Consider the following 133913-nt stretch of genomic DNA (forward strand, 5'->3'; position numbering starts at 1 on the left):
ATCCACGTGCATTGACATCAGCAAACGGTTAACAATGGCCCCCGCCAGCATGAGTCACGGACGCTCGGCCCACACGGCTGCTATCAGCAGGAAAAACACGGTCTGGCAGCTCAATCATGCTGAGCGCGCGCATACACACACACACACACACACGTACATACACACGTACACACACACATACACGCACACACGCACACACACATGTACCTACACACGCACACGTGCACGTACACTCGCAAGTACACACTCAAACACACACACGCACACACACACACACACACACACACACACACACACACACACACACACACACACACACACACACACACACACACACACACACACGCACACACGCACACACACATGTACCTACACACACACACACACACACACACACACACACACACACACACACACACACACACACACACACACACACACACACACACACACACACACACAGGCGGCACGTGCAGACACACGTGCACTCACATGCACACACATGAATACATGAATCAGTATACCGACATAATAAAAAAAAATACAGTACACACACAAACACATGGCTACATGCTGTCATACTGTAGTAAATTGTGAGATTGGACCAAAGAAGAAACTGATTTTACAGTAGGCCTAATATTACCATGAAAGATATGCAGACATGAAGAGGTAATAATGCAGCTATCAAAGCACGACATGGAGCTCAAATGACTTTCAGGGTCTTTCAAAATCTTACATCAAAGACACCTTTGGAGTAAGCCGCTTGACTGAGCACTGCCTTTTTTGGTGCTTCTCTTCCTCTTGGTTAGCCTGGTTCTCACCAGACCTCTAGTGTGTGTAGCCCCCCACACTATTCTGAGCACAATGGTCCCACTCGATTTTTTAGTGTTACATTTTTAACTATGAGTGTTGAATTAACACAGCAAAGCCAGATATGCTCAAAAATAGTGTTAAATACAGCTCTGTAGACATTCAACACTCAACGAGTTAAATTTAACACTATATCAAGTGGAAACATGGCGATGACCTCAGAGTCGAGGCTGCACCTTGCAAGCGTTTAAAGCTATAACTGAGATTAAGCCTGTCCCTTTGGTCTGTGAATGTCTCAGATTCCAGAGTGGATTTGTGGACAGAGAGGGGGGTTGGAGCCCAGGGTTAGGGTTTGGGAGGGCCAATCTTCCAAAGTTCCCATGCACAGGGGAAAAAAGGACATCTGAGATGTTACAATAGTTATGTAATTGTTTATTTTGCCTGAATCTACTTGCATAACTGCCTATTATGATTTAATTTTCTCCGCACTGTTCATAATTTGAAACAACTGTAATTCTGCAGGAAACTCGGGATGAAAAGCATCTAGCAAGTTACTCTCCTGATAATGCTATTCTTGCAAAAGCTTACATTGTCTGCCCCCTAAACTTTTATGAATTCCTTGTACACTTCATACATTTGGAATGATTCCAAATTCTTACTGCTCCCCATGAGATGAGATATGCCTATGCTATATTTGTGTTGGAAATGTAAGATTGCGCTACTTATACAATTTATATTTTGCCTTTTTTTTACATATTCATCTGGCCTTTTGAGCCTACCATTACAGGAAAATAATAATAAAGTGCATGTTGTTAGTGAAACATGTTTCATGGAATAGACCTTTTTTTTGCACCTTTGCAGGATAGAACAGACAGTTGTGTTTCAAAAACAGTAGTGTGGTGCAACTTCAGTGCTATTTTTTTATTCAACACTGCCCTCTACTGATAGACAAGAGTTAAGTCCCACTGGGAAATATTGTCATTGAGTGGATTCCAATGTGCTGGAAAATGCATGACATGTGAAATATGGTTGTTTGTTTTTGTTTGCTGTTGGTACACAGCTATTCAACAACACCAGCATTCTGATTAGATGATATGATTGCAAACTATTGAACAGATTTGGCTTTAGAGTAGTGTTTCTCAACAGGGGGCGTTGGGGAGAGCCCTTGGGGGTTGTTCAGAAAGATACAGCTAAGAGGAGGGGGGGGGGTCATGGCATGGCCCCTGATGCCAAGCGTGCCAACATGACCCGTATCACGAAGATGTCGCCATTACCGACCCCCCAAGACTTGTGCAGTTTGACTTGTGATTGCATTAAAGAGAAGAAAGACGACTTAATTGACGATGAACAAAAAAGGTGACAGAAACAGGTGGAGAGCAGTGGTGGATTACCTACCAGGTCAGGGGTCAAAAGGTCAAAAGGGGCCCAGCCGGCCAAATGTCTTAAGTATTTCCATGCAGCTTGTGTTGTTGAACTAGATCTAATATGATGTCTATTATCTGCCTCTAGCCATAACTCAGTAGGCTACACTGTGGTCTGCATACGTTGAAAAAAGAAATGGAGTATCTTTAAAAAGAAACCTTGTGTTATAGATGAAATATTTTATCTGGAAGTTTCAGTCAACCTTGGTAATGTGATGCTTTGAAAAATACACTATTTTGTGTGTGTGTGTGTGTGTGTGTGTGTGTGTGTGTGTGTGTGTGTGTGTGTGTGTGTGTGTGTGTGTGTGTGTGTGTGTGTGTGTGTGTGTGTGTGTGTGTGTGTGTGTGTGTGTGTGTGTGTGTGTGTGTGTGTGTGTGTGTGTGTGTGTGTGTGTGTGTGCACGTGTGCGAGTGCGTGTGCGCGTGCGTGTTGGGGGGACCCTTACACATGATTTTGTTCCAGACCTGTTCATAACTGTCAATGGCTCTAGGCAGAAGAAATAGATTGGACTGCATTGGAGGGTTTTCGCTTTCTCTATCCAGTTTGTTCGCCTCTGAACAGAATCGTCCACTTGCATCTACGTATGTCTGTCTTCCAGTCTATGTATGCTTTATTATAGCCGATCTTCATTTTGGTTTGCAGATGGGACTTGGTAGCAACACTGAGATGAGCTTGTATGTCCAATCAGCAGAAGATATGATAGGAACAGCAAGGGTAAGAGTAGCAACAGTAGCACACAAACAATGATTAGGTGTGAACCACACCTAACCTAGCTAATCTGCAAAAGTGTTTTTTATGTGTACCCCTGTAAACACCTATGTAATAGACATAAATGTATGCTTGAGCAGGAGATTTTTCCTGTGTTAATGAAATGAATTTAAAAGGCTTAGTGGTGGTCCTACTATGGTTAATTAAGTGTTTACATAATAACATAACACTGCAAAATGTCCTGTATATGAGTGACACAAAGAGTAAGTACAGGAAACAGACTTGCTATCTCTAGCTAGCTTACAAGAAGTGGCATATCTCTCCCAGTATATTGCTCACATGTTCCAGATAAAAACGGCACTTCAAGTGCCATAAACTCTACTTAGGCCTACACTTCGAAAGACACGCACACACCCATGTTGCTGGGTGGAGTTCATGTTGAAAATATTTTTCACGGTGTCTCACGGCAGGAATATAACCATGTCGTGATAAGACATTCATTTTTACTCTAGTGAAATATAGTTTATAATGCAACAAGTGTCTTATCTTATCAACCTTTTTTACTGACGTATATGGGGGAGCTGGAAGAGCAGTGAGATGTGTCTGTGATGACTAACTGGCCGAAGGGCATGTGAATTGGAATTGAAATAGTTAAGGCAGGACAGTGTACTGTGGATAGCCTTCTTCCATGGACTGGTGAGTGAATGTGAATGCAGCAGAACACAGCAGTGAACACAGTATTACAAAACACAGGAAAACAGGGGTATAGGCCTACACTACCTGAAACACAAGTGAGAAAAAAAGGAATAACAGCAACAAAACAAAAGAAAAATCGATAACAACAATACTGTTACACTGTCCTGGGCCTACTCATACTTTTGGACATGGGTGGGGAACCTCTGTCCCGACGGCCGTTTGCGGCCCTTGAGGCCGTGTTATCCGGTCCCCGATATAGTTTTAATGTTATATTCGGGGGACCAAGAGAAGGTGGGGTCTGTTTTAAAGGTGGTTGCCCTCAATTTAGGCCAAAAGTGCAGGGGGAAATTCTGATTTGTGTTCATAATATGGCTCTCGGAAGACATCTACAGCCTTCGGAGGAATTTGAAGTGGCCCCTTGAATGAAAAAGGTTCCCCACCCCTACTTTAGGAGATTAGGAAGTGGGATGGACCATCTAATAGTGTGTAATATTACACTGGCCTGGGCATACTCATACTTTCCGTGTGACATTTCGTTTTCAAGTAAGTCATATTAATGGTGCATGTAGGCCAACTGTAATACACATTTGAAATAATCTCCAGGCTGAGTAAATTGACATGACTTGGCCCCTGGGCCTTGAGTTTGATACCTGAGTCACAGAGCAATAAAGGCAGGTCTGAACTTTATTTAACCACTAGTTTGTATATGTAAACACTAAGTCATCTCCATAGAAATTTAAAAACATACATCAAAATAAACAAATCTAAGGTCTGATACGGTCCTTGAATGCCCACACATATCTAGTTATCATACCAAAACATGATGCTGTGTTTGTTGTGATGCGGCTGGCAAAGTATTTGGATGGTGTGCAATGACAATGACATTTAATCTTTATCTGATGTGACCTGATCAGTGAGATTTAATTGAATTTTATCTGATGTGACCTGATGTGATTCGATCTAATCTAGATGTGTGATAATTTCAACTGCCAACTGCATATTGTCTGTTGGAAACCGATTTGGTCTTTTGCACGTGAATTACAGTGAGGGTGTTGACCTTGTTTTTTTGTGTTACCTCCGCCAAGGAAGTTATGTTTTTAGTTGCATTGGTTTGTCTGCCTGTCTTTTTGTTTGTTTGTTTGTCTGTCTGTTTGTCAGCAGGATAACAAAAAAACTCATGAATGGATTTGGATAAAACTTTGAGGAGTTGTTCGAAATAACCAAAGGAGCAAGTGATTAAATTTTGGTGGTGATCCGGATCACGAACCGGAACCAGAATTAAAAAAAAAAGATTCTTCACTGCTAGAAATCTAGACGGGGCGTGATCTAGACCAGTGTTTCTCAACAGGGGGGCCAGGCCACCCTGGGGTGCCACGGAAAAGTGGCTGATAAATAAATTATGTTATATAATACATAAAAAGGGGTTCCACGCGCTTCTGTTTTTACATCTGGTGCATCAACGGGAGGGAGGCAGGCAATCTTGAATGAAGAGAAGACACCGGAGCAGCTCAGATGGGATGCTTTTTCTTTTTAATTCAAGTGCACAACATGTTAGGGACTAACGTTTCGATGGCAAGCCATCTTCATCAGAGTCCATGAGTACTGAAGAGAGAGGAACCTAGTTATCTGGTAACCCCTGATTTGACAGGTGCAGGCCTATGCGGTGTGGCAATAGGCGATTGGTCCTTCTCATCGGTTGCTCATTGAGTCCACACCCAGGAAACAACTATTTACAAGGAAAACACCATTACACAAGTGAAAGTGCATATAAATAAAGAATATAAAATACAACAAAATATATGTACATAGGAATGCCATTTTGGAAGGCTAGGTGGATACTTATTAGTCATAGAAGCCTGTGTGAAAAGGGCCTATACATGATCCCAACATCATAGTATGATGAACTTCCTCAGACTTTTACAAAAAGCAGGATAGACTCAGCTCCTCATTGAGGCCAGAGGGTTCAAGCGAATTTAGTGTAAAAATCCAAAACGCCTCTCTGCGTAAAAGTTTCTTAATGACGTCACCGCCTCTAGGTGGAGAAACCACCCGTTCAATGCCCCAGAACTTGAGCGAGGCCGGTGATCCATGCTTGGCTTCCATATAATGTCTTGCCATAGCATATGTGGTGTTATTAGTGCGTATAGCAGTTTTATGCTCAGCTATCCTCAATTTCAATTGACGTTTAGTTTGGCCTACGTAAACGAGACCACATGGGCATTTCAGTAGGTAAACTACGTGTGTGCTATTACAATTAATAAAAGATGAAATTGCATAGCGTTTCCCTGTGCGGGGATGCGAGAAGAATTTGGAGTTAGTGGAGTTGGAACACTGAACGCAGTTACCGCATTTGTAAAAGCCTGTAGGTCGACTGGGAAGCCAGGTCGTTGGAGATGGTGTAGGCATGTTCATGTCAGAATGAACAAGACGGTCACGGATAGTGCGGGCGCGCCTAAAAGTGAAAGTCGGGGGTTCAGAGCAGAAATCAGTTAGTGCAGGATCACTTTTTAACACATGCCAATATAATATAATACATATTTGTCTAAATTGATAAGTTAATGCTAGTCAGTGGAATCTTTCATTTGCCATTTATGCACAATAAAGTAAATATAGGTCGACCCAGTCAGCTCCAACTTCGAACGTCTCCAAATGTGTTACTTTTCTAAGCTTTTGTGGTATCGGATGTGATGCCATTTTACGGCTTGTTGGTTTGGGGTGCCTTGAAATTTTTCATGAATTCAAAGGGTGCCTCGCCTAAAAAAAGGTTGAGAAACACTGATCTAGACAGTGACCGCAAATTGAATTGTTGGACAAGGAGAATTTTTACATTCTAGTTTCAAATCTGTGCTTAACTCCACAAAAAAAAAAAAAAAAAATAGGGTGTAATATAGTCAAATGTTCTATCAAACAGCATCCTTGGCGGAGGTGTTTTGATTTTTTTTTTGGATACATTTCTACAAAAATACACATAGCCTACTGTCTTTATTTTGCTATAGATTTTCTGCAATGTTAATCCTGTTGCACTTTCATCTTCAAAATAACATGCACCTTCAAAAATCAAAAAGAGAAACTGGATGTTTTCAAGTCAATACAATCATGACATTTTTCGATTGACTGAATTGACCTGGATATACAGACTGATAATTAATGAGGTCAGGATAGAGAAAGGTAGTAAGTAAGTGAGTTGAAGTAGGTCGGCGTGATTGTGTAAGATCAGTTTAGATGTAGGGATTACGAGTAATGACACCTTACAGGATGCTCTGTGTCACTAACATACAGTATGTTGATATCAATTGAACCTTACCCCTTCAAATATCTGAGTCTGCAACATGATCTCACAGAATTCCGTGAGATGAACACGGACCCTTAGCGCAGCACTATGGCTCTCTGTAATGTAATAGCAATGTTGTTATGATGTAGTTAAGCATCTTCAGGAAGTGAATAGGGTCGCCGGCGACCCCTGCTGCAGTAAGAGGCTACAGTCTGTGGCAGTTTCACAGATTTTACCAGTTAGTTTAACAGTTTAGTAGTTAACAGTTAGTCACAGGGTCACGGAAGTGCTTTCCATGATGGGGACCTTCCATTGACTCTCATTCATATTTAACTAAATAGGCTAATATCTAACTGTGCAGTACAGCACAGCTTTGACTTTTTGTATTCCACTATTGTACTGGACCTGCACCATCCCACAAGAACACACACACACACACACACACACACACACACACACACACACACACACACACACACACACACACACACACACACACACACACACACACACACACACACACACACACACACACACACACACACACACACACACTGTACCAGGGACTGCACCTACCTGCACTACCTCAGTCCTGGAACATACACACACTATTGCTGCTGTCACTGTTATTATTTCTATTATTGTAATGTCTACATTCTATTTTTTATCTTATCTTCGGTTTACATGTTCAATGTTAAATGTTGATGTTAAATGTTAAATGTTTATTTGTACTCTATTTATTATTGACCACTTATTGTTACCAGTCCAGCACTGTTATCTGTTATGTCTTGCACTTTATGTCAGTCTGTAAAATGTCAGTCTTGTATATGTCTGTCCTGGCATGGTATAGAGAGAAAACGTAATTTCATTTCCCTTGTATGTCTTGTGCATATGAAGAAAGTGACAGTAAAGAAAATGTCTTTTGTACTTTTAGTTTGACCAATTACAATAAAATGACCAAGAAAAAAACTGCTAAAGTTGTGGGAACCGCAATTTGGTCTCCGAAAAGGACCCATTGTCAGGTTTTGGTATCCTAATTGGAACTTCAGGAAACCCACATAGGTACATAAACAGGCATACACACACGCACGCACGCAGGCTCTCTTTCATGCCAATATCTTTGTCTCTATCGTACTAAGTCACATCTTTATCTCTACATCCTCTCATTGAAAGCTCTGCACCCCCTGCAAAGCAACCCCCTGATAAGCATAGTTTTTAAGAACTATCATGGCAGTTACCTCGTTAAAATACCCTGAACTGACCAATATAATATCCATAAAGTTAATTCTCCTTAGATACCATTTTACAATCACTCACAATAAAGGTCATGCCCTTTGATGGTCCCCACCCACTTTATAGCTAACATTTTTTTTCCCTTCTTCTACTGTAACTTAGCTGTATACCGTATTCTTGTTGCTTCATGTCTTGATTTTTTTCTCATTTGTACAAGAGATTTTGTGAGAACAAGCATACATTTTCTCAGGACTGGCTTTCAAGTTCCATGAAGTAGGCCTACAGTGATGATAGCACTTTTATCCTTTTCCATGTTTGTATGTTTTAACCAGAAATGCTCGTAATGTGTTATGATAAGCTTGCAATTGACTCTAGGCCTTAACGGTACGGCACTCGTCTGCTACGTGGCCGACCCGAGTTTAAATCTGGCTCCGGCCCTTTTCCAACCCTTCCCCGTCTCTTTCTCCCAACTTGCTTCCTGTCATTACTTCACTATCCTATCCTATCCTAAATAAAGGCAACCCCCCCCAAAAAAAAAAACATAAAAAAAAAAGCTTGCTATTGACTCACATTTGAGTCACCTTAACCTCCGTCTGTGCCATGACAGTCCATTGTGATTGTCAATTGAGTTCAATCGCTTATTTGTTGAGTTTAATTGAGCCTGTCTGTAGTCTCACCTCGGCATTACACAGTGCAAGCCTATTCTGCTACAGTATTGACTGTTATTAATTCAAGAGGGAAAAGATTTTTAAAAGGTAGGTGAAAAATGACTGAAAAAGTCAAAATAGTTTAACAACAACATCATGTTCAATCCTTCTTGATTCCTCTTCATTCTTTCATGAGAAGATGAGGAGTCTGAACAGTCATGCAAGCGCATAGCTGTGTCATTTGGTGTAGCATGTATTAAGTTATAGCCTCTACTATTGACTATGCTACACATCTGTGTTAACAGGTATGCAATGAAATATAATTCTACACTAGTGTCTCTCAACAGGGCCTCTACAGACCCCCCAGGGGCGTTAGGGAGTCCACACTCAAATGGCCTATGTGGTATTTCTATGGAACTATGGAACTGTGAATTCACTTCTGTGTGTTGACATTTGTTTGTTGACGTTACACACTGATTGTGTAAACTCCATTGAATTTCCAGCAGTGGCGGAACAATTGCACATACGGCCCAGAGCAAAACACTGATAGGGTCCCCCCATATGGCCTGCCATGGTCACAATATAGGGCCCCCATGTTCTGAACTTGGCTTGACGTCTCTGCTCAGGGCACAGAAATACTCTATCACAGCACTGATCTACACTGTTAAATAGGCATATACCTGTAACATCTACCTATCCTGCACACCTCCACCTCTTATTGCCTCTTAACCCCTACCCCCACCCACTTCTCTCCTCTCCTCTTTAGGCGGTCATCCATTGGGGTGTCGGGCTTGTAGCCCATAAGTGGCCGGTTCATTTCAGCAGGTTGGTGTGTGCATGGCGAGTAATCAACCAGTGCTCTTCTCCATGCATCTCCATGACTGAGGCACCCTGAGCATAATACCATCCCACTGCACTGCTACCTTGAGATGCCGTTTGGCAACGCAGTCTCACCCCAAGTAGTCAATTTCTGACTACCTTGGACCAGACTGCAATTTTTGACGTCTTGGGTATTCCTTCCACGTCACATTTTGACTATGTGGCCTAACCCTAAACCTATTCCTAAACCTAACCTCAATGACGTTATGCTGCCACAAGGGGGCGCCTTTGAGGACATAGTCAAAATGTGACGTGGAAGGAATACCCAAGACGTCAAAAAATGCAGTCTGGTCAAAGGTACTCAGATATTGACTACTTGGGGTGAGACTGTGTAGCGTTTGGGGCTGCCCAGTGGCCATAAATGCAATTTGCAAATGCAAAGAGGCCTTTTCCAGGTCCAGGGAGAGGGGGACTCAGAATTGGGTCCACATTACGTTGTGTGTGTTGGGTGGGAGGGGAGGGGTCTGTCAGATGACTTTGTCCCGGGCCTGGCCGAAGCTGTCAGTGGCCCTGCTGAGTGCTACTACACTTACAGTATTGGGCTGATTGACACCTCTTCTCTTGTCAGCATGTACTTTGAACACGAAGCAGAGTTAACTTGACTTTCTTTTATTTACATGGGGTAGCCAGCCATATGCTGTATGCTGTATGTTGTTGACTTACTATATTTGTTGTCCCTGTCATGTACGCTACGTAACGGAGCAGAGCCGATGACAGCCCATGTTTAATGATTGACAAGATGGCCTCTGCTGATTAGATGGACGCCTTTAAAGGCCTTTGGGGTTGAGCTTTGTCCTTATTTCAGTCATACAATCTGGATACCTCTTCAGCTGATAAGGCGTGCTGGTTGTGCCTTTAAAAGGAACGTGCGGAGACCGGCAATCTTTTTTTTGCACCTCTTAGCCTGTGTGCTCCTGAAGAGTAGGCAACATGATTTCGAGAAATATGAAAAATGTCATTGTGGTGTCTGTTGGATTTTTGTCCCTCTTCACAGCGTATGGAGGACTGCAGAGTTTACAGGTAATAACTTCCATTTTGATGCATGTTCATTCCTTCAATTCAGGTTTTGGGTGCTCATTCAACAAAGTAGAATCAACAAATGTTTCTGTGTCTGTTGCATACTATGCATACTGTAAACATATTCAGAAACACATGGCAACTTGCTGCAGGGACTTTATTAAGTTACTTTAATGTAACAATGTGATGTCATGCATATTACAGTATAACCATTAGGCTACATTACAGTACATGTAGCTGATGCTATAACCCAAAATAGTGTACAGGGGGCTCCACAGGACTCTCCACTTGGAGTAACCTGTGGTTAGGTGACTTACTCAACCCATCTGGGATGCGACATGCGAGTAGAGGGGTGCAGGTATTGGGTACTGAACGCTCCACCCTGATATTTCGCACTGATAAGCGTACATGAATTTAATCTGTCTCCCTCTGACCGTAAGACCAACTCACTAACCAACAGATCACAACTGCCCCAGGGGTTAATAGTTAATAGCAAGGTTAATCGTTTATTTCATTTCATTGGCTGTGCTGAAAACTGTATGATCCAAGTTGCCCAATATTTTAATTTTTTTGTTCTCATTTCAACATGAGAAAAAATGAATGAAAATGTTGTCAACAATGGAACTTCAACGAATTTCGAATTTTTCCCAGTTGAAATGAGCCCTGCATCATAATTTAGTTACAGGTCATCTGACTGTCCAGATACATCAGCATTTGGAATAGTTTACTCCACACTTGCCTGTGCACCTTAACCTCCATCTCACACCAGTCCAGTGTGATTGTCAATTGAGTTCAATTGCTAATTTGTTGAGTTTAATTGAGCCAAAGCTCTCTGGAGCTGACCTATGCCTGTCTTGTCACCTCGGCATTACACAGTGAAAGCCTATTCTGCTACAGATTTGACTGTAAATAATTTAAGAGGAAAAATATTTTAAAAAGAGGTAACAAATGACAGAAGAAGTCTGAAAATAGTTGAATGATAACGTCATGTTCAATCCTTCATGATTCCTCATCATTCTTTCATGAGAAGATGAGGAGTCTAAACATAATGCAAGCACATTATAGCTGTGTCATTTGGTATAGCATGTACTGTATTACGTCTTACAATAGCCTCTATACTAAGCCCTCTAGCAAACACTACACACCTCCTCTAAAGACTCACTCATCAGCATCAGAGATGGCGTGAAAAGATAGACTATGCAAAAGATCAGGTCTATCAGGTCTGCACGTTCCATTCCTCGCGTTCACTTTTTATTGGGCTTCTTTTTTTGGCATGACAGTATAGTTCAATAAAACGTCATAATTGCCATTTGTAAAGGTACCTGTCCAATACACACAACTCTACAACTGTCAATTGGCTACTGCTGCATTATCTTGTTGCTATAGTGGGTTTATGATTCCAGATTGCACTTCTGAATGATGAGGTGTTCAGGAAATGCTCAAAGACCAAGTAGACCCTTGACTTAGCAAACAAGTAGGACAATGGACTTGAGACTCAGGAAACAGTATACTAATAACATACCTTAGTTCCTAACAAGGATGATAAAATTACAATGGGATGTGCTATATTTCTTATGAAGGGGGTTGATGGGTTTGACTGTTTCTTAAAACCAATGATTTGAATACAGTACAGTCAGTGGTGGTTCTAGGCTACACCAACATTACCAGGGGGTCTGAGATGACGCCATTATAGATTTTAGAGGGGCACATAACGGCAAACAGGTCAATGTTCTATTTTAAATATTTGATGTCACATTTACCTTTCATTTATATTTATATTCTTTACAACTCGATTATTTCAAAATGGGAAAATGATTAATATTTTTAACTGCAGGCGTTTTTTATGTAGGGATATTCAATGAAAAGTCACAGAGGGACAGTTTTTCAAATTCCCTAAAGTGAAGGGGCCCAACATAGAATCTGTATAACTGTAAGCAGAATGGTGTCTGAGGTTAGGGTGCGAAACAAGCAGATAGCTTTCGAGACATAACAGATATTCGCTTCTCTATTTCTTAGTAGCCTTAGGATGGTCTATTTACTGTTTCAGATAATATTTCATTCTCATGTGCATGCATAATAGAGATATCCCCAACCTGAAATGTTAGTGGTCGCAAATTATGCACGGCCACCGATAGCACATATATTTGTTTTCATTTTGTTCTGACCTCATGGGGGGGGGGCAGAACCTTGCCGTCCATGGGCCGCATCTGGCCCCAGGGCCTCCATTTGAATAGCCCTAGTTCCAGATGTGTCGAGAAGCAGAACGAGTTCACATCTTTGATTGTGTGCGTCCCATTGTTTTTATGTACTTCATTTTAATATACTGTACCATATACTAGGGCTGTAACAACATTGTATTTAACCGAGAAATCGTGAGAGTCACGATAATCTATCGTGGTGCAAGAAGGCAGTATCGTGACACACCCTTTCAAAGTACTGTTACCATTCATCCAAGCTTCAAATGTGAAAAAACCCAATGAATCAATTTTTATAAAATAGATTTTAAAAATCGGGCGGTGTATCAAACCGTAGGTCCAAAATCATGTTATGAACCAAATCATGAGTTGAGTGTATCGTTACAGCCCTACCATATACAGTTTCAGGTGTGGTGAGGAGCAGACTGAGTTCATAATCTTCATCTTATGTGTCCCCATGCAGAGCAGCCTGAACGCTGAGGAGGGCATGGGGGTGATCTCCCTCAGTGTGGTCTACGCCTCCATAATCGTGTCCTCCATGTTCCTCCCCCACATCCTCATCAAGAACCTGGGCTGCAAGTGGACCATCGTGGCCTCCATGGCCTGTTACATCACCTACTCCTTTGGGAACCTCTACCCTGGATGGTGTGTATTTAAAATGCCAATGCCATTCCATATGATAGAGTATGATATGATATGATATGATATGATGTAATGTAATGTAATGTAATGTAATGTAATGTAATGTAATGTAATATAATATAATATAATATAATATAATATAATATAATATAATATAATATAATGTAATATAATACAAACATGTCAGTTGTTCTGGGCCCAGGGAAAGGGAGGCTCAGAATTGAGAGAGTAGTCCAATTTGTGTACAGAGTTTAATTAAAAAAAAGCAACAACAACAACCTGTAACCTGTTACATTTTTACAGTGTAACAAAATTCTGCACACAAATTGGACTACTCACACACATGCAAAACCGCTTCTCACACCACCAAAGTAAAACACAGTTTTCAAAATCGGGACATACTCACGCCTTGGCCCAATACCATGCCACAGCTCAGAGCCACCCTCATCCCCACCCACACACACACAAACACACACAAACACACAGACACTTTTGCAGGCCTCACTAATGCTGCCTTGCTTGCTCTCCTCTCCTTTCCTCCCCAGGGTCACCCTCATCCCCACCTCCGCCATCCTGGGTCTCGGTGGGTCCCCCCTGTGGTCAGCCAAGTGCACCTACCTGACCATCAGCGGCAACCGGCAGTCGGAGAGAGAGGGCAAGAAGAATGAGGACATCATCAACCTGTACTTCGGCATCTTCTTCTTCATCTTCCAGTCCTCCGCCGTCTGGGGAAACCTCATGTCTTCCCTCATCTTTGGCCAAAACACAGAGAAAGGTAGACTACAAAGGAAACCATGTTCTTTAAAAAAAACAAAAAACAAAAACCCAACAACAAACATTATTGGGGCTGCCCCCTTGCACGGGTGAGGCATAAATTGCAATTTTGTTGTGTGCAGTGTGCAGTGAACACTTGTGTGCTGTGAAGTGCTGTGTCACAATGACAATGGGAGTTGGAGTTTCCCAGGTGGGTTTTATTAAGAATTCACACATACCTGTAGATGGTAGGCGTCTGAACAGCCATTTCCAATAATAAAATGCAAAAGTCAAAAAATGGTGCTTACATAATTTTGCAATAATATAAAGAAGTGAAAAAGAAAGAAAAAAACAGACCACAGTCCGGATTGGAATGCGACAACAGTTGGTAAGCAATGTCCAATATGTTCGGTCGGTCACTGCAATGTACAGTAAATGAGCGACTTTGCCCTTTTTTCCACAACAAATGTTCCACAACACTTAATCACAAGAATTAACTAGACTGCCTGTGCAGTCGCCTTCGACTGCTTAAGGTATATCCCCGAAACGCGACGCTTCCAGTCCCCCGTCATTCCTACCACTCCCGTCCACCATTTCGTAAACGTATATGATACATACAGACGTGACATGACGTGCATAGGCTTAAAACCAAACGACTATTGTGAAAATGAAGCAAAAAATGGGGCAAATGGTAATACTGTTTTTATGGTTCAGTGGATATACCACATTAGGTACAGTGTAATAACCAGTGTAACAATATTTAATACAATGTAATACCAGTGTAACACAGACATTTTTTTTTACTTACATCATGAGTTTTTGCGTAAGTGGTATTACATGGATTTGCATATTGTTACACTGGTATTACACTATATTACATGGTATTGCATACTGTTACACTCGTTATTACACTGTACCTGATATTGCATATTGTTACACTGGTATTACACTAGTATTACATGGTATTAAATATTGTTACATTGGCTATTACACTGTACCTAATATGGTAGATTCACTAAAGTGGTGAACCATTAAAATAAGGTGTTACCGGGCAAATCAATCCACCCAGTCAGAAGTTATGGGCCAAATGAAAATTCCGCCATTTTGAAAGTGTTGTCTTCCAAATTCGAATCAGTTCATGAACCTACCCTAGAGCATTCACACACAAAATCTGGGACAAATCCATCCACCCGGTCAGTAGTTATGGGCCAAACAATAATTCGGCCATATTGAATTCAGCCATCTTGAAAGTGTTGACCTCCAAACTCGAATCAGTTCATGAACCTACCCTAGAGCATTCACACACCAAATCTGGGACAAATCCATCCACCCGGTCAGAAGTTATGGACCAAACAAAAATTCGGCCATCTTGAATTCAGCCATCTTGAAAGTGTTGACCTCCCAACTCGAAGCAGTTCATGAACGTACCCTAGTGCATTCACACACCAAATCTGGGACAAATCCATCCACCCGGTCAGAAGTTATGGACCAAACAAAAATTCGGCCATCTTGAATTCAGCCATCTTGAAAGTGTTGACCTCCAAACTCGAATCAGTTCATGAACCTGCCCTAGAGCATTTACCCAAAAAATCTGGGACAAATCCAAACATCCGTTCAAAAGTTATCGCGTTAACACGAAAGACCTTACGCGGCGGCGGCGGCGCACGCAAAACCATTACATCCCCGACGCTCCGCGTTTCGGGGATATAATTATGCATTTGCATAGTAGGTCATGTTTGATTTGGGACTCATCCCATACACATCATCCCTCAACTTGTAGGTGTGTCACAGTAGGATAAAAATCAATTGAAGAAAGGAGCGGGAGCACACTGAAGACTTTGTAAATATCAAAATGTTTGTCGGGTGTTTGCACCTGATAAATGGTTCAAACTTTAGGCCGCAGTCTGCTCCACCTTCTCTCTTGAACTGACATACGTAAGGTCAAATGTCAAAGAAAGTGTAAGATCATGCACTTTATGCACTGCACTAGGTGTAGGTGTTTGCTGTTGAAATTCTCTATGTGATACGATGCTATGTTTGTTTTGTGGTTGATAAGTGATGTGATGCTATGGTATTTGTTAGCAGTTGATATTCCCGAAGAGATGTGATGTGTGATTCGATGCTATGATATTTGTTTGCTGTGGAAATTCACAATATGATGTGATGTGTGATGCGATGATGTTAATGTTATGATGCTTGTTTGCATTTGATATTCACGATGTGATGTGGTGTCTGATGTGATGCTATGGTGTTTGTTTGCAGTTGAAATTCCCGAGGAGCAGCTTAAGTACTGTGGGGCAGCGCTCTGTTCGGAGGACTACGTCCAGGCCAATACCACACGGCCTCCTCAAAACCTTGTCAACACACTGCTATACTGCTACATCGGTAAGGTGCACTTGGAGGGGAAATGCAAGTATTTAAATTGATACTGTCCCATTTTTGGAAATAAGCTTATTTTACACCTCCCCTTGAGTTAAATAGTAAGGTTTTACCGTTCTCCTGTATTTTCAACCGTTCTCTGGCTATGGCAGTGCAAATTTTACCTCCATGCTAGCAGTTAACATTGAGTGCTATGAGACCAGCTCGCAGCTAACTGGTCTCATAGGACTCAATGTTAACTGTTAGCTTGGAGGTAAAATGTGCACTGCCATAACTAGAAAACGGTTGGAAGTACAGGAGAAAGGTAAGAGCCTATTATTTAAATCAAGGGGAGGTGTAAAATAAGCTTATTTCCAAAAATGGGACAGTATCACTTTAACCATTGTTGACACAGATTTAAACAGTTTTTGAATCCATTCACTGATTGTAATTCAATGCTGCTTAGCTATTGACAAACCAAACGGCTCTGAAATGGATTAGAATGGATTAAAACCTCAATTCTTATCTGAACTAGACGTGATAATGATGGACATGATAAGATGAGCACTGATAGGAGTGTCTGCCTGAGAACGAATGTCTGTTTCAGACGATTTCCAGCCTTGATATTTATGATTTTTACAACATACTAATCTGGGTGATTGACTGACAGTACCGTGTAAATTCAACACTTAGGGCACACACAGGGCAACTTGTTGAGCAGCGTGCAGACAATGATTTCATAAGATGTTGTTTAGACTGTTTATTACATGACATTTCTGTCAAGAGAACTTGGATTAGCCGTAGACAACTTTTTTCAACCATTTAGCAAATCTTGATGTTGCCATACAATATTGCTTAAAAAGTTACCCTGTATACCTGTATCATTACATTTAGAGACAGGGCAAGTTTAGACCTAAGTTGAGAGTGAGATTTTGTTGATCCAACTTGTTGCTTGTGAGCAGTCTAAGGGCTGCTGTAGCACTGCACAATTTACTGTGGGCCTATAGTACCGAAGTAGTGGAAGTAAGAGTAGAGAGGCTAATCCCATTGACCTCAGTATTCCATTTTTACACATGAAGCCTTTGTTTAACACATACAGTAGATTGCCATTGACATAGTTCCACAATAGTTCCAGGAAGTGGGTGTAGAACACAGAAAGTGACCATACTTTTTTATGCTCTACACCCACTTCTTGGATTTATAGTGGATGTAATTCATTCATAATTCAAACAAAGGTAAATTAAATTCATTTTTAATTCAGCGTTGCTTGTTATGTTGTGGCTCTGTGTCTCCAGCAAACAGAAAGCTGCTGCGAAGAATTATTTTAATCTACGTGTATCATGCCACCAACCGACCACCTGTTCTCTGATTGCCACAACTCTGAACTCCATGGCTCTGTAGGGCCTACTTGACTGTGAATATCCATTTCATAACAACAGGTGTAGGAGTGTTGGCCATGATCATAGTGGCTTTGTTCCTGGATAACATCGACCGAGACAATGCCAGAGAATTCCGTGGCAACCGGACTCCATTTTGTGGCACCTTCTTGGCCACCTTCAAGCTCCTGAGGGACAAACGGCTGGTCATGCTTATTCCTCTCACCATGTACAGTGGTTTTGAGCAAAGCTTCCTGTCCGGTGAATACACTAAGGTACACAGTCATTATCAGTGTTGCCAGATGTACGATAATTATCATATTTGTACAATAATGTTGTCCATTTCGATTAAAATGTTAAATGAAATGGTCAATGTAAAATTAAAATGTGATGTAGGATAATTTCAGAGTTCTCATTTAATTCATTTTGATGCCTTGAAACAACAATTCAGGTCTTCTACGATATTTTCCTCCCAAAAAACCCGCCTAAACGATAATTTTGAGGTTTTGGTACGATAATTCAGCATTTTCAATCTGGCAACACTGGTCATTATGCATTCATTATGTCAAAACACAACAAACCCCTCACCAACCAGCAGATTATTGTATCTATTTTTTGACCTTTTTGGAAACATACCCCTTGATTGTGTCTAAATTTGAATAGGGTCGGCCATCTAGGAATATTCCCCTTTTTATCTGCTCATTTAGTATAAGTAATCCAATAAATAATATTTTTTGTCTAACAAACACAAAAAGATCCTGTAACACACAATGCAAAACCATTGCTTGCCCCCTCTGAAATAGATGCATCTTCATCAGCTACTTCACATAATGGCGTACAACCTAGTTGAGGGTGGTTTAGTATTGGCCTTATACACAGTAAAACATGCACTGTTAATTCAGCATTTAGACTGTACCCTGGGACGAAATACACTATAGAAGATCAATTATCTCAGAAGTGTTCAATTAACATTGTTTTTTTTCTCCTGTGTAGTCATAGCAGCTTTTTCCAAGGAAAGAAGAGGTCCATGCTTACTTACTTACATACTTACTTATTTGTGCCCTACAGAACTATATCACCTGTGCACTAGGAATACACAATGTTGGCTTTGCCATGATTGCCTTTGGAGCGACTAATTCTCTGAGTTCCTTTGCTTTTGGGAGACTGGCGAAATACACTGGGAGGATTGCACTATTCGGTTTTGGTAAGACTGACCACATACTACTACTACTACAGCCGCTGACATTTGTGCCTGTGGTCCATTTCTTGGAACTGTAGTTGCTAACTATGTTAGCTACTCTGTTGGTTCCCATTGGCAACTCCCCAAGTTGTGAACTGGCTAACAACTTCAAGAAACACAACCCAGACCGGTATTTTCTCATTTTGAAGCAGTGTTGCCAAAAAAATATCACAAAAAGTTGCAATTGGGAGTCTGAAAAATCTCAAGATTTCATCATGACGTCACATACTACATCATAGCATGACACACACACACACACACACACACACACACACACACACACACACACACACACACACACACACACACACACACACACACACACACACACACATACAGCATAGATACGTCACATACAGCAGAGCCTGCGTCATCATAGCATCACACACATGGTCTATTGTTATAACCCTGAACTCCACTGTCATCAGAGTTGACATACTGTCAGTGTCAATCATGCAGCAGTGTCAATCACACAGCTTGATAGAAATAATTTTTCCACTCGCAAGATGATTGTTTTCAGTTAACAGATTTAGCTAACGTTGCTAAAGTCACTTGACGTTTAGGCACCTGAGAAAGCTAAAAGTTCAAGGAGTGAGGGTGGTGGTCTAATACTGAATTTTTTCAGTGTGCTATCCACCCTTAATCCTTGAACGTTTTTACATTTTGGTAGGGGCATTTTAGCCTTTATTACAAGAGGACAGTGAAGAGTGCCACAGCAAATGAGGGAAGAAAGATAGAGGGGGATGGCGTTGGGTTTGGACATGGTCCTGGCCAGACTCGAACCTGCCAACAGGTCCATCTGCACAAAGAGCCTGCACATGTTCTTCTGGTCTTAACTTATAACATTGAATGTTCCATGTACAAGACAAGCAAGCAATTCACAAGAAAGATTATGTGTTGTACTACTACAGTATAAAAACTGCAGTGTACAGTGCTGGGGGGCACATGTGGGCCCCGTGTCTGGACCTCGGGCCCTAATCGAATAGGCCTGATGTACAGGGGCGGTCCAAGGAGCGGGCCAACTGGGCAATTGCCCGGGGCAGCACCATTGCGAAACAGCACCATTTCCTCACTGCTTTTTTTGTTTTTGTCACACCACAGCGGCGCTCATAAATCTCAGCTGCATCATCGCCCTTCTGTTCTGGAGGCCCCATCCGGACCAGCTGCCCGTCTTCTTTGTATTTCCTGCACTCTGGGGCATGGCGGATGCCATTTGGCAAACACAAACTAATGGTGAGTTCAGTCCACCATAACACAGACTCCAAGTGATATTCCAACATTCTTGGAAATGTGCTCAGTTCCCGCCTCCCTTTGAGGTAGCCCCTTAATGCATGCCGTACCTCCAGTGGCACGCTGTATAAGACATTGAAAAGTGAACTACCATAGTACTACAATACTATGACATAACACATGGCCTTTAGTGATGCAAAATTTATATCGCTGTCTTAACGGGTTAATGTAAATAGCATTACATTTCTTCAGTTCTCTGAAGCTGAAGTTCTCTAGCTTTTCTCTGAGTCTGGAGTTCCAAGCTAACATGTTGTTATTGAAATAAATGGGTCCAGCTATAATTAGGGATGTGCAAAAGAATCTGTAAAGTTCTTGAATGAATGACCAGGACAACAAATGCAGTGAACTATTATTTCTTTACTTCATTCTCAAAACCCTGCTACAGATTCTGCTTTGCGCCTTCTGGTTTCCTTTTCTATCTGTCTTCTGCTTCCCCCTTTTCTAACTTGAACTTGAACTCCAACTTGCACCACCTTGTGGCTAGAATTAACAATGGACACAATACTGTGAATCATGAACATTACAGAATCGTCATGGCAATGCATCGCGAAACTTTCTTTCACAATATACTTCATTGATTCATGATGAGGTATCGCAATACTTATTTCCCAAATATACTGCATTGATTCATGACAATCAATTATTTAATAATAATAGAATTCTATTTGCCACTGGTTCATTTTTTTCACTAGAGAGTAGGTAACATTTCTGTTGTGATGGAAGCTCTCTCAGAGATGCTAAAATGCTTAAATAAAACAAACTGACTAATGAATGCTACACAGCAACTGACAAATAAGCTGTATTTTTACACATTTACTGAAGTAAATATTGCAATGCATCGCAAATAGTACATGACTCGCAATGCATCGTGATAGAATCGCATCATGGCATGTGTATCATGATGCGAACTGAATCATGAACCCTTTGCCAATACCCACCTAGCTATTATATGCTAACTTGGAGGTACAAGTTGCTTCTCCAGACTCACGGAACAGGACAAAGGTATAAGGCAACTAGAAATGAGCACATCTTCATAAATGGTGGAATATGGCTTTCAGTGTTAATTCCAGAATAAGATTGAAACCAAAATATTTGTATTGGCTCACTCTGAATGTATCTAACACATATTGATTAGGCCTACCAAAGAGATATCAAAAGTAAAAGTAAAAAAAGAAAGACAGTTTCCCTCCAAAACAGGTAGCTTATTGTAGACTTATGTAGGCTACTTATGTCTTACGATAAACTGACTCTGTGCTGGTTGGACCAAGTTTGTGGTGGATTCTTGTTAGGTTTTTAGTGTTTTTCAGTAACAACACAGCCTATTTAGCTCATTTAGTACAATTGAGTAAATGGTGTATGTAATATCATGTGCTATTGTTGTACTTACATCATTAATTTTCTTTTACTTCTGACACCTCTGTCGAACAATGAAACTCACTCCCTCAAAATACTAAGTAAGATGTAATGGCTGACGAGGTGACCAGTTCCTCAAAGTTATTGGCATAAGTTTACTCTGGCGACGTGCACGGATACAGAGTTACCCTCACCAAGACATTAAGTTCCTGGAACCGGTCGACCTTGAAGGTTGTTATCCTCCTTCTCTGCCGTTAGGGTAGGGTATTTCTCTTCATCTATTACTGCATGTAAAGTTGAAGGAGCCATGCCGACTGCACCAGAATGTAGTGAGCAAGATAGACGCTTCACTACCGCAAGCACGGAACTTAGACGGGCCTAGAATCTTCGTTTTGAATGCCGACGTTGTGATTTTTTAATTTTCCACTCATATGCAAGATCGTGTTCCTTACCCTTAAGGGCTAAGCATACTGGGTGTCAGTTCATGCATACTTGACATACGCTAATGGCTTGTGCCATTTTCTGACTCGTCCACCAGCAGGGACCAGGAAGTAGGCAGAAAGAACATGAGATGACTAGGCCTACAGTTGCCCAGTTTAGAGAAGAGTAGCCTAGAGTAGCCTAGAGTAGCCTAACTACTAGACTACAGAAGGAACCCTGCATCATTTTGATCAAATCTATGTTTTATTGTGAGAGAGAGAGAGAGAGAGAGAGAGAGAGAGAGAGAGAGAGAGAGAGAGAGAGAGAGAGAGAGAGAGAGAGAGAGAGAGAGAGAGAGAGAGAGAGAGACTTTATTAATCCCCAAGGGGGAAATTGAGTGCCACCTGGTCATACACACAACACATGACAGGAAGACAGGACAAATACATAATAAATAAGAGCTAAGAAATAAATAAAAACAGTCCATCATAAAAACATGCAAAGAATCTCAACAACATTGTAAAACCATTAAAAAGTCACTCAGCAGCTGTTGTTAAAAATTCTGATAGCTGCAGAAATAAAAGATCTTATAAACCTTTCGGTGGAGCATCTAGGTAGGAGGAGCCTTTGGCTTCTGCCACTTTTTGTGATCAAGCTGAACAATGGGTGGTCATCCATGCTCAGTACAATTTTTGTCTTCCTCATTGTCCTCTCCTCTAAAATCTGCTCCACCAAATTAAAACATACACCCGTGATGGACCCCGCTTTCTTGATGAGCTTATTCAGCCTGTTCCTGTCCTATAAATAGCTAGAACAGTGGTGTGCGACAGAATCTGCCGTTTCTCTCATAAACAGCAGAGGGCACACTTTCGAAATGTCAAGCCCTGTGAAGGTAGAACTGTAAATGTGTCGCAAATGAGCTGAAGGATCTATCAATGGTCTGGCGCTTTCGATGACGTCATTAATGGTTCTAGAGACAAAAGTCGCTAAGTACTTGCAGGAAGTCTGACAGAAGGCTTTACCTTTACTCCGTCCTCGGAATGAATTGTCACTCCATCAGCCAATCAGAAAAGAGAATTCTGTTGCAAAGGCAGATTATGGGGCACCTAGGTCATGCCGGGAGACTTAGGTACCCCATATACTATATTGTTGTAAATGAACAAAATAGTGTCCTGTTGTACCTGCATAATTTCACTCAGGCTATTCTTCATCAATCTTCCCTCCCTTACCCCCGCACTTTGCTCCTCATGCTGTTTTGGCTCCCATGCACCACCTGTCACTGTCATCCCCAAATTCACTTTCAAGCACTCATCAAAGTTTAAACGGCGCTAGAAATAACAGAAAATTCTGTCTTCATAACCAGGTTTCTCCAATCACGCCTGTTTTCAACTTCCCTTTTTCAGTTAGAGGTAGAACATGTGTATAAAACTAAAAGTCACTAAACAGCAATACACAAGTGAAATGAGAGTATTGATTAATGTCCCATTATCATGACAAACAGACTTAGTTTTTTTGTACTTGATAATATAAAGTGATAGTCATAATAAATTTTACTAAAGAACACCATTAATTAATATTATATTATTATTAATATAAATAATATTATTATTAATAATAATAAAGTGACAGTCAATCGTTGAAATTGCAGCTCTCTATGGAGTTCTGTTCCCTGACCAGAACGAGGCAGCGTTTGCCAATTACCGCATGTGGGAGTCCTTGGCTGGTGCCATAGGGTTCGCTTACAGCATCCTCCTCTGTCTCTCCACCAAGATCTACATCCTCCTGTCCATGCTCATCCTCACCAGCATCACCTATCCCCTGGTGGAGTACCACCATTACAAACACCCAGTGGAGGCCCCAAGCATCACGCTAGGGGTGCCCAACCAGTCGATCGCGAGCCACCAGTCGATCTCGAGGGGAGTGGCAGTCGATCGCGAGACATGTAGTAATGTGAAGGGGAAAATACTGTCTTTCAAAAGTAGGCTGTAGCAAGCTGGTTCTGTATTGGTTAGATAATTAGTCCCACGGTAACAGCATGAGGGGAAAGCATTAGGACGTGACCTTAAGGGTATTGCAGTTGATTCATGTGTGCACACATGTAACATCGGGTGAGTAACAGACGTGTGCGTAACATGCGTTATGACGCGGCGATATGCGAGGATCTTCGTCCAAATCGCTAGTCGCATGCATCATCGCTAACTGCGTTTATCGTGTGCCGCGTGTAGTAAGGGAAATGTTAGTTGTTGACATGTATGGAATTCACTTCAATTTGTGCTGTTTCTTGCTCCAGTTGTGGACAAAACGATTGGCCAAATTCACAATAGAAAGCCTTTGCTGTGCTACTGTCCCAGAGAGCTGGAAAAAAAACCTTCATAGAAGAAGTCACTCTTAACAGGGGTGTTAACCAATCCAATGAGTTCTCTCATTGCTCTCTCTCTCTCTCTCTCTCTCTCTCTCTCTCTCTCTCTCTCTCTCTCTCTCTCTCTCTCTCTCTCTCTCTCTCTCTCTCTCTCTCTCTCTGTCTCTCTCTCTCTCTCTCTCTCTCATTGCTCTCTCTCTCTCTCTCTCTCTCTCTCTCTCTCTCTCTCTCTCTCTCTCTCTCTCTCTCTCTCTCTCTCTCTCTCTCATAGTAAAGTGAACTTAACTAGCCTACTATTTACCCATAACAAATGGTGAATTTCTGAGCCCTTTTAAATTTGTAGCCTACCACTGAAGGCATGATAATGCTTCATCATATTTTAGAAAAAGGGTCTATGTCTCTACATATGCCTTTTTATATAGCCTACCAAATGTTTATCATTTTGAAATTGTTTCAGTTGTTTATGACTTGTGTATCATGACTGAAATTATCTCTGCATACTATCAGTGCTCCATTGCTTTGTAAACATAGGCTATTCAACACACTTTAAAAACACACTGAAAAGATACGGCCATAGTAGCCTACTAAAAACATTTTGTTCATAATAATGGTGAATATTTCCATACTGACATCCTTAAATTTGACTTGGTAGATCACGGCAGACCATCAACTTCAAAAGTAGATCTCGGTTAAAAAAAGGTTGGGCACCCCTGCGCTAGAACATGCCATCAAGACAGATAGTGTAGAAGTTGTTAAGAAGAGTAGTGATATGAGTAGTAAGTTATGAATCAGTTCAGAATCAAGTTTAAACGGCGCTAGAAATAACTGAAAATCTTGTCTCCATAACCATGCTTCTTCAATCGCGCCTGTTTCCAACATTGTTATGAGTGGATGGGATGGGGGGGTCAATTGACTAAGTGTTACTGCTAATTGTGATTAATGTGACACATTTGCTTTGCATGAAGTCATAATTGCTTGTAGTCATTGTATGTTCCAGGTTTAAAAAAAAAACATTATAAGTCTAAATAAAGTAACAGTCAATGGTTGAAATTGCAGCTCTCTACGGAGTTCTGTTCCCTGACCACAAGGAGGCAGCATTTGCCAATTACCGCATGTGGGAGTCGCTGGGCTTTGTCATAGCGTTTGCGTACAGCACCTACATCTGTCTCTCCACCAAGATCTACATCCTCCTGTCCATGCTCATCCTCACTGCCATCACCTACCTATGGGTGGAGTATCACCACTACAAACACCCAGTGGAGGCCCCAAGCTTCGCGCTAGAACCTGTCAGTGAGACAAAAGCCGAAGTGAAAACAGAAGAAAAGGATGATGTAGGGCATTATAAGGAGACCTATATGTAGTAGGCCACATGCTTAACTCACTTAATGTCAACGACGCTTAAGTGCGTCATTTCACATCCTAATGTCCAGAACGAATGATGCTGTCAATTCCGTTTTTATGGTGTGTTGTTGGCATAGAACACCTGAAATGCTGAAAATGCTCTGGCACTGTATTGTTGTATGGTTAAAAAATGGTTGGCATCCAATGAGTTCAGGTTGTAGACCTACCACATAACCCAATACAGGATTCTATTGGCATCAAGGATAAATGCAAATGAATACATTTACAGCCATAACCGAGGGTCAGCTGTGCTGTTGATAAGCAAAATAAAATATTGTAATGTAGGAAAAGGAATAATGACTGATTGACAAACTACCTGTAATTGCATGCAGTGTACAGTTCCAAATGATTAGTATTAGTGATAAGTTTCTGTTCAATGTACATTATACCATTTTTTTATAAAGTTGTGATTCAGTGCATTACCTTTTCTTGCCTTTGAACAATTGTGCTATAGATTGAATCATGCTATTTGTCTTTTATTAAAAAAAGACATAGACTGAAAAACAAAAGTCGAAGAAGACCAATGCACCATCCTGCTGATCTATAAGCAGACTATCAAAGAGATTCTGAGCTTGATACATTTTATATTACAATTATTTCTTCCAGAGCAGTTATGATTACAGTTGTCATGTGACCTTTTTTGGGATGAATGCATATTGTAAATAGTATATTTATTTCGAAATGATTTAGCACACCTATGTATGTATCCACAAGCACTAAAACATGTCATTTTTTGTCTTCTCAATTATGTTATCTAACTGTATGTATGTAGCTGTACAATCTTTCCTCAGGTTTATATTATGCACTTTATAATGTTCTATGTAAATAAAATGACATACCCAAATCTCCCAAATATATTATTCATGTCTCTGCAATTTTTGGTAACACTTCCAAATAAGGGGCCATAATTAACAGCAACATAGCTATAACCTAATACTTTAGTAAGGGTCAATAATCATTACTTAACGCCATATTAGACACATATTAATTGCTATTAATGCATATGTCAAATATTAGCAAGCGTTACTTAACTATTGGATAACTATTACCTTGTGTTACAAGTTCATAGCATAACAATTATTTAACTAATAGATAAGTAAAGGTACAGTAATAGCTAAGTAGCTATTAGGTCATACTTAACTAAGGACCAAAATTAACACTTACTTAATACAAAAGTAAGGAATAACTAATGAATAAATAATACCGAAATATTGTCTATAGATTGAGTACCCATCATGCACTGCACTTCTTGGAGCTAATATTTTCAGACATTAACTTAATTATCACAAAGGAATGGTTTAGTTTCGCTTCAAAACTATTACTCTTCATAATGTTCTGCATTTATTGTAGGGTTTTTACCATTAAAACTAATAAGTGGTATATGAACAAATTGCATCTCATCACCCCACCATCATTGAGAAGTGTACGTCCAATCCTTGCTATATAGTGGCTCCTGTTGCCATTATTACAGTGATTTGAACGAGTGAACGCTAGACGTCACAGTAGATTATTTACTTAACTATTAGGTATGCACAGCCAACTGTATTATAAGGGTCCCAAACACCAATATCTATCCATTAATTAACCATTAGTTATCCTCAGCCAACTCTATGTTAAGGGTCCCAACTCCCAATATTTATGTATTATTTATCCATTAGTTATGCCATACTTTTGTATTAAGTAAGTATTAATTTTGGTCCTTAGTTAAGTATGACCTGATAGCTACTTAACTATTAACTGTGCCCTTACTTATCTATTAGTTAAATAATAATATGTTATTCTGCCCTACAAAGGCAAAGCGCAGTAACTACAGCAACATTGAAACTGTCAAAAAGTCCTTCAAAGTGTTGGTATCAGGTTGGATATTGTACATTAGTTATGGCAAATTGTACACTGTAATATCGCTAAAAGGGAAACATTTGGACCATGCAGCTATTTCACAAGATAAAGGAGGTGTAATGAACACCATTTTCAGACAAAATATGAAGTTACTGCACTTTGCCTTTGTAGGGCAGTATTGTTATCTAATAGTTAAGTAACTGCTTACTAATGCTCAACATATGCATTAATACCAATTAATATGTGTCTAATATGGCGTTAAGCAATGATTATTAACCCTTACTTAAGTATTAGGTTATAGCTACTTTACTGTTAATTATGGCCCCTTATTTGGAAGTGTTACCCAATTTTTTTTCAAAATGGCTTTTGTGGTATTCACAATAATATCTTTGTACATATTTACATCTGTTAAATATCTGCTGTCAGATCAAATGTCCCAGATTTATAGCAGCCATCAATTTTAACAGTTTTGAGAATATCCCACAATGAATCAAGCATTGTACCTCCTGTCTTAGTATTGCAAATATTTGTGTTGGAATTCATGTCATTACATGTACTTAGCAACTGTCAACAACTGTCAATAATTATGATGATGGTGTCAGAAGTCATTGTGGTCAGGTGTACAATGTGTTTGATAAATGGGCAAAGGTACAGCACTGGTGTGGTTTGGAGATTTCAATGGCAACCAGTTGAATAAGGCTTCACAATCCCAACAGTCTAGGCCAGGCCACAATACCAGTTATTGGTGTGGGCTTAATTTTTCGGTGCTCCTGCATCGTAGAACCACTTCTGATTCGCTTTGTTCCTGTAGCAGTAACGATCCTGTTAACTTAAAGTCTTTTTCAATTCCTCAAATACCCTAGAGCAGCATTCTGAATTTGCTGCTCCTGTTTGCAGGCCTCTACGCTATTCTCTTTAAAGACCACAAGGAGGCAGCGTTCGGCAATTTCCGGCTGTGGGAGGCACTGGCCTTCTCTCTGTCCTTCGGCCTGTGCAACTCTATCCATGTGAGGGCCAAACTCTACCTGGTCCTGGGGGATCTACTGCTCTCAGTGGCAGGCATTGTGGGCATCGAAGTCATAGAGGCCAAAAAGAAACGGAAAAACACGGCGGCTCAGTGTCAGGCTGACACGGAAGAAGTACTGTAGTAGGTCGAGGAGTGAAGATGAGAAGCTCACTTGGTTCTGAGAGATCAGAAAAAAAAACTTTGGGTGTGGCCATTCAAAAGCACAGAGTCTCAAGCGCACAATTACAAAGACCTTTGGATAGTAAGCCTATGTTTACATATTGCATATGATTAAGTCCAACAAAATCTTCATTCTCTGTCCACTGTCAAGCTCATTGTCACCTGACCTCCTGACCTAAAGTCATTTTTAATTATCCTCCTTAAAGGGACAGTTTGGTCAATTTCAACATGCAGTTGTATTGCTCACGCTACCCTTGACTTGTCAGTACCTGGTGATGCCACATTTTTCGGCTCAGCCCTTTCCGAGATATGAGCAATTCTAATGGGGGCAGCGTTTGTTTACATTTTTAAAAAGTGAAACATAGGCCAACTCCAAATATTTTCCCAAAAGGTAATGCTGTTTGCTAGTTGTCTGCTGATGTTTTATAACCTTTTGGATGTTTTTGGAAATAAATAAAAATGTTTTTTTGAAATGTAAACAAAGAGCTGCCCCCATTACAATGACCAGGATCTCGGAAACGGCTGAAGAAGAAGAAAAAAAAATCTCAGGCACTGACAAGTCCAGGGTAGTGTGAGCATTACAACTGCATGTTGAAATTGACCAAACTGTCCCTTTAAGGATGTGGTAATAAGGCGTCCATATCGAAAGGGGTGACATAAGGATCTCCCACAGATCCTTAAAAGTATATTACAATGAAACAGGGCCATTGTAGCAAATTCTGGGACCAAGATACAAGCACCTCCAATGAACCCCTACCCATCCATACTATACGTATCTAGTATATACGTAGGCCTACTGTGTGGGCCCCGCACATGCAGTACGTTGGGCCCGGGTGGCTCAGTCCCACTTAACGCCCCTATTACGACGCCCCTGCAATGAAATGATCTTCTTCGGAGTTGCGACGGAATGTCATACTGCTGTCTTTGGTGAACTTTTGGACAATCGCCATGAACTTCTTATCTGTGCAAATGGAGGCACTACAACTTTAACAGCTACAAAAATCATGGCTTACACTTGTATAGTTTTGCAAACTTGCTACAACAGAGCACATATATTTCAAAGTGAGGCGATGACAATATTTTCTCAAATTTTGATGTATTTTGATGTTCCTTACTGCTTTATGTAGGCCAAAGGTGGCTGATTGTTAAAGTTCATTTGCAAGTTAAATGGCTTTTCCTTCACTTTTCTTGCACAAAAACATGTATTTTGGCAGAAATATGAATGTTGATCAGTCTGAGACTGTAAATGAACACGCTAAAAATGTATTTTCATCAGAATGAAGGACCTATCTTTACCTTTAGTCTTGACCAGGTGTGCAAAGGTTTGCCGATGCTGGATCTCTCTCACCTGCAGGCAGGGCAATAATTAACAGCTATAGAAAAGGAAGGCAATTAGTCACAATAGCTAAGGCAGACTAGCAAGTGAGGTCACTATATTTTGAGTAAAATGGGGAGCCATATGAAAAATGTATTGCTGGTTTCGTTTGGATTTTTACTCTTGTTCACGGCGACGGGGAGCCTGCTTAATCTACAGGTAAGGTTTTTAATTTGGCACGTCGGTGACAATATGAAGTGGGTGATAAGCCAAGTCCTCAACAAAAAGCAAATTGTGTAAAAGGTTGGAATTAAGATGGAGGCTGTGTGTAGTACTGTACTAGAAGCTCCAAAAACAGGAACTTACTGGGACAATGCAGACAAATTCAGTTAAGTCAAGTCAATTTTACTTATAAAGGACTTTAAAATACAATAGAGGTAGCTGACCAAAGTGCTGGACAAGTAAGTAGACGCCATAGCCAGTATTGCCAGGGGCTGCTTGGGATAGATGTCTGCGGGTAAAAACGGGAAAAATGGGCCATTATACGTTTTTTTCCCTGCAGTTTAATGCCCATATAAACCAACGCAATTTATTGAAATTGGGCGGAATTTAGCCAGACGTTTTTTGAGCAACACTGGTCACAGCTGACTGCAGCCACACACACAGGTGCCATCATGCACGCTTGCGTGTAGCTGTTGACCACATAGCAGTTTTGTGTGAAACCCAATTAAGACTAATTTAAATTGTGTCTTGCAAAGTCAACGTCATTATGGAATATCAACTGTAGAAACCATACAATATAGGCCTTAAATAGACATATAGATATACTGTATGTTGAGCTGAGAAATGCAATCAGAAGTGGACTGTTTGAACAATAGCTATATCAAAATTTCCAATGAAAAGTATTACTAGTCACTGGACTAGACAAAGCTTTATCCATTGCCTACTCTTCATTTTTTGGTGTTTTTATGGCAGGATAGTTGAGAAAGACAGGAAACAATTGGGGAGAGAGGGCCGGGGAAGGATCTGCAAATGACCTGGCCGGAATCGAATCCGGGTCACCGGCGTAGCACCGGCGTAGACGGTAGGGCCCAGGTTCTTCATTAACAGAAATGAATTAATGACTGATGTGCAGTAGGTTCAGGGAAGCCAATGGAAGGGGGACAAAGAGGTCAGTTGGGCCAGGACCAGGGAGATGCCCCCCAGAATTGAGCCCTCATCACATTTTGTGTTTAGGGTGAGGGGGAGCTTCAGAGGGCTTTGTCCTGGGTCTGACCAAAGTTCTCAGTGGCCCTGAGTAAGTTATGGTCAGGGCCGGTTCTGGCTTATTTGGCGCCCTAGGCGAGTTTGAGTTCTGGCGCCCCCCCCCCCTTTTTTTTTATACCTTACAGAACACAAGAGTAATACCGGTAGTAAGCTTAACTAAATAGCATCAAGAACAATAACTGTTTTGCATCAAATGGATTTCTGGTTCTTTTGGACAGCCGACCAACACATCAGATTGAGTCGCATGAAAGTACCTTCACTGTGTGGTGTCTTGGATGTAATGGTAGTGGTGCCCCCAACCCCAGATGAGAGGGAGGTTATCAATGTGTTTGAATTGTAAAATGGAATTGAAATGCCAGGAGAGTTGTACAGTACATTTGCATGTCAAATGCATGTGTAGACAATAGGCCTACCAAGGAGGTCTGCATTGATAGCCTATCTACACTACCTACAGCATCACAAAGCATGGCAGCATAACAATTTTAATAAGCTACACATTTGTGCTGTCTATGATTCCAAACCAATTTCATTTCTGTACTGGAAATAGTGGTGCATTTGTGAGTAGGAGAATGAGAAGGGGGCTATCTATGTGTTTGAACCGGAGGGACAGGGTGAGAGAAAGGGAGAAAAGCTGTCACGCTTTTGAATTTCATAATATACAAAATATAGTAAATAGCCTCACTTGTCTGCAATACTACATAACTCAGCATGAAAACATGCTGTGCATGGTTCTCTTACATGATTAATGTAGGCCTATATGTCATTCTGGTCTGGAAACAATGTTTTTTTTTAAGCTTACAACAAGCAGGTAATTCATTCAAGTGGATGGAAGGAGATATGGCAGCTAAACTTGTTTTAAACATGGCACCAGCCTTACTTTACATTGGTGGTCAACCTAAGCAAGTATTATGATGTCAGGTGGGTGTTAGTGATAGGCTACTAACAGCTACTTTACTGGATTTCATTGCTTGGTATACTTGGCTAATGTTAGCATGCTAACTAGCGATTTCTCAGATCAAAAGCAAAGCTCTTTTTCCCTCTAATTCCAAACAGTAGCCTCATAACTATTAGGCTTTACATTACCACAAACGGTTGCTGATTAAACCACATACTTCCAAAACACCCTCTGCAACTCCTGCATCATGCAATGACTGGTTTAATGAGAACATAATTCTCCACCCAGCAGGGCAGCATTGCTATTCGCGCTTGCCCTCTGTCTCTCGAATGAGTCTCCAAATTCAAAATAGATCGCACGCTGTCACTCGTCCCGCCCCCTTTCTCAGGACTGTCTGTTTATTGGTTCACAGACTTCCCAGAGACAGTTGAAAGCGATATTACTATTGGCTGAGGGGCGCTTTGCCGTGAGGAGCGCTTTCGCCACGCTTTGTTGATTGCGACTTCATAAAAAAAACCTCCATATCGCAAAATTACGCATGGGAGAGCGCAATTTCGCCGCTCCTTCTTCACATTGCGCTCTAGGCGACCGCCTAGCCGGCCTATGCTTATAACCGGCCCTGGTTATGGTTAACCTAACCCTGACAGAAAGAGCAGGTTGAATACAGATGAGGGCATGGGCCTAGCCTCCAACAATAGACATAGTATAATGATGAGCTGGAAAGGTGTTTCCAATGAAAGATACACTATACCAGGGATGTCAAATTCAGGCCCGCTGAGTCATTTTGTTTGGCCCGCGAGATCATTTCAAATGTGTATTATAGTTGGCCCCCCTACACATTAATGTATTTTAATATGACTTGAAAATGACATTTTGGGCGTCACATGCTCATACAAGCATCAGTGATGTCTTCCATTCATTTACAACAGACTGTGCAGGCACATTTGAACTACAATATCTGCTGGGATTGAGTGTGTAAGATTTAAGCATTTGAGTATTGTAAGCATGTGCGCGCATGCACAATTACAGTACTTTTTGAGTATTGAGTTTGGCCCACGACTTCGTCCCAGATTTAGATTTTGACCCACTGTGAATTTGAGTTTGACACCCCTGCACTATACCATGTGGCCTATCTGGTAAAATTATTACTAGTGTGGAGTTATCACGCTTGGAATCCTTAAAGGGACACTGTGTGAGATTTTTAGTTGTTTGTTTCCAGAATATATGCTGCCCATTCACTAATGTTACTTTTTTCATGAGTACTTACCACCACCATCAAATTCTAAGTATTCATTATGACTGGGAAAATTGCACTTTTCATACATGAAAAGGATGATCTTCTCCATGGTCCGCCATTTTGAATTTCCAAAAATAGCCATTTTTAGCTGCAAAAATGACTTGTACTTGGACCATACTAGAAAATATTTGTTCATTAGCCTACTTAGTAAACTTTCATGTAAAGATCAAATTTGGCAATAGGCAGCCCAGTCTCAATGAGCAGCATAGTTGCAGTACCATTTCCTGCACAGTGTCCCTTTAAACTTTAAATGAAATAGTGAATGGTCACGGCTCATCTGTTCAGAAGGTGCAGGATTCAGTAGAAATATCTGTACAAGAAAGGAGACAATGCGCACACTTCAAGTCTTTTTCGTGCATAGCTTCAGGTCTAGCACCAAAAGCTTGCAAGTCCAGTAAAACTTTGCACGAAAAAGACTTGAAGTGTGCGGATGGTCTCCTTTCTTGTACAAATCCTTAAACTCTCACACATACTCTTTATTTACCATAACACTGAAAGTGACTGGACTGCCAAAGCTTTTACATTCAGACTCTTCATTTACACACAGTGCTGTATATAATTGAATGGGTCATGTTCAATATGATGTCTGTTATCTAACACCCACAGAGTAGTTTGAATGCGGATGAGGGCATGGGACTGGCCTCCAACAGTGTGACATTCTCCTCCATCATCCTGTCCTCCATGTTCCTCACCCCCACCATCATCCGGTACTTGGGATGCAAGTGGACCATCTTCGTGGCCATGGGGTGCAATGTGGCCTACACCATAGGCAATTTTTACCCTAGCTGGTGAGTATTGTGAACTTTATTACAGGTTTTAGGCCCAATAGTGATACGACAACATCGACAGAAAGAGAGAAAAAAATGGAAAGAAACAAAGAAAAAAAGAAAAATAAAATAAAAGGAAAAACACCGCTGAAAAATGTATTTAAACATATTGTACTGTCAATCATGACAGTCTTTACACGCATCCATACCAATGTATCCACAATACGATATCTGGGCTTTTAAGCCTAGTAATACCACACGTACGCACGCACGCACGCACGCACGCACGCACGCACGCACACACGCACACATTAAACGTACATACCTGGCTTTGTGGTCCAGGAATGCCTTGAACACACTGAGGCTACCCTATGTGTTTTAGGTTACTGTACAGTACGAACATCTGCTTGACCATTGCCCAGATGCAGTGTGAGAGACTGCCTTTACTCCATGGCGAGATTATGTTTCGTCCATTGTCTACATTCAAACGTAATCCTGCCATGGAATAAAAAAAAATCATCAACGTTTTTGAGCATCGCAAGTCATACTGTTTGCTTGTGGCCCAGCACCTAGCATTTTACAGCTAAGTTGGCCACCTCGAAAGGAACTACCTAGCACCTTGCCTGGGTTCACTGGAATTATTATGATTTTTGATTGAGAATGAAATGCCTGAAGTTTTGAAGAAAAATGTATAATCTATTTATGTTTGGACGTTTTTATACCGTATTTCATATGAAAGTGCACAACATGACATTTCCAACGATGATTGTCGTATGTCTCTGACACCACCTTGACTGACAAATGTTAGGATACGGTAAACACTATGAACCCAATGATAATGAGGCCAACAGCAGACTCTCTGGTGTAGGGACCCCATGTGGGGTCACTTAGAATTGAAATGGGGTCGTGTAAAATGGCTAGGTGTGAAAAAAAAGAATACTGATAAATATTACTAATTATAACATCAATAAATGAAGGGTTCAAATGCAAAACCCCCTAACTCCATTTCTGAAGACCTGCACTTCTATATTTTAGAGAACCCAGTTGTTGGTTTGGTTTACATTCATGTACTTGATAATACATATAAATAGTTATATTACATAAATAAAATAAAAAACGTGCAATTTTGATAGCTTTGTATTAAATAAAAATGAATTAAGATTATTTTCTGAAATGGCACATGGGGGTTTTGCATCTGAACTCTTCAATATATTCGGATCAAAATGTCACATACATTCTTAGACTTTATTATAAATATCCATATGTTTAATAGCATATCTTGTGATTTTTTTTGGCTGCTATCAAAAACATGTATGGGGTCCCCAGAAATGTGGGATGTCAAAATGGGTTCCTGGGCCAAAAAAGGTTGGGAACCACTGCATAGCTGCACTGCATAGTTGCAACACATGTGAATGAGAGGAGATGGAGGCGTAGTGTGCAGTGGCATGTAGCATTGGGCAGATTTACATAACATAAATCATATAGCCTACAGCACATGCAGTTGACAAGTGAGCAGTCATTCATCCCAATGAGTAATCCTGTTGGAAAAACAACAATGATTTTGTTCCTCCAAGAAATCACAGCTGGGGTGCATTTCTGGAAATCCTGGTTGCTAACTATGTTAGCTACTTTGTTGGTTGCAATGCAATTTCCCACTGACAACTATCGAAATGCACCCCTGGTTTGTGGAGAGCCGAAATAATCCCAGAGGGACCCCTGCTCAACGTTATTTGGATGAACCCCAAGGTTTTGTAGAATGTTCCTCAGAGTATGGAACATCCTGGTATGGGATCTTTGACGAACCCCTCAACTGCCACTGTGCAGAACCCCTAGGGTTCCTTTAGGAATCTCTGGATACGGAAGCGTACCTATGTTCCCCGGGTCCTATGTTCCCCGGGTCCTATGTTCCCCTGTCTTTGTATGGGACCGGGGGACATAGGACCCTTTTTCTAAAAAAGGTTCTATGTTCCCTGCATTGTATGTTTCCGAGTTTTCAAATTGTGCCCTTCCCAAAACCATCCCTAAACCTAACCTGTCAGTAATGCAATGTTTCTGAGTTGTAAATTTGTGCCCTGATCACAAAACTATCCCTAAACCTAACCTGTCAGAGGTGCAACAACAACCTGCGCGTTGCCATGCAGCAGCGGACTACTTTGAAGCAGCGGGGAACATAGAACCCTGTTTTGAAAAAAAAAACGGGTCCTGAGTTTCCTGGTTGCGGGGAACATAGGGCCTGGGGAACATAGGACCCGGGGAACATATGACCCCTTGGATACTTCCCATGAACCAGCTAATGCCTCTTTCCACTGCCGTTTTTCTGGTAGGCCTACAGCTCGAAACAGCGCGACTCGGCTGACACTTTTTGCTCTTCAATTGAGCTGTGTTGTGCCCAATTAAAAAAACAAAAAGTGGCGGCCGAGTCGCGCTGTGTCGAGCTGTAGGCCTACCAGAAAACCAGCAGTGGAAAAGAGGCTTAAGAGTTCCTTTTTTCTTTTTTTTTTCACAGAGTACCAGATATTAAGAATGACTAATTATGAGTTGAGAACATGTGCAACACCTTTGCTTGTTTTTATAGGTTCATAAACGCTTCCACACACAGAGTTGAGTGAATTGTAAATTATCAATAGACAGATCTGATTACTGGAGAGAGACTAATAAACATCGGCAGTCATTACATGGTTAATAATCTTATCTAAGGTGATGAACTCATCATCCAAAGATCACTTACTGTATGGACTGCCAAGTCACCTGTGGTCCATATTGCAGAGGTAAATGATCTGCTTTCAGCATGATGTTTCTCAGGCTGTTTTTGTCAAACCTAAGAGTAAGAGTAAGAGTAACTTTATTAATCCCCAGGGGGGAATTAAGGGTAACAGCAGTTGCCTCGGGCAGTGTCCCAACATTACTAATACACTTTACATTGGGTAAGGATGTGGAGAAAAAAATTGCCATGACTCCACATTATGACAAGTTGCAACATCAAGGCATAGGACAAAAAAACTCAAATATGCAAAGCAAAGAGGGGGGTGGGGTGGGGTGGGAGGGGGGGGGGGGGTGGCGGTGGCAGAAAGTCATTGAAGGTTGGGGGAGGGGTGGGACCTGAGAAGTACTTTCTCCACTGTAGGCCAGATCTCAGAGGCCTTGGGCCTAGCCCACTGGGAGTCAAAACAACACCATGGGAAGGGGGGGATGCAGAGAAAATCCAAACACTGCTTGTTCTTCAGGGAAGATAATGGGCCTGCCACGACCTTGGTCGTGCAGCTGGGGCGGCTGGGGCGCCAATGAAGAAAGAATAATATTCAGTTGTTTGGGTTGAGCAGGCATTCCACAAATGTTCCATGCCTGCTCAAGCTTAGATGGTGGTCGATCTAATTAATTCATCCTCCCTGCAACTCTGTTGGCTTCGCTCCGAGGTGGATCCCATTTGGCAATTGCGAGCCACAAGTCCAAAAGTGTCCACTGTCCAGTCCCTTCACGGTTCATAACCACAAGTCCGAGCACCAGCAGCATTGCACCACCTTACCAATCATTCCGAGGCAGCCTGGAGGCTGTGAGTGCCCGCTGCGGTTTAAACAAATTTGATAGATCGGGCTCAAGAATAATCCAATCATCAAGAAGCCTGAAATGTATGTATGTCCTCCCTGGCCATCGGTGACTGGCAAATGACACGCCACGCCAAAGTGTCCATCACGTCTCCTGTCACCGTGGTCCCGTCTGGACAGCTGAGCTCTCCCGGACCTGGTCCCTTTCAGCCGCAAACTCAGACCTATGACTCAACATTTTCTGCCCCTCGAACGTGAACCGTACTGAGACCTGTATTGACGTGGTCTCAGTGCGGTGGGCTGACAAGTTACACTTATGACTAGGTGTAATCGCTTAAGGAGAGCTCTAGGGGGCCGGGTGTGATCAAAAAGAGGACTGACACACCATAAAAGCCTAATGGGACTAGCCGGTTCTTTTTGTAATACATTCACAATATGAACAAAAACAGAACTAAGTCCTTTTGCTGTCTGTTCACATTTTCACTTTCAGTTGCCCTCTAGAAAGAGGTGCAGGTGCCTCTGCTCCCGTACCACCAGGCTGGAAAAGAGCTTCACACCAAGCAATCAGGATGCTGAACACTTAACCCGCCCTCCCATCACTGATACCCCCTCAACACTGTATTGTGATTGCACATTCTACTTGCACTAGCTCAAATAACAAACACATGTTGCTGCTTCATGCCTGTTACTTGAATGACTTTACTGGAAAACTAGCTACCAACTAGTTGTAAATATTGCATATTACAAATTGCTTACTTATATTTAGTATTATTTCACAATGCTACTATAACTATGTCATAATTGTCACAATAGGACATAATTGAAAATGCACCACACAACCTCTTTTTAATATATGTTCTATGTACGTCTGCTGTTGCCCAGTGTTGTATGTCTGTATGGGTATTGTATAGGTACTCTAGTTGCAATGTACAGTGCCCTCCATTATTATTGGCACCCCTGGTTGAGATGTGTTTTTTAGCTTCCAATTATTTTATTTTTTTTCTAAATAATATGGGACCTTAATGGAAAAAAGGAGAAAAATCCAACCTTCAATACAAGTGCATTTATTCAGTGGGGAAAAAATCCCACATAAAGAAATCATTATTTGACATCAAATAATGTGTGTCACAATTATTAGCACCCCTGGTGTTAATATTTTGTACAACCCCCTTTTGCCAACAAAACAGCACCTAATCTTCTCCTATAATGTTTCACAAGATGGGAAAAGACAGAAAGAGGGATCTTCAGCCATTCCTCTTTGCAGAATCTCTCTAAATCATCCAGAGACCTGGGTCCTCTCCTCTGTACTCTCCTCTTCAGCTCACCCCACAGGTTCTCAATGGGGTTGAGGTCAGGGGACTGAGATGGCCATGGGAGGAGCTTGATTTTGTGTCTGGTGAACCATTTCTGTGTAGATTTGGCCATATGTTTAGGGTCATTGTCTTGCTGAAAGACCCAGTGACGACCCAGCTTCAGCTTTCGGGCAGAGGGCAACAGATTTTGATTTAAAATGTCCTGGTATTTCAAAGCATTCATGATGCCATGCACCCTAACAAGGTTCCCAGGGCCTTTGGAAGCGAAACAGCCCCACAGCATCACTGACCCACCCCCATACTTCACAGTGGGTATGAGGTGCTTTTCAGCATGCGCATCTTTCGTGGTACGCCAGACCCACTTAGAGTGTTTGTTGCCAAAAAGCTCAATCTTGGTCTCATCTGACCAAAGCACACGGTCCCAGTTGAAGCCCCAATACCGCTTGGCGAACTCCAGACACTTGCGTTTATGATTGTGAGTGAGGAAAGGTTTTCTCCGTGCATGCCTCCCAAACAGCTTGTTGGCGTGTAGACAGCGCCTGATGGTTGATTTGGAGACTTTGTGACCCCAGGATGCTACCATTTGTTGTAATTCTGTAACAGTGAGCTTTGGAGATCTTTTGATTTCTCTTACCATCCTCCTCACTGTGCGTGGTGGCAAAATAAACTTGGGTCCTCGTCCAGGCTTGTTTACCACTGTTCCAGTTGTTTTGAACTTCTTAATTATTCCTCTCACAGTGGATATGGGCAGCTGCAGTTCAGTGGCAATCTTCTTGTAGCCTCTGCCTGACCTGTGAAGGTCGACGCACATCTGCCTCACTTGTATGCTGTGTTCCTTTGTCTTCCCCATGTTTAAGAGTGGATAAGAGAAATGGCCTCGGTGTCACGTCATATTTATACCCCAGGGAAACAGGAAGTGATGAATTATCAATTAAATGTTCCTACATACTCTGGTAAACTTTGTAAACTACTGTAGAAATGACAGAAATGCTTCAATTATATTTATTTCCTGGGAATTGTTAAGGGTGCCAATAATTGTGGAACAGGTGATTTAATGAAAAATAATTATTTTTTAGTCAGGGATTTTTTTATTTTCTTCCAATTCATTTGAGTTGAAGGCTACATTTTCCTACAATTTTCAGTGTGACAGTATTCTTCTGCAATCAACACTGAATTTATTTTAAGGCTTTTAACACATCTCAACCAGGGGTGCCAATAATTATGGAGGGCACTGTATGTGTACTGTCTATGTCTAATTGTCTATGTCCACTCCTAAAGTCTGTCTATGTCTGTGTGGGAAAGTAAGAAATGTAATTTTAATTCTTTGCATGGCCAGCGCTTGTAAAGAAATTGACAATAAAGCCGACTTGACTGGACTAGACATTTTGGTCCACTTACTGCAAAGAGGACTGAGTTTGGTTGGTTAAGTTGGCTAGTTGATGAATATGGTAATTAGATTGCTTCAAGTGGGTACAGAAAATGGTAAAATCAGAATACTAACCTTTCTCAACAGTCCATCGAGATGCCATACTTTGTTTTTTACCAGGGTGATCATCTATTGGAGGAATCTCCGCTGTGGTCAACCACCACCACATACATCTTCAGTGAAGGCCAAGGCATGACTAAACTTCTCCTCCTCCTCCTTCTTCTCCTGTTCCACTTCTTCTTCTTTCCCAGGGCGACGCTTATGCCTGCCTCCGTCATCATTGGGCTTGGTGAGTCTCCGCTATGGTCAGCCACCAGCACCTACCTAACCATCAGTGGAGGCCTGCAGGCGGTCCAGGACAACAGGAAGAGCCAGGACATCATCAACCAGTACTTTGGCACCCTCTACCTCCTCTACCAATCCTCGGCGGTGTGGGGAAACCTGCTGTCCTCACTCGTGTTTGGGCAGGAACCCACCTCTGGTGAGAGTGGCATACATTTGAAGGCATATCCCACAATCTAGGGTAAGGAAGAACCGCGCACAAAAGAGCTCCCTTTTAATACATTTTAATCCCTTCCTTGGACTATGGAGCACTCTCAGAAATAAAGGTACAGAACTCATCACTGTGGCAGTAAGCTCAAGGGGAGTACCATCGCGTCGCTTGATTGGTACCCCGAAAAAGAGATGCGTTCAGTTTCTGTCACCTCTTTTTTGAGGCATACCACCCAAGCGACACAATGGTACTTCCCTTGAGGGTACTGCCACAGCGACGAGTTCTGTTCCTTTATTTCTGAGAGTGTGGCGCGGAACATCATGGAAATAAAAATGGATTAAATGGGATCTTATTGGTGCGTGGTTCTTCCTTACCCCACATGAACTTTACATTTTGACCATGCACCCGGCCAAAAGAAAATGGATTGCCGGTTCAATCCTCACCCTTACCATTCACTTTCTCCCTCCATGGCTGCGATGTCCTTGAGCAAGGCACCTAACCTAACCATTGCTCCAGGTACTGTAACCAATACCCTGTAGGCCTAAGATCTGTAAGTCGCTTTGGATAAAAGAGTCCGCTTGCTAAGTGTAATATAATGTATTGTAATGTTGTTAAATGAACCTGTTTCTAGTGAATATCACTGATGGTGATCTCCTCCTCTGTGGCGTGCACAGCTGTGGAGCTCCTGAAGTGAGCCTGGGGAACTCTACGCGACCGGACGACAGGCTGGTGTACACCCTGCTGGGCTGCTACGTTGGTAGGCCACATCAGACTGGCATCATGCATACATCAAAGGCATCTGTATCCCACGCCAGAGCAATAACTCCCTTTGTTAAATAAATAAACTTAAAAGTTGAAACCTTTGTTTTTGCAGGTGTAGGAGTACTGGCAATGTTACTGGTCGCCATATTCCTGGATAATATTGACAAGAGGACAGATCCAGAAGAGAAGAGTGAGGCAGAGTCATTCTCTAGCACTTTCTTAGCCACCTTCAGACAACTCAGAGACAAGCGGCAAGTTCTCCTCATACCAGTGACGTCATACATCGGACTGGAACTGGGCTTTCTAAACGGCGATTATACAAAGGTGCACATACGTAACATAGAGAAGCATAACACATGTTTTCTTTGTAAATACTAAGGGTGTCAATCTGTTGGTATGGGGATTGGCCGACAGTAATTTATTTTCAAAGCTCTACACTGAATTGTGTGTGTGTGTGTGTGTGTGTGTGTGTGTGTGAGAGAGAGAGATAGAGAGAGAGAGAGAGAGAGAGAGAGAGAGAGAGAGAGAGAGAGAGAGAGAGAGAGAGAGAGAGAGAGAGAGAGAGTACACGCGTGCATGTGTTTGTGTGGACTTGTGTTTGGTGAATTTATGGACTAAGTGCTTTTTAAATGTTTTTTTTTGTGGCTGCTATATGGTTATGTGATACTGATTCTGTTTGTCTCTCTTCAGGATTATGTAACATGTGCCTTGGGAATTCACTTTGTTGGCTATGTCATGATCTGCTTTGGCGTCACCAGTTCCTTGTTCTCCTATGTGTTTGGGAGGCTGTCACGCTACAGTGGCAGAGCGGCACTTTTCATTTTAGGTAAGGAGCAAACAGCAAAGGCCTCAGAGGTCTTCAGTATCATGCCACAGTTGCAGTTGTGCACAGTAACAGATCCATTTAGGCTAACACAGGTGTGCCTGGACATGAGTAATCTTCTTCTTCTTCTTCTTCTTCTTCTTCTTCTTCTTCTTCTTCTTCTTCTTCTTCTTCTTCTTCTTCTTCTCCTCCTTCCTCTTCTTCTTCACCTCCTCCTTGTCTTCCTCTTTTTCATCATCTCTCTCTTCCTCCTCCTCCTCCTCCTCCTCCTCCCCCTTCTTCTTCTTCTTCTTCTTCTTCTTCTTCATCATCCACCTCATCGTCTCTCTCTTCCTCCTCCTCGTCCTCCTCCTCGTCCTCGTCCTCCTCCCCTTTCTTCTTCTTCTTCTTCTTCTTCTTCTTCTTCTTCTTCTTCTTCTTCTTCTTCTTCTTCTTCTTCTTCTTCTTCCTCCTCTCCACAGCTGCAGTCACACAGCTCAGCTGCATCCTGGTTCTTCTGCTCTGGAGGCCCCATCCAGACCAGCTGCCCGTCTTCTTTGTGCTCACCGCTCTGTGGGGCATGGCAGACGCAGTGTGGCAAACACAAACCAACGGTAGGCTGTGTGATAAAAACAGAACTCTGTAGAACTGATGACAATCAATGATGTAGTGAAAACTAGTTAATTGAATAATTCCCAAAATTGCTTTAGGTGTCCCCATTAGTGCATAGTTCTCACAATGTGCCATAGTGATATCACCACTCTAAAGAAATGTACCATAAATGTTTTAGGCATTTAAACCTGTAAAGTCGGTAGTTAGGATGTTAGACATTCGATCATTTTCTTGCCATTGAAGTGTCCCTATTCCCCAACTTTGGCCAACAATATATTTCATAGTTAATTCATTTCATTTCATTTCATTTCATATCAGCTCTCTATGGAGTGCTCTTCCACAGCCACAAAGAGGCAGCGTTTGCAAACTACCGTCTTTGGGAGTCGGTGGGCTATGTGATTGCCTTCGCCTGCAGTTCTTTCCTCTGCGTGGACGTGAAGCTGTATATGCTTCTGGCTGTTCTGCTGCTGTCTGTGTCTCTGTGCTGTGTGGTAGAGTATCAGGAACACAGACACCCTACACCAGCAGTGGAGGATTGCAAGTCTGTGGTGTCTGATGAAAAAACAACTGTTGAATCAAATGCACTGTAAGACATACGTATAGCCAGACCAGGAATTTATCACTTACAGGATATAAGATTTTTTAAATTATTATTTGTTTGTGTTCTTGAAGCGTATTTTCCTTATGAATTGTTTTACCTTTATTATTTATTTGTTTTATCTTCATCATTTATTTGCATGAGGGACGATTTAGTTTCAAATTCAGGAGGATCTGGTGTTGTATTTCTTCAATTACATTTATGAGAAATGTAATCCAGTGAAGGCTGATGCCCATTGCCCAATCTAACTTCAGCTAGATCTTATCTGTACTCTTAAATTACATTTGTGAAACAATGTATGAGACAAAGAAACAATGTCCCGTGAAGACTGATTTTAACAACACAAGAGTATGAATGTCTTAAACTTAGACTTAGCCTTAGACTTAACTTTATGAATCCCCAAGGGGAAATTAAGGGTAACAGCTGCCACCAGTGTGGCACCCCAACAAAGTTCAGTACAGTACAATGAAACATATCCAAGGCGCTCTTCTTCTTGGTTAAAAAGCTTTTAATAAACTTAGCTAGTTCATGGTGGAACTGTTAAAAATTGCCAACATGTTTCGGCCGACAATGGCCTTCTTCAGGCCTGTAAAACATTTCAAATCTCCCCCCACTTCCCTATATGCATGTGAACGTCATCATGTTCTGGTGCACGTCGCGCAGGTCTCCAGGCCGTGCGCGTCTGTGAACGTGCGCGCCATCTGGTTCCTCCCGTCCCTGCTCGCACAGGTGCCCAAAACAAATATGGTTGACACCTGCTGTCCTTACACCTTATTCAAGAAAACAGAGAGAATCATAAACCATTCTTAAAAAAACATCACCACTTCATACTGTAGTACATTAATAATATCAGAGAAATGAAATCATATCGATATTATCATTTAAACCCGGATATTGCATGGCATTTAAACTCTGTATCCATCTGCTCTCTTTTTGGTTAAGAAGTCTTTGTCTGCCCCCTCTTCTTGTATTCAAGGGGATGTGATCAATGCCTATTGCTGTGAAAGTGGCAGATGCATTTGTATGTGCTTCTGTAAATGTACAATACAGTACATTAGCGTAACACATTGGGTAAGAATGAGGAGAAAAAAAGATATCCATGGCTCCACATTGCAAAGATTATAACATCAAGGCATAGATTTAAAAGCTCATATAGCATAGGGCTAAGCAGAAGACAAGACATCATATCGTATGAACCGGGGGAGGGGCGGTAGCAGTTAGAACAGAGGACACGTTGAAGGTACTGGGTAGCTTATCCCCTCAATCTTGCACTGGCCCCCAGCAAAAGAAAAACAACTCCAGGGGCCTCATTTATAAAACTTTGCGGAAGAAATGCGCCAAAAGATGGCGCACGCACGAAACTCAGGATGTGCGTGCGCAAGAAAATATTCAGATTTATAAAGCATGGCGCACGCACGTTCCACGTCGATTTCCCTTTATAAATCCCAACAGACTCTGAAGTTGCGGCAAATGTGCGCACCTGTGGACACACCCATAATTATCTATGAATATTCAGTGAAACGCCCAAAATGAATATTTATATCTGTGGACGGCGTGCGGAAAGCAGACGAGATAGCCTATTTACCACATGTGGAGCAAACAGTTTTATTAGATAGGCCTAGAGAACGTTGGGCAAAGTGGAGCGGTTAAGTTTGGGAAATCGTAGCCTACAAAAAGAATCCCTCGAATTGCAGCATGTGGATGGTTGTTCGCAAAAATCACGCTATACCAGAAGTAAAAAATAAATAAAATAAGGATGGCATGGACATGAACCTGCCAAGTCATGGACATGTAGTATTAATTGAGTTGTGAACAAAGGGGAAAATAGCTGCGTCAAGGAAACATCTCACATGGCGTGTCCCCATGTGAAATTCACCGGTAGAAAATCTATTCGCTGTCTCATCGCACCTCATATGCACCGGGTTTAAACTTTTTTCAACAATTGCCGTTGGTCACTGCGCGCAGCTGTCTGCTTTCAGTTCAAAGCGACGCCCCAACTGTCTATCGACATATCCACAGACAGCATGACATATGGGCATTTTCTAGTCTGTATTTATTAAATGTGTGTATTATAAACGTGCATTATCAGTGTATAAGGCCAGCTGTCAAATGCACACCTCTGCTTCTTTGATGACGAATAACCGCATGGAAAAGAAATGACATGCAACAAGAGAAACGAAGCTGTCCATTAGTATGGCACTTGGCTGTATGCTTGCTGAGAAAATCAACCATTACAGATGCACTTGGGACTCGAGCAGATGATTCTGCAACTGGCTTAAATGTTGACGTAATTCCTTGCAGACTCGGAACACTTTATAGCCTACCGATACGATTATAGCCCGATACTGGAAAGGTCCGTGGTTATTGTTAATAAAATGTAGGGTATTTCCAAATGTAACGTAGGCCTATCCTAAACGTACAATTTGAAGCGTCTATTACATGCATGTGGCTATGGATAGGCCAGGTAGGCCTACTTATTATTTTCCACCATTACCAAACAACAAACAACCACATTTCGATGCGAACTGGATTAACTAATGTTAAAGTGGCTATCGTGACACGTGACCTTTGATTTTTTCTTCAACCAATTTCGGGTCGTTCTTCCAGCTACCTCCCGAGGTCGCGCTTTCCGCGTTTGGTCTTTTGTTTAGTGCCTACGCATGGGTCAAACTTTGCGTGGAGCTGCGCATGTTTACCGCCAAGTTCTTTTTCTATAAATACCAAACCTTGCGGTGAACTTGGCGTGCGCAGTCTTTTGTGCGTACGCACCCGTTATAAATGAGGCCCCAGGTGTCCATGGGCATTTGTACACCGTAAACCCCAACATGTTCCACTAACTCAAAACTTTTGTGGAAACTTGTTCCCATTAAAGTTTTAGTTTTGTGACAAAATGTTTTACGTAAATACTACATACATTCATGCATATGAAGGACACAAAATCTTTAAGAAGATGATCAAAAACTTTGAAATGACTGAAAAGATTGAAAACATTAATTCCATAATTAGATTTTTAGTTTTTAGCAGCCCAAGTCAAGTATGTACTCCAAACTCTAAAATGCACAGAAACAAAGGTTTACACAAAAGATTTGAGTTGAAAACTAAAACGTTTACGTAAGTCTTACATAAAATCAGACATGTTATGTGAAAACAAATGTTATGAGAAAAAAAAAAATCTTGAATGTTTTAGTAGCTGCTACTCAAAGATCGAACATGCTCCATTGACATAAATATTTCGAGAATGATGCAAAAATCAATGCAATTAGTACTTAGTAGAGAGTTACAATTTTAAAGTAAACAAGCACAGCATTTTTTAGCTATATTGGCTCTAAGTTTTTGATTTCAAAATTAAAAGTTTTATGTTTTCCCATTTTACAGCCCAAAAAAAATCTTGGTTGGTTTATTGATTGGTTGGTTTATACTAATGCACTAGGCTACCACCCCTCTGTTTAAACCAAATATAACATGAGCTTTAATTCCATAAACGTGAACAATGCTTTATATCAAGGTTTTTTTTGTTTTGTTCCATGTGGTTGACAAACAAAAACAGTAGACAATCATACAATACACAACAATCTGTTCAAAAATTTAGACCCAGTCTATACAGTCAACAGTCAATACATGACGAAGAATCAACCTCAACACATTAGGCAATTTAGTCATTTATTTGTTGTCCATTTCTGAATCTTTTATTAGGAGTTGGTGGAGATCCATATCTTTTATTAGGAGTTGGTGGAGATCCATATAGCCTAACTTACAATAACATTTCTCCCAAAATAGTGTCAGACTTCACAACACAGTCAGTTGTTTATTCTTTGGAGTGTTGAGTAGAGCTGATGGATCATAGAGTTCTGGTGGTCCCATATCGACTGCCTGTGGAGCATAAATAGCCTAATAAGTTTAAGGCTTTCATGAGGACTTGTTGGATTAGGCCCCTACAGCATGGTCACTAGGTTACACTGGTTTATACAGAAGTTCAATGTGCAATAGGCTATGCCATCATGATAATGCAGCGCATCACTTGCAAATACACTGCAGATGTATGATACAAGAAAAAGATTTGTATGAAAGGCCTACACAGTGCTAGCCTAACTAGCAGTAGCTAACATTCTAAGCTAAATTGCTAACATAACATACACACAGTGTAGCATCAAGAGCACCTAAGGTCACACACAGCAACATAGTAAACTACTACACATACACACAAACACACTTTTATGGGTCTTTTCTTACCTTGAGGTGAGGTTGATAGACACATTTTTCCATGGTTTCCGTGGTTTGATGGCCACATGGTGTTGAGTAAATCTATCCCCCATTGACAGATTCACCATTTTTAGAGAAGTTTGTATTTTATGTTACATTTTAATAAAATAGGGTTTCTATGGTTCTGACATGAATGGGTTCTTCTTTACACAAAGCAGAAGCTGGTAAACAATAAAAAAAACAACTAAAACAACCAAAAAAGTGAGTGACCCAGCCTTAGGATTCGAACTCTCAACCTCAAGATAAGGACATGCCAATATGGCTACATGCAGAGGACTATCCCTTACACCACTCAACTGCAGGTTTTATATTTGTAGAAAGTTAGCCCTGTTTGTTAGAAAATATTGGACTTAATCATAATTAACAGTCAAATGTGTTTCACACATACTTTCCACTTAAAATCCGGCCAACTGACATCATACCAAAACAATAATGATTGAATGTGATTTTTTTTTTAACATCCCGTGCTGGGAATTGAACTTGAAACCATCATGTTTCAAGGCCAACTGCTTAACTGTTAGTCCATGACTGCCCAAGACCAACGTGCTGACATCCATATAGTCTCATATGTCAGATATAGTTCCAATTGACATGATTTAAAGAATTTGTGACTTTCACAGTTTCACGAAAAATAAACAATAAATATCTACTTGAGTGTTTTTTTTCAAACCTGCAATCCTCTGATCTTGTGGCCATTCCCCTATCCAGACCACAGCAGCTCAAACATTGTCTTGCTTTACCTAAGCATTTTTCTTTTGTAATTTCGCTCGAAATTAAATGTGAAAAACATTGCTAATGAAAGTTGGAGTCATGGGTCTGGTGGCCATCTTAACATTTTCATACCGTGTTCCAGGAAGTATGAAAGTAAGTAAGGTTATCTCCATGTTGGGGATTGAACTTGCAACCTTTGAGGTTGAAGACCAGCTGTTTAACCACTACTCCATGGTCGCCTCAGCTGCTGTCATGACATCTAACCACTCATATGCCAGATAGAGTTCCAATTTACAAACTCAAAGACATTGAGTTAGGATGTCAGTTGTACTTAAAAACACAATGCCAACCAGAGTTAATTTATTGGTACCTGAAAACCTGTTGAGAACACCTAAAATGTGTATGTCATCTGGACATTTTTGCAATATTGAGTTCTACAGCGTAAACTTTTCTAGTTCATAGTACTGTTGGGGAATACAGTGTAGGCAGTCAGAGAGTCCAGACATGGCTTGTCCTCCAAGGGGAGATAAATGGGTCCTGACCGAGGTCAGGTCGCTACAGCAGGGCACCAAAGAAAGATAAGATTTTTTTGTTTTGGGTATCAGACATTCCTTTTCTAGTCTGCCGGGATTCTCATGTGACTGGCCACACGTATCACATACAGTTGAAGTTCAAGCAACCTAGCTTCCAAGCCGATCGATTCCATTTTGCGATTATAAGCAACAACTCCATCTATGCGGCGATCAATAGCTTCAAGGTGGCGTTGTCCGGCCACAAGCCCTTCCATCAGTTTGTCCATCGTAAGGTGACCAGCCACAGACACGACACGCCATTTTGCCCACGAGTCTATCACGTAGCCAGCCGCCGATGATGGCCCATCTGCACAGTTGGGCTCCCCCGAACCCACTTTAATCTTCGAAAAGATGGTGTCAATTGCATTCATAGACCAGTTGACCAAAAACATGTTGAATTCTGTTCAGGAGAAAAAGACAGCGTTTCTTGCAGGACCAAAAAACATTTTATTTTATTGTAATCATAATTAATAAGGTAAAACATGGAAGAAACGTTTAAAAGCATTTACAATATGCTTTCAATTGTAGATGTCATCTGTAGTCTTCGTTCGCTGTATGTGTGTTGGAGCTCACTCCTACTGTTATCTGTGTTGTGAATGTGTATATCTTGCTATATACATTCAGCTGCAATAAAACATGACTTCTCATGAAAAAGGCAAACAACGGTGTAATAAATGACACTCGGTGGGTATTTCATAGTAACACCCCTTTTGTGTCAAATGATAAAGATTTTTTCAAAAAGTGTGAAACAAGAGAAACAATAATAATTCAAGTAGCCTAACAAGAATTGACCATTTCAGAACCCCCCCACCAAAAAATAAATAAATAAATAAATAAAATAAAAGAAGTGGAAGACAACATGTCATCTCAATCCATCAATTTCTGATATAAGTGACTAAATGAAACTTGAAATGGTCTCAAGATGGATGAAAATGAACAATATGATCAAAGCTTCAATGAAGCTGACCTGTCAGAACCGACCCTTCATGGATTCTCATGCTGATAAAAACAACTTTATGACAGTTCTCACCAGAAAGTGGACATTGCACGCCAAACGCCAAGGTGTGAGTGACATGGAGGAAATAATAGCAACATTGTTTGCTCTTTGTCACAGACACCAGTGATAGGATAACACAAGACAAACAGGGCAAGAATGTTTAATGGCAACATGGCCAGTACATGATACCTGTTATGACAAGAAAGTTAGTTAAGTGTGCAGCGTGGGCAGAGTGTCTAGAGAGGGGACAGTTGCTTTGGCAATTGCAACTCAACCTTTGACATGGAGAGAATGCGGCAGAAGAAAGCTTGTCTCTGTAGCCTATTCAACAATTGTGCTATTCAACACGTGATTGCAGAACGCTCTGTCTAACTGCCAGCCTATGACTATTGACCCGGATGTTACTTATTAATTGGATTATCTATCAGAGGCTCACAAATACTGATAGGAAGTTGGTGTGATTCCTTTTTACAACGTGTAGGGGAAAGGGAGCCTTCAATATTTTTCCTTGAAACAACCTGCATGCAACAGCTACCATACAGTAGAGATCTACAGTATAGTACAGTTCATTTCCTTTCCGAGATCATGGGGGGGAACTTGAAAAATGTCATTGTTATTGCTATTGGATTTTCCTGCGCTTTCACAGCTACAGGGAGTCTACAAAGCCTACAGGTAAGAGATATGCTATGATTAGTTTGTATTGATAAGTATTGATTGGCTTGGGTGCATCTTTGACCTAACCCGTAGCCTGTAGTGGGGTCGCCGGCAGGCCAATTTACTATTTGCTAAAAGTACTCAACTACATTATAACATTGCTATGACGTTACTGACAGCCTTAAGTAACAGATTAGGACATAGCCACTACAATTTTGGTGACATGCAATAAGTATAACAGGCTCTGCGCTAAGGGGTTAAGACACAGCGTTACCAGAGTGGCAATGACCAAGTCATAGTGCATTGCTAAGGGCCCTGCAGTGTTATGTCATAGTCATGGAGTACTATGGTAGTCAGCTTTCGATTACTATTCCAGCACTCCACTGGTGGAACGGCATGCATTATGGGGCTATATGAATTGCTTGTCTGGGATACTTGCAGAGATAATAGACACTTACATAACAGGCATCTACTCTCATACTGTAGTATGCGTTTTGTCCACAATATTGAAACCATTATCAGGAGCTGGTCCAATTTAACACGAGTTAGGATTTCTGGACTCAATGAAATGTGCACTGCAAACACAACATTATAAGTCATGCTTTATGTTAGTGGTGGGTGTCAAACTCCAATCCGCAGTGGGCCAAAATCAAAATGTGGGATGATGTCTCGGGCTAAACTCAGTATTTATATATACAGGGGTTGGACAAAATAACTGAGACACCTGTCATTTTCGTGTGGGAAGTTTCACTGCTCAAGTGGTGGACCAGTCTGACCAATCTTCATTAATTGCACATTGCACCAGTAAAGTGAAGTGTGAAGGTTCAATTAGCAGGGTAAGAGCACAGTTATGCTCAAATTTTTTCAATGCACACGCCACACACACATTATGGGTGACATATCCAAGTTCAAAAAGGAGAAATTCTTGGTGCGCGTGTAACTGTTGCATCTTTGACCGAGACAGCAAGTCTTTGTGATGTATCAAGAGCCACGGTATCCAAATGAATGTCTGCATACCACTAAGAAGGATGAACCACATCCAACAGGATTAACTGTGCTCTCCTCCCCCTCAACCTGAAAATGGTGTTTTCAAGATTATTTGAGCGGATGATGAACTTGTAAGAGAGTGAAAGGTACTCCTACATTCATTTTGCTGTATTCCATAGGCTTTGACTCAAGGCCGCCAGAACGAGTTTTAAAGTGATGGTGCTTTTTAAAAATTATTTATTTATTTCTTATCAATGTTACTGTTGCGGCACTCCACTCATTTGTCTGCAGTAAAAGTTGAAAAAGCCTCATTTGGGGAGCCCAAAAGTAGGGATGCAAATGCACCACTGCATCCCCCTTTCCGGCACCTATGCCATGACTTCTACGTAGTGCACTACATCAAGCCAGCCTTGGGGAGCGGAGCAGCTCTTTGCAGCTTTCTATGAGAGGCAATACAGTTTCTGACCTGTACGACCAAAGATTAAAAATAACAGATGCTGCCTCTATACAAGGCCGCTGACAGCTTTGGTCGGGCCCAGGATAAAAAGTCATCTGAAAGGGCCCCTCAGCCCAATAAGATACAATGTAATGCGGACCCAATTTTGGGGCCCTATGGGCCTGGGACAACTATCCTCTGTGCCCCCCCCCCCTTGTTGGCGCCCATGCTTCTACTGTATATACATTCAAAATATATAGACGCCAAAGGATTCAATAGACACAGGAAGGCTTACTACACAACTTTTGTCTACCTACAGAGTAGCTTGAATGCAGAGGAAGGGATGGGCCTGACATCCGTCAGTGTGGCTTATTCAATGATGATTCTGTCCTCCATGTTTGTATCTCCAACACTAATGAACTATCTGGGCTGCAAGTGGACTGCCGCTCTCTGCATCAGCAGCTCTGCCATATATTCCATTGGAAACTTCTTCCCAGGATGGTACTGAAACAGTATGATAACTAAAGTTGTGATTGGTCACTGCTCATTTGTTTAGAAGGTGCAGGATTCAGTTGAAGTTTCTGTAGAAAAAGGAGACAATCTGCAGTAGCAAGTCAAGTAAAGCTTTGCACAAAAAAGTGTGCGGATTTTCTCCTTTTTGTACTGAAACAGTATGACTCACTGATTATCTGTACACCGTAATTGCTAAATTGAAATGGTAAAATGTTTCCACATTTCCTTCCAAAAGTGTCAGTATTGACATTGTTTCTCCAAATTTCAATTATGATATAATGTAATACAAAGTCAGAAAGTCTGGAGCTCGCACTCAAGTGAGTCCGAGCTCCAGACTTTCTGACTTTGTATTACTCTATATTCCAAGCCAACACACAACACCACATAACTAAAACCACATTGAAAGGCGCAGGCCCTCTTTTTGAATTTTTAAATTATAATATAGCCTAATATAATATAATATAATATAATATAATATAATATAATATAATATAATATAATATAATATATGAACCACTTCTTTTTTTGACTGTGTTTCTCTGTCATATAGTCTATGGTCATGATGACATGATTTCTTTTGCTTTCAGGCCAAGTTTGATGATCACTTCCGTAATTATAGGTTTAGGAGCAGCTCCTCTGTGGTCATCGCTCAGCACCTACATCACCATAGTTGCCCAACGGCAAGCTGAGATAGATAACACGAAAACCGAAGACAAAATCAGTCAATATTTTGGCATATTAATCCTCGCCTACAGTTCGGCCAACATTTGGGGCAACCTGATGTCCTCTCTCATCCTTGGCTCTGCTTCCGAGACAGGTAATAGTGCTTCCACAGCCTGAGGCATCAAATCAAGATTATTGCCATGCTTGTTATGTTTGGAACTGATTGAGAAGCAATTAAGGTCCATTTAAGTCCCATTTAACGTAAAAGAATACTGTTAGAATAGGTAAGAAAGAGCATCAAGATGTCAAATAGATTCAAGTTCATGGCCAAAATGTTATTACATTATTTTACAAGAACAAAGGGTTAACCAGTTTATTTTGTTATTCTGGCAATCTCTCCTATGCATAGACCATTTATTTTGTGTTCTCAGAGGGAAATCAAGATTATTGTCTTCTTGTACAATAAGAAGAACAAAGTGTTAGCCTTATGTGTTCCCCAGGCAATGTGTCCAATGGAGATCCTCTATTCTGTGGTGTGAGCAGCTGCCTCAACTCCAGTGGGCTGGCAGCCATGGCCGAGAGACCCGAGACAGGTCCACTAAACATCCTTCTGGGATGCTTTGTCGGTGAGGCAATCTGCACATCTTCAAGACTCCAATACACTTTGCATTTCCACAACATTGCATGACATTGCACTTGACTGACACTTTCATCCAAAACGACTTGTTATCTTAAGTACAACAAGGTATTGGCTACAGTTCCTGTAGTGTGGGATTAGTTGTCTTGCTCAAGGGCCATGGATGGAGGTGTAGGGAGGAGTCATGGAACCCTCTGATCTTAAGTCCATCTCCTTAACCTCTGGCCACAGTATCCCAACACAATCCACTCCTACTCTCTACCCTTCTGTATCACTTTACTTGACGCCAGAGTCAGGTGTATGACATGACAGTCTCATAACAGTGCTGCAACACAGTCATGGACGTGTCAAAACATTAGCCTATGTCATGAACATTTTAGGACTGTTGTCATTATGTGACATTTGGTTGTGGAAAAAATCATCCCTAACACTTGCTACGTTTACATGAGACATTTAATTCGGAATTAAAAACATCATGTAAACGTAGTGAATGTCAACTTTTCAATAGTCCGGGGCAGAGGTGGAACGTAACTAAGTATTTTTACTTCGTTACTGTACTTAAGTAGTTTTTTCTGGAATTTGTACTTACTTGAGTAAAAATAAAAATGCAGACTTTTACTTTTACTCAATTACATTTTTTGACAATTACTTGTACTTTCTACTCCTTACATTTCTAGGAGAAGACTTTGTTACTAGTTACATTTATCCTAGGTTTTCCTGTTGTGTTTCGTGGATATTTCAGTAGCCTCAGCTGCGGGCAGGGAGGCGGGACCAAGCCCCTCTTCCAAATTGACACCCAGACAGAAAATATACTTTTAAAAACATTAACAGGACTCCATAGTCATGTTCAAATAGAGCCGAAAACCGTTGCAGACAATTTTTCCTATTGGATCAAGTAGGTAGACATGGAGAAAGACAGCCATTGCGCGAGTAGGCCTACTTGTACTTTTGTACTGAAAAGTACATTTAAAAGTTAGTACTTAGGACTTTTACTTAAGTACGTTTTTGGTGTACAACTTTCACTTTCACTTGAGTAATTTTTTCGCAGGGTACTTCTACTTTTACTTAAGTACACAACTTCAGTACTTCTTCCACCTCTGGTCCGGGGTTTGCGTGACAAAGGGCAACATACACACATGCACACACACATGTATTCACACAAACACAATAACAATATCCCTAGAAAAAAATGATTCTGGAAGTGTTTGTAACATTGCCTAATTTCTAACATCAAGACCTTGCCTACTATTTCATGCAAATGAATCACTTCAGCAGCAATCCCACTGCAAAAGTTCAACTTCATCATGACAGGCCTGGACAAGTAATCTGGCATACTGGGCTTTTCCCGGTGGACCAACGGTCATTAGGAGCTGTGCTGTTTCTTAGAGACCAGCTCATCATTTAGTATGGGCAGTGCAAAAATGCCTGTGCCATTTTTTTTGGTCCCAGTCAAGTCAAGTAACTGATAAAGACATGATGCGTACCATTTTTGGTGTCAAATACGGTTATATTAGAGGCTTTTAATTAGTGTTAATGGTGGGGCAAGCTGCCAGTCGATAGTAAAAAGGTTTTCCCTATTTACGCTCTAGAAACAAAGGCTTTTTCTCTCTTTCCAAACAGCACTGATCACTTGTTAACAGTATTAATGTTTGCATCACTCTCTTTGCACATCTCTGACTTGATTGGTGTGATTTGTTGGAAGTTGCTTTGGATAACTGGAAACTGTAATGTAATAGTTTGTGTCATGGGCACCATTTTCTGCTCTTGTGCGATTTTTAGGCCTTGGAACGATGGGGGTAATCGTCATCAGTGTGTTTCTGGATAATGTGAAAGAAGAAGAAGAAGTTGACACAAAAAAGTCCTTCTGTTTTGTCTTCTTTGCAACGTTAAGACAACTACGAGACTACCGACTTGTGCTTCTTATCCCCATGACCATATACATTGGTCTGGAGATAAGCTTCCTCTCAGGAGACTTCACCAGTGTAAGTTTTTCACCAAGAAAATCTGACCAAGCTTTGAGCAGGTGTACCTGAAATAGAATTGAGGTTTTTTTTTCCACATTTAGTCTCCTATAAGTGAACCAAACTCAGTCCTGTTTTAAGTGAACCAAAAGTCTGTTCTCTCAGCAAAATAACTCTCTGGTCTTTCTGGTCCCGTAGGCTTTTATGAGGTTTCAGTCTTCTTTTTGTCCACAACCGGCCTTCTAAAGCTCTCCGAAAGTGATTACAACTTGTCAGAACCCTGATATGCTACTTGAAACAGGTAGCGTTGATAATGTCAACACAATGTTTGATTAGTAGCTAATGAGCATTAACTCACAACCCTCTGCATGTATTCTTATCCACCCTGTGCAACGTTCCTCATTCAATTTGCTTGAATAGGACATACAGGCTTTGCCATCAGACTTCACAATTATATTTACTGGGGGACAAAAGGGACTTATTCACTTGTATGGTTAATATTTGTTGTCCTGTGGATTCCTAGCAATATAAGTGGACAAATCATTAATGGAAAATGTAGAAATATTAGATGCAATTTCTACCATTAATATTGCTACATTTTCCATTAATAGTTTGTCTGCTAATAGCCTATTGCTAGAAATTGCTAGGCTAATATGAACAAAAACAGAACTGAGTCCTGGGGACTAGGTGTGAAAATGCTACACTTGCGACTAGGTTTAATCTCTTAAGGAGAGCTCTAGATGACCTGGTGTGATCAAAAGGATGACTCGCACGTCATAAAAGTCTAAGATGACTAGAGAGATTAGCCGGTTCTTTTTGTAATACACTCACAATATGAACAAAAACAGAACTGTATCCTTTTGCTGTCGGTTCACTTTTTGGTCTTACTTAAAGAGGACTGAGTTCGGTTCACTTTAAGGGGACTAGGTGTGAAAATGTCCCATAGTCAAAGTTTAAATGCAGTGAAGAGAAAAATATGTGAAACGCGTTTTAGACAACAATGTCCACTCACATGGACTCACTCATTGACATTAATAATGTAATTTCAACTGTAATTTCGAATCAGTGAGAAGTTGAAGCAGAACCTCATCAAAAATGTCAGATAAGTGTTTAAAACCACGCCTTTACAGACCCATGCATATGGCATAGCTCCTGATGAAGGTTCGTGGAGCTCGGCGCAATTGATCTGTCGAGAGTCAGGCTACCAATCACCTACTTCATGCTATGTGCAACAGAACACATTGAATGTAATAAGTTGATATGAAAAATGATTTAAAGCTTTGTAGTGCAAATTACCTATGTTTGTTAATTTAACTCCCTTGGGATACACATTGTGCTTTTTCAGTTTATTAAGTTTTTTGAGTCTGATTCCATTGTCTGAAATCTGTAAGATAATCATTTTTGGATATGCGCTCTCTCTTTTCCTATAGGTGTACGCAACATGTGCCCTTGGAATACACTATGTTGGTTTTGTAATGATCTGCTTTGGGGCTACAAGTTCAATAACTTCCATTACAGTAGGGAGATTATCGAAATACACAGGGAGACAGGTACTTATTTCACTTGGTAAGAAGCATTTATTTTCTTTAAATAACACGATATTGAATTACATTGCACTTAGGAACAGTTTGACATGGAGAAACGTGGGGTTCGAAAGGGTATTTCAGATTCAGTAGAATTTTACTTTTATGCTCCTTCGCCTGACAGTGCCCGGTGCCACCAAACAGTACCTGGTGCAAACTGATGCAGTGTAGGCTTTTTACTTCTGATAAAATGAGAAATGACCGTCAAAGACAAAACCTAGCTTGCTTTTGCTTCTGTTCCTCACTTGCAGTCGTCCTACAAAACATTACGTGTACAGTATATAACGTGATGATTTATTTGAATTGTTGTTGTCTAAACACAGCTGCGGTGATCAACCTTTCCTGTATAATTGGTCTACTCATTTGGAAACCTGATCCAGACCAGAAGGCCGTCTTCTTTGTGTTTCCTGCTCTTTGGGGAATGGCAGATGCTATATGGCAGACACAGACCAATGGCAAGTTGGCGATGTGCTAGCCTAATGCACTGCTTTCTTTTTTACTTTTTGTAAAACACATACTGTAGGTATTTCTATAGAGAAAAAAATGTTACAGAACAACCAACCTGGTTCTTTCTGATTCATGTTCTGTTTATGCCCTCAGCTCTGTATGGCGTTATCTTCAGTGACCAGAAGGGGGCAGCATTCTCCAGTTACCGCCTTTGGGAAGCTTTGGGCTGCACAATTTCATTTGCGCTCAGCATTTTCGTTTGTGTGGAAATTAAGTTGTACATACTTGCAGGCGTCCTCGTGTTTGGCATGCTGCTGTATACAGTGGTGGAATGCAACCTGAAGAAGTGCCAGGACACAGACACAGCCCCAAACACAGCCCCAAACACAAACCCAAACACAGCCAATTCAGATGAACTGGCAGCAACCAAAGCAACGGATTTATAGGTCCCCTCACTAAAGACAGATAACAAGAATAGAGGGACATGTACACACACACACACACACACACACACACACACACACACACACACACACACACACACACACACACACACACACACACACACACACACACACACACACACACACACACACACACACACAGACAGAAATGCTGAGCTTGCTACTTTTCTCAATCATGACTGAGCTATGCATGCTCACCTTTGTGATGACTCAATTTCGTTGAGTACGCTGTGTGGTGTGTGCCATTTCGCATCACAACACAAATGTGTTGGTTTTACTTGACCTGACTTTACTTGACTTGTTGTTTTACTTGACTTGTTAAAGGGACAGTTTGGTCAATTTCAACATGCAGTTGTAATGCTCACACTACCCTGGACTTGTCAGTGCCTGAGATTTTTTTTTCTTCTTCTTCAGCTGTTTCCGAGATCCTGGTCATTGTAATGGGGGCAGCTCTTTGTTTACATTTCAAAAAAACATTTTTATGTATTCCCAAAAACATCCAAAAGGTTATAAAACATCAGCAGACAACTAGCAAACAGCAGTACCTTTTGGGAAAATATTTGGAGTTGGCCTATGTTTCATTTTTTAAAAATGTAAACAAACGCTGCCCCCATTAGAATTGCTCATATCTCGGAAAGGGCTGAGCCGAAAAATGTGGCATCACCAGATACTGACAAGTCAAGGGTAGCGTGAGCAATACAACTGCATGTTGAAATTGACCAAACTGTCCCTTTAATGTTGATTTGTATGCAGTCTCTCTGCTCGTCTTTGTCACAGTGCATGGATGGGTGTCACACGCATGTGAAATTTTCAAGATCAATTTCGACATCAGAGAGAGAGAGAGAGAGAGAGAGAGAGAGAGAGAGAGAGAGAGAGAGAGAGAGAGAGAGAGAGAGAGAGAGAGAGAGAGAGGGTTTGGGAAATGTGAAGGCAGGACAAGCCGGAATGTAGCCGGAACCAAACTGCATCCAAAGGTTTGTGTTCCAGAAAGGGAACAACATGTTAGTAAATGTTAGTCGGGTGGCTCCTCCCATCTATGGATCGATGAACTTGCACACTACACTACAGCACTCCCTTGAATGGCTTCTTTTTCAACCTCAACATTTAAGCATAAGCAGGGGTGAAAGTAGTTTTCGTTTCATACCGGTGCCTGGACACTTGTTTCAAATGGCATAGTATGGTTGTACACGTTTTATATTTAAATATCAGACATTACTTTTTTCAAATGTGGATTTTGGGGAGCATGACACCTATTCTCTTACCGGTACTGCACACCTGCTGTACATTTTATACCTGTGCACACCTGCCCACTTTCACCCCTAAGCATAAGGCTTCTGACCTATGACAGTGAACTGGCTGTCGCCATCTAGTGGCGACTGAAATCACCTGGTGTAGGCCTATCGAGCAGCAAGAGAGGTTCAACAAAACATAGTCTACATAAAATATGTGTAGCAAATGTAATATAAAATTGTAATAATGAAATAAGTTTTGTCATTGTGTACTTTTGTTTTCAATGTAATAATATTTCATGAACATTTAATGAAATGTAACTAAAGTTTATTTAGATAGGCCTACACTAAACACATATAAATATGTCATCGCCTCAGTTCGTAAATTAGCGGTTTCATTCAGTTCTGAATGACTATACATAACTATGCTGTATTCATTAAAGTATTCCCTTTAGGAACTTTGCTCCCTGAAAGAATGTTGTTATCACTGAATGCGTAGGCTATACATGCAGTACAGTATCCCGAATATGATCGGGATATTAAGTATCCTGAATTTGCGTTTCCGCATATAAACACTCCAGCAGTGGTGTGTCTACTTTTTTATGGTGGGTATACTGTATATTTGAGCATTTTTTGAAGTGGGTATACTGTATATATTTGTGCCATTCAAAATAATAGATCAATCAATTTTAAGTGGGTATACTGAAATTCCTGAAATTTAGAAGTGGGTATACTCCGTATACCCGCGTTCTACGTAGACTACACCACTGCACTCCAGTATCCCGAATAAGCACTCACTTACAACTATGGCATGTATGTTGCTTATTAACTGATTACAGTAGGCCTATGCATCAGCTCACAGTGCTAGGAGGTTGGTATTTCTTTTATGATGTGTAAGGTAAAAGCTTATCGACTGAATGCCCTTCTATATTTTCCCTTTCTGCAACAACTAAAGGAGTAGGCCTACTGCTGGGTGGGAATACAGAACTAGACGAAAGACTATTATTTGCACAGAGCGAACATGGGGAGGAACTTGAAAAATGTCATTGTTGCTTCTGCTGGATTTTGTCTGGCCTTCACAGCTGCAGGGAGTTTTCAAAGCCTACAGGTAGGCCTACTTAAAGACAAATGGCATCTATGAATCTGAGAAGACTCTCATTTATCTATGTGATTTTTAAAGAAGGGCTGTTATTATTCAAAACATCCGTTCAGTTGCTCATAACTAAATTTATTTGCCAAACGGTAAGAGCAGATTGGGTTGTACATGACACAAATTGTGTGCTTGAACATCATTGACTTGAATTAATTGTTTATTAGAGAGACATGAAAGGACAATTGTAAAATAAAACTGGCCTAACTTAACAGATATCTTGGCATTTGAGTGTCTCTACAATATTGGAAGGCTAGATAACAAGCTTGCGATCTCTCACTCTGGGCCTCCTGTACCAGTAGGCCTATATCACAGCAGTCAAACAACAAGTGGTATAATAGTAATAATAATAATAGTAATAATAATAATAATAATAATACTAATACTACTACTAATAATAATACTCATCATCATCATCATCATCATTTAAAGTGCGATATCACCAAACATATTTCAAAACACTATAAAACAAAAAATAAAACAAAATAAAATAAAATAATAATAAATTAAGGGTGTGAGAAGCTCAGAAAGATCAGTAGGGCTTTGTATGTGAGCAAAATGACTTAGAAGTCAGCTCTGGCTTGAACAGGCAACCAGTAGAGGGAGGCTAGGATTGGTGAAATATGTTCACATTCCTTGGTCGTTGTCAAAACCCTAGCTGCAACATTGCACACTAGCTGAAGCCTACTTGTAGTGCTAGATGGAAGGCCATGAAATAACTCATTGCAGTAGTCCGTCTAACAAATGCATGAATTAATGTTTTAGCATCACACAGAGACAACACAGGTCTGATTTTTAGAAGGCTAATTTCGTTACTGCCTTAATATAGGGCTGAAAAGTTGAGTTCACATCAAAGAAGACACATGACGTTCAAGAGTATGCACTGTTGTGGAACATTTTACTGCTGTTGGGGAAAAAACCCATTACTACCACTTGGCCTACTATTTCCAACCTGTGTGTGTGTGTGTGTGTGTGTGTGTGTGTGTGTGTGTGTGTGTGTGTGTGTGTGTGTGTGTGTGTGTGTGTGTGTGTGTGCGCGCGCACACACATGCACGCGTGTATATACATGTGGGAGAGACTTAATGTTTGTTTGGTACCCCCTGCAAATAAGACACACACATGCAGTAACTTGGATCAGATGTTGATTCTAGTAAACATTCAACATATAGGCTAGTCACAAAATGATTCAATAGACACAGAATGATGTGCTGTATGGTACAACCTCCTGTTTTATTTATCCACACAGAGTAGCTTGAACGCAGAGGAAGAGATGGGCCTGACATCCGTCAGTGTGGTCTACTCAATGATGATTCTCTCCTCATTGTTTGTATCTCCACCACTAATGAATTACCTGGGCTGCAAGTGGACGGCTGTCATCTGTACTGGAGGCTACGTCGTATACACCATCGGAAACTTCTTGCCAGGATGGTAACCACTGAACCTTCACTGACACCTTACAGCCCCATAGTGACTGGCTTGAAGTATCCCAGCATGAACACATGTAACTCTTTTTCATAAGGTCCTGTGAGCATTTGGGTTTCCTGTTCATCCAAACAACCGTAGCCTCTTACTGCAGATGAGGTCGCCGGCGGGCCTATTCACTATTTGCTGAAAATACTCTATTACATTATAACAACATTGCTATGGCAGTGCAGAGAGCCTTAAGTAACAGATTAAGACAGACATTACAATTGTGGTGGCAGTAAGGTTATAATATAGGGGCTAACCTTGCTTTTGCTAAAGCCTTGACCTACATTTCGCCAATACCAATAGGCCTAATGGCCAGTATTCTTATATAGTTGTTATCAGAGGTGTAAAAACTGGATTGAATAATTAAAAGTCCTGTGTAGCTTTGCTTCCGCCTGTGCTCTCATTCCGTGCCTCTCAGCTGCATCACAAGTTGAGTTCAATGTGAGTGGCTGAGGTGGCATGTCAGTAAAGATGATAGACAGTTGGTCAATCTAATCACATACAAGGATTTTTCATGAGGAGCGTCAATCAAAAATGTGTTGGTTGTGAGAGCTTCCCAGATGGTATCGTGAACATGAAGACGAAACATACCAGCTGGTTAGAGTCATGCTGGTGTTTTTCCTCTTCTGGTAGTTATGGCATAAATGAAGTTGTCTTCTAACCATAACCTCTTGTGCTCTCCTAGGCCAAGTTTGGTGGTGACTGCCATACTGTAATTGGTCTAGGAGCATCTCCGCTGGCAGCATTGCTGAGTACCTACATCACCATGAGCGCCAACCGGCAAGCTGAGATAGACAAGAGGAACTGCGAAGACGTCATCAGTCAATATTTCGGCATATTCTTCCTCGCCTTCCAGTCGTCCAACATTTGGGGCAACCTAATATCGTCCCTCATCCTCGGCTCAGCTTCAGAGACAGGTACTAGAGCTTTCACAGTCAGATACATCAAGCCAAGATTATCGTCATCATTGTTAGATTTTAAAGTGATTCAGATCTTGTCTGGTTCAAGATAAAACGCATGTCAGTTATAAGGCAATAGGCTAAACCAATTTAAGAACTTGAAATAAGAAGACTTAGAAAGGCAATAAAGAGCATAACATTTATTGCCCAAACGCACAGTGAGATAAATAAAACCAAGATGGTTGTCACGACTGTTATGGTTTGAAATGGTTCTTGTCTGATTGAAGGTACATTGTAAGGTGCAGGCCAATATTAGTCCAATTTCAGAACTTAAATATGTGGTTTTGTAAAGGTTAAGTGACGTGCAGTGGCCTAACGGTAGGGCACTGGGTAACTACGCCGGTGACCCGGGTTTGATTCCGGCCCCGGCCATTTGCCGATCCTCCCCCCATCTCTCTCTCCCACTCACTCTCATACTGTCCTATCGAAATAAAGGCAAAAATGCCCCTAGAAAAGGTGAAGTGACAAACAGATTAAGCCAGTAAGAGGCCAGAGGTCAGTAAGCTACGTACACTGGTCCCAGTTCAAGTTTATTGCCACACTGTATGTATAATTATTGTACTATGGGAGTTAAATATTACAAAGAATGAATGGTTAACCAGCTTTTGTGTTCCCCAGGCAATGTGTCCAATGGAGATCCTCTATTCTGTGGTGTGAGCAGCTGCCTCAACTCCAGTGGGCTGGCAGCCCTGGCCGAGAGGCCCGAAGCAGGTCCACTCAACATCCTTCTGGGATGCTTTGTAGGTGAGGCCATCTCCACATCAGTGTAGAGTACTGTTCTCTTGAGAGACAGCCTTCCATTTGCTGGTGCAGTTGAATCAGAGAAAGGAACTTACCTCTTACCAATACAGTCATGTTCATTGTATAAAGTGACTCTTGTTTCACTGATTCTTGAGAAAGTGGCTAAAACAGGTTGTAATCTTGAAAGAAAAAAACGAAGTGAATTACAAAATAATATGGTATATCCTCGTGGACAAAGGTCATGGCTTTTCAGAAATGCACAAGGCCAATCTCCCCATTTTCCATTTTTTTCAGAAATCCGTTTTTTCTCCGATCATACCTTGTTTTTTGTCAACACCGTCAGACACAATTAAAAGCAATAAAAAGTGTATTGATTTGGTTGCATATGTATCTGGAGTTTTTAAGTGATTGTGTGTGTTTTTTGGTTCACACATACGCCTTTAAATGTTGAAAATTCACTTTCATTCTATTTTAATACTGCTTCATGTGTTCTAATTTAAAAATATGTGCTGTCAGACAATGCTTACTTAATGGCTAAATAGATCAAACATTTTTTTGTAATTTCACAAATATTCGTGTAGACTTAAATTTGCTATTACTTTGATAATTCAACAACTACAAAGGAAAATTTTGTAAGCACATTCATTTAAAATGTCCAAAACTCCTTCTTACGGTGGTGACTTAAGAACTGACGGTGGTGACAGTAATCTGAAGGTGGTGAAAGTGACCTAATTATTACCTACATTTAGCAAAATAAATAGCCCTCTCAAGTCAATGACATCTAGCATAAACACTTAATTTTTGTGTGTGCACAGTATGTTTGTGCATGTGTTTTTTCTTCATTTGTTAGATACTCTAGCAAGTAGGCCTAGATTATTGAAAATGTGGCATAAACAGGTTTTAAGTTGTTCAAATCCAAAATATAGAGGTGTATTATCATAGATGAACATCTTGGCTGTGCAGTGAATGTATTGGCCAAGCTCCCCATATTTTACATTTTTCATAAAATGGGCTCTTTCTTGGTTTTGTCACCAGCGTCAGACAGAATTAGAAGTAAAAAAAAACATGTTTACTGTATTTAAGTGAATTACTTTTACAATTCAACATAATTGTAGATACTTATTGGAAGCATATTCTTAAAACTTGTCAAAAACATGAACTACATCAGATGTCACCACCGTCAGGTTTTGTGACAAAAAAACCCTCCAAATGCACCTCAGTGGAGGCTGGAGTATAAGTTTGGGTCACAATTATTACGAACATGTCTGGTAATGTTTCATTGACCAGCACAATTTAGTAAAATATGGAACAAGATGATGGGCGGAACAAAATCTGACGGTGGTGACATCTGACGGTGTGAGACAAAAAAACGCTCTTTTACATATTGTGCATTTTTTGCTCACATTAGCCACTTCGTTTTCACTCTGTTTCTTAGGGGCTTCATGACGCTTCTGAAAAAGTATATATAATTAACATTAATGTAACAATAATACTATTAAAACCCCCGACGGTGTTGACAGTTTATGGTTGGGACAGTACCAGTGTCCAAACAAATTATCAAATTGAGGAGAAATTAGTAAACTTACAGGAGCTTCAGTGATGGTGAAGTACTCAGTAGATCTAAAGGTTTGAAAAGGGGTCCTAAGTAATGACAATGACCTTGCGCATACCTGATTTTATTGTCTTTTTAAAAAAATCTGACGGTGGTGACTAATATGCTGGACACACTTTGAGCAATCAGAAAATAGTAGTAAATATTGCTTTACACGCACTATGTGCATATCTGCAGAACCACTTCAATATGGACTTTCACATCATGGTGATATTATTCAATAATATCAGTGATTTTTACATGTTAAGTCAATTGAAATGATGATGCCTGTCCTTGGGACAGCTGTTTTTACAGGGTGTGGGCAGGTTTATAGCCATGAAAAGTAATAAAATTACAATTCAATATTTCAAACGACTGTACATTTATGTAACAGACTCCTGTGTCCTTACCTGGACTCATTTTGTTCATGAACATGTAGTTTATTTTCAACAAAATTGGCAGTTTATTGCAGAGACATGTTTTAGCCGCTTTCTCAAGAATCAGTGGTTTACTCTCTCTCCTCTCTATTGTGGCTTGATTCAGGTTTGTCACTTTATAAAAGTGTCTGCTAACTAACTGTAGATATATAATTTGTGTCATGGGCACTTGACATTTATGTGCGTACACTGCATCCTTTTTGCGTTACATTTAACAGATGCTTTTATCCAAAGAAACTTATGGCGACTTGTATGCCCCTATCTTCTATTTTCAGGGTGTGGAGTGATGGCAGTGATCATCATGAGTGTATGTATGGATAATGTTAGAGAAAAAGAAGAAGCTGACACAAAAAAAGTCCTTCTGTTTTGTCTTCTTTGCGACGTGTAGACAACTGTGAGACTACCGACTTTTACTCCTGATTCCTATGGCCATATTCATTGGCCTAGAGATAAGTTTTCTCACAGGAGACTACACCAGTGTAAGCTTTTCACCAAGACATTTTGACCACAAAATATACCTAAAAATTAAACACAGTTAAATTACAGCTATATTTACAGATCAAATCTAGATGATTTTTGAGTTGACAAGTAAAAAGTACAACATACAATATGTACATAGGCCTACGTATATTGACAAAATATACAGCCTTTCGGTCAAAACAGACAGCATCTTCAAGATAATCATTTGTGGATGTGCACATTCTCTTTTTTCATATAGGTGTACGCAACATGTGCCCTTGGAATGCACTATGTTGGCTTTGTAATGATCTGCTTTGGGGCTGCAAGTTCTTTAACTTCTGTAATAGCAGGGAGGCTATCCCAATACACAGGGAGACAGGTACGTATTGCACTTGATAAGGACTTTTCCCCCTTAATTGCGAAGTTATAATCCTGATTTTTCTTTTAAATTAGTAGTCAGTGTTTTAGTAGGCCTATTTTGTTGTATATGAGCACCTTGGAGCCTAATACTGTAGAAATGTCATTGTACAATGCACAAAGACAATAAAGACATTAATTCATCCATTCATTACATCTGTAGCCAGTGAGGAAGTGCTATGGGCAGGGCTGGACTGGGACCATACATGACGCGGGCCCTCTAAACTCAGCCAGTCCACTGCATAGGCTATATTAAGGATCCACCAATTCACCTTTGGCTAAGGCCCGCCCTAAAGTGCTTTTTGACCAATCACAGCGCAGCAAAAGGACGACCTCGGACAAACCTCGGACAGTTTTGACAGCGCTCCATTGAACTCAATGCAGAAATCGCATGTTTTCAAGTAGTTAGCGAGATACGGTCGTATTATTATTAAAATATGATTGGAAATTGAGCCTGGGGTATTTGTGACAAAAGTTTCCCCGCAATGTAACAGGTGGTAATCGCTTTCCTCTTTACCTAAAACCGGACTAATATTACTAGCAGCTGGATTGTCTGCCTTGAAGGGTCTCGGCAGCCTCACACTCGACACACGGATCAAAAGCATACTTTGTGTGCTCCGATCATGCCACCATCTCATTTGTGTCACTTTTCAGTAAGGTTGTAAGCAAACCACGAACCTGTTTCAGAGTAGGATTTTGGATTTCTGACCTAATTAATGAAAAAACACCGCTAGCAAAGTTAACTATCGGTCACGGCAGGAGTGTTTTGACTAGCAGCTGATGGACGTGATTTTGTTAAGCTACTGAAGATATAAACGCCAAACGTTAATATTACACATTGCTGTGGTAGCTTTGAAGAGGACTACAGCCATCAAGTTGTGTGATTGCATTTTCGTCTAGCAAGATTGAGTCAGGGGTCAAAAGATATGCGAGGTCGGCTTACCATGGTGCTGGTTACAATGCCTATCCATACCCATAGAAGAGCCCATAACAGCTGTGATGCATCGCATGACCGTTCAGAGAATAAATACTTATATTCACAATACTATGAATGTGTTTTTTTATTTATTAGGAGTGAATAACTGCTGCGATTTGCAGTCACTGCATAAATCACGTTGATGTCTCAGCATTCAAAGTTTATCTGTCCGACCTAGCAACTGTAACTAAAGAGGGCGGGGCTTAGCCAAAGGCGAATTGTCCCCTTTGTCTAACCTATCTATGTCAGCTTCATTTGTCCCAGTTACAATAACAGCTTAAACTTTTAACTTTACTTTGGAGTGACTCGGACCTACTCCCTGCTCGCATGAAATATATATAGTTAGACTTTTAAAATGGGTGGTTTATGCTTTTACTGGAAGAAACTGAAACTGTATACATTTGCACTGTCCTTGATCATGCCAAAGTTCTTTACAGATTGTCTGATCTGTACATCAGGACACATAAGGATATAGGCTACGTTTAAAACTGGAATGTTTTGAAGCAATGATGCAATTAGTTTATTTAGCTTCTTCAGGCCTACTTGACTCCTAAAAATATATTATGTGATGATTTATTTGAATTGTTGTTGTCTAACCACAGCTGCGGTGATCAACCTTTCCTGTATAATCGGTCTACTCATATGGAAACCTGATCCAGACCAGAAGGCTGTCTTCTTTGTGTTTCCTGCTCTTTGGGGAATGGCAGATGCTATATGACAGAGTCAGACACAGACCAATGGCAAGTTGGGGAATTCCTTGTAGGCCTATCGTGCAGTCTTTTCTGTTTATATGTTGTAGATCATGTATGACATTTTAAATAGAAAAATGCCAACCATTCTTGTATCTGTTTCTAATATGAATGCTCTGTTTTTTCCTCAGCTCTGTATGGAGTACTCTTCAGTGACCAGAGAGGGGCAGCATTCTCCAGTTTCCGTCTTTGGGAAGCTTTAGGCAGCGCATTTTCATTTGCTCTCAGTATCTTCTATTGTGTGGAAATTAAGTTGTACATACTTGCGGGCGTCCTCGTGTTTGGCATGCTGCTGTATACAGTGGTGGAATGTAACCTGAAGAAGTGCCAGGACACAGACACAGCCCCAAACACAAACCCAAACACTGCCAATTCAGATAAACTGGCAGCAACCAAAGCAACGGATTTATAGGTCCCCTCACTAAAGACAGATAACAAGAGTAGAAGGACATTTATACACACACAAGTTGTACATAGGCTACTTGTTGGTGTCCTTGCGCTTGGCGTGTTGTTATACTTTTTAGTGGAATGCAACTTGAAAAAGTGTGCACAATTTGATTTGAATACAGCGAATTCAGACGAGGTGACAGCAACAAAAGGAACGAGTGTATAGGCCACTTGGATGTTTTCATGCCATCACATAAAATATTAGCCTATGTGCCCTACAAGTGTTAGGCCTGTGCCGTTAAATGTAGGCCTATTGTTTTATTTTATTTCGCTCTGTTGGGATCTTCAAATCCAGACTGAAAACATTTTTGTTTTCATCCTATTAGGCTATAGCAGTTTATGAAATGCTTTTGTCTGTTGTTAAACACCTATTTAAAATAAATAAATACCTAATTTTATTTTCCTCATCATTTTCTTTTATTATTTTGAGGCTAGGCCTAGGCCTACTGCACTTTAAACAATAGATATTAGGGCCTATTATTAGGCCTATTATTATTGTCGAGAAAATTGCAAATAACCTAGTCTAAGACTAATAAACTTCTTTTGGAAATAGCCCTGGTGTAGTAATACTGTTAAAACCTATCCAGAATATGCATTAAGATTTAAAAATTAAGTGAAAATGTCTAGATGTAAGGCTGAGATAGAGAATACCTTTCTCTCAGTCCTCCTGATAGTTTAGAAGGAAGCTGCACTTCCGTTAGCGCGCGATGCGCTCCGTGTCCTGGCAACCGAAAGATGACGAGTGAGGATGAATGAACCGGGGATCGGAGAGGAGGGCGAAAGGGTTGAGGTGGAGGGTGTGTGCAACCTGTCAGGTAAGCAATCCAGAATAAATAATAGTTTATATAATTGAACATGATTGAATTATATGACAGTGAGCTAGTGCAACATGTCAATGTAATGCGCATTCGGTGGAGTAGGGTTAGGCTTTGTTTATTTTGGAACCAGGACTAACCCCTGCACCACGTTTTCAGAGGAAGCATGTTTCCTATTCTAATTTTATTTTAGTTGACAACTGAAAGGACGCTTAGTTAACAGACTGTAATGTAGCCAATAGTGTTTCCATGTACCGGTAGGCACAAGCTAAAATAGCCCCCATGTAAAAGAGCGTCCGTTTGTAGCTGTGTTTGAACATGCCACTCACAACAATTAGGGGGAGACTGGGGTTGGTTGTAAGGCTGTGTTCAAAAAATCGATCCACGATCCAATATCGATTCACGTCCGAAAAATCCGATATCGATCCAAAACTTTGTGGATCGATCTTTTTTTGCGGAGGCCCATCCCTATATTCTCAACCGCGTCGGGAGCTCTCTTCAACATAGGCCTACACACTCATGCACAAATACACGGGGGCTTTTCCTGACAGTAGTGGCCGTTTTTACTTTCGACTATTCATGGATTTATTTTATGCATAGTGCAACCTTCCCGCGGCCCGCCAGGAGCTAGGCCTACATTACACCGCTTTCGGAAATGCCTGCAGTTGCGTTGCGCTGCATTGTTGTTATTTCGTCTGTCAAAGTTATAATAGCCAGAAAAACTTTGTCTGCATTAACACGGGGCATTTCGTGTGCAACACGCTATAATAGGTTCAAATACATTTCCGAGTAGTGTTATTGACAAAAAACACGAACCCAAAATGCCATGTGATTGAATAGCCTATCGGCAAACAAACTATTGTGGGCTACACGCGCTGGTTCCATTCATTTGAAACCTAAAAATGCCGTCGCTTCTTCTTTTAATAACAGCGAAGGAAGACACTTTGAGTTGGGATGGAGTGACGAGTTTTAATGGGATGACAAAGTAGATGATTTGTAGGCTGTTGAAATTAGGAGAAATTATTATCCCCGCCTTCTGACTTAAACTCCAAATGCGAGGATGGCAAGGGAGACGAAAGGGTGCTTTTCACATTCACACGCGTGCACAAGCATGCACCCATACAGATAAAACAGCGTGGTGGGAAAGGATCAAATTACTGAGATTAACAGCTGCGTTACGTTAACTGCTTCTGAATTTTTTTTATTTTTTTTTTAATTTGCGTCAAAGCGATTTTTTAGTGCCCATCTCCACGGTTGACTGAGAAATATCCACAGCTCTAAAGCAGCGTCAGATTTCAGCGATATCTCTTCTCAGCGCTATAGATTACCAGTGCGACATCCACTAATCATGTCCCATTACACAGACAACCTATAATCAATCTACAATATCAAACTTTTGCATAAAAACACTTCCTCACCACTTTCCCACCGTCAACACTCAACGCCAACCCACCAGAGGGAAGCGCACGGTCTCCCTGACCTGTCAATCAAACGGTCTGTCTGCGTGTGTTCTATAGGCCAATGCTATGCTGTAGCATGTGTAGGCTACATTTGTAAAGTCATAGGCTACATCCTGTAGAATCTCTTCAAAATATAGCCTAGTGACTAGGCCCTAGTCTATGGGCTGTTAAAGGCACCTTGCGCAAATGGTTATCACACCCTATGTGGTTGGTTGTCACAATGTTATTCGGGGGAAAATGGGAAATTGTAACATTAAATAAAAGTGATACAACATTTTTAATTTCAATGAAATGTGAACCTAAACATAGCTCATAGGCTACAAAATCATCAAATAAGGTCCATTTGCTAAACTTTTTATAGCCTAAGTTACTGTTTAGAGCTTTAAAAATGCAAATGTAGTGTATATTACACACAAACTAGGCTAAATGTGAAATGCTTCATGCTATGGCAATGACAACCAACCCCGACAGCAGTGTGAGTGACAACCCTAACTGACATGTTTTACTCTTTTTAAATAGGCCTATTGCTCCGACATGAATTGCCCTGATTAAGAAAAAAATACCAAAATTGCAGCTAGTACTTCCATATGGCCATACTGGTTTTGATGTCAGCCCATAGAGCAATGAGTGAGAAGAAAAACATTAGACTTCTCAAAATTTTCATTTTCATGTGAAAAACACATTATGTTGTCTCACCTCAAGGTTAGGCTACTGTTTTTACCTCCACTATCAGCATAGATGTCCTGTGACACTAATTAGGAACATTTCTGTGTCAACGGTTTTGATCAGCGACCTTTAGAGGCTGAGATAACTTGATGCATGTGACAACCAACTAAACCCCGTTCTCCCCTACTGTACTTCACTTCTGTTTTTATAAAATACACAGAAGGCTATAGGCCAAAAGTTTGGACACATCTTCTCAGTCATTTAATGCATTCTCTTTATTTTTGTCGCTATTTACAGTAGCCTACATCGTACATTTTCATGGAGGGCATCAACACTCTGCATGAACACGTAGAATCATGTGCGTAACAAAAAAAAAGGAAATTCTAGCAGTTGTCCAACAGCAATTTCATGTTCAAAACTTCCTTCTCTCTGCATTCAAATTAAGTTTGACTTGACTGACTGGTTGTTTTTACCTGAAAATAGAGAAAAAATAAGCTTGTTGAAATGTATGGGGCCTTGTTGTGCCGTGTTGACATTAGGTGGATTGCCTATAGACAGCTGACATTGCTGTTGGACAACAGCTAATATTTTTTGTTAAGCACATATTTCTACATATATACTGTATATTATTATTATTATTTTTCATACTCTTACATACAAATAGGCCTAGGCTACAAACTATTCTTCAGTTTCATTCTTTTGTCTCTCATTTCAGCACCAGACACAGCACCTGAGCTTGAAATGGCTACAGGTGTTGGTGAGACTGGACCGCTGGTGTTCCGCCTCCATGAAGGGGCACCTGAGCTTGTGCGAGAGGTGCTTCTGGAGAGAGGCTGGCGGGAGTTTGCAGAACAACGGCAGGAGGAAGGAGACTGGAACCTCTATTGGCGATCAGCCGCCTTCCGCAACGCCGACTATGACAAGATCATGCCCTGGCAGAGACTCAACCACCACCCAAAGACAGTTGGCATTGCCCGCAAGGACTGGCTGGCACGGAATTTAAGAAGAATGAGGGGCACTTTTGGATCAGCACTGTACAACTTCAGTCCGATATCTTTCAATCTCCCTAATGACTACATTCGATTTTTGGAGGAGTATTCAAAGCACCGGCTAGCAAACGGTGGCGAGGGTGCATACTGGATTTGCAAGCCAGTGGATCTTTCGAGAGGGAGAGGCATATTCATTTTTGAGGACATTAAAGACTTAGTTTATGACTGCTCTGTCACTGTACAAAGATACATTAGCAATCCTCTTTTGATATCAGGCTATAAATTTGACCTTCGAATATATGTTTGCGTGAAGAGCTTCAGCCCCCTGACAATCTACATGTATCAGGAAGGTTTGGTTCGTTTTGCCACTGAAAAATTCAACCTCGGTGCTCTGAACAATCTCTACTCTCATTTAACCAACACTAGCATAAACAAACTGGGACCCTTCTATTCTACGGACAAAGAACACATAGGCGAGGGCTGTAAGTGGACGCTGAGCAAATTCCGCTGCTTCCTGCAAAGCTTGGGGATCAATGAGCTACTGCTTTGGCAAAAGATTAACAACATTGTGACCCTGACTCTTCTGGCCATCGCCCCATCCATTCCCTCCCGTCGTAACTGTATAGAGCTGTTTGGCTTTGACATCCTAATTGATGAAAACTTCAAGCCATGGTTGCTGGAAGTAAACTACAGCCCTGCTCTCTCGCTGGACTGTTCTGCCGATATAACTGTGAAAAAAGGACTCATTAATGACCTTGTTGACCTTATGAACTACAAGGAAATCGACTGCCTTCGCCAACGGGGATATTTGAAACAAAAATACAAGAGGCCTTGCTATTTGGGAAGTCAGGCCCTGCCGCCAAGAAGTCCTCAGGTACTCCTGCTTCCAAGATGTCTGTGTAAGGAGTCAATCTCTGAGAAGTGTCCGGGTCATTCACACTTGTCAACCAGGGCGGGATCAACAGATTCTTTTGCGACTGCACACCAACCATCTCAGGATGGTTCAAATGAGAACCTAAATTGTGCCCTGCAATTAAGTCTAGGATCAAGTTTAAAACCAGTCGCTCTGCGTCATGGATGCAGGAAGCTGCGCTTGTCTCATTTACAGAAGCCAGAGACAGTTGACCATTCAAGGGCACATGATTTGGGGTCAGAGAATGAGAGCAGGTCCTGTATTTCAACTCCTGATAAACGGACAGTTAAGAAAAACCCAAAGCAAAAATCAAGCAGCTTCCTAAAGCTACCACCAATTCACGGACATAAATATAAGCCTCCAATTTATCCTTGGGATAACAAAGTTAAAATCCCTGGGGTGCCCCTGAGCCGCGTGGGTGACTTCATTTTGACATTTCCCTTCAATGACGTAACCCTTAGAGCCTCACAGGCGCTCAACATCAAGATGGCTGTGCAGGAAGTTTACAAACTTACCAAGCTCATCCATTCCTGTCATCACAAGGGGAAGCGAAGGAAAGAGGACACTGACAGACAGTCAGGGGGAGAAGGCAAGCTGGAGTTCCTGCTCTGGGGGCCAAGGAACCCCCCTTCACTGACTTCACTGAGTGACTGCTGCTTGAAAACATGATCTACCATTTCATTTTATCTAAAAACTGAAAAAGGGGTGCATCACAGGAGCAGGAAAAAAAACACCCAGTTCTTTTTTTTAAAATTGACAATAAATTACCCGCAGCTCTTTCCATCCAGGTGTCTGGTTGTTGAGAAACTAGAAACCTTTTAGATCACAGGTCTCAAGGTCACCGGGAGTTCCTGAATACAGTATCTAGGCCCTATGTTCTCAGGTCAGAAACACACATGTCACCGCATGAATAATACATTCCTTTCTGCAGTAGCCTAGTGGAATGGCTCCAGTAGATTTTCTAGCTTTGCACAACCTGAAAATGGGATTCATATTACCGAAGAAGTCCCTTGTGAAAATACCAGGTGCATTAGACTACAGTTGCGCATTATTTTTATTGGCTTTTAAGTCTCGTTTGAGGTTGAGAGGTGAGATGTTTCCTTATGGATGTTTAAAAAAAAAGGCAAAGAAAAAAAAACGAGATCTAATTCTGACCTCCTTTGGTCAGTTTATTTTATGTTTTATGTTCATGCAGCAATGCAGCAGTGTTTCAAGGAACTACTGCTGTGATTGAAAAGCTGTGTGTTGTGGTGAAAGATTCTGGTGCAAAGTGTTCCACAGCATTTTTTTTTTTGCCATGCACCGTCTAAGCCTTTTCTTTCATACCATGAGTAGCCTACCCCCTCACTCATACTCTGTAGGCCTATATATCGTATATAGGTTCGGGAAATCACTCTCCTAAACAATGATATGAACCTTGTGTACTGCATTTCAGAATGTGCAACAAAATGTCTATTATAATAGCACCATCTATCGGCAGCATCTACTGTAGACGAGTTCAGGTGATTTAAAAATGGCAACCTTTAAATACTGTGTTTGAGATTTTAAGGGCAGAAATAACATGTAGGCTATACGCAACGATGAAAATAAAACCACAAGTTACACAACACATCAGTTACAAAAATACTCAACACCCTATATTGATTCAACAAGTATAAAGTTGGAACTTGTGTCTTTGTATAGCCACCAACACAGCAACGGACCACCAGTGGGCCATGGGCTGGTGTACTATAACATGGACACTGTAGCAAAAATGTAGCAACTGTAGGCGGTAAAACTGCATTTTATCTTGTAATCAGTCCCACTGATCTCATCAAGTAGTCTATGAAGCAACCTACCAAGAGAGCTAAATCAAGTTTTAACACATGTGTGTGTGCGAGGACGTCAGCCCTCTTCATTACAGTGGCATGAATAAATCATGGCGGTCTGGGTCCATAATCTGACACTGGGTTTTGTTCACCTGCATGAATTATTACTGACATGGTTAAGGGCCACTTCAAAACACATTTCACACTCGAATAAATTGATTGCGGTGACATTTTCACTGAATTCAGTCAGGTGTGAAAACCAGAAAGCCTTCAAACCACACAGAATGGATTTGAATGATTCCCATTTGAGATATTTCGAATAAAAGCTGGAAAGACATCCATAAGGTCAAGCCAGAGGTCATTAATATGACCAAATGTATATTGTTGTTTGAATACCAGTATTACACAACAATGCTTATTGTACGAGCCTTCATGTAGTTTTAATTTTTAAAACACATTTCAGCATTTCAGGGTTAAATGACTACTGTTGGATCTCTCTCGACAATGAGTTATTCAGGTGCTCAAGTGACAGGAGCAGAGATGGAAAGATAGCCAGACGCCGCATCTCACCTGACTACAACATGTCTGCTTGCTCTCTGCTTCTCACACGTGTCAAGCGAGCGCACTCTTTTAAATGGAGGGATCACCTGTACTCTCGTCGTCTCATTTTGAAGGCTCTCCTGACATTCAGGTGTTTCATTACCACAATTACAAGTCAAGACATAGTAGGCTGCTGTATAGCCCTGCTACAAGGGGCTGGTTAGGTCACACTATACACAGCATGACACGATTTTGCCCCCTAGCCTTGACTAGTTATGTAATTGTATTCAATTGACAGCAATGATAACTTTGTGGCAGCACCTCCCTAAATTCATTGACCCAAAAGGGCAGTGATACTGCTACCGAAATCTCTCCCCAAGAGTTTGAAGAGAGGAAAAACATAGGACACAGGAAAGTGAGAATGTACACAATGAATATGTATGCCACCAAGGGTATAGTTTGGTAATAGTGGGTTGACTAGCAAGAAGATGTACAGTATATGGTATAGTACTGTATTGTTGCCAGCATTACGTTAATGGTAGCTGTCTTGTCAATGCTGTGGGGGAGGGTGGCCCAAATACCTGACGGCACCTGCATTGGCCCTAAATCATCTTCCAAGTGCCAAGGGGTTCCCCTGGCTGAGCTACTGGCTGAGAGTTGGATTTAACATGAACACTTTCTGTAAAGTCTTAGAAGGACATTCTCATGCTGGGCAAGTAAAACCGGTTGGCCATTCCATCCGGAAATACCGCATACCAAATTTCTTTTACAGGTAAAACTCTGCTTCCATGTCAGGGCTGTCCTGAGCTCTTATCATGATGGTGAAGGAACATTAAGATGCAAAAGATAAAGATTTACGAAGACGTGAAGATGGCATGCATAGATATCATCATGGTACAAAGCCAGACAGGTTTTGTTTCTGTGATAAGGATTTTTTTTTCCTTAAAACTGTAAATGTGTTTTCCAACACTTAACTTAACTTCTAGGTTTGGTGTTAGTATTTTACATGGTTGCATGTTAGTCCTAAACATTCACAGAGCACATTTTTAGAACATATATACACACCAACTTTTGTGTGCTATTGCAGTAGTACAAGTTGTATGCTTTAGATTGGGATCCACAACATTTAGGATATATACTGTGCAAGCAAGCCATTGGCAAGACATTTTCATGACTACTGGTAGTCATAAATTATGTAGCATTTACATGGTTTACCTTGGCTAAAAAGTCTATAAGGCACAACATGGTTATGTTTTTAAGGTTTAAGTTAGCAACAAGTGGACATTCAGAAGACCTCCCTTGCCTCCTTGTCATCCCCTAGGTCAAGGGTGGGGAACCTTTTTCATTCAAAGGGCCACTTCAGATTTCTCCAAGGGCCATAAAAGTCCTCAGAGGGCCGCACTGTGAACGCAAACGAGGATTTCCCCCTGCACCTTAGGCCTATATTGAAGGTAGCCACATTTAAAACAGACCCATCTTCTCTAGGTCCCCTGAATATGACCTAATGGTATTGAAAATGTAATTTCTAAGATTCCTTTACAAAATATTTAATATTTGATGTGAAGCTGCATAACCGCAGAAATACACCAGCGGCGATGCGATTCAAGTGACAGAGTGCAGCAGCAAGCGATACGAGCGATTGAGGAGACTAGAGTATGTCCGTACAGGCAGAAGGCAAAGCATTCAAGTAATTCCCATTGGCTGTGGTCACTGACCTCTATACAGTCATTGGCTGTCGCGGCTTGTCGCCGAACCGCGTCATAGAAAGTTGAAAAGATTTCAACTTCAAACTGTCGCGCTCGTCGCTCTAATCTCCAAAATCGCTTTTGTAGCGCAATTCAATACAAAGTCAATTACTTCCGTCTCTCAGATCGCCGCTGGTGTATTTCTGCGGTAACATTAAAATTATGTCAGGGGCCGGATAAAATGGCCTCAAGGGCCGCAAACGGCTCTCGAGACATAAGTTCCTCACCCCTAGGGCCTAGGTGACTACTGTTATGTAATGCTGGATGCTTTGCTCAAACTCTGTCACGCCAAGCTCATAGATGGATCTGGTAAATTTGCCATAATCAGGAAGCTCTCAGAGGTGTGTTATAAATGGACGATTTAGTTGAAAATATTCAGAGCTTACTAATAAACTATTTGTAGTACACAGTAAAAAAAACCTGTTGATTTAAAGGAGCACTCCTGCCAATTTCAATATGCTGTTGTATTGCTCATGCTACCCTTGAGTCAAGGGCCTTGACTTGTCAGTACCTGGTGATGCTGCATTTTTTGCCTCAGCCCTTTCCGAGAAATGTGCTAATTCTAATGGGGGCAGATTTTGTTTACCTTTATAAAATCTTAACATAGGCCTACTCCAAATATTTTGTCTGCTGATGTTGCATAACCCTTTGGATGTTTTTTGGAATGAATAATTTTTTTTTTTTTTTTTTTTAATGTAAACAAACACCTGCCCCCATTACAATGACCATGATCTCGGAAAAGGCTGGAAAATGCTTTCAAAAATCTCAAGCACTGACAAGTCCAGGGTAGTGTGAGAATGCATGTTGAAAATGGCTGAAGTTATCCTTTAACACTTACAGAGTACTCCGGGACCAAATGCACTCTAGACATTGACAAGGAAAAATGTATTGTGTCAGTGGAGTGCACAGACATTTCAGAGGGCAGGTGCTCCGGGGGGCATGGGAGATTTCTGGCTGCCTTACTAGGCTATAGAGACTATAGGCCCTATGTTATATCGGAGCACACGAACGTTTGATTGTCACGCATTTGTATCATGTCAAAATGAACAGTACATTGTGACAAAAAATAATCAAAAAGTACATTTTTTTTTGTCCAGTAGGGTGAAGGAGAGGGTGCTTTAGCACCACCTCGTCCCTTTCTGTGCACGGCACGCCTATGTATAGTCTATTATACAGAGCAAAAACCATCTGTGATGTCATTCGCTGTATATACTACATACATACAATGGCTTGGGAGAGTAGAGTGGTTGACCAGACTGACATGATGGCATCCTTGTCATAGACATTGGGGGTAAACCTGGAAAGATGATAACGCCTATTATTCGACAAATGGAATCTTATAGTTTGTCTGAATAATGGACATGGACAATCGTACACCACACCTCCCCTACGAGAAATTACAGGTGGCCCCTAAACTGTTCTTGTGATATAATCGGTTGATAATCAGGCAACTATACAGATGCAACTGAATTACAAATTGTAGAATCAGCCACATTTAAATAAAATAGTGATTGATGCCATTGCAGTGAGGGAATATCAGGCATTCCTAAATATAATATAATATAATATAATATAATATAATATAATATAATATAATATACCGGTAATATAATATGGGCACTGGCTAGCATGTGATGAATGCTGTTTGATAAAAATGATTGCTGCTTCCCTTAATGCTCACTGCAAGTCTCCAATCTCTAAGTGACCTAATGAAAGATTCATGTCAGACTGAAACAGACAAATACTGTACACCACCATACACAATGTAAAATGACTTGGTTCCATCACTATTGCAAAATAGTCAAAGACTGTTATGAGGATTTAAGGGTTCAAGGATATTTATTTGTCATATGTAATGAAATTAGTAGCCAGATCAAAAAAGATATAATTATTCAGAATACAAACTGAACAAATAGAATGAAACTCAAACATGAAGACAGAAGAAAAATGATTATGTTCCAAAATGGAAGAAATCAAACCAAAGTCAAATGTAAATGATACAATGGTACACAATTCCTCACATTGCTTGCTTCTACATTCTTATTGTTGTAATGTTGTACATTATTCTTTACATGGTCAAAAGGTAAGATACTCTCAGTAGAAGTTCACTTCCATAGCACAGAAAACCTGAAAAACAAAGGTTTCTTATGTAGACTGTTGACTGTGTTCTCTTAAAGTTTAAGACATACATTTCATTGGATATGTACAGATTTAGCCCGTGTTATCTATATGTATGTTTGGCATTTTTCTGTTTTCTTTTTGTGTTCATGTGCACAGCATACAGGTATACGTATACAGTATTTACAAAAGGACAAAAAACATTCAATATAAAGCGGAATTAAGACACACAAATCTCAAACTCTAAAGACGGCACATGAAGACACACTTCTGAGAACACCTCTAAAAAAAAAAAGTTTTTATATATTCGGAGAGAAAGTTACACAATTTAGCTCTCACAAACTGTCACTCTCTGTCAGCTCCCATGAAGTTGTTGGAGAAGAAAAAACTCATTGCCAATCTCCTTAATCCCCTCCTCCCCATCACCTGCAGCAGGTTGTCAGGCCTCGATAGGATTGCTCAAGGTGCCACCATGCAGGGTTCTCATTGGCCAGCTAACAATGTCAATCTGTGTCCGTCGCTCATCTACCTATGAGAAAGCAGAGGAGGCGGGGTATTAGTGCAAAGGGGGGGCGTGTAATTGGGGCAGCAGAGCAAGTGATGTAACCATGCAACAGCATGACCAATCAGGAACAGGCTCTCCGCCGCAGCAAAGAGGGGAAAGCTAATTTCGGGTAGGATTAAGATTAGCAGTTGGGCGCTCTGTGGGTAGGTCTTTGTAAGTAGATTTAAGGCAGCGCGTGAATGGAGAACCTGTAGGGAATGGGTGGTGTCCCTGCTGTAAAATCAATATCATCATGTTGATCCAAAGCCTGGTCAGAAGAGTCTAGAACACTTTTAGTAAATCATCATGATCTGCACACTAATTAAACCTATACTACTTCAACTATTGTTCTACAAACTTCAAATAACAATTTATTGGTACATCTACAATTCAATTCAGTTTCCATTTTTTAAAGGGTAGTGCCACCATAATGGTCTGAAAACACTGAAAAATAGGTGAAGCGTCCCTCCCAAATATTAATCAAATATATTGTGCGGTAGGGAAGGCAAGTAAACGGTATGGGACACAGATAAACACATTTATATAAGTACTGTACATACATTTTCCTACAATATTAATTAAATGCTTGGCAACAAGAGACTGGCGTGTCACAATTTTTATTTTATGGACTGGCAGTGATGTTTTGCTTTTTTCTGTATGTGTTGCTTTTTCTGCTTGAATTTTTTTTTTTTAAGTATAAAAAATGGTAACAAAATCCAAAAGCACTTAACCCAGTTATTTGATATATTATTTTATTTCTAATATGATTTTATTTCTAGGTCACCACCCTAACTGCTGACACCTAGGCCAACAGTATAAGTGCTGTCGTGGAATGTAAGCAAACCTGTGTAGGCCTATCGTGTGCACTAATGCCCCTGACATGATGGGGGTATGCCATGTCAGTCACCCGTCAGGACAAACAAGGGAATTACCATGTGAGCTGGGGAGTTAAAAGCAATCAAAAGACAAACTTAATGAGAGATTAAGTCATTGGCATGTGTCACAAGGTTAATCAGGCTGATGAGGACATGTCAGGGTGTGAGAGATTGGTTAATGTCTTTACACAGGCATGCACGCGCACACACACAAACACGCACGTATGTGCATGCACACACTCGTGCACACAAGCACACACTCGTGCACACAAGCACGCACACGCACGCACGCACGCACGCACGCACGCAGACACATACACACTCTCTCTCTCTTTCTGTTACGGATACTCTTTATAATACAAACCACTAATGCAGCCTAACCGATACCACAGAACCTATCTTTATGGGAACAGACTTTAGGTACGATTAGATATAATGCATTTTTTCTGTCTAGAACAGGGAAAACACAATGCTGACATGAAATTATGTAGGCCTATACTGTGCTTATTTATATGTGTGCCTTTGGAAACAGTACTTGCTGCCTGTTGGGTTGAGCGTTTTTTCCCCCTCATTGCAGGTAATGGTGCGTGGCAAAGGTATGGTATGGGTCAGTGCGCAAATGGCTGCTGCTTGAGCAATCAAGATTTGAAGTGTCACCCTTCCAGCGAAGCATGCTTTCAGTTTGATAATTATACGGGTGAGGACGTGTTTATCGAGCAAAGCCGACAGCACAAAGGAAATCCTTCACTTCATGGAGGAACTACCAAATATGGGTTGGAGGTGGACTTTAATGGTGATGGCACATAAAGCAACTTTTGGAACAATATTGCTCGGCGACAATTTGATAAGCTCCTAGCGTTCTGAAGTTATCCACTGCTGATCAAAGTTCTCTTGATTAAAGTGTTGTAATGATCATAGTCCAAATGAAATCTTACTGCAGTGTTGCCCAGAAAAATTGCTCAAATGCTTGCCAAACTAATGTATCACCATCTTTAGGATGATTCATAGGGCAACGTTTTAGCAACATTTTTGGGCAATGATGTGATAAAATGTTGTTTAGACTGTCAATCATATTTATCAAGAGAACTTGATAAGAGTCCGCAGCAGACAACTTTTGTTATCATTGTATCCAATGCCATTTTATCCAATGTTATCATTGTATCTAAGAGACAATCATGTTGTTGCCTGGCAACATTGCTCAACAGGTTGCCCTGTGTGTCATTAAATTTAGCAAGCCACAGTGACAGCAGGCCGTCTGACATCACACCTGATGTTATTGTCTATGTGAAATGGACCGTCATTTTGTAGAGGCAGACTTGAGTGTCTGGCCTGGAAAGGCTGTTTTACAAATAACACCAAAGTTCCTTAGGATTAAACATTTGAAATGTTATATTGGTTTTATGATGTTACAGTGTGGTGAAAAACGGCTCATGTTGGGCACATAGTATTGTCTCGTTGGGTACATACTGGTTTACAATGGGCTACCCTGGAGGTTGTTCTGGAAGAGTTTTATAGGTTTTGTTGCACTCTATGGTAGTAAATCAGGTGCATGGAGCCAAAGGGAAAAGTTCACTGAAAAAAGACACAAGTCCTAACAAGGTCTATCATTAAACAGCTCTCATTAAAACATTTTGTCAGGTCTTGGGTCTATTTTCTGTGTCCGACCCAACTTTGCTGATTAAAGTTATATTTTTATATATATTGGAAATACTTCCTGTTATCAGGTGGTTCAGTGTATATACACGTGTTACCTACCAGTAGACTTTTTTGGAAGGACAAATGACCTACGTACTCAGTTTAGTCATCAGACCACAGTGTTGGCCCTGAAGTCAGTCAGTCTTGACAAAAACAACTGGCTATGGACAAATGTACTTACTCATGGGTGGCACTGGGTACAGCTTGATCTGGATGAGGGCTCGGCTCGGTCTGGTTACAGGTGGGCGCTCGCTGCTCTGAAGAGCTGCGTCTGGCGAAGCCCTGTGGTACCGTGTGGGGGAGTCTTCCCCGGCTGCTCTCTCCCCAGGGCCGAGGCAGCGTAGACGTGGTGGACAGCGTCCTGGAGGCCTGCTCTTGACAGAAGACGGAGCGAGCGCTGGCGAACGCCGCAGATGACGCGACGGGAAGGTTCTCCTCGCTGTTGCTGCTCGTCCGCCTTCCAGAGGGGAAGCTGGGCGGTGTGGGAACGTGGTGGCCCAGCGGGGGGCAGGCAGGTGGCAGACGGGGTCTGGCGACGGGAGGGGTTGTTGTTGATGATGGCCAGGAGACGGGCGGCAGCGGTGGGCTTAACGTATCACTGTCACCGTGGTCGTGACTAGCTTGCCTTGATCCTATGCCAGCTGGGGTGGCAGCAGGACTCCAGACGACTTCTTGGCCCACCTTGACTCTGGATGTCGCAGGATCATGCGAGTGTGTGATCTTGTGGGAGTGGCGGTAGTGTGTCTCAGGCACTGCGTTTGCGGTATCCATATCATCATCCACGCCCTCCGATTTAGCGGCACAGGCCGCAGACAGGCTTAGGGAGCTGTGTTGGACATTTGCCCGATTCGGCAGCACTGACATGGACTGCACAGATGCTCTGAGTTTCTGGGACACATTGTTATTTTGTTGACATGTGCCGGAGCGACTTAGAGTAGGCCCGTTCTGTCCCCCTCCTTCCCCGACAGCGGCAGCACCTCTTGTGATCTCAAACGAGTTGTCCATGAGGATTTCTGGAGGAGGTGGGGGCAGGCTGTCCACGTCCATGTCATCATGTCGGCCATATTGCTCTCTAGAGCCGAACGCACTGTATTTGTGGTTGCCGTGGTAACCGGCAATCATTGGGAAACGACACTTCCTGTTGATCTTCACGTGGGGCGGAATCATCGGTTTGTCAACCACGCCGTGGCTGAATGTCGTGATGAGCCTCTTCACGGCGTGACGACCCTGAGGCTCCGCGGCCGGTGTGGGGGGACATGGGTTCCTCCTCGTCTCAAGACTGGCTTCTATAGAGGAGTGCCGCCTCAACTTGGGCCTCGCACCCTCTGACGTCTCCATGTCCCTTCTCGCTTTCTCCTGCCCTAAAGTCAAACTGCTCCCAGTTGGTTCGTCCAACGAGGAGCTATCCTGGTGTAGGTTCACTAAGGAGCGTGATCGCCGTGATCCCCTTAAATTATCAGGTCTGCTTGGTGTTTTGGTAGGGTCGGCGGTTTTAGGGCGCCTCGCGCACTTTTTCTCCTTCCGGGGACTTTGTGTGGGTGTTTTGAGACTGAGCTTTCGATGGTCCATTTGCACAGAGGAGCTTGAGGACCTTCTGTTCGCTGTTGGTTCAACTGATGGCTTCACCCTCTCCTCATCCTCTACCTCTTCCTCCTCATCGTCCTCATCATCATCACCCTCCTCATCATCTTCGTCTTCCCCATCTTCTCCATACAGTAGAAGTGTGCCGTTTAGAACATTTGGAGCAGCTGACGACTGGCAGCTCTCCCTGTGCTGGCGATGGCGATCTGACCCGGCCAGACTCTCGTTCTCCCCACCGATGCCGCTGTCCTCGCTGTGTAAAGCAGAGTCCTCCATGCCAAGCTTGCTGACGGCGGCTGCCTCCACGCGGGTCAGCACCTGCTTCAGGCGACCCTCCACAGCCCTCTTCGTCTTCAGCTTCTCCCCCAACAGCTCCGAGATAGAGGCAAAGTACTCTGTGGCCTCCTCAAGTGCAGAGTCGCCCAGGCTGGTGACGGACTCCCCGACCAGCCGCATCTTCTCGGTGGAGTGCTGGAGCAGCTGCTGGAGCAGGTCCGGAGGCGGCGGTCTCGGGCAGTTCTGGTCGTCCTGGCTCTGCTTCAAGGCTGAGGCCAGCGGGCCGTGTCGTGGGAGGCCGGCCGGCCAGGCCATGTGCTCGCCGTGCTCTTTGAGCATCTGCTCTCCCTCCCTGGCCATCTCCTCCAGGGTGAGGTTGATCTCGTCGTACCGCGTGGCCACCATGGTCACCATGGGCTGCAGGCTGAGCTGCGTGTGGGACGCCTGGTCCAGCAGCCGCAGCAAGGTCTCGTATTTGGAGATGTTGGGGTTCAGGTAAGAGTAGGCAGCCTGGTGGGCCTTCACCATCTCTTCGGGGAGCTCGATTTTTGTGTGGATGAGAGACCCCTTTTTGAGCTTGTCCTTTGACCTCGATTTCTTGCCATCTTTTGTTTTCTTCCTTTTCTCGCCTCTTACTCGTGGCGGCTTGCTGTCAGGCTTTTGATCGACCGGCGGCAACTTCTCTTGGACCGCCACGTTTACCTCAATTTTCTGTACGGTGTCCTCATTTATTGTAGCAGCATCACTTATCACCTCAGTAACAGAGGGTGTTTTCTCTTTGGAGACAGTAGAGTTTTCTTTTACATCTTTCTCAGAGCAACAGTCAGTGGCTGCTTTTTCCAAAACAGGCGGATCAGTGCTCACACTGACTATGCATGCATTATCAGAGTTCTGAGGTGGATCTTCAATAGTTTTCTCACTGCTAAAAGCAAGGGCGAAAAGCCTACCCTTTGATGGAGTGCAACCCATTTTTACAAAAATGCCTTATTCATATAGTGCCAAAAATGACCAAAATAACTTTGAAAAAAACATAAAAGTAACAATAACTTAAAAAAACAAAAAAGGCTCTTAGGTGACTGGTAAAATTGTGCCAAATCAAAGAAGGTTTCTTTTTACCCACTGTCGGCATCCATAGCTGTCATGGCCTGTCTAATCCCCGTAGGTCCAGTAGTCGTCGTGGTTAACCCGTCCCAGGGTAGACCGGTCAAGATGAGCAAGAGACGGCTGTGGGCATTTCCTCCACTGGTCGATCAGATATGTCCGTTACCGTTACCTCCACTGGCAAGTCAGTTAGCCGTGTCCATTTTCCACACAGTTTCAGCAATGCTTGCCGCAGCATTTCCAGTCATACATCGTTCCAGGTGTAGGCTATCGGCAACTCTGTGCAGCTCACTGCTCACAACGAATAGAGAGCGGCAAGAGGATTGGAGTTCCCCCCCCTCTCAGGACAGGTCCAGCAGATGGCCACAGTAATGCACTAAGGCCCATGCGTAAGACCTTAAGCCCATCAAGGTAATCAGGTAGCCTGTCAGATTTTTTTTCTTTCTGTTGAAACCTCAACTCAAGTCTAGTGTATAGGTATAGAGAGATAAATAAATCCTAACTCTAACTGCATTTCTCTTTAAGTTTTAATGATGAAGATGTTTATGCAGCCCTGCCACTTCTGGCATAGGGCACTCAGGAACAGTAATACTTGCACTTGAGCCCAATCTACATGTCTGGTAAAGCAGCTTTATGTGAGGAGGGGAGGTTTCCCTTTCAATCAAAGCACTCAGCTTTCCGGAGTGGGAAAACTAAGCTGAGCACGAACCCCTTTGCTTGCACGTCTTACTGTCAGATGGTATTTTAAAAATATAAGCAAAGCTTGGTTTATCTTAATTATGTTTGTTATAAATATTTCTATACGTTTCTAAACATACATATTGTACATACATTCATACATACATGCATACGTACATACATATTGAACATAGATATATTGATAAGTTGATGACTTTGGTGACACCAATCTGACAGTGGTGACAGGTTGTAGCTTGTTCCACATGTGACTGAATTGGGCTGGTCAATTAAACATAAGCCATATTAGCCTCCAATGAGGAGCATTTGGAGGCTTTGACACCACCATCAGTCACAAAACCTGACGATGGTGACATGGAGATGACATGAACCTACTCTTTGCCATAATATTCAGCCATGGTTTGTTCACATTGGCCATTTTGTTTTGTTTTTAGGTATGCCTACTACATTCCTCTTCTCAAAAATTTCAGAGTAGTGCACTTGTCCTTTAATTTCATAATCTCATACATTTTGTTTTGTTTTTAGGTATGCCTTGTTCATACCTCTTCTCAAAAAGTTAAAAAGTTAAAAATAGTGCACTTGTCCTTTAATGTCATAATCTAATATAGGCCTAATATCTAAACACAAAAGTGACAGTGTTGACATGTTGTGGTGACAGCAGCAGTGTCCAAACAATTAACAAATTTAAGAGACAATAGTAAAGTTACTGAAACTTCAGTGATGGTGAAGCATACAGAGATGAAGGTTTGAAAACTGGTCCTCAGTAATTTATTGCCTTTAAAGGGGTATGCCACTATTTTGGGGCTTAATACAGTTAAAATCATTGGCTGGGGTTTATAAAGGTGGTAAAGTGGCATGCTACACGGATCCATTGACTTTCACTAGCTTAGCGACATATTCCCTCTTTTAACTTGTCTTAAAGCAAGACAACGCTTAACATGAAAAATAAGACACTTTACCACCTTTATAAACCCCAGCCAACGATTTTAACTGTATTAAGCCCCATAATAGTGGCATACCCCTTTAAAATAAATCTGACTGGTGAGCAATCAGAAAGTAATTGTAAATGTTTGTCACTATTTGCAGTTCTGTATAACTATTTCAATATCAATTTATCCAATTCAATCAATTGAAATGATTTTGTGTGTGCTTAGGACAACATCTTATAGGGGGTGGGAAAGTGTACGGTATGGTATTGACATTATTAAAATTGCAATTAAACCTTTAAAACGTATGTACTTTTATGAGAGGGAATTTTTTTCATTGTCAAGAGCCAGTGACATACATACTGTAACATACAGTACATAGAGGAGGGATGGCCTTAGGGCATTGACTTGTGAGTTACTGATTTATCAAATTCATATTGGATTTTATTATTTGTTATTGTATAAACCTTGCTTTCAGTTTTGCTCTCTTATCTGCTGGTGTTATCTGGCCAAAATAAGGGACTGAAGTTTGATGATATTTCTGGGTAATATGTAAAATATTTGTGTATTCTGGAATGATATACAGGTAAAAGCATCCTAAAATATACATCACAATTCATCACTCTTTATCACATAATGGCCACTTTGACCTGCAAGTCAACTCTGTGACATTATCGCTGAATAACATGATGAGTATATGTTACAGGTGGTCAACTCACACTTTACTTGAATCACTGACACACATAGAGTACAACCACATGAAAATGTCACATTTGCACCCCCCTCACTCCACCACGCTCGAATCATATAACACACATACCGTAAAATCACATGATCACAGTTATCCGCACATAACCACCAACACCCACCCCACCCCCACACGTGCACTCCTTCACCGCACTCCGTAATCCTATTACTTTGAGAAGTGACAGCAAGGTCAAACATCAGCACATGCTACATTACGGCATGGTGTGGTTGACACATGGACAATTCCCGCGGAATGCTGCCCTTCCTCTTTTAGGGTATAATCTCATTAGGGTTCACACCTTTTGGAATGCTTAGCTCCATGCTAGTGAAACATGACACACAACCCACCATATCTGATCTCTAGTGTGCACGCACAGACAGGGGCGCTGACGGCTTTGGCCGGGGCTGGGGTTGAAGTGATCTGAGAGGGCCCTCCACCCAGTACATACAATGTAATGGGACTCCAAATCTGGGCCCGATACACATCTGCCCCCCCACCCTCCATCAGCTTACCTGTGAACAAGCCTCCTGTATGCATGTATGTGTTTACAGTATAGTGTGGTATGTGGTATGTGAATAGGTGTCCTGTATGCATGTGTGTGTTTACAATCTAATGTGGCATGTAGAATCTTGATGGTCATGATAGAAAAGGTTCACTGCTGCATTGACTGTTGATGTGTGAGGCAAATGTTTGCTTATACCACTGCTCAAAAACTATAAACTAGAATGGGCACTCGGTAGAGCGCAAACCTTCGCCTACACCACTTATTTTTTTCTGGCCATCTTCAGAGTGTGGGGCATAACATTCTCCAAATGTTGGTGTTAGTTTCATTGAAATCGGACCGGAATATCGTAATATTACATTTTTGGCAGTCTTGACCTCTTATTCAATTCCGCATGCACACGTTGTTCTGGCATATAGTGCTTGGCAAAGAAAAACGTTTTTGACCTTTTCGTGACCTTGACCTTGACCTTTGACCCAATCACTCCCAAAAAGTAATCGATTGTTCCTTGGGTCATGACCAATCATCCCAGTAAATTTCATAAAAATCGGCTGAATTTACGTTTTTGACCTTTTCGTGACCTTGACCTTGACCTTTGACCCAATCACTCCCAAAAAGTAATCGATTGTTCCTTGGGTCATGACCAATCATCCCACTAAATTTCATAAAAATCGGCTCAATTTACGTTTTTGACCTTTTCGTGACCTTGACCTTTGACCCAATCACTCCCAAAAACTAATCGATTGTTCCTTGGGTCATGACCAATCATCCCACTAAATTTCATAAAAATCGGCTCAATTTACGTTTTTGACCTTGACCTTTGACCTTTGACCCAATCACTCCCAAAAACTAATCGATTGTTCCTTGGGTCATGACCAATCATCCCACTAAATTTCATAAAAATCGGCTCAATTTACGTTTTTGACCTTGACCTTTGACCTTTGACCCAATCACTCCCAAAAACTAATCGATTGTTCCTTGGGTCATGACCAATCATCCCACTAAATTTCATAAAAATCGGCTCAGTTCTGTCTGAGTTATACGAAGTACAAACAAACATTTTGACCTTGACCTTTGACCTTTGACCCAATCACTCCCAAAAACTAATCGATTGTTCCTTGGGTCATCACCAATCATCCCACTAAATTTCATAGAAATCGGCTCAGTTCTGTCTGAGTTATACGAAGTACAAACAAACAAACATATTCGCAAATAAATAAATAAATAAATAAATAAATAAATAAATAAATAAATACACAGCGGTCAAAACGTAACCTTCTGGCGAAGGTAACAAAGGCTCCAGTACAAGACGGTCTACAGGGGAGGTGGGGAGAGGGGTGCGGTTTCCTGACATGTTATTTATTGGATGGGGTGCCCTTTCAGATGACTTTTTCAGCAGCTCTGCCTGCTTCACATGACTTAACTGTTGCTGTTCGAGCTTCACAGTTACCTTCGCCAGAAGGTTATGTTTTGACGGCTGTGTATTTATTTATTTGTGAATATGTTTGTTTGTTTGTTTGTTTGTTTGTTTGTACTTCGTATAACTCAGTCAGAAATTTGGTGGGATTATTGGTCATGACCCAAGGAACAATCGATTAGTTTTTGGAAGTGATTGGGTCAAAGGTCAAAGGTCAAGGTCAAAATGTTTGTTTGTACTTCGTATAACTCAGACAGAACTGAGCCGATTTTTATGAAATTTAGTGGGATGATTGGTCATGACCCAAGGAACAATCGATTAGTTTTTGGGAGTCATTGGGTCAAAGGTCAAAGGTCAAGGTCATGAAAAGGTCAAAAACGTAAATTGAGCCGATTTTCATGAAATTTCCTGGGATGATTGGTCATGACCCAAGGAACAATCGATTACTTTTTGGGAGTGATTGGGTCAAGGGTCAAAGGTCAAAGGTCAAGGTCAAGGTCACGAAAAGGTCAAAAACGTAAATTAAGCCGATTTTTATGAAATTTAGTGGGATGATTGGTCATGACCCAAGGAACAATCGATTACTTTTTGGGAGTGATTGGGTCAAAGGTCAAGGTCAAGGTCACGAAAAGGTCAAAAACGTAAATTGAGCCGATTTTTATGAAATTTACTGGGATGATTGGTCATGACCCAAGGAACAATCGATTACTTTTTGGAAGTGATTGGGTCAAAGGTCAAGGTCAAGGTCACGAAAAGGTCAAAAACGTTTTTCTTTGCCAAGCACTATATGCCAGAACAACGTGTGCATGCTGAATTGAAAAAGAGGTCAAGACTGGGCCAAAAATGTAATATTACGAAATTCCGGTCCGATTTCAATGAAACTAACACCAACATTTGGAGAATGTTATGCCCCACACTCTGAAGATGGCCAGAAAAAAATAGGTGGCGTAGGCGAAGGTTTGCGCTCTACCGAGTGCCCGTTCTAGTTTTTACCTGTATCTATAGGTCTTGCTTTTCTGACAAGCGAAATCTACTGTTAAAGCTTTTACTGAAAGTCATAGTTTATTTTCACGAAAACTTCTTCTACTTATAATAATAACTTTTATATGTTATAAAATTCAAGAAAGAACACTTGGGGCTGAGTAATGACCCAGTCAGACTCGAACATGGGTCTCCACGGGCAACCACCTTTATTTGGTGTGTCAGCGTGGCTGGATTGGCCATAAGGCATACAGGGCATTTGCCTGGTGGACTCTTGATGATTTTGACCTGGTCCTCCCCTCAATGAAATGTTAGGAATACCCCTCATACCGCCACAGCTGACTTTTCAGAGTCAGATTTAAATATTCATTTTGGCTGTTGTCAAAATAGCTCTAGATGACTAAAACGGTTGCCACAGGCTTCATTGTCTCTCTCAATGCCTGGTGGACCAGTCTTGGTAGAAAATGCCTGGCCTTATTTTTTGTTCCAGTCCAGCCCCGTGTCAGTGCCATCTTCCACCACACCCCTCACAACCTGCACTACTCTTACATTGCATTTGTCCCATGAAGAAGAAAGAGGAACTTGTCCGGTAACGGGACTTCATGAGACGTCGGAAGTTCCTGTCCCATCGAAGTGAGGACAAAAAATCCCAAAAGCTATTATTAAGGACCATGTACAATTAAAACATATATGTTGCCATTCCATGCACTGTCCTGTCTTACAGTTATTACAGGGTATGGGTTATTATGGTCTCTGGAGCATTGTGGCATAAAGCAGCTTGTTCAAGGGCACTTCAGCCATGGACAAAGGTGTGGGGATGCATCTTATCCATATTGGTCAAAGCCAGATTTGGGGCCCTACGGTGGCGCTAATGGTAGGGGCAGTCGTCTGCTAGATGGCTGACCCAGGTTTGATTCCGGCCCAGGTTCTTTGTCGACCCTTCTATGTCGCTCTCTCCACTCGCTTCTTGTCACTGTCTTCACTTTCCTATCAATTAAAGGCAAAAAGCCCCTCAATTAAAAAAAAAACCTACCGGTACAATCCTGTGACCCAAACAAATATGTACATTACATAACACTACATTTGGCAGAAGCTTTTATCTAAAGTGACTTACAATCGAGGACATAATCATTGCAGATACAAAGATACAAAGATACACCTGCAGATACAAAGTACACAGGAAATATACTGTAGCCTGTAGGTACAAATGTAGGTGTTTTTTTTCTATTTTCAAAGTACATTAGCATAGGTTAAGTAGAGTAGACACTCACACCCATATACCCAACACACAGCATGCCTTAGAGTCTGCCCCGGGTCTGGGCCCGCTCATGCATTTGTGCAGTAAAGGGGAGAGTCTTTACTTGCTCCTTGAAGGCTGAGAGAGATGAGAGTCTTGTAGCTTCTGGAAGTTTGTTCCATTGATGAGGGACAATGGCAGAGAACAGTTTTGACTGGGATCACTAAGAGCGAGCAGGGGGCACAGCTAGGCAGTTTGTGTTGAAGGAGGGCAGCTCTGCCAGGAACATATGGCTTTAGAATGATCTTCAGGTAAGCTGAGGTTGTTCTTGAGATGGTTTTGCAGGGAAGGGTCAAGGCCTTGTGCTTCATCCGGGCGGCCAACAGTGGCCAGTGCAACTTGATAAATGGAAAAGTACCATGGGCCCTTTTGGTTGGTATAGGAGATAAACAAATGATAAAAACAGAAAAAAGTGGTGTATAAAATACATAAAATGCATAAAAGGAAACTAGTGCAGGTGTGTGAACTAAAGTGCCGCAGTTGCTTTTGGCTCGCTGTTACATAGCCTAATCGCTGTTGCTACAAATGACTTGAGATATCTCGCTGTCCTGATTGGTCTGTGCAGGAGTCTGTCCTTTGACCTAGTGCTCCTTAAAAACGTTGGGCAGAGGGGATGTATGGGGTCAGTTAAAAAGTGGTCCATCTTTCTTAAAATAAGCTCATTGTACAGCTCTACTGCAGATTTACAGGGTATTTGTAGATGCTTTCACCTGGATCACCCCCCACCGGTCTGTGTGGAAGGATGACCTCATGTCAGTCCCGCATTTGTGCCTGCCGCGTGCTTTCAGGGTTCAAAGGCCAAGGGTCAAAGATCTTTCCCCTGAAACCAGGCCGGCACCTGCTGCCTCTTCATCCGTCCTTCGTGTCATCCGTGAGTGACAGCTGTCCGTCCCTCCGTAAGGATCACCTCTGTAACTAGTCTAATTGCAACAGACAATTGGCTTAAGTCTATCGGTAAAGATTTCTGCAGGAACAGAATGTGTGCGTGTGTTTGTGTTTGTGTTTGTGTTTGTGTGTGTATGTATGTTATAGAGAGGGTGCCAACCAGTGGAGACAATTGCCATGTGTGTTTTAATGGGGCTTTTTATTTGCCAAGACAGTGAAGATCAGGACAGATCGATTGGGTAGGGATGGGAAATGACCACGGTCAGATTTCAACCTGGGTCCCTGAGGGCAACTACACATGCCATAGTGTGTACTGTATGTTACACAGCTGCGCTATCACAGTGTGCTACAGCACCTTCACTCACATGATTGAGTGAGCAGACTCAGGATTGGTGACATTACAGTAGCCTATATACACAGTGCTGCCATCTCTTCAGCTGGCATTCTGTTAATGTAAACCAGCCCCAGCCCAGCAATGCAGTCATTCCTCCCCCCCCCCCCTCTCTCTCTCTCTCTCTCTCTCTCTCTCTCTCTCTCTCTCTCTCGTCTCTAAAGTGAGGCACTGGATCATCTTCTGAAAATATCTGTTGACTTTAGACAAACTCATCAACACAGCCGCTTCGTAACGTGGACCGGTTGTGGACCGTGACTTTGCATAGAAATGGGAAAAACCCACTTAACAAAAGTTCATAAATATTCACTGGTATGGTTATGGTATGGAGGGTTTTTTTTTAATCTTACCATGGCTCTTTCACTTTTCCTTTTCATACTGTTGCTAATTATCTTTAATAATGCCATGGGTCACGTGTCAATGTTAATCCCCTTCTTGTTTTAACACTCTACTTGACACACAACATTCCAGGAAATTTCTCAAAGTCGTAAAAAAATGTGACAAAATGTCTGAGGGTTAGACACTTGAATTACATAACAGAGGTGACAGTAGTGCAAGGCGTTAGTGGACGTTCAGGTCAAGTATGAATAAAATCGATGGTATAGGGTTTCCAAAAGATCAAGGCTTCTCATTCCAGGCTGTAATAATCTAAGCTTCAGAACTTGTGCTTTTTATACTAGATCACTCTGTGTGCGCCAGCGCACACACGCACGCGCACACACACACACACACACACACACACACACACACACACACACACACACACACACACACACACACACACACACACACACACACACACACACACACACACTGGCCTATTTGACAGTAAAACTCTTGAAATCCTAAAGTGGGTGTGAATAAGTATGTTTATTATGAATGTAGAAAAAATACATTATTTGGTTAAAAGCAAAATCCATGTTAACATTTTCACATAATACATGTTCAAGGTTAACATAATTACGTCAATATAGTCAGTATAATTAATGTAATACACTGTAGCTTCAATGATCTGGAAAACAATATTGCCAATTATACCTAATAATATGATACTATAAACTCTGAACAGATACATTTCTGATCTGTTCAACATGATGATTGAAAAATATTGATGAACATCATCAAAATCAAATATACCGCATAGAGGCAGAATAACAAAATATACAAGCAGTACAATAACAAAATATATTGATTTTGACAGCTGTGACAAAATTGAACAAGCTTGACCTTGGCCGTGGCTCAAATAGCGAAGGCACCCTACTGTAACACACTACGTACTGTTCTATTCCACCCCGAAGTAATTTCCCAACCCTCCTCCATCGCTCTCTCCCACTTACTTCCTGTCAACACATGTCAACACCACCTCACACTTTTTCCATAAAGGCAGAAAGAGTCCCTATAAATAGTCCTTTTCAGAACACCTGACAAATGTTTCATGGGATTCAGGTCTGAACTCTGTCTGGGCCATTCCAAAACCTCAATCTTATTTTTGTGAAGCCATTCTTTTGTTGATTTAGGCATAAGCTTAGGGTATTTGTTGTTCAGAAATATTAAGATCCTTTTCATCTTCAACTTTCTAACAGCGGGGCAAAGATTTTTTGCCACATAAAGGTATAAAAGTTCCTAAAAATAGAAAACTAAAAGATCAAGGTGCAGAGACCTATGTCAAGCACAAACCGTGGAAAAAGCAAACTTCTCCGCTGCCTTGGACACGACTAAAACAAACTACATTCACATGAGAGTAGACATGGATTGGCTTCTGTTGAAAATAGCTGGTGTGTCGGGCACTGTTATAGAATAGACAGAGCTGGGGAAAGGGTCTTCAGATGCTGGAAGGGTTGACCGGGATGAGGCAGAGGATGAGACCAGGGATTGACTGCTCACACTGCCATTTATAATCCCAGAATCTGTTTCTGTGAGTGGGAACGGAGGAGGGGCGAAGGTCACAGCCCGCTGAGATCCGGACTGATTGTCTTCCCTTTCCCCTATGCCTAGAACAGAGGGATCTACAGAAGGTGGGCGGTTCCTAAAATCGGAGTAGGTTCGCAGGCGAGCCCTTATCCGCTCTGTGGTGTGTTTGCCCCACATGGCTCGGTAGCACTTGGGCACCAGGAGGCAGAATATGATGCCGTAGTTGGAGACCAGGATGGCTGAGGCCTGCACGATGGGGCGCGACTCGTTCTTGGTGATGTAGATGGGAATGAAGCAGAGCCACACGAACAAGTGGATGAGCATGCTGAAGATGATGACCCCAGTCTCGTTGAAGTCATGCGGAACCCTTCTTCCTTTGAACGCTAGCAGGAAGCAAACGAACGCCAACAGGGCAATGTAGCCATGCATGACTCCGAAACCTATTTTTGAGCCCTCGCTACACTGCAAAACATGCACCATGCTCTGGTTGGATGGGGCTGACAGATCTACAACTGGGCTGTCAAAGATCAGCCAGAAAAGACAGATGAACCCTTGGACAGAGGTCAGCAGGACCATGATGACCACTGGTTGGTAGAGCTTGCTCAATCTATCGCGTCGCACAGGGTCGAATGCCATGAAGGCCAGGAATGTGCGGAAGGCTTTGACCAGAATGCAGGAGACACAGAGAGTGAGGCCTAGTCCGTACAAGGCTTGCTGGGCTTGACAAAGTGGTCTGCTGGGTTTGTCCATGAACAGGACCACACTGCCAAAACTGACCGCCAAGCCACACATCATGAAACAAGACATGAGGAGATTGGAGGCTTTGATAATTTGGTCATGCCGTTTGACGATGAAACACACAAAGCATATCAAGAGAAAAAGCAGCCCAATGCCCACAGCCACCAGCAGAACTATGGGATATGGTTCAGACCACTTCAGATACGACTCTCTGCGTGCTTCACATTTAGACCACCCTTTCAGAGACCAAGTTCCGTTCTGACAAGCATGACACTCATCTGAATCTAGGGAGAAAATGACATAGAGCTTAGATGAGATTATATAACATCACATTATAATATAGCACATTGTTTATAATTTGTGTTCATCTGCATTTCATCATTGATAAATCAATCATCGATAAAGCATAGTCCATCGTATTTTTACAACTTCATTACTATCTTAATACTTATTTTATGTCTTACACAAAACGTAATCAAATTAGTGGTTGTCATTCAGCGACTTTCATTAAAAAAATAAATACCGTTTCCAGAGGAGAAGGTCCCTTCACCACAAGGAAGGCAGTCGTAGCAGCAAGAAGCATTCAACACCTTCTTGAAATAGCCAGGTTTGCACTGTGGTGAGCACTGTGATGAAGGTTTCTATGGGATGAAGAGTATTGAAGAGCAAACAATATTTTTCAATAGATTACATAAAGCATTATTCAGCATAGCATGCTTTTTGTCACTGATATGATAGGATTATGTTTGTTATGAGTATGCAATATTCGTTTCAGACACTCTCATCCTATTACAAGCTGATTATTCATGATTTTGGATACATTAAGGTTGAAAAAGTGTGCTATGTATTGCTTTCTAGGTGGATTGCTGTCTGCACTTACAGTATTGTTTGGTCCAACATTCCAGGCGATATCAGAAGTGACGATGTTCACTTGTCTTGTATGTACGTTGAATGTCCCTATGGTTTTCACAGTAGAATCCCGCCACAATAGTACATCATAACCATCTTCAAAGTCACCATCCTTGCTGAAGTACTTGTACTGTTCTTTCCCGCCATCAAGTGTAAAGTTCACCTTATAGAGCTTTTCAACAAGCTGAAAATTGAGGGCACAATTAGACTGATGATCACAAATATAATTTGTTGAGCTTTATTTCAGTTAGATTGCTGTTACTGGATAACGCAAAAAGTTGTGAACGGATTTTAATTAAACTTTGTGGAGTTGTTGGAAATGACAACAACAAATGGTGGTGATCCAGATCATGGTCCGATCCAGGATTTTTTTTATTTTTTTTTTAAAGTTCTTCATGGTGGCATAGGACAAATTTTGACATTCCAGTTTCTAACTCCACAAATACAAGACAGAAAGACTTTAAAAAAAATAGGATGTAACATAATCAAATGTTTTATCAAACAGCTTCCTTGGCGGAGGTCTGCACTCTCTGAGTGCATTTCTAGTTATTTCTAACCAAGGCTAGTTGTAAAGGGCTCACAAGTCACTCAATGTGTAAGTAAAACAGTAATAACAATAAAAGTAGTAAAATACAAGTAATAGTAAAATAGGAATAATAATGACTCTCTCCCCCTACTCAGGCTCATGAAACACCAGGAGCTATCGTACAACCTGTTGGCATTACCTTATATGGAGGGAAGTTGGTCTCTCCTGGGCACGACGTCTCATTGCATCTGAGTAGGTCTTTCAGGGCATGTGCTATTGCCCATATGGCCACTCTCTCACCATAGACCACAGGCAGGTCCACGTGGTCTATTAGGGAATGAGCCATTGTTACACTGCAATCTTTGGGTGAGCTGCCGGAACAGCCAATCATGCTTTGGTACTCTTCAATAATGTCATTTCTCACCCCTGGCTTGACAGCTAAATTGTGCACGTAATGTTCAAAGCCAGGGATTTTGCCTGTGATAAAATTCAATCCAATAATGTCCCCGACCTTTGAGAAAAGACATAAAAATAAGATTTCATGACACAGCTATTCTCTTAAACATGTTACTATTTCAATGCAGTTACAATACTGATTTACTGATTTTTTTAAAAAGTGTATTGCTCATCACCAATCACCTTGTCAATGTCTTGCATGCCGGTCAACGATGCTGCTCTGGACCAAGAGTCACTAGCGATCCAAACTCGAGATGTGTTGATGCTAATCATCTCATCAAACAGCATCTTCACAAGCTCAGGTCTGAGGATCACCATCACCACCTTCAGAAATTTTATATTAACATACATCAGTCAGTAGGCTAGTAGTGCGTACATCCAAGACGCAGGTGCATGGCAAAAGGTCAGAATATTATAAAAATAAAAACTAATGTCTGCACACTGCTCCCGTGTTGAAGTTTGATGAAGAACGACTAGCTCGAAAAGCGCTCACATGAATAAAAAAAAAAAAAGCAACAAGGGAGCAGTGTGCGGACATTCATATTAACATACATCAACATGCAAATCAAAGGTTATGAAAATGATGGTGAACATTGTCATCACTTAGTGTAATTAGCTACGTTCATATGAACAGAAAGGAATCTGATACAACATCCGCACACCCATCTTCCTAATCACATTTCAAAGTTTATATTAAGTACTGTACAGGATCTACCTGAGCAGCCTCATTGCGCTGTATCTGCCTGGCCACCTCTTTGATTCGTTGCTCTGCATGCTCATGGTCCAAATAGTGTGGAATGACCCCTTCGTAAGCCACACACACCCCGGCATCGGCTGCATTCTTCAGGAAACTTTGGTGAGCGCCTCTGCCGTAATCATCATCCATGGAGACCAGGCCCACCCAGCTCCATCCAAAGTGACGTATCAGCTGTGCCAAAGCCTCAGTCTGGTGCACATCACTGGGGATCACTCGGAAGAAACTTGGGTTCTTCAACCGATTGCTCAGATCAACAGCAGATGATGTTGTACTTATCTGAAGACAAAAAATTAAAAATGTGTACAACGCACTTTATACAGTATACATAAAGTATAACAACAACTTCAGGATGAGTGTGTGAGCTCACCTAAGTACATTCCTAGCAACTGTATTTTTATACTGTTATGGCTAATATGGCTTATAAACTTGAAACTTGATAAAAGCAGAATAAGTTAAAATAATTTACCACACATCAGCACAAGAGGACAAAATAGGAAATAGGAATTTGGATTTTGTCTCTCACCTGAGGGAAGAGATATACGCTGAGAAGCTTGGCTATAGGGATGGTCAATAGCGAGTACCGCTCCCCCAGGATAACCTTCGCTTCTGGACGAAACTCAGAGTAGTCATCCAAGACGGGCAAAGAGCCATTGATAGACAGCAGGTGCTCCACAGAGTGGAGAGCTTTGGTGGCATCAGCACACGAGTCAAACACAACATATCCAAGTTTAACGTTGTGGAGGAATTTCATCTCATTGATGGTGTCAATGGTGTAGATGGCAGCAAGCATTCGAGTGAATGAAACATAATCAAATCTGCAAGGGGAAAGAGACGGTGAATACAATTACCACAATAAAAACATTGTGATATCCAGTCATTTTATTAAAGCATACAAATAATATTGCTTCTGCTAAAGATGAACATTTATGTTAAGACATAAATAGAGATGTGTATTAGTTGTATGTCCGTATAATAAGAAGAGAGACTAATTGTTTCAACTGATATGTTTAAAAAGTAACACTATACCATATGCACAAGTTGGTGTGTGTGTGTGTGGTGTGTGTTTACGCACATTGAACTGACCATAAAAACGTAAACAAATTCTCTGTAGAAGTGGTGAATGTCCATCCATCATTGCCTTTACTTACCCACTGCAGTTGAACTCTTCAGGGCGAACGCGATCTTGGAGATTGTCTACATGGGAGTGAACGGAGCTCAGTATGCCAATGATGACATCCCCTTCTGCATAGGCTTTACACTGGGAACTCTTGTGATCCGTCTGGGAGACATGAACCAGCGCTGCCACTAGCACCGAGAGGGCAACGAGACGGTTCAACACGTTGCCCTGCATGGCTGTGCTGAGAGCCGGTGAGTGTCACCGTTAGTGCCTCTCTCTCTCTCTCTCTCTCTCTCTCTCTCGTGAAGTGCGGCTCTGCTTTACAGGAGGACTCTACTTTGAGGAGTTGAGATGGAGCAATGGGCTGCAGGCTGTTTGAAGAGCACTGAGCAGATGATGAATGATGGAGCAGAAGACCACACCTTTTTCCGAGAAAAGCAGAGCACACACCTATGGCAGGAACATGCAAAGCAGACACATCTACAGGTTCCTCTGGCTGTGCTGAGGGTGACCTTGCTGAGGCAGAGACAGTGACTTTCTCATGAATTTGTCTCGAGGCTTTTATAGGACTCCTGTTTACGAGAGTGAGAGAAGAATGAGTGTGGGTGTTGACGATGGCAGGTGCAGATAATTACAGATGGGGCAGAAATGCTCAGGTATTGCAAAGAAAGAATGTGTTTACAGTTTCTGGAAAGTACCTTGATCTGATTTGTAGGAAGTGGGAAATTTCACAGTCTGTCACAGTCACAGTCTGCTGAGTTTTTGTCGCAGAGTAGTAGCGAATGTCTCTCAGAGTAGAAGTTAATGTCTGTAGTAGTTAGTTAAGGTAAAAGATAATCAAAATCACAAATATCACAATCTCTTTTGATAAATTAACCTATTTTAGCCTGATGCAGTGTATACGCTGTTTGACCTTTGACCCCTGGAGCGACATATACGCTGCATTCAGGCTCTTGAGATTTGAGAGTTTTTTTTTCCCAAAAAAAATGTGGGGTATGTTCAAGATGACTAAACCTATTCTAATTCAAGATGAGGGTCCTAGCTTTTACGCGCAACTCATGTTATGATCGGCTTCGCAGGCTGCAATATTTAGGTTTTAATAGGCAGGCACCTTTTCCCAAAAAGGTGTTAGACATTTATTTCAGGAGGCATTCTTTTGCAGGTGTCTTAGGGTTAAAATGGGTTAATGTGCAAAAATGACATGCAATGACATACCAGTAGGGCTGTGGTTCCCAACCTGTTTCGGCCTGGGACCCTATTTTGACACCTCAAATTTCTGGGAACCCCATACACATTTTTTTACCCATCAAAAGAAAAAAAAACATGACAAGCTAACTTGCCAAACCTATAGGTATTTATTAAAGTTAAAGTTTAAGAATGTATGTGGTGTTTCAGTCCAAATATTTACTGGTTACAACAGTCAGTATTCCTTTTGACCAAACATTTCAGGCAACCCCATTTGAATTCCAGGTGACCCACATAGGGTCCCGACCCCGTTGTTGAAAAACACTGCTGTAGGGTTTGTGAAGTAAAGTGATCAAGTGATCAGTAAATTCTATTACACTTTGAAAATGAATTTAGATAAACACTACTTTACAATGATGAATACAACATTTTTGGTACACCCTGTAGAGTTGCTCTTTTGGTTGAAATGATCAGGCTGAAAACAAGGGAGAAATTGTTAATTCAGGGGGTTTATTAACTAGGAAATTGGCAGTGTTTAAAAGTCTTACATTTTAAAACACTGCCAGTCTTTAATTGTAAACATGACCTAGCATTTATAAAGTGAATCTATTTTAGTGTTCCTTGGCAGCCTGCCAGTTTTTTGATGCTTGGGAAATTCTTTAGCAGTATAGTGGTATGTGACACGTGAGACTTCAGTCACATTGATAGTCTAGTGCAATTAGTTCACATGCAGGTGCGAGTTTGAAATGCTTTCGCTTTTCTGACCCAGACAAACACGATCCCTATCAGCAATGCAATTTCAACATAGCCTACCCAATGCGTGTCTACGGTCTGATGTAGTTATTGATAATTTGTCAGCCACTAATCTACAAATGGATTTAAAGAATGATATTGACGTGCTGATATTTACACCAGACCTGAGAATCAGAGTTTTGACACAACATTCACAGGAAAGTTCAGCCACAAAAGGAAAGTCTCAACCACAAAAGAGTCAATAGACAAAAATGCAATAAACGCATTGGTGCGTTATCTGAAATTAGAATTCAGTAGCCTATGTATACATTACATCTTCATTCTCTCTGGAGAAAGGGCTTCTCGTGATCGTGAGGTTCTCGCAGGCGAACGGCTGTCCGTGAGGCAGACCGATCATAAAAGTGCTTCACGGGGTCGCCGGACCAACTGCACTCGAGGAGCATAGATTAAAAGCAAAATAGCATATTGGGCAAGGTCGCTGGCCATGGTGCTGAATTACTGTCGAGCCCGATGTTGGCTACGGTTAAAACGATTCTCAGGCTGAGGAGTACAGGGCTCCAACTGAGAGCTCAGACAATAACCGCGCCTGCAGATTTGTGCCAGCTCTGAGCAGACACCCCCTGGCAGGTTATTGGGAGAGCGAGCAGAACCAAGGAGGAGCGAGGGCGGAATCTTGGAAGAAATGATCAATATGACATAGATAGGGGGTGATCGGGGCGGATGGTGGGTGCGAGTGAGAAAGTGAGTTTCTGCCTTGGAGCAAGTCAGTGAGGAATAAATGCGGTGTAGATACTTACGAAGTTGTCGAATGGTGGCTGAGCGGAGAATGAGAATCAGGTGTATAGTTAGGCGTGCCTGTCTTTACACGCCGAAAATAGACTAATGACAGACGAGCAGGGAATAGAGTGCAGGTGTTAATTTAGACCTGTCAAATTTCATTACGCTTCTCCCAAACTTTTGAAGAAAGTTTGTAAACGGGGGTGGGGGGCATATCCTCCCGATGTACTGTATTAGGCAGGGGGTGGGGGCATTACAGGACAGGGACCAACTGGTGAAGGCGGTTTGAGGAGCGGGCTATGGAAGGAGACAGAATCAAACCATAGACCTGGGACATACATACTCTAGATAGCAAAGAGCAGAAACAGACAGAGGGGTTTAAAATATATATATAGGCCCACACCTTTATTATTCAGATAGGACAATGAGACAGAGATGGTGGAGGATTGGGAAATAACCTTGGATTGGGAATTGAACCCGGTCGCCTGTATGGTAGTCCAGTGCCCTACCATGTGAGCCACGGCAGGGCCCAGACAGAGGGTTTTAAAATGTCTCTCTCTCTTGGTTAATCTAAAAGTCTTGTGTCTTTACAAGGGCAAGCTTTGTGTCTTTTCTTTGCGCAAGGCATAAAGACATGAAATAAAGTGCATTTAAAAGCTAAGACCCTCCTCCTGCATTAGGACTTCACTAAGACCCTTTTTCTGCATTAAGGCCTAACATACCAAGAGGTTTAATCAAAAAAACTCAAATGTCATGAGCCTAAATGCTGCATCATGCCACTTCAGGTGCTAGGGTCTGTATGTAGCACCTCGCAGCATCTGTGCTATGGCACAGCATGCTAAGACACTGTATGCGGGCCACCTGGGTTTGTCCTGGGTTATTTCCCAACCCCACCCTGTCTCTCTCCCACTTGCTTCTTGTCATCTCTTTAACTGTCCCGTCTGAAAAAAGACCTGAAAAAGCCCCACTTTTTAATTTTTATTTAAAAATGGCCTTAATTGCTCCACTCCTCCACCCAGGGCTGGACTTAGATCTGAAAAGGGCACGCGCAATTTTTGACGCCTGAGGGCCCAGTGCCTAGGCTTCCATCGGTATAGGTATATGACATCGTCTCTGTGTATATATACAAACACCACTGATTCTTGAGAAAGTGGCTAAAACATGTCTCATCAATAAACTGCCAATTCTGTTGAAATATATTTTCATGAACAAAATGAATCCAGGTAAAGACCCAGGGGTCTGTAACACAAATCTACAGTCGTTTGAAATATTTAAGTGTAATTTTATTACTGTTCATGGCTATAAACCTGCCCACACCCTGTAAAAACAGCTGTCCCAAGGACAGACATCATCATTTCAATTGACTTAAAACATAAAAAAATCACTCATATTATTGAATAATATCACCATGATGTGAAAGTCCATATTGAAGTGGTTCTACAGATATGCACATAGTGCGTGTAAAACAATATTTACTACTATTTTCTGATTGCTCAAAATGTGTCCAGCATATTAGTCACCACCGTCAGATTTTTTAAAAAGGCAATAAAATCAGGTATGCACAAGGTCATTGTCATTACTGAGGACCCCTTTTCAAACCTTTAGCTCTACGGCATACTTCACCATCACTGAAGCTCCTGTAAGTTTACTATTTTCTCCTCAATTTGTTAATTTGTTTGGACACTGGTACTGTCCCAACCATAAACTGTCAACACCGTCGGGGGTTTTAATAGTATTATGTTACATTAATGTTAATTAATATATACTTTTTCCGAAGCGGCATAAAGCCCCTAAGAAACAGAGCAAAACCGAAGTGGCTGATGTGATCAAAAAATGCATAATATGTAAAAGAGTGTTTCTTTGTCTCACACCGTCAGATGTCACCACCGTCAGATTTTGTTCCACTCATCATCTTGTTCCATATTTTACTAAATTGTGCTGGTTAATGAAACATTACCAGACATGTTAGTAATAATTGTGATCCAAACTTATACATAGCCTCCACTGAGGTGCATTTGGAAGGTTTTTTGTCACAAAACCTGACGGTGGTGACATCTGATGGAGTTCACAAAAAAGCATCTGTTTGACAAGTTTTAAGAATATGCTTCCAATAAGTATCTACAATTATGTTGAATTGTAAGCAATTCACTTAAATACAGTAAACAGTTCATTTTTTTTACTTCTAATTCTGTCTGACGCTGTTGACAAAACCAAGAAAGAGCCCATTTTATGAAAAATGTAAAACATGGGGAGCTTGTACATTCACTGCACAGCCAAGACCTTCATATATGATAATACACCTTTATATTTTGGATTTGAACAACTTAAAACCTGTTTATGCCACATTTTCAATAGTCTAGGTCTACGTCCTAGAGTATCTAACAAATGAAGAAAAAACACACGCACAAACATACTGTGCACACACAAAAATAAAGTGTTTATGCTAGATGTCTTTGACTTGAGAGGGCTATTTATTTTGCTAAATGTAGGTAATAATTAGGTCACTTTCACCACCCTCAGATTACTGTCACCACCGTCAGTTCTTAAGTCACCACCGTAAGAAGGAGTTTTGGACATTTTAAATGAATGTGCTTACAAAATGTTCCTTTGGAGTTGTTGAATTATTAAAGTAATAGCAAATTTACGCCTAAACGAATATTTGTGAAATTACAAAAAAATGTTTGGTCTATTTAGGCATGAAGTAAGCATGACAGCACATATTTTTAAATTAGAACACATGAAACAGTATTAAAATAGAATGAAAGTCAATTTTCAACATTTAAAGGCGTATGTGTGAACCAAAAAACACACATAATCACTTAAAAACTCCAGGCACATATGCAACCAAATCAATACACTTTTTATTGCTTTTAATTGTGTCTGACGGTGTTAACAAAAAACAAGGTATAATCAGAGAAAAACCTGATTTCTGAAAAAAAATCAAAATTGGGAGATTGGCCTTTTGCATTTCTGAAAAGCCAAGACCTTTGTCTATGAGGATATACCATATCATTTTGCAATTCACTTTGTTTTTTTCTTTCAAGATTACAACCTGTTTTAGCCACTTTTCCAAGAATCATTGGTGTGAACTAAGCCCAAGGTAGTGAAAGGTAGTAATGGAGCATGTGCCATAGGAATGGTGGGTGGGGTGACGTGTAATTCCTCTTCAGAGAAAGCAATCCAAGAGGTGGGGGTGTAGATGAGTGTGTATGTGTGTTCGCAGTGTTGTGTTGTGTTATTCTAAACTGAGTAAATAGTGCACACAAAAAGCCAAATAAGCAGCAAATAATGCTGAAAAAATGATTTCAGTAGAATCAAAGAGCATCTGGCACGGATCTGGTACACAGATTCATTTCACAGACCTGTACAGCAGCTATAACGGCATGGTTATACAGCTCTGGAATGGTGGTGGTGCGTATTGTAGCGACACTGCAAAACGGAACCAAAATGGCTTTGGACCGCTGTGCGTTTGGACTCAGTTATGAATCCGTGGAACGGATGCCAGCTTCAGCTTACTCTGTACAATGACGGTGGCCCTGCAACATTCCAGTGTCCAGTGGCTTTCTGGGAAGCTTCGTACATCTGAGCACTGTCAAGTTATTACACCACACATAGCGTAAGACTTAACTATGCAGGTAGGGTGATAACAGGTCGAGGCGCAAAGGGGTAAAAATGTACTTTGGAGATCTGATTGCATTGAGTATAGGAGGAGACGTTTAGGAAGTGACCCGACTGAAAACAAGGGAGACATTCACTATTTCTCAATGTCAAGTGTTCGTGAAAAGCTCAATGATTGGATAGGCCTACTCTTTGGTGAACTCCATGGACGTTTTACGTGCTACAGTAGCAAGTAAGCAAGGCTAGAACACTTGCCATTGAGAAACAGGTATGGTTAATTCAGATGTTTTATTTGCACATTTATAAACTCCAGAATGGGTTCATACGCTGGCCTTAGTTTTTAGTGCAAACATGAACTAGCATTTTTACTAAAACAGATTTATTTAAGTGTTCCTTGGCAGCCTGCCTGTTTTTTTGATGCTTGGGAAGTTCTATGGTAGTACATTACCGTTCAAAAGTCTGGTGTCACCATCATTTTTCCAGTTATTTTTTTGCAATTCAAGTTGTGCACATCTATTGTATAGCTTGAAATGGTACAAAGATAATTACTGAACAGTCAAATGTGGAAAAAAGGTTTGATTACCCATTCAATTGGTTGAACTTGACAAAGGAGTGAAAATTAACCAACCTGTTTCACACATTTATTACACAATATGCATTTTCATCAATTTTTTACATACCTTTCTCTGGTTTATTAGAGAATGCATGGAACCATTGGAAAGCTCAGTTTCTGCCCTTTCCCATGGAAGATTGTGTTGCCATTTTGGCAGGGCCGGCCCAAGCCTTTATGGGGCCCTAAGCAAAATTTCAGTCAAAATTGAGAGTGAGTGAGTGTGAGAGAGAGAGAGAGAGAGTGTGTATGCGTATGTGCATATTTTTGTGTACTGTATGTGTATGTTAACATTACTGATTCACTTATTACCGAAACACTGATTATCGATCATAAGAAATCATGACCTGCCGATCACCGATTACAGCTGACCACAGAAAGAATTGGAATCTTTTTTTTTTTAAAACAGACTATTAGTAATGTAGTGACATTTATTCCTAATATGAAACAAATTATTCCATAGGCTTAATAAACTATCAAAGATTGGAGTGAAACTGAAGTATTAGAAACTCAAATTAGCATAGTCTACATGGGCCTACAATAAACTATCCTGGCGACGCCATCCATGTACTCCACCCAAAGATTTTGGCTCTGCACATCGTCTGGCAAAAGCCTCGAGCTCGGTTCTCTCAGTGTTTAGCCAATCAGCAAACAGTTGAGAGTGGTGACGTAGAACTTACCCGCGAGCTCCGTTACTGATTGGTTAAGGTAAGTGTACTTTCGTTTTGTTATTTGTATGCTTTTGCAACGCTATAACGTAACAGGCATGCTAATAAAGCACAATATGGGTTTTAATTTGAGTTTGGAACTCCAATTAATTTAAATGATAGAGTAAGATCAGACCATCTCCCACCGTCCATGGAGACGGATTCCTCATGGCTTTTGCCGGACTGATTGACGGAATCAACAGTCGGCTACTCGCCCAGGCTAACAATAAACAAGAAACTTGTCACTTGAAATCAACAGGCAACAGGTAGGCATGTGTGTGAGAAAAGGCCCTCCTTCTCTCGCTGTCAAAGAGCAAGGAGTTACCGTCTACGCTCCCTCTTTCTCTCTTTTATCTGTAGCTGTTATTTTAAGGTGTTTCAGTGACTAAAAACTAATCAACTGGCTGTTGGTAGCAACTGCAACTTTCAAAACAGTAATGTTGACATGACAAAACAATAATCTTTAACGCTGACGTGAGGTTGTCAATGTCGGGTAAACTTCGTTGGGCTCAGCGAAATCAGACCATGTTGATGCAGATATGAATGAAGAATATAATGGTGTGATGCACAGAAGCTAAAGTCAAGTAAAAATGCATTTTTTTTGCTGCAGATTTTTCAACTGTGCCCTGATTACAAATGATTGTGCAGAGCCAGATGAAGGTCTTAAGGCAAAACCAAAACTTGATGAATTTAATATCTCGCAATCTGTGCTTTATGCCGATTGCCAATCAAGCTATCAGCTCTGCACGCTGTCAGTCCCCAGCATTGTGACCGATATTCTGGGGGCATTTTAACTGGGGATGACGTGACAAAACATCTGTTCACATCAGCTAGAGGAGAGACTTGGTGTATCTTAAGTTCAATTTTATGCTTTGAAAATTAGGACACCGCACTACAGTTCCAATGAAACATGCATGCTCTTATTGTGACATGTTACAGGACTGTATTGCCCTAAATCCCCAAACTAAGGCCCGGGGGGGGGGGGGGGGGGGGGGGGGTAATACGGCCCGCCACGGCCCTTTGACCGGCCCTCCACCTCTCTGCACCTCACCATTTGAACTGGCCCAAAGAAGCAATCCTCACAGAAAAAGGTAATGATAAAAAACACAGTATTTTTAAAATATTTTTATTTTGTTTATCATCAGACCTTCCTACAGTTTCATTTTTTGTGTGAATCACCAGAAGTTTCTTGTCTTGATGCCCACATGATTGATCCCAGCCCCTGATCACGGAACGATAATGTGGCCCCCAGAGAAAAAAAGTTTGGGGACCCCTGCCCTAAAAACACACACACACACACACACACACACACACACACACACACACACACACACACACACACACACACACACACACACACACACACACACACACACACACACACACACACACACACACACACACACACACACACACTTTCTAACACTGTACAGTAAGTATGTGAATGAAACGGGGAAACAGGTCTAACCAGTTCACAGTGAAGGAGCAGGCTCTCCAAACACAACTACTGTGTATCACCCTTCACTCATCAGCTCAAGCATCCACTTGAGGACCAGGGAGTGTGCCAGGCTGCCTCACTGGTATATATATATTAGGCAGGATACCAGGGAAGCCCTTCTTGTAACTATACTGTAACACAGTGATTCTCAAACCCAATGTGAGTCTGGGCCTTGAAGGTATTCCAAGTAGGCCTTGGAATCATTTTCTAACCCAATAGTTGTGTGTTTGTTGCTGTTGACTATTTATTTCAATTGTATTGTTTAGTGGGTCGGAGGTGGGCCCCGAATATTTGTGAAAATTTCAAGTGGGCCCCAAGTTGGAAAAAGTCGGGAACCCCTGCTGTAAGGATTTGAAGGTTCCTCAAAGAGCCTTCAGTTGGATCATGGGGAAACCCAAAAGTTCCCTGTAGAACCTAAACATTTTGGGGTGAACCCAAAGGTTCCTTAATAATCCCTTTTGGTGTTCTTCCACAGTGACAATCAAAGATTCATCAAATAAGCTTTGGGTTCCTGTAGCTCATATCCATGCCAATGAATGAATAAAGAAAAGAACAAAAGACTATAGGAACAACAACAACAAAAAACACCAAGAAAAGAAAAATCCCAATGAATGTGCAAATGTGCAATGTTTTGGTTTAGCACAAGGGATTGTGCACAAATTCAAGCCACAAGTCATTGAGATTGACTGTCAGTGGTAGGGTGTCCATGGTGAAGGGTGCCAGTCGTTGGCCACAGCCCAGCACCATGCCATCCAGCAGCAACTCATGTTTCTTAAACCGTCCTCCGGTCCAGGTACTGACCGAGTCGTCACCTCAGAAGAGACAGGCAGGGTATCATTTGGTCTGGCTGTCGTAGGATATCACTTGATCACTTGACTGAAGGATTTGACCCAAATCACTTGTGGTGCATGAGGCTGAGGAGACATAAACTGCATAGAAAGAAAAGGGAAAATGATGTCCTTAAATGTAATGCAATTGTTTAGTTTTTGAACTGGTACACCACACCACCAGATTGAAAACAGAACGTGGCTTGCAGTAATATGGCCCTTGAATGCCACTGCTTGACCAAATGGGTATTAATGCTCAAAGATGTCATGGAACACACATGTGAGAGGTGGTACTTGACCTCAATGGTATTGAGTCTGCTGCCCCCTCTTGTTCCTCATAGTCTTTACATGTTAAGCAACCTGCACTGAGTAGCTTCAACCAGGGGCTGTTCACTCACGGAACTTGCTACTAGCCACAATTGGCTAACCCTAACCACGGGACAGTGCAAAATGAATGGGTGTCAATGGAGTTTTTTGCCATTATAATTTTTTTGATTTTTTATAATTTTTTGTCCTGAAATATCAATATTAAGTTCGAAGCTAGAAATAATAAGACCCCATTTGAGTAGCGTTTCGATTATTTTGCGCCACTAGATTATTATATACTGGGTCACAAAGCTCAATTTTTATGGGGCCAAACCCATAAACATTAGCACGATGCTAGCGAGTACAGGTTGAAATCTTCTAACCTGCTGTAAAACTACACACCTGAACGATTTGTCAATATAGCCTATTGTTAAACAACAGTCATAGTGCTTACCAGGAATGTTTTGTTGATAATATTTGTGACTGGAAATGGCAGTAGCAATGTATTTAGCATGGGTTCCCCTTTCCATTCCATACATTTTCCCACATGAAGGACTGGCCTACGCTCGTTACTGCAGTATGCATGCAAAGCTAACTGGCTACAATGGGAACCAATGAGACTGAGCCTTCTCCCTGTGTTCTAATTTCTCTGCTTCAACTAATGCATCCATATTAAAGAGGCACTAGGTAGGATGACGTCATTTTCGAGGTGCCCATGGCATGCCTGTCTCAAAATCTACACTGTAATGAAAAAAATGCTGTTCAAGTAAACTCGCTGTGAGACTGTTTTTCATCCCGGAATGCCAGCAGTTGATACAAATCTGAATGTGGTATGTAAAGCGATGTTTCAAATGAAAAGTGTTTCTCATGACACTCGTTCGGTCCGACGCTGTCGAAAGTTGCATGTGGGGTTTTCTGACAGAGATCACGAGAACCATCGTTCAATTGCCAAAGACTCGTATAAGTGTCGGCTGACTCGGGAACGTGATTACTTAAACTTTTAATCCTACCTGGAGCCCCTTTAAGTGGACTAATATTTTGATATGGTCTTTGATGCCATTTTAGATTTCATTCTGTTGATGCAATCACTACACAGATTACTCTGTTCTTCCAGTATTTCACTTTATAAAAATAAAATGGTCTGGTAAGTTTTGTTCTTACCAAACTTACATACAAGTCTAGCCTCACAGGCAAACGCTTTGAGGGAAATTTCTTGTAAAAAAACCCCGGAAACTTTCCAAACAGTCTCGTAGGCACCCTGTTGTTTTCCCTGCATTTCTGCATCATCCTGCACTGCCCACATTATCAAACAGTAAACAGTAGTCTTATAAAAACAAAACACACACACACACACACACACACACACACACACACACACACAGACAGACACACACACACACACACACACACACACACACACACACACACACACACACACACACACACACACACACACACAGGAGTCAGTCACTGTCACAGGCTCTCAGGCCGGGCACACATATGGATCCGATTTGTCATTCCTCCATTTGTGCTGATGGAAGCGCTGGTTCCTGTCTCCCAGATGGATGACATGCGTCCCCAGTGTGAGATCTACAAAGAAGGAGACATCATCATAGGCAAACTAAATTCTGCTTACACCTATGTGGACAAGTTCGTATTCGTCCAGAGAAGTTAATCTGCAGTGGATAACTAAAGCAATGAGATCTGAACTTGAGGATTCTTGAGGGCTCATGCACTTATGCTTACGTACACACACACGCACGCGCGCGCGCACACACACACACACACACACACACACACACACACACACACACACACACACACACACACACACACACACACACACACACACACACACACACACACACACACACACACGTGAGTGAGGAAGACAGAGAAAGATTTGGAGATGGCATATGACATATTCACTTTTTAAACAAACTTTTCTTAATTTACTTTTATTTCCACTGTAGGCATACAGTACATATAAGCATTGTCACAAAATGTAGTACATGTATTCTTTGTCAACCACCAAAATCTGTTATTTGGTAGAAAGTAAATCTCAACATTGTTGTGCGGTACAACATTATTGTTTTGTTGGCTAAATTGCATACTTTCTATTTCATTCCTCAGCTTGAACTTCGAGGGAATCCTCAGAATAATTTCTTCCATATTCACCATTGAAGAGATCAATGACTCTGGATTCCTCCCTGGTGTTCGCCTTGGATATGTTGGGTGTAATGTGTGTGCTGATGCCACCAAAGCTCACTCTGTGGAACACCTGCTGTCTACCAATGGCTCTTTGCCCGTCTTGGATGACAACTCTTGAGTTTTACCCGCATGTGAAGCCTATTATTGGTGACTAGTTCTCACTATTGACCATCCCTATAGCCAAGCTTCTTAGAATCTATCTCTTCCCTCAGGTGAGAGACAATCATTACCTCCACCAAGGAGGTTATGTTTTCGGTCGCGTTGGTTTGTCTGTCTGTTTTGTTTGTTTGTCTGTCTGTCAGCAGCATAATTCAAAAACTAATCATCGGATTTGGCCGAAACTTTGTGGAGATGTTGATAATGACCCTAGGAACAAGTACTTAAATTCTGGTGGTGATCCGGTCCATGAACCGGAACCAGGACTTTTTAACCCTTTGAGGAGTACCATCACAAATATGTGATTAGAATTTTGCCCAAATTTTGAGTTCTCATTATGATGTCATAATGTCTTTGTGAGATCTTTAACACAGACGTCTATGGGAGCTGTAGAGTGTTCCAGTAAAATTCTAGAAGAACCTCTAGAAATTCCTTACTCCTCAAAGGGTTAAAAGACTCCGTCAGCAGGATAACTCAAAAACGAATCACCTGATTTGGACAAAACTTTGTGGAGTTGTTAGTAATGACCCAAGGAACAAGTGATTAAATTCTGGTGGTGATCCTCATCACAAACCGGAACCAGGACTTTTTAAAAGATTCATCACCATTATATTCTTCGCCTATATATCTAGACGCCCCTAGAGACCAGAAATTGAATTGCGGGGACTCCACAAAAAAAGGCAGAAAGACTTAAGGTGTAACAGTCAAATGTTGTATGAAGCAGTTTCCTTGGCGGAGGTCTGCACTCTCTGAGTGCTTCTAGTTTTAGTTATGTGTTTGTATAGCATACATTTGCCCAAATTTCTTAAAGCAACATTCCATCATTCTTGGAAAAAAGTCAATTTTCTCAAGTCAATTTTCTCAAGTCAATTCCGTCTGACATGTGTGAAGTTGGCACCCTCTACGTTGAAAATATGAATAAAAATCAATTGAATATGAATTTGGTTCGTTCGTTTGTGCACAAATCATCTTGAAGATACTTACATTTTAAAGGGACACTCCACCCATTTTGCATTAGGCTTTCCATTGCTAGACACCCAGTCATACTTTTGAATGGTCTTGCAAAAATCTCTCAATTCCCCCTGAGATAGGAGAAATCCGCATTCATCTCTTAACACTTCCTCCGTCAATGATGTAAAAATCGTCATTTTGCATCATTGACGGAGGAAGTGTAAGAGAGGTGGATTTCTGTTGAGACTACAAGCTTTTTTCCCACCTTTTCAACCCCGCCCATAGGGGGTTGGACCTAATGCTCTAACAGACCTATCACAGATCAGTGTCCTAGTGCTTTTGAAATCACTGGCATTGAGGCTCCAGTAAGCAGTGTTGCCAGATTGGGCTGTTTCCCACCCAATTGGGCTGCTTGGGATGGCAGTCTGCGGGTAAAAATGGCATTTTACAGGAAAACTCGCTCAATCTTTCCCATCGACATCAATAGAATTGGGCGGGATTTAGTGCTTCCAGGCGGGTTTTGAGCATTTTTTGGGCTGGAAATCATCAGCCTCATCTGGCAACACTGCCAGTAAGTCACTGGCATAGCTGGAAAGGAGAAGCTGGAGCACACTGCAGCTTAGTTTTCAAGACTTTATTTTGTGCACACACCCGACCAACGTTTCGGTGTTGCTACACCTTCTTCAGAGTCAAATGATAGCAAGAGAGAGACACACATTTCAAGACTTGACATTCACAGGTGATCCCACTTGGTTTGGCTAAATTGGTCTCATCTCATTGCAGGTAATTGACCCCACCCCCCAACACCAGGACAAGAGTGCAGACAATTAGACAGAGAGGCTTCGTAGAAAGGCATTTGGGATTCATACTCTAAATTCAGTGGAGCCTCAGGGCATAAATGAGGAACACAATATGTCTTGCTCTCTGTAACAAATTGCTCCAGCTTCGCGGCTGTGGTCTTGTAATAATTGTAGCTGTGGTTTTATTGACAATGTTCTTTGTGTACAGGTCCTTCTCAAATAATTAGCATATTGTGTTAAAGTTAACTTTTTTCCCCATAATGTAATGATGAAAAATAAACTTTCATATGCTTTACATTCATTGCACACCAAATGAAATATTTCAGGTCTTGTTTTGTTTTAATATTGATGATTGTAGCATACAGCTCATGAAAACCCAAAATTCCCATCTCAGAAAATTAGCATATCATGAAAAGGTTGTCTAAACAAGCTATTAACCTAATCATCTGAATTAACCAATTAATTTAAACACTGGTAAAAGCTTCCTGAGGCTTTAAAAAGTCTCAGCCTTGTTCATTACTCAAAACCGCAGTCATGGGTTAGACTGCTGACCTGACTGTGTTTAACATTGAAGTCAATGGCAGTGGCATTGCATGAGGGTTATGAAAGCCCAAATATCATTGATGCTTAGCTGTCAGCTGTTTTTTGTTCTTTGATCTGGTGACCCACACTTCCCTCTTCATTATACTCCATAGATTTCCATACCAAGTTTTTCTATTTTTGTTACAAATCTAATTCTATTTGCCAGACAGAACATTCCATTGACTTTCAATGGGGTTTCATTTCTGGCAAATAGAATTAGATTTGTAACAAAAATAGAAAAACTTGGTATGGAAACCTATGGAGTATAATGAAGAGGGAAGTGTGGGTCACCAGATCAAAGAACAAAAAACAGCTGACAGCTAAGCATCAATGATATCTGGGCTTTCATAACCCTCATGCAATGCCACTGCCATTGACTTCAATGTTAAACACAGTCAGGTCAGCAGTCTAACCCATGACTGCGGTTTTGAGTAATGAACAAGGCTGAGACTTTTTAAAGCCTCAGGAAGCTTTTACCAGTGTTTAGAGTTAATTGGTTAATTCAGATGATTAGGTTAATAGCTTGTTTAGACAACCTTTTCATGATATGCTAATTTTCTGAGATGGGAATTTTGGGTTTTCATGAGCTGTATGCTAAAATCATCAATATTAAAACAAAACAAGACCTGAAATATTTCAGTTGGTGTGCAATGAATGTAAAACATATGAAAGTTTATTTTTCATCATTACATTATGGGGAAAAAAATGAACTTTAACACAATATGCTAATTATTTGAGAAGGACCTGTATACTCATGAACGGCCATCCGGGTACTTTGCTCTTAAATTTGCGTTACGCCCCTTTATGGATGAAAACAAACCGAATGTCTCATTGATTTACATGCTACATCGGCTAGCCTAAATGAACACATTCCATGTTTTAGCCACGGCTGTTTGACTATATTATTTGAACAGCCGGCAACACAACACGTTTTCGGCATGTTGTGCGTGAACAACGCTAGTCTACAGGTCCGTATCTTTCGTTTATTAAACCCCAACATCACCAATTGACTTGCATGGGTTGTTTTCCCCCACAAATGGGCGTAACGCACATGGAAAACGTCATGCCGTTCATGAGTATTGTTTTTTTCACTTTTTTATTTTGTTTTGGGAAGTTGGCAAGCTGTCTAATTGTCTACAATCTTGTCCTGGTGTTGGGGGGTGGGGTCAATTACCTGCAATGAGATCAGACCAATTTAGCCAAACCAAGTGGGATCACCTGTGAATGTCGAGTCTTGAAATGTGTGTCTCTCTCTTGCTATCATTTGACTCTGAAGAAGGTGTAGCAACACAGAAACGTTGGTCGCGTGTGTGCACAGAATAAAGTCTTGAAAACTAAGCTGCAGTGTGCTCCAGCTTCTCCTTTCCAGTGATGGCTGTCCCACTGTGATGCACCTGCAAGCAGGGTTGCCAGATGAGGCTGATGATTGCCATTTTTACCCGCACACGACCATCTAACCTAAGCAGCCCAATTGGGTGGGAAACAGCCCAATCTGGCAACACTGCCTGCAAGCTGAGGGAGGGATGATGCATAGAGTCCCAAATAACTGGGTGTGGCCTGTGGAACTTGAGCATTGCAGTGCATTATGGGGATTGTTGTCACAAATCCACAAGCACTAAAAAGTCATTTTCTGCCTTTTCTTGGCCAAGAAGGCACCAAATTAGAAATGTATGCTACTATTCTACGATAAATATGACCCACTTTCAGTAACATATTCATGTCTCCACCAGTGGAATGCCCCTTTAAGAGGTTGGTGACCTTAGGTCACTCAGCACCCCCTCAACATCCGTTTGTGCTTAGCTTGTGCACATTTGTGCAGGCAAAATTAAAGTTTGTGCACAAACCGTTTTTTATGTTATTAAACTTTTAATTTTTTGAAAGTAGGTCACTCAGCACCCCCTAAACATCCAACCGAAAATGGTTGGAATCGTTTGTGCTTCGCTTGTACACCTTTTGTGCAGGCAAAATTAACGTTTGTGCACAAACTGTTTATATGCTATTAAACTTTTCCAATCGTTTTCGAGTCATTTGGATGTTGAGGGGGTGCTGAGTGACCCAAGGTCACCAACCTCTTAAAATGTAAATATCTTCCAGATGGTTTGTGCAATAACGCTCATTTTGCCTGCACAATCGTGCAAAAATGATGCACAAACGAACCAAAATGCATTTATTCATATTTTCAATGTAAGGGGTGCCAACTTCACAAATGTGAAAAACCTGCTGCACCAACATGCGGAATGCATTGGCGTGAAAATGACATCTTTTTATGATGCCTGTCCGGCCGTGTACAAACCTTCTAAAAAAAGCAAACTGGTTTCTACTTGTAACAGTCATAACAGCAGTGACAGTAATTACATTCACATGAACGTAAACATGGATTGACTTCTGTTTAAAATAACTGGTGTGTTGGGCACGGTTATAGAATAGACAGTATTGGGGGAAAGGTCTTCTGCTGCTGGAAGTGTTGACAGGGATGAGGCAGAAGATGAGGCCAGGGATTGACTGCTCACACTGCCATTTATAATCCCAGAATCTGTTGAATCTGGGAACGGACGAGGACCAAAAGTCATGGATGCGGACCGATTGTCTTCCCCCTCCCCTATTGCCAGAGGAGAGGGCTCCACAGAAGGCGGGAGGTCTGTGAAATTTCGCAGACGCTTCCTTATCTTCTCTGCAGTGTTTCTGCCAAATATGGCTCGGTAGCACTTGGGCACGAGGAGGCAGAATATGATTCCGTAGTTGGAGACCAGGATGGCTGAGGCCTGCACGATGGGACGCGACTCGTTCTTGGTGATGTAGATGGGAATGAAGCAGAGCCACACGAACAAGTGGATGAGTATGCTGAAGATGATGACCCCTGTCTCGTTGAAATCGTGCGGAACCCTTCTTCCTTTGAACGCTAGCAGGAAGCAAACGAGCGCCAACAAGGCGATGTAGCCATGCATGACTCCGAAACCTATTTTCGAGCCCTCGCTACACTGCAAAACATGCACCATGCTCTGGTTGGATGGGGGTGTTGGATCTACACCTGGGCTGTCAAAGATCAGCCAGAAAAGGCAGATGAACCCCTGGACACTGGTCAACAGGACCATGATGACCACTGGCTTGTAGAGCTTGCTCAGTCTATCACGTCGCACAGGGTCGAATGCCATGAAGGCCAGGAATGTGCGGAAGGCTTTGACCAGAATGCAAGAGACACAGAGAGTGAGGCCCAGTCCGTACAAGGCTTGCTGGGCTTGACAAAGTGGTCTGCTGGGTTTGTCCATGAACAGGACCACGCTGCCAAAACTGACCGCCAGGCCGAACATCATGAAGCAAGACATGAGGAGATTGGAGGCTTTGATAATTAAGGCATGCCGTTTGACGATGAAACACACAAAGCATATCAAGAGAAAAAGCAGTCCAATGCCAACAGCCACCAGCAGAGCAATGGGATATGGTTCAGACCACTTCAGATACGACTCTCTGCGTGCTTCACATTTAGACTGTCCTATCAGAGACCAAGTTCCGTTCTGACAAGCACGGCACTCATCTGCATCTAGGGAGAAAATGACAGAGATAAGATTGTTTAACACACTGTAATTACATGTAATAAAAATGTATTGTGTTCATCTCTATTTCATAGTTGATAAAACACAATCAAATTGGTGGTTGTCATCGGTTGTCAGCAACTCTCCTTAAAAACAATTACCGTATTCAGAGGAGAACTTCCCCTCACTGCAAGGAAGGCAGGTGTAGCAGCAAAAAACTTTTGACGCCTTCTTGAAATAGCCAGGTTTGCATGATTCTGAGCACTGTGATGAAGGTTTCTGTTGGGTCGTATGTGACAAAGAGTATTGAAGAGCATTAATATTTTTCAATAGATTATAGTATTATAAGATTATATAAAGCAACGTTGAGCATAGGTTGTTTTTTGTCACTGATGTCATTTGATTGTGTTTATTATCAATTATTTAGAGCCTTTCAACCTGTCACAAATTGATTATCCATGATTTTGGATACATTATTTTAAGGTTGAAAAGTTTACTTCATATTGCTTTACTTGGTGAATTTCCGTCTGTACTTACAGTGTTGTTTGGTCCAACATTCCAGACGATATCAGAAGAAGAGAAGATGTTCACTTGTTTTGTATGTACGTTGAATTTCCCTATGGTTCTAGCGGCACCAGAATCCCACAAGAGTACATCATAACCTTCTTCAAAGTCACCATCCTCGCTGAAGTACTTGTACTCTTCTTTATCGTCATCAAGTGTGAAGTTCACTTTACGGAGCTTTTCAACAAGCTGAAAATTGAGGACACAAGTGGACTGATTAATACACATACGTGTAGGCTATATTTTGTTGAGCTTTATTCTAGTTAGATTGTTTTTTTTAATTTCTATGTGTATGTTTAATTTTAGTTGCAATAGTGAAGTCAGCATTTCATTTAGTGTAAGTTTTATTAAACAACACCTTGTATCTTTGTTTTTCAAAAGTGACACATTGAGATCATTATTTCTATGCCATCACTAAGGCATATATAAAAGGCTCACAACAAGTCACTCAGGGCGGAATTCTCCCACCCGCTTTAGTAAAAAAAAGCGTGGAACAGCGCCTCCGCGGTTACTCAAGTCTGTGATTAAACGGGGTTTACGCGGTATTTGACCAGTTGCGCACTTTGGGTGGGGCCAGGCCAAAATCAGGGAGTTTCGCATGTAAATGCATCCTAAGCGTATTCTCCCGTGCACTTACGCGCGTTTGCCTTTACGCGCATCAAAGGGCTGTACTAAGGTCAAGCGCCACTATGAGGTAAAATGTAATATTGCATTTGATGCTCGCTTGGCTCGCATTTTGAACATGTTACACGGTATGCTTTGTTGATGTTCCTTACCGTCAGCGTGAGTCCAAATCGAAATTCATTCACAGTTCCACATAAACATCCTACATTAATTGTGACAAAATATGACCAGCTGCCCAGAGCATGTTCTCATATCGGTGAACTTACAAACAAAAGCAGGTAATTAATTAATCAGTATGAGGATCATCATGTTGTCTACACGGATGGTAACCAAAACCAAACACACCTCTTTGCACCATGCACAAGTAGGCTAAGTTGACAAGGCACGTCAGACTAAAGACCGCTGTTCTAGTCGTCCTAACAGCCACCCAAAGTATGCCTATTCAAAAACTACCGTCACCATTTTCGGGGTGACTATGTTGTAGCCACGACGTTAAGTAAAGGGTTTTTATTGCAACTCCACTTTTGTGATTTATTGGAACTCGTGCATATGTGCATGTAACCTATTAAACTTTCTGAACTAATGCCCGACATACAAAACCAACACATACTGAGGTAGGCTACAGGTTGTTCTATCTGTTTTTGTAAGGCAGAAAATATTTCCTGAATGCCATTACAGCTAAGCGTAAAAAGGTAGGCCTACATATCAGAGCATGTCTTTGGCATTTCGCTTCTGGTCTCTTTTACACCCCATCAGCTGCGCGTTTAAGTCCTGGCTTGGCATTGCGTGCCCATGTCCAATTAATTCCCATGTCTGCGACAAAATATAAAGTCTCCGTTTTTGCATGACGATCGATTTCCTTGTTCGTTCTTCAGCATGCATCTAAGTGTAATATGCTGACGGACAGCTGAGATCCACATATTTCCAATGATATCAATGTCACGTTGCTGTACAGAGAAGCGGAGAAGCACTTTTAAAAGTCAGCAATCTGATCTGAAAATCCATGCTCCGTGGTTTCTTTGAAACCACAACTGATGAAGTCGGGGAAGACTCATTCCCCCATTTAGCATACAGCTCCAGGCCTTTTTATTAGAATACCATGAAAAAGTTGATTTATTTCCATAATTCCATCAATAATGTTAAACTGTCATGGATTGTAGATTCATGGCCCAGTTTTTTAACTATTCCAATCATTATTTTTTTTCTTTTTATATACGTTGGCCTTCCAGCTCAAAAACCCCATGAATTGGGGAATTCGCATTATTAGAATATTGTTATAAAATCACATTTTTCTTCATCAAAATTCGGGTCACATTAAATCAGTTGAAATTTGGTACTTTCTACATAACATGCAATGGTCAATACTTGGTTAGGACATTCTCTGTCTTCATAATGGCCATGATGCGTTTAACATTGAAGTCGATGGCAAAAACAGTGCATGGGAGTTATGGAAGCCCAGATATCCTTGATGCTTTGCTGTCAGCTGTTCTTGTTTGTTGACCTGGTTCCCCACACTTCCCTCTTCAATATACCCGAAGATTTCTATATCACGTTTTGGTGTTAACTCACCAGTTTAATTCTAACTCAACAGAAATTAAACCCCATTCATTTTCAATGGGGTTTCATTTCTGGTTATTTAGAATTAAACTGGTGAGTAAGCGCCAAAACGTGGCATGGAAATCTACAGGGTATATTGAAGAGTGAAGTGTGGGGTATCAGGTCAGCAAACAAGAACAGCTGACAGCAAAGCATCAAGGATATCTGGGCTTCCATAACTCCCATGCACTGTTTTTCCCATTGACTTCAATGTTAAACGCATCATGGCCATTATGAAGACAGAGAATGTCCTAACCAAGTATTGACCATTGCATGTTATGTAGAAAGTACCAAATTTCAACTGATTTAATGTGACCCGAATTTTGATGAAGAAAAATGTGATTTTATAACAATATTCTAATAATGCGAATTCCCCAATTCATGGGTTTTTTGAGCTGGAAGGCCAACGTATATAAAAAGAAAAAAAAAACGATTGGAATAGTTAAAAAACTGGGCCATGAATCTACAATCCATGACAGTTTAACATTATTGATGGAATTATGGAAATAAATCAACTTTTTCATGGTATTCTAATAAAAAGGCCTGGAGCTGTATATCACGCCCATGTTGTGCTACGCGCTGTTTTTCGGAGTTAAGCGCGAGGGGTGTGGTAATATTTTGTAGGGGAGAATGCGCGCAGGATCGAAGCGTGTAAAAAATGTGTGCGTAAAACAGACAAGTAGAGACGGGAGAATTCCGCCCTCAATGTGTAAGTAAAACAAAGTAAAATACAAGTAATAGTAACTCTCTCTCTCCCCCTCATTAAACTCATTAAACATTAAACACCAGGAGCTCATTAAACACCAGGAGCTATCGTACAACCTGTTGACATTACCTTATATGGAGGGAAGTTGGTCTCTCCTGGGCAAGATGTGTCATCGCACCTGAGTAGGTCTCTCAGGGCATGTGCTATTGCCCAAATGGCCACTCTCTCACCAAAGAGCCATCCGGGACCGTCCGGGATAGGAAAACTGCAAGGTCTGGGTGAGCTGCCAGAGCAGCCAATGATGTGTTGGTACTCTTCAATTAAGTCATTTCTCACCCCTGGCTTGACTGTTATATTATACAAGTAATGTTCAAAGCCAGGTATTTTACCTGTGATGAAATTCAATCCAATAATGTCTCCAACCTTTGAGAAAAGACATACAAGTTACAATACACAAGTTTTCATGAGACAACTATTTTCATTGACACATTACTATTTCAGTGCAGTTATCGTACTGATTTACTTATTTAAACTGTGTACTGCTCATCAACACTCACCTTGTCAATGTCTTGCATGCCGATCAATAATGTTGATCTGGACCAAGAGTCACTAGCGATCCATACTCGAGATGTGTTGATTCGAATCATCTCCTCAAACAGCAGCTTCACTTGGTGAAGTCTGAGGATCACCATCACCACCTTTACAAATGTTATATTTACATTCATTTTTACACATGCATTATGTTTGCACATGAAACTCACTTCAATTCGAATGTGCATTGGTCATTTGTAAAATGATTATGAATATCAACATCAATTAATGGGCTATGTTCTTTCGACAACAACTGAAAGGAGTCTGATACAACCCTTACGAAAATCTACCATGGTTTTAATGTAGTAACCATGGTTCTACCTTGGTATGTCATGGTTACTCTAAATACTCTGAACCAACCATAAGTAGATGTAAGCACAGGTGGTCGCACCTGCTTGGCATTTCTTCCTGACGCACCTCCGACGGTGCCATTGTGCAGGCTGCAGGGTCGTCAGCTGGGGGGCCACCCATCATCTGATGTTTCGCTCCATTATCTTGATGGCTTATCAATGTTTTTGGGTAACCATGGAAACCGTGATTTGTGACTATGACTTAACCATCGCTTTACTCCGAAACCTAACCATGGAATCGAGCAACCTGCGATAGTTCTGGCAGACCACGTAGTCAACGCGCCCTTTTGCCTATTGGCTGACGCCGATCCAACCTACAAATCTCCACTAATCAGTTGCGCTTTGGTTAATCAGCTGCTGCTCGCAATTGGATGCTGACCTTTGGCGCGCTTTATTTAAACTAACGAATTTGTTTTCCTGTCTGCTTTTTGCAGCTTGTTTTGCTCCCACCACCTCCCCTGCTCCACCAGACTAATCATTGCCAAACAATGTCAAACTGTTGTTGTTGCTTGCTCTGTTCAAGAAGCTATGTTGCCTTAACAGCTAATGGAAGGCACTCCACCTGAGGATGCTGCTGTTCCCTGTATTAGCTTCCATGGAGCTCGTGGAGAAGCCGGGGAACTTCCTCCAAACAGATCCATACCACCAAACACAAATGTATGCATTCAGAAATAAAGCTATCTCTCTTACCCGTCTCATTTTTGACTAGAGTGGATCAGACAGAATTATAGTTATTCATGGTTTTCATGACTTTTTGAGGTTTGTGGCAATGGTTTAACCATGAATAACCATGGTTAATTGTGGGTTTCATGGTTTCCCCCCTCCCCAAAAAACCCATGAAAACCATGAATAATTACTTGTGGGCAGCCGTGGTGTAATGGTTAGGGAGTTGGACTGAAGACCGAAGAGTTGCAGGTTCGAATCCCACTCTTACCTCTCCCTACACCTCCATCCATGGCTGAGGTATCCTTGAGCTAGGCACCTAACCCCAACATTGCTCCAAAGATTGTCACCAATGCGCGCTTTGGATAAAAAAAATGAATAACTATAAACCGTGGTAAAACCATGGTATATCCATAGTCAAACCTTGATTGAGCCATAGCGACTAACCATGCTCAAAATGTTCATAAGGGAACACCCACCCATCTTCCTCATCAAATTTCAAAGTTTATATTAAGTGCTGTACAGGATCTACCTGAGCGGCCTCATTGCACTGTATCTGTCTGGCCACCTCCATGACTCGTTACTCTGTATGCTCATACTCCAAATAGTGTGGAATGAGACCTTTGCTAAATGGTATAGTGAAATACTGTATATTATGCATTTTATTAAGTCCTTGAGTTCAAGCAAATTTTTGAAAGTATTAAACAAAAGAGGATTGTATCATTCTGAGGATGATGATTGTAGATGAACATACAGTGGACACTTGCTTTACCTTTGCATCAGATTGTTGTATCCGTCTGGCCACCTCTTTGATTCGTTGCTCACTCTGCTCATGCTCCAGATAGTGTGGAATGACCTCCTCATAGGCCACACACACCCCAGCACCTGCTGCATGCTTCAGGAAACTCTGGTGAGCGCCTCTGCCGTAATCTTCGTCATTGGAGACCAGGCCCACCCAGTTCCATCCAAAGTGATATATCAGCTGTGCCAAAGCCTCAGTCTGGTGCACGTCACTGGGGATCACTCGGAAGAAGCTTGGGTGCCTCAGCCGATCACTCAGTTTATCAGCAGATGATTTTGTACTTATCTGAAGACAAAAAAATACATTCATACAACACAATTTAGTATACGGGCCATTTCAGAATTGCGGGTAAACAAAATTCTGTCAAACTTTTCTTCAATTCTCAGAGAGAATACTTCAAATGTCAAGCAGAGTCACCAGAGAATTAGTTAGTATCGTGAGTAGGCAGTATCGTAGCAGACAAAATAAATGGGCTCTGGCGTCTTTCATTTGTTCCACCTGTGGAGTCGTTTTCCAGCGTTTTAATGTGGATGGACAGTAGCCTGGGAACTCCCATACTGCCTTTAGTTCTACACAATCGTTTCGATCTGAAAGACACTCACTTGTGATTTGGTCTGGTGTTAACCAGGCAAGATGGACAGTGCAGCCGCAATGGAACCAATACAGATACAGTCTTATGAAAACTAGGCTTCTGACAACGACTCTGATATTGACTGTGACATAGTAGTCCAGCCAGCTCCCATACCCCTTACTCACTACCCCTCACTCCCAGTATCACCCCACCCTGAATCATGGAAATGGACATTACAACCCACCATCCCACACTTCTGCCTATGGTCTCCATTCCTAGCATGTCCCTCAGCCTCACTGATGGACACAGCTGGGTCACCAACCCCGATTGCCTCTAGCCCCCCACCTAACCTGGATGTTTGTGGGGTGTATCAAGGATGGTCAGAAAGAGGAAAACAGGGGTCTGGTCGATGAGGACTTTGTGGGATGACCACAGCTGCACCTGAACAAGGATATAGTGTTTGGCTTCAGGAGATCCGCCCCATCTTTGGTGCCCGATAGAATGTGAAGACAGTCTGCCCTTACATGTCAATAAAACGGACTGGTCTACAAACTTAGATGCACACAAGAAAGGGCAAAGCAGGCTCTACTTCCTTTGAAGGCTCAGATCCCTTAATGTCTGCAACCGATTTCTACTGATGTTCTACCTGTCAGTCATGGCCAGCGTGCTCTTCTATGCTGTGGCCTGCTGGGGTGGTAGCATTATTAAGAGACAGGGGACATCTGGGCAGACTGGTGAGACAGGTTCAGTGGGGGGTATGGAGCTTGAGGCTCTGAATTGGTAGAGTAACTTTATTGATTGCCGGGGGGGAATTAACCGCTGGGAACCCTGAGCAGACTGGACTCTATAATAGACAATCAGGAACACCAGCTTCCAGAGCCAGTTCAGCCTGTTTGGCCACAGAGGTCCCTTTCCCCCTGGCATTAAGCAGAGACCGATCATTCATCTATTTGAGACGGGGCAGCACTTTGAACTGGATGGTGTGTGGCAGCGCATTGTATCCACATGTCTATAGATGTCTGCGTCACCAATATACGAACACCATATCCCAAACTTCCTCAGTGAAAATATTCGAAAATGCATTTAAAGGACGTGCTTCCTCAGATGTTGGCAGTTTCGCCACCTGTGTCGGAGTGAATGTCAGGGGCGAAATCTAGCTGACTGCCTGACTACTTAGAAGCCAACATATTCCTCATCCACCTCCTCATACTCTTGTAACAAATCCCACTCCTGGTTTGACATTATTGTCGATGACTCACACGGCGTTCAAAAATTTAAAACGCCCACCTCGTGTGTATTTAAACCAATGATTGTGCATTACATACATACGTTTTGAGTCACATACAATGTAGCGCAATGCAGCATCTGTTGCCAATGGGTTAATAACCAACATAAGGACATTGACAAGGACATCATCATTGGGGACAGGACTGCTGAGAAGTCCCCACCCTGGGGTGGCAGGATGGGCCCCTGTAGTTGCACCTGGCCCCTGTTGGAGTTTTCACTATAAGACTTTTGCCCCATTGTCATCTGACTGCTGAACTGTATGCGACGTTTTAGCTGTCGTAATATGTGCTGTTTTTGTGTTTGTTTTGCACTGCTCGTTATGTCTAGTACTTAGAGGTGGGCGATATGACGATGTTAAATTGTGAATCGTGAATTGGAGTACAAGATCGCCTCAAATCTGCCAATTTTCAATTCTCCACTTTACAAATGTCATCAGTGTGCTAACATTAATTTACAAATTGCATTTTTTTTTTTCACGATGGAAGATCTTGATCAAAAATCGGAATCGAGATTTTAGGTTAAAAAAATTGTGATATGACATTTTTATTGTGTGTGACATGACACTTGAATATCCCCATGGGTACCTCTACTCTACTCAACTACTAAAATAATAAAAGCAGAAAGAGTTAAAATAATTAATGGAAATAATCAGAGAAAGCTTTTGGCTGAAGAAGTCAGTTCCAAGGCTTAGGAACTACAGTAAAGGCTACTTAACCATATATCAGGACAAGAGGGGAAAAACACAAGAAATAAGTTTTGGATTTTGTCTCTCACCTGAGGGAAGAGATATACGCTGAGAAGCTTGGCTATAGGGATACTCAATAGTGAGTACCGCTCCCCCAGGATAACCTTTGCTTCTGGACGAAACTCAGAGTAGTCATCCAAGATGGGCAAAGAGCCATTGATAGACAGCAGGTGTTGCACAGAGTGGAGAGCTTTGGTGGTATCAGCACACGAGTCATACACAACATATCCAAGTTTAACATTGTGGAGGAATTTCATCTCATTGACGACCTCAATGGTGTGGATGGCACCAAGCATGAAGGCGAACGAAGCAAAATCAAATCTGCCAGGGGAAAGAGAAGGTGAATGCATATCTCAACAATAATATTAGATATAATAAAATAATATTTTCCGGCGCGTTATTGGTATAAGCATAATCATAATGTGCTTCAAAAACTGGCGGGGCATCGGTGGAAAGCCAATTAAAAAACAGATTTGCCGCCATCGACTCCAAGTCATTTAGAAATTGTGCTTTGTTTTCTGCAGTACCGTGTTTCACCGTCGCTGTTAAACAGTGTTTCTCCATAGCCACTGTGGTGTCGCTGTTTAACCAGTTTTATCAGAACCGCCGGTAGCAGACAACACAGACAGCTGAATCACGATATAGGAAGAAGGGTTTTTAATTCGGATGTCGCGTTTATGGCTTTTACATTGGTAAGCCGTGCTTCAATTGCTTACATTAAGAACCGCCTCTGACTGTATATCACAACATTAATATTGGATACTGTATGCGTGTATTAGTTTTGTCAGTATAATAAGAAGAGACACAAATCAACGAGTGAGATGTGTAAACAGTGACACTATACCATATGCATATGTTGTTGTTATTAATATGTGTGTGTGTGTGTGTGTGTGTGTGTGTGTGTGTGTGTGTGTGTGTGTGTGTGTGTGTGTGTGTGTGTGCCCGCATACTGAACGCACCATAAAAAGGTAAACAACTTCTCTGTACAAGTGGTGAATGTCCCCTTTCCTGGCCATGTGCAAAAAGCATCTCAAAAATATATTTTCTCTGAGGGTTCGGCTGCTAGTTTCCTTAAACACACATACACACACGCACACACACACACACGCACACCACACACGCACACCACAACACACCTACACAGATGCTAAAGTGACTTTCGTTTTTTCAAAAGGTGCTATATAAAACAATTTTTTTCTTCATCATCATCATAATTATTAATATTATTATTGCATTTACTTACCCACTGCAGTTGAATTCCTCAGGGTGAACACGGTCTTGGAGATTGTCCACATGGGAGTGAAAAGAATTCAGTATGGCTATGATGACATCCCCTTCTGCATAGGCTTTACACTGGGAACTCTTGTGATCCGTCTGGGAGACATGAACCAGCGCTGCCACTAACACCGAGAGGGCAAAGAGACGGTTCAACACGTTGTCTTGCATGGCTGTGCTGAGAGCTGGTGAGAGTCACCGTTAGTGCCTCTCGCTCTCTCTCTCTCTCTAGTGAAGTGCGGCTCTGCTTTACAGGAGGACTCTGCTTTGAGGAGTTGAGATGGAGCAATGGGCTGCAGGCTGTTTGAAGAGCGCTGATGAATGGTGGAGCAGAAGCACACTTAAAGGGACACTGTGTGAGACTTTTAGTTGTTTATTTCCAGAATTCATGCTGCCCATTCACTAATGTTACCTTTTCCATGAATACTTACCACCAGCATCAAATTCTAAGTATTCATTATGATTGGAAAAATTGCACTTTTCATACATGAAAAGGGGGATCTTCTCCATGGTCCGCCATTTTGAATTTCCAACAATAGCCATTTTAGCTGCAAAAATGACTGTACTTGGACCGTACTGGAAAATGTTTGTTTAATACTTAGTAAACTTTCATGTAAAGATCTAATTTGGCAATAGGCAGCCCAATTTCAACAAGCAGCATAGTTGCAGTACCTCTTTTGACCATTTCCTGCACAGTGTCCCTTTAAGGAAAAGCGAAGTTCACACCTACTGGAGGAACATGCAAAGCATCCACATCCACAGGTAGCACTGGCTGTGCTGAGACAACGACAACTGCTTTCCAATGAATTTGGCTCAAGGCTTTAATTGGACTCCTGTTTAGGACTTGTTTAGGACTCTTGTTTTGTCTTCTCTTGTGGGAGGAGAATGCATGTGGGTGCTGATAATTAAGGAGAAATGCTATATGCTAATGAAACAACCACAATAGATCAAAGCATGTTGTTGAGAAGCATTCTGTCTACGTAGTTGTAGTGGCTTTATTGTGCCCCATGGGAGAAAAACTCAATACAATCAGATCCTATAGGCACACTGTTGAACATCGACCAAAAAACAAACAGCTTTCCTAAGTTAGTGTAGTAGAGCCGAAGGTGTTGCGGACCTGGGTAGTCGAACCTGCAACCTAAATGACGCCCTAAATGCTTACCCATGACTGCCCTTTTCCACAGGATAGTCAAGGAGAGACAGGAGAGAGGAAGGATTGGCAAATGACCCGGGCCGGAATCAGGTTTTTCCTTCTCCCTTAACAGAATAAGAAGAATAATGATAAGTCTATAACTAGAAGTAGATCCATAATAAAAGACACTACTCTTCAACTGTCATGTCAAGTTTTGACTTGTCAACTTCAGTAGCAAACATGTTATGCTAAGATCTTGAACCAGCCCTTGCTTACAGCTTTCTTTTCTTTCTCCCGCAGGAACTGATCCAACGGTGGACATCGTATTTACTGATGAAAATAAATACATAGAATGTGTTTCTGGTCTCAAAAGTCCTGTGTTTTTATGGATGAAGCATGGAAACATGGATACTAACTGCAGCAATGAAAACATTCTGACGGCTTGGAGAAAACTTGGGAAGTGTTGATCAAGCCATGCTGATTTTCTGGTTTAAAAGCTGCCCCTCGAGTCGTCCAAGGGGCAGCTCAGACTCAATAGGGTGATGTGCTAAGTTAAGTGTTGGTCGTCCTCAAGCCAGATTACAGTAATTCATGTGTATGACTTGTGTCCATCTCCAGTTGTGTGCGCAATAGTGTGGGTTTTAGTTTTGTATGTTCTTGAGAGCCTATGCAGCATTAAAACGATATGGCTTGCAGCTGAAGTTGATCGTCCACAGCATAGGCCAACCTTATTGTCTTTGTGTAAATATTAATATTAGAAGAGTAGAGTAGTAGAGTACTTTTTTAATCCCGAGGGAAATTAAGGTGACTTACAGCTTAGATACATAGATACATAAAAAAGACCTAATACATATTATTGCACATTGCAGTAAACATATAGCAAAAAGTATAGCAAAAAGCCTTACATCAGTTCAAGGACCACTTCAGCCAATTTCAATATGCTGTTGTATTGCTCACGCTACCCTTGACTTGTCGGTACCCGGTGAGGCCGCATTTTTCGGCTCAGCCCTTGCCAAGATTTGGGTTATTCTAATTGGGGCAGGTGTTTGTTTACATTTTTAAAAAACATCTTAACATAGGCCTACGCCAAAAGTTGTCCCAAAACGTATCACTGTTTGCTAGTTGTCTGCTGATGTTGCATAACCTTTTGGATGTTTTTGGGAATAAATCAAGATTTTTTTTTTTCTTCGAAATGTAAACAAACACCTGCCCCCATTACAATGACTAGAATCTCGGAAAAGGCTGAAGAGAGAGAGAGAGAGAAAAATCTCAGGTCCTGTCAAGTCCAGGGTAGTGTGAGCATTAGTAGGCTGAAGTTGTCCTTTAACATACACACACCCACACTCTCTCTCTTGCAATGCTGGCACACACACACACACACACACACACACACACACACACACACACACACACACACACACACACACACACACACACACACACACACACACACACACACACACACACACAAAACAGACACTCAGACCCTGTGACATGTTATGGGACTGCATTGCCCTAAACACACGCACACACACACACACACACACTTTTACTGTAGCCTACAGTATGTGAATTAAATGGGGAAACAGGTCTAACAGGTTCACAGTGAGGGAGCAGGCTCTCCAAACACAACTACTGTGTATCACCCTTCACTCATCAGCTCCAGCATCCACTTGAGGACCAGAGAGCGTACCAGACTGCCTTCCTGGTATATATTAGGCAGGATATCAGGGAAGCCCTCCTTGTTACTACACTGTAACACAGTGATTCTCAAACCCAATGTGAGCCTGGGCCTTGAAGGTATTCCAAGTAGGCCTTGGAACCTAAAACCTAAACCTAAAAATCAACCCAATATTTGTGTGTCTGTTGCTGTTGACTATTTCAAGGAGGTTATGTTTTCGGTCACATTGGTTTGTCTGTTGATCTGTCTATTTGTTTGTCAGCAGGATTACTCAAAAACTTGAAATGACCAAAGGAACAAGTGATACAATTTTGGTGGTGATCCGGGTCACGAACCCTAAGCAGGATTGTTTTTTAAAGATTCTTCACCATTGCTAGCCTACAAATCTAGACGTCCCTAGTGACCACAAATTGAATTACGGGACAGGGCGAATTTTGACATTCCAATTTCTAACTCAGGCAGAAGGCAGAAAGACTTAACATAAAAATAGGGTTTAAACCTAAAAATAGGGTTTAACATTGTCAAATGTTCTAACAAACAGCTGCCTTGGCGGAGGTCTCAGAGTGCATTTCTAGTTTCAGTTCTATTGTTTAATGGGTCGGAGGTGGGCCCCGAACATTTTTGAAAATGTCAAGTGGGCCCAAGTTGGAAAAAGTCGGGAACCCCTGCTGTAAGGATTTGAAGGTTCCTTTAAGAGCCTTCAGCTGGATCATGGGGGAACCCAAAAGTTCCCTGTAGAACCTAAACATTTTGGGGTGAACCCCAAGGTTCCTTAAGAATCCCTTCTGGTGTTCTTCCACAGTGACAATCAAAAATCCCTCAAAGAAGCTTTGGGTTCCTGTAGCTCATATCCATGGGAGCTTGGGAACTGCTTATTATTGATGTACAGTAGCCTACTGCATGACTGACTGACTGTCAAAAGATTAAAACAGCATCTCCTGCCAATGAACGAATAAAGAAAAGAACAAAAGAACAGAGGAACAGAAAAAACACCAAAAAAGAAATATCCTAAGGAATGTGCAAATGTGCGATCTGTTTTGTTTGCACTAAGTATTGTGCACAAAGTCAAGCCACAAGTCATTGAGATTGACTGTAAGCTGTAGGGCGTGCATGGTGAAGGGTGGCAGCCATTGGCCATGGCCCAGCACCACGCCGTCCAGACTCCAGCAGCAACTCAGGTTTCTTAAACCGGCCTCGGGTCCAAGCACTAACCGAGTCATCACCTCAGAAGAGACAAGCACGGTATCGTTTGGTCTGGCTGTCACTTGATCACTTGACTGAAGGATTTGACCCTAATCACTTGTGATGCCTGAGGCAGAGGAGACATAAACTGCATAGAATGATAAGGGAAATGAGTATCATAGAATGATAAGGGAAATGCAATTGTTTACTTTTTGAACTAGTACACCACACCACCAGATTGAAAACACAATATGACTTACAGTAGGCCTAGTATGCCACTGCTTGACCAACTGGGTGTTCGTGCTCAAAAATGTAATGGTGCAGATGTAAGTGGCACGTGACTTCAATGATAATGAGTCTGCTGCCCCCTTCTGTTTCTGACAGGCTTTACATGTTAAGTAACCTGTGTGAAAGTAGCTGCAACTAATTATCCATGTTTAGACCTAATATTTTGATATGGTCTTAGATGGCGTTTTACATTTCACTCTGTTGATGGAATGACTACATAGATTATTCTGCCCTTCCTACATAGATTATTCTACCCTTTCTTACTCTTG

The 133913-nt window shown here is 41.5% G+C and overlaps 7 protein-coding genes and 1 pseudogene across 7 annotated transcripts; 5 read left to right on the plus strand and 3 right to left on the minus strand.

The window, feature by feature from the left end:
- The first annotated feature begins 10491 nt into the window (after nucleotides 1–10491).
- Nucleotides 10492–26906, plus strand: unc93a (unc-93 homolog A). Its single transcript, XM_063222316.1, has 8 exons — nucleotides 10492–10686; nucleotides 13342–13523; nucleotides 14066–14295; nucleotides 16536–16658; nucleotides 18071–18282; nucleotides 19076–19211; nucleotides 20349–20480; nucleotides 25726–26906. The coding sequence occupies exons 1-8, from the start codon at nucleotides 10597–10599 to the stop codon at nucleotides 26028–26030; spliced, it is 1410 nt and encodes a 469-aa protein (XP_063078386.1). The 5' UTR covers nucleotides 10492–10596; the 3' UTR covers nucleotides 26031–26906.
- Nucleotides 26907–30542: 3636 nt separating this feature from the next.
- Nucleotides 30543–44175, plus strand: LOC134468759 (protein unc-93 homolog A-like). The gene is made up of 8 exons (XM_063222634.1): nucleotides 30543–30629; nucleotides 34475–34656; nucleotides 41168–41397; nucleotides 42041–42166; nucleotides 42284–42495; nucleotides 42862–42997; nucleotides 43456–43587; nucleotides 43904–44175. The coding sequence occupies exons 1-8, from the start codon at nucleotides 30543–30545 to the stop codon at nucleotides 44173–44175; spliced, it is 1377 nt and encodes a 458-aa protein (XP_063078704.1).
- Nucleotides 44176–53143: 8968 nt separating this feature from the next.
- Nucleotides 53144–58685, plus strand: LOC134468393 (protein unc-93 homolog A-like). The gene is made up of 6 exons (XM_063222317.1): nucleotides 53144–53301; nucleotides 53901–54130; nucleotides 54477–54602; nucleotides 56393–56595; nucleotides 58005–58140; nucleotides 58481–58685. Exons 1-6 carry the CDS (start codon nucleotides 53144–53146, stop codon nucleotides 58630–58632), a joined length of 1005 nt encoding a protein of 334 aa, XP_063078387.1. The 3' UTR covers nucleotides 58633–58685.
- A 2633-nt stretch (nucleotides 58686–61318) lies between these two features.
- On the plus strand, nucleotides 61319–69903 carry LOC134468760 (protein unc-93 homolog A-like; annotated as a pseudogene).
- A 519-nt stretch (nucleotides 69904–70422) lies between these two features.
- ttll2 (tubulin tyrosine ligase-like family, member 2) lies at nucleotides 70423–75319 on the plus strand. Its single transcript, XM_063222318.1, has 2 exons — nucleotides 70423–70508; nucleotides 73350–75319. The coding sequence occupies exons 1-2, from the start codon at nucleotides 70442–70444 to the stop codon at nucleotides 75203–75205; spliced, it is 1923 nt and encodes a 640-aa protein (XP_063078388.1). The 5' UTR covers nucleotides 70423–70441; the 3' UTR covers nucleotides 75206–75319.
- An 8719-nt stretch (nucleotides 75320–84038) lies between these two features.
- Nucleotides 84039–86687, minus strand: LOC134468761 (photoreceptor cilium actin regulator-like). Its single transcript, XM_063222635.1, has 3 exons — nucleotides 85453–86687; nucleotides 85044–85410; nucleotides 84039–84929 (listed from the first exon to the last, which is right to left on the minus strand). Exons 1-3 carry the CDS (start codon nucleotides 86685–86687, stop codon nucleotides 84039–84041), a joined length of 2493 nt encoding a protein of 830 aa, XP_063078705.1.
- An 8834-nt stretch (nucleotides 86688–95521) lies between these two features.
- Nucleotides 95522–101589, minus strand: LOC134468395 (G-protein coupled receptor family C group 6 member A-like). The gene is made up of 8 exons (XM_063222319.1): nucleotides 101108–101589; nucleotides 100483–100774; nucleotides 99918–100235; nucleotides 99386–99526; nucleotides 98946–99257; nucleotides 98192–98404; nucleotides 97835–97952; nucleotides 95522–97595 (listed from the first exon to the last, which is right to left on the minus strand). The coding sequence occupies exons 1-8, from the start codon at nucleotides 101308–101310 to the stop codon at nucleotides 96394–96396; spliced, it is 2799 nt and encodes a 932-aa protein (XP_063078389.1). The 5' UTR covers nucleotides 101311–101589; the 3' UTR covers nucleotides 95522–96393.
- An 11241-nt stretch (nucleotides 101590–112830) lies between these two features.
- LOC134468762 (G-protein coupled receptor family C group 6 member A-like) lies at nucleotides 112831–128382 on the minus strand. Its single transcript, XM_063222636.1, has 8 exons — nucleotides 128116–128382; nucleotides 125454–125768; nucleotides 123635–123775; nucleotides 123207–123500; nucleotides 120125–120340; nucleotides 119749–119866; nucleotides 118568–119595; nucleotides 112831–112947 (listed from the first exon to the last, which is right to left on the minus strand). The coding sequence occupies exons 1-8, from the start codon at nucleotides 128380–128382 to the stop codon at nucleotides 112831–112833; spliced, it is 2496 nt and encodes an 831-aa protein (XP_063078706.1).
- Nucleotides 128383–133913: the final 5531 nt, after the last annotated feature.

This window comes from Engraulis encrasicolus, chromosome 18, assembly GCF_034702125.1.
Source record: "Engraulis encrasicolus isolate BLACKSEA-1 chromosome 18, IST_EnEncr_1.0, whole genome shotgun sequence".
NCBI lineage: Eukaryota > Metazoa > Chordata > Actinopteri > Clupeiformes > Engraulidae > Engraulis > Engraulis encrasicolus.

Coding starts and splice junctions, on each gene's coding strand:
- LOC134468759 (XM_063222634.1), top strand. CDS start 30,543: ATGGGGAGCCATATGAAAAATGTATTGCTGGTTTCGTTTGGATTTTTA. Junction 41,398..42,040: donor TGGGCAGGAACCCACCTCTG/GTGAGAGTGGCA, acceptor ACCTGTTTCTAG/TGAATATCACTGATGGTGAT. Junction 42,998..43,455: donor AGCGGCACTTTTCATTTTAG/GTAAGGAGCAAA, acceptor TCCTCTCCACAG/CTGCAGTCACACAGCTCAGC.
- LOC134468395 (XM_063222319.1), bottom strand. CDS start 101,310: ATGCAGGGCAACGTGTTGAACCGTCTCGTTGCCCTCTCGGTGCTAGTG. Junction 99,258..99,385: donor GCATGCAAGACATTGACAAG/GTGATTGGTGAT, acceptor CTTTTCTCAAAG/GTCGGGGACATTATTGGATT. Junction 97,953..98,191: donor ATGTTGGACCAAACAATACT/GTAAGTGCAGAC, acceptor TTCATCCCATAG/AAACCTTCATCACAGTGCTC.
- unc93a (XM_063222316.1), top strand. CDS start 10,597: ATGATTTCGAGAAATATGAAAAATGTCATTGTGGTGTCTGTTGGATTT. Junction 19,212..20,348: donor GATTGCACTATTCGGTTTTG/GTAAGACTGACC, acceptor GTCACACCACAG/CGGCGCTCATAAATCTCAGC. Junction 20,481..25,725: donor TTGGCAAACACAAACTAATG/GTGAGTTCAGTC, acceptor TTGAAATTGCAG/CTCTCTACGGAGTTCTGTTC.
- LOC134468393 (XM_063222317.1), top strand. CDS start 53,144: ATGGGCCTGACATCCGTCAGTGTGGCTTATTCAATGATGATTCTGTCC. Junction 54,131..54,476: donor TGGCTCTGCTTCCGAGACAG/GTAATAGTGCTT, acceptor TGTGTTCCCCAG/GCAATGTGTCCAATGGAGAT. Junction 56,596..58,004: donor TCTCAGGAGACTTCACCAGT/GTAAGTTTTTCA, acceptor CTTTTCCTATAG/GTGTACGCAACATGTGCCCT.
- LOC134468762 (XM_063222636.1), bottom strand. CDS start 128,382: ATGCTTGGTGCCATCCACACCATTGAGGTCGTCAATGAGATGAAATTC. Junction 123,501..123,634: donor GCATGCAAGACATTGACAAG/GTGAGTGTTGAT, acceptor CTTTTCTCAAAG/GTTGGAGACATTATTGGATT. Junction 119,596..119,748: donor GAAGTTCTCCTCTGAATACG/GTAATTGTTTTT, acceptor TTTTCTCCCTAG/ATGCAGATGAGTGCCGTGCT.
- LOC134468761 (XM_063222635.1), bottom strand. CDS start 86,687: ATGGGTTGCACTCCATCAAAGGGTAGGCTTTTCGCCCTTGCTTTTAGC. Junction 85,411..85,452: donor GAACCAACAGCGAACAGAAG/GTCCTCAAGCTC, acceptor TCGAAAGCTCAG/TCTCAAAACACCCACACAAA. Junction 84,930..85,043: donor TCACGACATTCAGCCACGGC/GTGGTTGACAAA, acceptor GGCTCTAGAGAG/CAATATGGCCGACATGATGA.
- ttll2 (XM_063222318.1), top strand. CDS start 70,442: ATGAATGAACCGGGGATCGGAGAGGAGGGCGAAAGGGTTGAGGTGGAG. Junction 70,509..73,349: donor GGGTGTGTGCAACCTGTCAG/GTAAGCAATCCA, acceptor CTCTCATTTCAG/CACCAGACACAGCACCTGAG.